Source organism: Capricornis sumatraensis, chromosome 11 (assembly GCF_032405125.1).
Source record: "Capricornis sumatraensis isolate serow.1 chromosome 11, serow.2, whole genome shotgun sequence".
NCBI lineage: Eukaryota > Metazoa > Chordata > Mammalia > Artiodactyla > Bovidae > Capricornis > Capricornis sumatraensis.
Window position 1 is genome coordinate 56660793 of NC_091079.1, and position 134260 is coordinate 56795052.

A 134260-nucleotide genomic window follows, 5' to 3' on the forward strand; every position below is an offset into this window, starting at 1 on the left:
AAATTATAGTTTATGTACAGTATTATGTAAGTTACCAGGAGTACAATATGGTGATTCACAATTTTTAAAGGTGATACTCCATTTATAGTTATTATAAAATATTGGTTATATTCTCCATGTTGTACGATATGTCCTTGCAGTTTATTTTGTACCTAACGGTTTGTGCCCCTTAATCCCTTACTCCTACATTGCCCCCCCCCCCATTGCCTCTCTCATATTTTTCTTTTTTTAAAGAAAAAAAAATTTATTTGGCTGCATCTGGTCTTACTTGCAGCATGGGCTTCTCTCTAGTTGTGGCGTGTAGGCTTAGTTGCCTTGTGGCATATGGGATCTTAGTTCCCCAACCAGGGTTCAAACCCACATCCCCTGCATTGGAAAACGGATTCTTAAACACTGGACCACAAGGAAAATCCCCACCCCACTCCACACCTCTTTTTCAGTTGCAAAAGAAATATGTGCATATTGCCTTAGCCTAGGAAACAAGAGCTTAAAGAAAAGCTTAAGTGCCTCTGGTTCCTTGGGAGGTACAATGCCAAGGTGGCCGGAATGAGGGAATCGGATTGTGAGCCTGGGAGGAATGGGGAGCAGATCTAAGGCAGTCTGTTACTACTGATAGACACAGAAGGTGGCTACTGCTTCACAGATGGGTCTATCCAGTGTCTCAGCCCCAAGTGGTAGCTCTGGATGAGATGTTCAGAAACAGCACAACCTGGAGCAGTCCCTTGGGGGATGAATGAGGAATAAATGTATTTGTTGACTCTTTCCCTTTTCCTGTCCTTCCGCACGGTGAAGTTCACCTTCAGGATACTATTTCTCTTCATTCCCAGGGTTGCTTCCCTCTGAGCCCTTTGCAGTTGCAGAAAAGTGAGACCTCAGGGTGTGGTACTTCATCTGAAGTGGTGAGGGGAGCCAGTGATGCAGCAGATGAGCGGGGCAAGCACCAGAGATCTGGGAGAGAGATGAAGCTGGAGGATTCCAGGCAGGCCCTATGATGTGTCAATACAGACACGGTAAACACCAAAGCGATACTAAAGAGGAGGAGAGAAATAAATTTCCCTTCCATTGCAGACCTTCAAGTCACTGTCTGTAGTTTGCCACAACAACCTGTGCGTACAACCTTCATCTGTGTTGATGAGATTGTATAAGATTTTGCTGCTTACAGCAAACCTTCCAAATACATGGCTTAAGGGAGATAGAGGTTTATTGTTCTTTGTCTTATAAACTTCCGAGGAAGCTGAGAAGGTAGGAGGAAGGCAGATGAGCAGTGGTTTCCTAGTGAGCACTCTGCCCCATGTGTTTAGCATGGGTTCTGTCCTCAGAACTGCTTTACATTTTCAAAATAGTTATTGGAGCTCCAGCTGTTTCCAGGCTACAAGGAAAAAAGAAAGAACAAAAAGATGTGCTTTCCTAGCTGACTGAACCTCATTTAAGCAGTTTTATCAGAGGCCCTGCCTTACGGTGTCCACTTATCTCACTAGCCATCCTTAGCTGCAGTGGAGGCTGAGAAATAAGGCCTTTTGGCGGGAACCCTGCAACCCGGAATAAAATACTGTTTCATTTAGTAAGAATGAAGGAAAGAGTGAGTACTGGGTAGACATCTGGCAGCTTCATTTTACACAAATTCAACACCTTGCATGTAAAAATTTAATGCATCTTGTAAGCTTTCTTCATTGATTTGAATACCTGTATTGCATTCTATTGTGCAGAAATACTAAAATTTATGTAACATGTCCTCTGTGGCTAGATATTTAAGTTACTTCCCATATTTTAGCTATTATAAACAGTGCTACAGTTAACATTTGTACATATACATATGTATTTACTCATTATTTGGATCTATGTCCCCAGGATAGATTTACAAATGAGCAATGGCTGAGTTAAAAGGGTAACTGTATTTTACATTTTACCATATATTGTCACATAGCTTTCCAAAGTGTTGGCATTAATTTACCTTCTACCCAACAGTGTGTGAGGGCTTATTGCCTTCAGATAAGCACTGTGAAAATAATACAGATAACACTGTATCATTAACCTTTATGACTTCCTCCAACTTGATGTAAAAATGGTATCCTATCAATTTAAATATTATTCATTGTGACATTAACTTTTTAAATGATAGTGTAAATGGTCATTTCTACCTATTTCCTTGTCCTAAAGTAGTTTAGATCATAAATACCATGAATGGGTATTTGTATAACTCTTAAGATTCAGAAAGAAAGATTTACATTTTCAAAAAACAAAGATTTACGTTTTCAATTTGCAATCCATTCTAGTGGATTAAAAAATTTTACATGTTAAAAAAATAACAGCTTTACTGATATATAATTCATATACGACAAAATCCACTTCTTTAAAGTGTACAATTCAGTGGATTTTAGTATAGTCACAGAATTGTGCAACCACCTCTGATCTAATATCAGATTTTCTCCATCCCCAAAAGAATCCCTGGACCCTTATGGACACTAGGGGAGAAAGGGGAGGTGGGATAAATTAGGAAGTTGGGATTGGCATATACACACTATTGATACTATGTATAAAATAAATAACTCATGAGAACCTACTGTCTAGCACAAGGAACTCAGTGCTCTGTGGCGACCTAAACGGGAAGGAAATTCGAAAAAGAGGAGATATGTATATACCTATAGCTGATTCACCTCCCTGTTCAGCAGAAACTAACACAACATTGTGAAGCAACTCTAGTCCAGCAAAAATTAAAATGAAAAAAGGAACCCTGGACCCCTTAACAGTCACTCCTCACTCCTTACCACCCACAGTCACTCATCTATTTTGTTTCTGGAGATTGGTCTATTTGTCTATTCTGGACACTTGGTGTAAGTGGAATAATACAGCATGTGGGCTTTTGTGACTTGGTACTTTCACCAGGCATAAATGTTTTCAAAGTTCACCCATGATGGAGTATGCTTCATGCTTTATTTTTTGTAAAATATACATAATACTTATCATTTTAATCATTTGTACATGTACAGTTGTGGTATTAAATACATTCATAGCATATTTAATGCGCTCACTACTATCTATACCGTAAACTTTTCCATCATCCCCAATGTCAGTTCTGTAGCCGTTAAACAGTAACTCCTATTTTTTTTTTACCTCCCCCAGCAGCTGGTAACCTCCGTTCTACTTTCTGTCTCTGTGAATTGCTTATTTTAGGTACCCCATATAAATAGAATCATGCTGTAGTTGATCTTTTCTGTCTATTTCACTAAGCATGATTTTTCAAAGTTCATCCTTCATTTTAAAATTTATTTATTTTTAATTAAAAGTTAATTGCTTTACAATATTGTGTTGGTTTCTGCCATACATCAACATGAATCAGGCATAGGTATACATATGTCCCCTCCTTCTTGAACCTCCCTCCCACCCCACAATGTCAGCCTTTTGCAGCATATATCAAAATTCTTTTCCTTTCTGTGGCTGAATAGTATCCCTTGTGTGTATACAACACAGTTTGTTTGTCCATGAATCTGTTGTTCGACACTGACATTGTTTCACCTCTTGGCTATTGTGAATAGTGCTGTTATGAACATTGGTTTAAAGATGTCTGTTTGAGTTCCTGCTGTCAATCCTTCCAGATATATCCCTAGGAGTGGAGTTATAAGGTAGTTCTATGTTTTACTTTCTTAGACACGACAAACTGTTTTCCACAGTGGCCACACCATTTTATATTCCCGTAAGCAGTTCACAAAGGTTTTAACCTTTCTACATTCTCACCAACGTTTGTTATTTTCCATTAAAAAATTACAGCCATTCTAGTAAGCAGAGGTGTGAATTGAGGTGTGTATTTTCCTAATGACTTAATGATTTGAGTATCTTTTCATGTGCTTATTGGTCACTTGTGTATCTTCTTTGAAGAAGTGTTCAGATCTGTTGCACATTTTAAAATTGGGTTATTTGTTTTTTAACTGTTGAATGGTAACTGTTCTTTACCTTTGTAGATAGAAGTCATTTGCAAGCTGTATGATTTGCAAATATTTTCTCCCATTCTGTTTTTTTCTAACTTTCTCGATTGGTGTCCTTGAAGAATTAAAGTTTTAAATTCTGATGAAGTCCAAGTTATTTTTTCTTTTGTTGCTTGTGCTATCATATTTAAGAAACCATTGACTGCTTCATCTAAGATCATTAAAATTTATTATGTTTTATTCCAAAAATTTATAGTTTTTGGTCTTATATTAAGTCTCTAATTCATTTTGAGTAAATTTTTATATATGATGTGAGGTTGGGGTAAAATATTTTAAAAAAGCATTTTTATAAAACAAGAAGTTTTTCATTACACGTAAATGGTATATTCTTCTTTTAGTTTTAGCTCATCTTTCTTCAACAGAGAGTTCTTCATTCACATTTTTAAGTAATATTTATTGAGCAACTGCTTTGTGTCAGGCCCCAGTATAGAAGAATGCAAAGGGGAATAAGGACTAGTCTCTATTTCCAATGAAGTAAAGTGGAGAAGGAACATAGACGAGGCAACCAACAGTTAGTGGATGCAATGGCAACAGAAGGGGCACTTAATTCATCTTGAGAAGATTCAGGACATGTTTCTTTGAAGAAATAATGATTGACTTGAGCATTGAAGAACGAGGTCAAGTTTGTCAGGTGGACAACTGCCGAGGGAGAGAGATGACATTCCAGGTGGAATCAAAGTGCGTGCAAAGTAAGTCATGGCGCCCATGAGGAACTGAGGTATGTGTGTAGGCACGAACATGAGCTCATTATTACGTGAAGCACTGTATTAGGGGTCTGTGTTACAGTTCTGGCAGCAAAAAAACAAAGGTGAGTAGACCTTGTTCCTGGAGACCTTTGCCATTATATAGTTATGAGCGGCTCAACTAAATCGGAGACAACGGATATGAAGCAAGAGGTAGATTCAAGGAAGATTTCAGAATGTTAAGTTAATGTGAGTTGATGGTGGATGAGGTTTGGCCAATCAATGAAAAGGAAAGAGAGGTCCAGGATTATAGCTTTGGGGAACCTGGGGGACGTGCAGGGTGTAGTTAATTCACTGAAATGATGAATTTAGTTAGGGACCTAAATATGGTTTATAAACATCTACATTTTTGAGCTTCTTGGAGGTGCTAGTGGTAAAGAATCTGCCTGCCAATGCAGGAGACGTATGAGATACAGGTTTGGAAAGATCCCCTGGAGAAGGGAATGGCAACCCACTCCAATATTCTTGCTTGGAGAATCCCGTGGATAGAGGAGCCTACCAGGCTACAGTCCATAGGGCTGCAAAGATTTGGACATGACTACAGCAACTTAACATGCATGTACTACATTTTGAAGTAAACTTGGATCAGGTTCAAAACTTTCAGAACAAAGAAGCTTATGTGTTCTACTCCTCCTACAAAGCCCTATTCAATTTCTTCCATTTGAGCTCTTGAATAAGGAGTTTCCTATACTATGTCTTATGCTAACACGTTGCTGGATCACACTTGTGTGTGTTCCTTTCTTCCCTCCCTCTGTCTTTCCCTAATTCCCTTCAGTTTGTTGTTGTTCAGTCACTAAGTCCTATCTGACTCTTTACAACCCCATGGACTGCAACACACCAGGCTTCCCTGTTCTTCACTATCTTCTGGAGTTTGCTCAAACCCGTGTCCATTGAGTCGATGATGCCATCCAACCATCTCATCCTCTGCTGTCCCCTTCTCCTCCTGCCCTCAGTCTTTTCCAGCATCAGGGTCTTTTCCAGTTTGTCAGCTTTTTGCATTAGGTGGCCGTAAGTGTTGGAGCTTCAGCATCAGTCCTTCCAATGAATATTCAGGGGTAATTTCCTTTAGGATTGACTGGTTTGATCTCCTTGCAGTCCAAGGGACTCCCAATAGTCTTCTCCAGCACCACAGTTCGAAAGCATCAAATGTGTGCTATTGCAATGGGGAAGGAAAGAAAAAAGGCAGAACTTCTCAGCACTGCTTCTTTGCTCCCTGGGTTATGGTTCCTCTGTTTGTTGGCTAGCTCACCAGATCCCAGTGGATACAAAGGAATTTGCTTTCCTGCTGGTTCCCTTGGTTAGAGCGCCGCATGGAACAAGCAGATGCCTCATAAGGAGGAAAAGCTGTTGTTCGAATAGGAAATGCGGATAATTGGCATGCTTCCTTCATCTGCCAACGCTGCCCTGAAAACAAGCCTTCAGAGAGCGCAGCTCTTCCGCAGTGCAGCTGTGGCTCCCAGCACGCAGAGTCTGTTCTTTGGGAACTAGAAACACATTGATCAGAGCTGTAAGAGCTAATGGCTAAAAACAGTCTAATTGCATATGTCATCTGACAATTCCCTCAGTGGGGCTCTCATGGTGATGATGATCAAGGTTTTTGCTGCTGTTTTTGCTTTCTGTGACCCCAGTTTTCAATGGCAAGATTACAGGCCCTTGGGCTTTATCCTCAGGCCCAGGAAACCCAGGGGAGCAGGAGAGTCAGTGCATGTCAGTCTCATGCAAGCTGATGCCAGGGGAAGGGAATTTAATTTTGTATTTTCCACAGCACTTAGCAGCATTCTTTCAGGAGAAGAGGTAGTTCATGCCATTCACCCAAGTGTCTTCTGGGAGAGGAACTGACCCCCTCTTTTCCGGCTCACCCTCAGGTGAGCTTGCGGGGCTTGGAACAGGCCATTGGGCGACCACTTTCCCAGGAACTCTAGAGAGAGTGGACACAGGACTGCCTTCTCCTTGGTGTTTAGGGAGGACTGAGGGACCGGCTGATGAGGGGAGAGCCTGCCTTACCTTTGGGCCTGGGACAAACACATTGTATAGTTGCCCAGGAGCCTGAGGGGCTTCCTAGGAGGCTCAGTGTAAACAATCCGCCTACCAGTGCAGGAGAGGCGGGTTCATCCCTGGGTTGGGACTATCCCCTGGAGGAGGAAATGGCAACCCACTCCAGTATTCTTGCCTGGGAAATCCCATGGATGGAGGAGCCTGGAGGGCTACAGTTTGTGAGGTTGCAAAGAGACACGACTGAGCGACAGAGCACAGCCTCTCGGTATAGGTCTGTTGCCTGAGCAAACAATGCCGGAGAGGCTTGGGTATTATAGAGCCAGGTTGCAGATAATGTCATTGAGGCTGAAAGTAGCTTATCTAAACTGAGCCAGGCAGAATTCCAGTCCGGATTTGGGCCCAGAGCCCATACTGGTCACCTGGAACAGCTCTGCTCCATAGAGAGAAAGGCCAATGCAGCGGGTTTGTATAACCCAGCCTGTGTTGCTGCCTTCAAGGAGTTACCATCTGGCTGCTTTAGCGCGGGAAGTCGGCCTTTGGAGCACAAGCTGCCTCAGGGCTGTGGTGCTAGTGGGCCGTGGAGGAGCCAACCCTGAGAGAGGCTGTGGTGATGGGGGGCTTCTTGGAGGAAGCTGAGCTCACTGTGGACTTGGCTGAAGAGAGGGAATTCCAGGGTGGTGGGTGCTGTGAGGTGATGCCTGGAACCCTTTTTAGGACTGAGGGACTTACTCTCTCAGTTGTTGGGTGTGCTATATGAAGATGGCCCTTAGTTGACGCCTGCTAGCGATTGCCCCAGCTGAAGATGACTGTATCACTCACTGACACACGCGCCCATCTCCTTCCAGGGGAAGTCCAGGCCCAGTGATTGACCGTGGCTGAGGAAAGGCCTGGTCATTTTCCCCAACTTGGGACAACTTGGAAGGGTAGTTCAGCCCTCAAGTTCTCTGTAGGGTCGGCAGAGCTCCTTCTTGGGGCTACAGCAGAGCTCAGTCTTTCCCTCTCCTGCTCCCCTTTCTCCTTGTTCTTCCCCAAGTGATTTGTCTCCATTGGTTTCTTGGAGAACCTCACCTGTGACATCTGGTTTCAGATGATAAATCATAGCTCTGATTGCAGCTGAGTCTACACGATTCAGACCATTCCCTGGATGTTGTATGGTGAGAGGGCAGAGATCAGTGTGGAATGGGGATGGATTAGTTAGTAGCCCCCGGTGGTACTAGTAGTAAAGAACCTGCCTGCTAATGTAAGAAATGTAAGAGACACAGGTTTGATCCCTGGGTTGGAAAGATCCCCTGGAGCAGGGCATGGCAACCCACCCCAGTATTCTTGTCTGGAGAATCCCACAGACAGAGGAGCCTGATGGGTTACAGTCCATATGGTTGCAAAGAGTCGGACATGACTGAAATGACTAAACACATACACACGAGTCCACCAGTGTATGCTCTTACAGGACTTGGGTCTGTCCCCTGCCACCACCTTGTAACTACCCCCTTAAAATTCTTGTCTGGGAGGAACATGTTCTTTAATGCAGGTTGGGTCAGAGCTGAGTGTGTATGTGTACTTGTATGGGGGTGTGGTGGGGCAGTGGCTGGCAGTGGTGCTCAGAGAGGTGGAGGAAGCACCATCTTCTAAATGCCTTTGTGGCTGCCTGGAGAGAAAAGCAGAGCATGGAGAGGCAAGTTGGGAGGCACTAGCTGAGAACGAGGTCCACCACTGAGTGGGAAGGGGAATTAAGTCTGGGAAGGACACTTAAGTAGTCTCAGTGTTTCTAACCTGCACCCACTTTTGATGGATATAGAGACACCTTGTTCAAAAGGATCACTTGTGTGTGTGTGCAGGACACAGAGCCCAATGCCTGCAAATCTCCAAGCAGGGGAGTTCCATTAGGACTGATTTTCTGTAGTTAGGATGATGAAAGCAGCTTTGTGCATACAAAATTCTAATTTGTAAAACTGAGACTCCCCACTGGAAGTGCTGTCTTAGCATTGAGCACAGTAGCCTGAGGCTGTGTCGATGCAATCCTAGAACATCTATTTGGCAGCTCCCAATGTGCACACGTGACAAAATCTCTGGGCTGCCTCATTTGCCTGTGACCGTATACACACACACGTACACACAAGTATAGACACTGGCTTGTCTATAGCCGTACACACACTCATATGCACACACTCAGTCTCCAGTGAATTTTCTGGGGGCTCTCCTAGTTGAATTCTCATGGAATTGTCCAGTTGGAATATTAAGACCCAGAAGGGAACTGGCTCCCACCGTGGGGGCTGTACCCTCCTCTGACAATGCTTCTGACCCGAGAACCTTGAATCTGAAAGGGTCTGATCTGGCCCCATGAACGCATGAGGGCCTATTTCCCTGTTTCTTCTAGTCTTTAAGGCAGCAAAGGAGTTGGTGTACATTCTTAAAGGAGGTCACAGGCTCAGAGCAAAGTCTGAGAAAGCATTGGCTTCGTGTCTCTGGCAAGACCTAGCAGTGGCAATAGACAGGGCAGGTTGTGGGCAGAGAGACCGGTTTGGATACTCTGTGATCCATCTGACCAACCAGTGGTCACGAGGAGCCGAGCTGGTGGCTGTGGGACTGAGAAAGAGGGGATCATCTGAGACACAGGGTGTGTGGGCGGCAGTAGTGGGGCCAGCAGACAGAAGTCCGGGGTCAGCCCCGGGGGAAGGATGGCTGATAAAGCCACGAAAAGGAACTAGGAAATCAGTTCTTACAAACCTATTAGACAGGCTTCAAAAATAGATCTGGTTTCAAATTCTAGCTCCGTTGCTATAATACAAGCCATGTGGGAGCCATTGCATAGACAAGTCACCTCGTGGAAACTGATTTGTTTTTTAGTAAAGGAATGGTTTCTTTAAAAAACATGTATTTACATATTTAATTCGCTAGCTAACTGTGCCAGGTTTTAGCTACAGCATGTGAGATCTTTGATCTTCATTGTAGCATACAGGATCTTTAACTGTGGCATGTGGGATCTAGCTCTCTGACTGGTAATGGAACCTGGGCCCCCTGCATCGGGAGCTTGGAGTCTTAGCCACTGGACCACCAGGGAAGTCCCTGTTGTTTTTCAATAGTAAAATCTAGGATAACAATAATAACTTCATAGAGCTTTTTTTTTTTTTTTTTGCAAAGAATACATTAAGTGAGAAAATATCAGGAAGCATTTACGGTAGGTCAGCACACATCACACTCGGATGGGACTGACTCATCCGAGTGTGATGGGATAGGATCTCATTAGCCCAATTGATGACACTGTAGTGGGGAGACATCTTTCAGAGGACAGTCTTAGTTGAGCTGCTCAGGGAAGGGATGACTCAGGGAGGACTCAAGGGTTTACACCAGAGTTTCTTCAGGCCTTTGATGTTTACGAAGTTCAACTTTCCCAAGCACAGAGATGAACTGATTTAGGAAACAGTTTCTTATTTTGCAGAGTCGATACAAATTACAAGCATCAATACTGTTGATAATCTCTTGCATACGTACATAGTTCAGTTCAGTTGCTCAGTTGTGTCCGACTCTTTGCAACCCCATGAACACACCAGGCCTCCCTGTCCATCACCAACTCCCAGAGTCCACCCAAACCCATGTCCATTGAGTTGATGATGCCATCCAACCATCTCATCCTCTGTCGTCCCCTTCTACTCCTGCCCTCAGTCTTTCCCAGCATCAGGGTCTTTTCAAATGAGTCAGCTCTTCACATCAGGTGGCCAAAGTATTGAAGTTTCCGCTTCAACATCAGTCCTACCAATGAACACCCAGGACTGATTTCCTTTAGGATGGACTGGTTGGATCTCCTTGCAGTCCAAGGGACTCTCAAGAATCTTCTCCAACACCACGGTTCAAAAGCATCAATTCTTCAGCGCTCAGCTTTCTTTATAGTCCAGTTCTCACATCCATACACAACCACTGGAAAAACCATAGCCTTGACTAGACGGACCTTTGTTGACAAAGTAATGTCTCTGCTTTTTAATATGCTATCTAGGTTGGTCATAACTTTCCTTACTTACATAAGTTTGCAATTATTTTATTACCATTATAAGAACAGCTGAGATTTTCATTCAGCTATTTATTGAGGTATCATTGACACATAACATTAGTTTCAGGTGTACAATGTCATGATTTGATATTTATCTGAACTGTGGAATCATCACCACAATGTGTCTAGTTAGCATTCATCACCGTTAATAGTTCCATCCGTTTTTCTTTTGAGAACTTTTAAGATTTACTCCTTACAACTTTCAAATATATGAGACAGTATTCTAAACTGTGTTCACCATGCTGTACATAATAGTCCCTATGACTGACTTACTTTATAACTGGAAATTTGTGCTTTTTGACCCTCTTCACTCATTTTGCCCACTCTTCCCTCTGCCCCCCACATCTGGCAACCACCTATCTGATCTATTTCTATGAGGTTTTTTTTTGTCTTTAAGATTCCACATATAAGTGAGAGCATTTGGTATTTGTCTTTGACTTATTTCACAGAGCATAATGCCCTTAAGGTCTATCCATGTGGTTGCAAATAGTGAGATTTCATTCTTTTCTATGGATGAATAATATTCTACTGTGTGTATATGTATATAGATACCACATTTCTTCATCCATTCATCCATTGGTAGACACTTGATTTCCATGTCTCGGCTATTATAAACAATGCTATGCTTAACTTAAGGATACATATATCTTCTTGAATTAGTGTTTTTGTTTTCTTTGAATAAATACCTAGAAGTGGAATTGTTGGATCATATGGTGGTTAAGATTTACTCCTCACAACTTTCAAATATATGAGACAGTACCCTGCTTATTTAACTTACATGCAGAGTACATCATGAGAAACGCTGGGCTGGAAGAAATACAAGCTGGAATCAAGATTGCTGGAATCAAGATTGCTGGGAGAAATATCAATAACCTCAGATATGCAGATGACACCACCCTATGGCAGAAAGTGAAGAGGAACTAAAAAGCCTCTTGATGAAAATGAAAGTGGAGAGTGAAAAAGGTGGTTTAAAGCTCAACACTCAGAAAATGAAGATCATGGCATCTGGTCCCATCACTTCATGGGAAATAGGTGGGGAAACAGTGGAAACAGTGTCAGACTTTATTTTTTGGGCTCCAAAATCACTGCAGATGGTGATTGCAGCCATGACATTAAAAGACACTTACTCCTTGGAAGGAAAGTTATGACCAACCTAGATAGCATATTCAAAAGCAGAGACATTAGTTTGCCAACAAAGGTCCGTCTAGTCAAGGCTATGGTTTTTCCAGCGGTCATGTATGGATGTGAGAGTTGGACTGTGAAGAAGGCTGAGCGCCGAAGAATTGATGCTTTTGAGCTGTGGTGTTGGAGAAGACTCTTGAGAGTCCCTTGGACTGCAAGGAGATCCAACCAGTCCATTCTGAAGGAGACCAGTCCTGGGTGTTCTTTGGAAGGAATGATGCTAAAGCTGAAGCTCCATTACTTTGGCCGCCTCATGCGAAGAGCTGACTCATTGGAAAAGACTCTGATGCTGGGAGGGATTGGGGGCAGGAGGAGAAGGGGACGACAGAGGATGAGATGGCTGGATGGCATCACTGACTCGATGGATGTGAATCTGAGTGAACTCTGGGAGTTGGTGATGGAGAGGGAGGCCTGACGTGCTGCGATTCATGGGGTCGCAAAGAGTCGGACGTGACTGAGCAACTGGATTGAACTGATTCTTAACTATAGTCACCATGTTGTACATAATAGTCCTCATGACTTATTTACTTTATAACTGGAAATTTGTGCTTTTTGACCCCCTTCCCTCATTTTGCCCACTCTTCACTCCTCTATTCTTTGGAAAAGTTTGAGAAAGATTGATATTAATCTTTCTCTGAAGGTTTGATAGAATTCCCTTGTGAAGCTGTCTGTTCCTGGACTTTTGTTTGTTGAAAAGTTTTTCATTACAAATTCAATCTCATTACTAATAATCAGTATAATCAAATTTTTGAACTGTATGTGATTCTGTCTTGGTAGGTTGTATTTTCTATGAATTTATCCATTTCTTCTAGGGTGTCAAATTTGTTGGCGTGTGATTTTCATAGTTGGCACATAAATTTCATCCTTTGTATTTCTGTGGTATCAGTCAATCTCTTCTTTTATTTCTGAGTTTAAGTCCTCTTTCTTGGTGAGTTTAGCTAAAGCTTTGTCAACTTTATCTTTTCATATATGTCAGGGTGAAATTATTTTTTGTTACCATTTAATAGTAACTGAGTTTTTTTTTAATGGGAGTTGAATGATAATGAAAACTTATTGTTTACTTAACTAGAAAGTTCAACAGTATTATTAAGGATCCAAGAAATTGTTGGGTTTTTGTTCTTAAACTTGATGCTTCATGTTTATAATATGGTTGCCATAGCATAAAGCATCACATCTACATTCAAGACTGAACAAAAGGGCATGTTGCAGCACCACTGAGTTCTGTGCTTTGTATCTTTTATTATTATTATTTTTAATCAGGGAAGCAAGCATTTGCCAGAAAATTCAGAGTTTCATTGGCCAGAATTAGATCACATGGTCACCTCCAGGGATTAAAAAAGACCAAAAAAGCAAAAATTTGGCGAAGAGGAGCAAGATTGCCTGATAAGCACTAGAGGGGAGATTTTTAAGCAGCTGAAATTTTGGAATAAGATTCTTGGCAACTAAAAATTCTGGTTTATCCAGTGAATTATCATTTAACTGTAGATCGGTAGACAGTCTGTCTCATGGTTAAGTAGGTAGTCTCCCTGTTTTCTATGGCATGAGAGAAATCAAAGATTTTTTTGCCTTTTTGGTTTCCTAGGGCCTACAGAAGCTTAAATTCCTTTTCTTTTCATTTTTTTAAAAAAATTTCAATAAATAGTAGATCTCTTTAGGTAATGACTAAAAATGACTGGCGGACTTCAATGGTAGACTTTGTTGTTGCATTTTAAATTTATCTGAGTGCAACAGCGGGCTCAGTTGCACAGGAAGCTGGAACAACAGGAAGGAGGACAAAGAAACCAATTCCACCTTGTGCAGGAAGGGGCTTGTGCAGTAGTGATTAGCAGCTGCCCCTTTACTGCCTTCGGGCCTGATGGCAAAGCCTAGGCTCCTCCTTGTAAAGAAAACCTTTCTTGACCCTTCATGGAAGACAACTTAAACACTCAGAGATAGTTACAGTAGTTTATCAAGTTCCTTGTTATAAAATGAATTTAAAAACTGTGCATTTGATGTGATATTTAGGGACCTCAGACTCAGTGATAAAACAAGTTATTAGAGTAATTTCAAACACCTCTGTATTAAAAAAAAACACCAATTGGTGAAATGAATGACAAAATAGCTATTTTTTTGAAGAAAGGAAAATTTCACATATCTCAAAAAATCTTCTGAAGATGGATAGTGGGGATAGATGTACAGTGTGAATGTACTTAATGCAACTAAACTGTATACTTAAAAATGGCTAAAATGGTAAATTTATATACATATTTTGCTGCAATAAAAAATCTCAATGTAGTTTTGTTGAGGGACCTGCTGTAATGAATAGGTAGAATAATTTGTAAGTGTCTGTGTGTTACTCAGTCGTGTGCAACTCCTTGCGACCCCATGGACTGTAATCCGCCAGGCTCTTCTGTCCATGAAATTCTCCAGGCAAGAATACTGGAGTGGGTAGCCATTCCCTTCTCCAGGGGATCCTCCTGACCCAGGAATCAAACCTGCATCTCTCGCATAGTGGGCAGATTGTTTGCCGTCTGAGCCACCAGGAAAGCTCTGAATAATAATCTGTAAAGAGAAGAGCAAATAGTTGCATATTAGTGGGTGTCTTCTCTTTACACTCAGTGTGTAACTTGATTACAAAGTGTTCTGTTGCACTTTGGACCTGTATACCCAATACCGTCCTCTCCATTGGGCCTATCTTACCAACACCTCAGGTCTCAAACCGAATTCAGTGTCTTCAGTTCACCTGTGCACATCTGTTCCTCCTCCCTCCTTCTCTGTTTTAGTGAGGGCCCCTAACAAGTACCCAGTTGCTCTGTCTTGAAACCTGGGTGTCATTCTTGTTGTTGTTGTTTTTTTTTTGTAGAAATTTGCTAAGGGAATATTTATTAAGGACATAATTCCACTTTTGTCCATTTCTATTCTACTATACCACTATTTTTTCTCAGTTTTATATCATTTTAATGCTTTTTAATCCACATATTTAAGGTACATAATTTGATGAGTTTGGACATTGGTATATACTGGGGTTATTCCTGAGTCCAACTTTTCTCTTACCCTCCACACCCAAACACCACTTCCAGTTAATTCTGTCTCCTCAGTGTTGCTCTGATCTGTCCAGTTCTCTTCACTTCCACAGCTGCCACTCTAAGGTATATAAGGAATCAGAAACTCTTCTCTTCTAAGCCATCACTTATCCTAAATGTCTGAAAAACATTCAATGTGATAAGATACAGATTGTTTTCTTGTGGTAAGACCATTTAAGATCTTCTCTTTGAATAGATTTTAAGTATTGTCATCTCCAGGCAAATGTTGTATAGCAGATTGTGTAGAACATCTTGTTTGTCTGTGTGATAGTATTGTATTTTTTAAAAGAATAATTCATTTTTAATTGAAGGATGATTGCTTTACAATATTGTCTTGGCTTCTGCCGTACATCAGCATGCATCAGCCATAGGTACTCTCCCTCTGGAACCTCCCTCCCACGTCCCACTCTACTCCACCCCTCTAGATTGTCACAGAGTCGTGGTTTGAGTTTGCTGAGTCATCCGGCAAATTCCCACTAGCTATCCATTTTACATACGGTAGTGTGTGTGTTTCCATGCTACTCACTCCGTTTGTCCCACCCTCTGCTTCCTCTCCTCCATCCATTCTGACGCAGTCTATTCTGAATGTCTGCATCTCCACTGCTGCCCTGCCAATAGATTCATTGGTACCTGGAAGGTCTGGTTTTACTGTTGATTAGAAATCATTTTCTTAACCAAGATAGATGATCTGTTGACTTTCTTGGATCCATCATCAAATTGCTTGGCAACTTTTACAAAGGCATTCAGCCCTACTTTTTGCCAAATGAAAATGACTGCTATCTAAGCTTCTAAAACTATTGAAGACTTCTTACTCTTCCTCAAAATATTCACACTCCTAATTTAGCATAGTAATATTAACACTTACAAAAAAGAGTAAGACCAAAGAAATTGTGGGAGGTCATATCCTCATGGCAAGTTGTGGAAGATGGCTACCTTATATTAGTAAGTGATTTGCCCAAGTGGGCAAGGTTATTTCAGTTTTATTAATTCACTCATTAATCTTACTGAACATATGTGTATACCAGGCATCATTGGGATAGAGACATGGAACAAATATCCCACCAATGAGGAGCACACAGCCTTGTAGTGGAGACAGATTTGAAAATCAGATGATTTAGGCAGTGAAGTGCTAAGAATCAAGCAAGGTGGTCTCGAGACATTGAGAAAGGGACATTCTGTGGAGCCTGGGAAGGCTTCCCAGAGCTGGAACGTAAAGAAGATCTGGATTTGAGATCCAGAGCTGCCTGCAAATCAAGCCCTTTTCCCATTTCAGCTAAGAATGTAATCAATGTGGCAGGCACTGGATTTTTAAAAATCTCCTTATTTTAATTTGCATTTCCCTGGTTGTCAGTCAGGTTGAACACCTTTTTACGTTTATTGACAATGTGTATTTTCTATGTATTATCTATTTTTACCATTTGTGAGAAATCTTAATGTTGAAAATAAACTCTGTGACAGAGAGGGGACTTGTCTGATGCTGATTGTAGGATGGATTTTGTAAGTCCTACACTCATCTCCTGACAAAAATTAGGATCAGGATGTTTTCCTAACCACCCGCCTCGCTGCTTCCTGTCAGTATCTGCCTTCTCTCTGATAACTAGGTTTCCTCTTCTAGCCTGGTGGCTGCAGAAGAAGGTCAGCTGGACACGATGGAATCTGTGCAGACACTGTTGTCTTTAACTGCACAGTTTCTGCTTCTATCAAAACGAAGGGAGAAAGTCTACACAGATGGGTAGAGGGAGTTATGTGCAGGCTTGCAAATGTGAGTGCTGTCTGATAAAATGCAAGTTTTTGAGTGTGCAAGTCTTAGAAAATGAGGTCCAATTTTATATCTGGTTTGCGAGAAGTATCTATAGATAAAATACTGTATGGATTTTTAGAATGCTCTCATTCATGTATTAGAAAGTGCACTGCTTTCAACCTCAGAAGTCAGTGTTTCGTCCCAGTTAAGCCTGAGGACTCAGCCATCCTGTGGTCTTCTTGCCTGATGACAGCCAGAAGGACTGTGTCCAGTGCTCTCACCTCTTGATGGCCAGAGGCCAAAGCCGCTGACATGTAGGGGAAGGAGTGTCCAGGACTTGGAGTCAGAGGCACTTGGGTGGGAGTCTTGGCTCTGCTCTTTATCAGCTGTGTTTTGTTAAACAATTCTCTTCAACCATCTGGACCCTGGTTTTCTTATGTGCAAAATGGGGAGAGTGCTTTGTAGCTTGTAGAGGTAGTTTAAGGATCAAATAACATGATTGCTGGGGCTTCCCAGGTGGCTTAGTGGTAAAGAATCCCCCTGCCAGTGTAGGAGATGTGGGTTCAATCCCTGGATCAGGAAGAGCCTCTGGAGAAGGGGATGGCAACCCATGCCAGTATTCTTGCCTGGAGAATCCCATGGACAGGGGAGCCATAGGGTCTCAGAGTCGGAAATGACTGAGTGACTTGAGCATGAGAAGCATGACTGCATTACGCGTTAAGTGTGCAAGCATTCTTCTTCACTCTTCTTTCTTCTCCTGAGGACACCATACCCACAGCCAAGCAAAGGGCTTTGGCAGTGGTTGGTGCTTGATTCTCGTGTACTGCTTGATTCCATACAGCAGTTGTTCTCAAAGTACAGTCCCCTGGCCAGCAACATCCTATCACTTGTTAGACATGCAAAAATCCGGACCTACTCCGTCAGAAACTGCTGTGGGCTCAGCAGTGTGTGACTGCTGCTGCTAAGTTGCTTCAGTCGTGTCCGACTCTGTGCAACCCCATAGATGGCAGCTCACCAGGCTCCCCTGTCCCTGGGATTCTCCAGGCAAGAACACTGGAGTGGGTTGCCATTTCCTTTTCCAAGTGTTTGACTAATGCTCGTTAAAATTTGAGAACCATTGAAAGGCTCCTGCCTGCCATGGTCATTATAGCATAAGATTTGGGAAAAGGGAAAAAATAGTGTGTGTCTTAATAATATAAAAGCTATTTAAAGTCCCAGAAGGTGACTTTCATCTAATGTCAGATTGTCTTTAAAATAGTGAATAAAATGTTACAAACAGGAGCGCTGTTTCCTGTTACCCTGTGGAGGAAAGCACCCAGGCTTAGCTTAATGCAGGATTTGAGATAAGCTCTCTGGACTTGGATGATCACTTCACTGAAACAGATAACTTCTTACCCTCTCTTCTGTTCTTTTTCTTATAAATATTAATGACAGAACTTGTAAACTAATGGTTGCTACACTAACTACTCAGCTCTGGGAGATGCAACATGGTATTTTGCCATGCTATTATTTCTGATTAAATATATTTTAATTTAAAGGCACAGCCATTTGCCTGTGTTCCTAACCACAATGATTAAACACAATAGGCACATTAACATACTTCTGGGTATCAGTGAAAATCTCGACACTCTACATGCACCAGGAAGCTCACTCCTACAACCAAGAGTATAATCATTGTGGCCAGCCTTTTTCAAGCTTGTTTCTCATACATCTTAATTGTACCTTTTTATTATACAATAGCAGACATTAAGGAATAATTGTACCTACTGTATATAATGAGTGTTTCATGTTATTAAATATTTCTAAGCTTCTTATGAGAAATGAGTCAATACTCATCACTGTACCATCTGATGGTCATTAGGAGCTTTGATTTTTGAGTGCCCTTTGCTTTGGGGAAGGAACTCATTTAATTGTGTAAAGTACAACTGATTCTATATGCCAAGTATATTCCTTAGGTCAGGATCTGATACTTAAGGATCAAAGAATTTCAATACAGTTAAACATCAATGATCATTAAGAATAAAACAATCTAAGGGATAGAAACAAACTTCATTTTACACTTGAAGTAGATAGTTTCCTTTCTAGAGAACTGCAAAATGGGACAGAAGGGAGGAATCTTTTGTCAGATAAAGAATAAAGAACAAGGAACAGAAAAGTAGAAAATATCTAATTGGCTGGGGCCACAGCCACCCTTGTTTGGGGTGAGAAGACTCAGGTTGGCTTGATGGTTAGTGGACTGAGTGTGTAAATTTATTTTTAACGTATTACCTTTTGCTGTGCGGGGTCTTCACTGCTGTGCAGGCTTTTCTCTAGTTGTAGGGATTGGAGGCTACTCCCTAGATGCGATGCACAGGTTCTCATTGCAGAGTGGGCTTCAGTCGTTGGGGCACGAGGGCTCAGTAGTGTGGCCCCTGGACTCTAGGGCACAGGCTCAATAGTTGTGGTACCTGGGCTTAGCTGCTCTGCGGCATGTGGAATCTTCCCAAACTATGGCTCAAACCTGTGTCCCCTGCATTGGCAGGCAGATTCTTATCCACTGAGCCACCAAGGAAGTCCTGGGATGAGTATATATTGCATTTCTAGTCAAATGGAGCATTTGCAGGGACCAGAAAGTATCTGGTTTTGGTTTCCTGACTTGCTATTCCTGGCAGGAGGGGCTCCATCTTGGGCCAAGAAGTTTATTGATGGAATAAGTGCAAATGTTGGAGAAGACTCTTGAGAGTCCCTTGGACTGCAAGGAGATCCAACCAGTCCATTCTGAAGGAGATCAGCCCTGGGATTTCTTTGGAAGGAATGATGCTAAAGCTGAAACTCCAGTACTTTGACCATCTCATGAGAAGAGTTGACTCATTGGAAGACTCTGATGGTGGGAAGGATTGGGGGCAGGAGGAGAAGGGGATGACAGAGGATGAGATGGCTGGATGGCATCACCGACTCGATGGATATGAGTTTGAGTGAACTCCGGGAGTTGGTGATGGAGAGGGAGGCCTGGCGTGCTGCGATTCATGGGGTCGCAAAGAGTTGGACACGACTGAGTGACTGAACTAAGTGCAAATTGCTAACAAAGGTGAGACTATTAAGTTAATATTACCTACCATATACTGAGTCTAGTAGGTGCTAGGGAGCTGACTGAAATCACCTACTTTGATTTGTAGAAAAACACTATGAGGCAGATTTTATTGTTCCCATTTTACAGACACCAAAACTATCCTTGAGGGTCCCAAATGGACATATGATGTTTAGTGCTGTCATAGCCAAAGAATATAGGGATGACTGAAAAGGAAGTGTGTGGCTGGTTTCGTAAAACTGCATCTGAGAAAGTGGCGGGCCTGATGGAAAGCCTTCATAAGTTTCTTCTGACTTCAAATCCTCAGTTAAGCTGAGCTGTTTGTCAACCACACTGGTGCACTGTGTGTGTCTAAGCTTGGCCTTCGTATGGGGAGACGGATAGGAAACCCTGCTGCCATGAGGTGAAAAGGAGAGCTGGGGTTTCCCAGGGCACAGGGCACTGGGCAGTATACTGAACGCACAGGCAACAGGAAAACTCCTGAGAGCTTGGAGTAGAAGAGCAAATATTAATAGTTTTGAGTGCTTCCTTTATAATTTACTGAGGTAGTCTTTCGAAGTTAACACAAATATGTATAGATTAATCGTTTGAGGGAAGCAATGAAGACTTAAAAATACTGTCTGCTAGGATCTTTTCTGGTTAGTACTACCCCTTTTGTGAAGGAAAAATTGGACATAATTATTAGGGAAAAAAATGGAAAGATCTTAGAAATATTCAAAGCCATGGTGGCTCAGATGGTAAAGAATCTGCCTGCAATGCAGGAGACCTGCGTTCGATCCCTGGGTCAGGAAGATTCCCTGGAGAAGGGAATGGCTACCTACTCCAGTAGTATTCTTGCCTGGAGAATCCCATGGACAGAAGAGCTTGGTGGAATGTGGTCCATGGGGTCACAGAGCTTTGGACATGACTGAATGATTAACACTTCCACTTTCAATGGAAGAAAGTCAAATTGTAAAAGTAAGGAAATATTAGGAAATGTTCATACTGCATACTGAGAAATAAAAAAAACTTATGAATTCCTCATATTACTTGTATCCTGACAAAACCAATTTGGTGTAGTTCACAACTGGGTCAGGAAGATTCCCCTGGAGAAGGGAATGACAACCTACTCCAGTATTCTTGTCTGGAGGATCCTATGGACAGAGGAACCTGTGAACTATAGTCCACGGTGCCACGAAGAGTTGGACACAACTGAGCAACTATAAAACAAAACACCACCAAACCTTTTATCTGAAGCACAATTCTTTGGTGCTTTCCTGTGTTGAGATTATTTCCCAAATTCTTATTTGGTGTCAGTAGGTCTATGAGTGATGACAGATGGAAGCGATACATGTTTTTCCTTTTGAACAATGTGTGGCTTTGTAGGTGTCTAACCTCTCCTAACTTTTAAAAAAATTATTTGATTTTGGCTGTGTCAGGTCTTAGCTGTGGCACGCGGCATCTTCATTGTGGTAGGCTCCTCTGTAGTTGTGGTGCGTGGGTTCCAGAGCACGTGGGCTCTCTAGTTGTGGGTTAGTTGCCCTGAGGCCTGTAGGATTCCAGTTCCCTGGCCAGGGATCAAACCTGCATTCCTGCAGTGGAAGGTGGATTCTCAACCACTGGACCACCAGGGAAGTCCCAAATTATTTTAAGGCCTCACTGGGCAGTGTGTGGGATCTTAGTTAACCTATCCTAACTTATATTTGGCCCAATTATCTGATGTAAAACTGCTTTTCAAGTGTCACTTCTAGTTCTCAGGTAATGGGGCTGACCATCTGTTAGCTCCACAAGGATGCTATGTTTGAACATCTTCTTGGCTTTTATCACCTCATAAGCAGCTACCTGATCTCGAGTAGCGAGTGTTAAGATGTGCCTAGAACGTGAGACAGAGGATGAGATGGTTGGATGGCATCACCGCATCTGTGGATGAATTTGAGCAAGCTCTGGTAGACGGAGAAAGACAGGGAAGCGTGGGGGTGCTGGAGTCCACGGGGTGGCAAGGAGTCAGACACGGCTGAACAACAGAACATGAGAACACTAGACTTCGGCTTCTTCTCACCTTTGCTTCTACTCTTCCACTTTTCCAGCACTAGGGTCATGATACTTACTTACCAGATTCTTTCCTTTTAAATATGTGTCCTAAGTGGCAGGACTGAACTGAAGCCCTTCTTTGCTTTTCTGTAACCAAATAACATCATGAATTCCATTGAATCTTCAGTATTGTTCCTGGTATTTCATGAATGAATTTGCTTGGGGTAAGAAAAGACTTGTATTGGGTTGGCCAAAAAGTTTACTTGTTTTTTTTCCTGTAAGCTATGTAATGGAAAAACCTGAATGATCTTTTTGGCCAACCCAATACATCACCACTGTAGTCATCTTCCACTGAATTATTCTCTGCCTTCTCTCAAATTCTCCTTAAAGGTGGCTAATACTCTTCACCACAGTAAGTGAACAGCTTTATCAATTACTGGCTGATCAAATCTCAGGCCCTCACTTTTTGTGTTAATTCTACTAATAATTGACCTAAATCAGACTTGGGATTCAAGTGAACAGCAAGGCAATTTTATGGGATACTGAGATCAAGTGTCAAAAGAACGTGATGATTTATATCTAAATCTTTTGGGCTTCTATTTGCAATTTCTGGGTTAATCCTAGAGATCAGGTTCAAACACCCACCCACACCAACTTCATTTATAATGTGCCTCTTACTCCAAAATACCAAGCAACTTTGCATTTAAGAGCTAAACATTTATTATTTAGTATTTTTTAAGATTCAAAAATAAATATGTAAATACCTTACTAAAAGTTATGAAACTTGTATATACATTTAACATTTAGGATTTTAAGTACATTTTCCAGAACTTTAAAAAATAACTGGGAGTATAGTTGCTTTACGATGTTGTATTAGTTTCTGCTATACAGTGAAGTGAATCAGCTCTACAGATACATGAACCCCTCCCTCTTAAGACCTCTCTCCCAACCCCCAACCTCAGCCCTCCGGATCATCACGTAGCACTGAGTTGAGCTCCCTGTGCTAGCTATGTTTTACACATGGTAGTCAATCCCAATCTCCCAATTTGTCCCATCTTCCCTTACCCCATCTGTGTCCACAGCCCATTCTCTCTATCTGCGTCTCTATTCCTGTCCTGGAAATAGGTGCACCATTTTCTAGATTCCACATACATGCATTAATTATGTTTCTCTTGCTGACTTACTTTTGTATGATAGACTCTAGGTCTATCCACATCTCTATAAATGAGCTTATCTCATTCCTTTTTTATGGCTGAGTAATATTCCATCGCTCTCTCACACACACACACCCACATCTTCCTTATCAGTTCATCTGTGGTTGAACATTTAGGTTGTTCCCATTTCCTGGCTGTGTTAAGTAGTGCTACAGATGAACATTGAGGTATGTGCGTCCTTTTGAATTACGGTTTTCTCAGGGTGTATATGGGATTGCTGGGTTATGTCATAGTTCTATTTTTAGTTTTTTTAAGGAACCCCCATACTGTTTTCCAGTGACTATCAATTTACATTCCCACCAACAGTGTATGAGGGTTCCCTTTTCTCCACACCCTCTCCAGCATTTGTTTGTAGATTTTGACGATCGCCATTCTGATTGGTAAGAGGTGACACCTCATAGTTTTGATTTGCATTTTTCTAATAATTAGGGATGTTGAGCATCTTTTCATGTGCCTCTTGGCCATCTGTATGTCTTCTTTGGAGAGAGATCTATTTAGGTCTCCTACCTATTATTTCTTGAGTGGGTTGTTTTTTTGATATTGACCTGCATGAGCTGTTTATATATTTTGGAGATTAATCCTTTTTCCATTGCTTTATTTGCAAATATTTTCTCCTGTTCTGAAGGTTGTCTTTTCATCTTGTTTATGGTTTCCTTTGCTGTGGAAAAGTCTTTTAATTAGATCCCATTAATGTTTTTATTCTCATCACCCTAGGAGGTGAGTTGAAAAAGATCTTGCTGTGGTTTATGTCAGAGTGTTTTTCCTATGTTTTCCTCTAAGAGTTTTATAGTGTCCAGTCTTACATTTAGGTCTTTAATCCATTTTATCTTGTGTGTGGTGTTAGGTAGTGTTCTAATTTCATCCTTTCACATGTAGCTCTCCAGTTTCCCCAGCATCACTTGTTGAAGAGGCTGTCTTTTCTCCATTGTATATTCTTGCCTCCTCTGTCATAGATGTGTGGGTTTATCTCTGGGTTTCCCATCCTGTACCATTGATTTATATTTCTGTTTTTGTTCCAGTTACACTATCTTGATTACTGTAGCTTTGTAGTATAGTTTGAAGTCGGGGTGCCCGATTTCCTCCAGTTCAGTTTTTCTTTCTCAAGATCCTTTTGGTTATTTGGGGTTTTTTGTGTTTCCATACAAATGGTTAAATTTTTTGTTCTAATTCTTATGAAGGATGCCACTGGTAATTTGATAGGAATTGCATTCAATCTGTATATTGCTTTGGGTAGTGGAGTCTTTTCACAATATTGATTCTCCCAATTCAAGAATATGGTATAAATAAATATTTAGTATTTTTAAGCTTCAGTAATAAATATATGTAACTTTTAAATACATTTAACATTTAGGATTTTAAGTACATTATTCAGAACTTCTGATAGGCTTCTGTAGTTACATAAACTGAGTAAGACTCAGGAACTTATGGAAATGGGCTCATGGAACCCACACTGTTACCTTGAATTTCATCATATTGTCTGCCTTTTCATGGCTGATAGTATGACAGTGTGGAATAATGCTAGTCAGTACACTGAAATGAAAAAGCATAGTATGCAATCATACCTGGGACTCTGTTACAAATATTTACAACTTGTTGACTACATAACCTCAGGCAAGTCTACCTGCAGGAAATCTTTCATAGGGACCTTAAAGCAAATGTCACGTTCTCTACAAAAAATCACATTTCAGTGTAGAGAAGGAGGTCTGTAAGTATGGTCTTTGATTTTCAGAGAGAGGGAGACTGAGTGATCACCACTGAAGAACATCCTATGACCTATGGCATGATTAACCTTTATAAAGAGGCCTTTAGTGGGATCTTACTGTATTTTTAAAATTTGAGACACACAAATTAAATTCTTTCCCAGTTCCTCCAATTAGTAAAAGCTAACATGGCCAAAGCAGTTTCTCTGCACCAGATACTATCCTAAGCACTTAATGTAAATAAGTTCACTTCCTCCTCAGATCCACCCTGTGAGGTCAGTGCTATGGTTCTGCCCATTTTACAGGGAGCACGGATTAGTGAAGAATCCACAATCAATCACAGCCAAAATTTCATTCATACTATTGTGTTAATCAGTATTCACTGCATTCTATAATTTTGATATTTTCTCTTACTCCCATATATCACACCCCTATTGAGAGAATGTTAGTCACTACTCCCATATATCAGACTCCTATGACAGGCTCCTAAGTACTTCTCCAGTATGTGGGAAAAGAAGGAAATGTTGGACACAGATAATTCGTAAACCTGGGATAATCGAACATAGCCTGATGAATTGTTACACTCTCCTGGTGGATATGCCACGTCCACAGTGCTTGTGATATTGAAGACATGAGTCTACACGTTTTTCCAAAGTCTGGGGTGGGTGGGTGGGGGCTGTATGTGTAAGCAGAAGCCCAGGGAGCTGCTCACGACTCTTGAAATAGTTATTGCATGAAAAGGGCATACCGAATATTTTCCAGATTTCCCAACCACACAGTCTTCACCCTAGCTTTTGGCTTCAGCCACTGAAATCTGTGGTTTGGACATGAATCTGGAGTCGGTAATTGTTCTAGCACCCTGTGCTTCTCCTGACTGCTTCAAAGTAGTCTGTTCTCTGTTCTGTTCCTAGAGGATTTGCTAGGAGAGGAATCATCTGAGTTGATAAATCTGTTATGTTTGTGAGGGTCTTTGATACCTTAGCTCGCAATAGGAGTGACCAATTTGGGATTTAAAGGTGCTGTGGCAGCTTGGGAAGCTGTTCTAGAGAAGCCCTTTTTATTATTCCTCATAGGCTGCAAGTTCTATTTGCAGCAAGTTTTTTCAAGTATAAGTTTATTCAAGCTGCTTGTACCTAAGCAGCAGGGGCTAGAGTAACATATCAATTTCTCTGGCCCACAACGGTCAAAAAACTAACTGCAAAGTGCCCGTGCAGGAGATTTACTTCAACTTGACGTTTTCCTTGAAAACAGGAATGGACTTAAAACCTGGGATAAGGCACTAATACAGTTAATGACTCTGGCTGGTGGCTCAGTTGATAGAATCCACCTGCCAGTGCAGGAGATGCAGGAGACATGGGTTCGATCCCTGAGTTGGGAAGATCCCCTGGAGAAGGAAATGGCAACCCATTCCAGTATTCCTGCCTGGGAAATCCCAGGGACAGAGGAGCCTGGGGGGCTACAGTCCATAGGGTTGCAAAGAGTTGGACATGACTGAGCACATACACAATGGAGGCAAAGAGCAGAGCCAAGAATTTTATTTTGCAAAATTACTTGAAAGGCCCAAGGTGAAAGAAACATAGAAAAAAATAATGGTGCAGCACTGTGACCTTCTGCTAGGCGGATTCTTTGAGCACTGTGCTGTGCGCCCCCCATTTCTATTATTAATTTTTCAGCAGATTTTTCTTTCAACACCATCAAAAAATTCCACATAACTCAAGACAGTAATTTACTCTTAAAGGAAACAAACACACCTGCAACTTTATTAATAACCAACTTTTTATTAGAGCAGATACAGTTGTGAAAACTGTACGTTATACATTTTGGTTTCAAGGATTATAAATAACGGAACTCACAGGTAGGGAGTTCTTTTTCACAGCAAGAAACTTTAAATAAACAAAGTCATGTTTTATTAAGTACATTGGCAGACTTCATGTGCTGTCCAAAATGTAGAGTACAGTATAACAACCCATTAGAAAGAGCCTTTCATGTAAAATACAGCTGTGCACATTTTAGAAAAATACCAACAATTTGAGCTTTGTTTTAAAAAAGCTTATAAATCATACATATATTTATAAATGGAACCAACATGCTCACTTTATAAACATATCCTTTATTATCTGTTACCCATTACTTCCAAAGCATTACACATTTGAAATAAACACTTAAGATTAAATATTTTATTTCATTTTTTTTTTTTTAAATCAGCTTTCCCAGCATCAAGAGCTATGGGGTTAGGAAGGAGCAGTGAGAGTATGGAGATCGACACAGGAACTGAAACGTTTCTTGGGTAAAAACGTACTTCCTAGATTTAAAAGTCAAAGGAAAATGTAAAAAATAAATATACAAGATGTAATTTTCATTTGCTCTCTTTCTGCTTTCTTCTTTATTCCATATTGGTCACACCCAGGAGTTTCAACATATTGTACTTCTGCAAAAAACACCACTGGGTTACTACCCTGCAGGTGACATTCACTCTGCATCTGTGCTAACATATGACTTCTCTCTTCTGTATCGAAATGGTAGCAAATAAGGTAAGAAGAATCTGATTAAACCATGCAGATCATGAAAATACTTAGGAATAGCTCCCTCTCCTCAATGTTTTACCAAGATTAAATGGACAACTTTCCTCTCCTGATTTTCTTTTTAAATAATTATATAAAGCCCACATAGTTTCTCTAAATAAGCATGCTTCTGAGTAATAAAGAATAAATTATAAAACAGCAAAAAAATCAGTTTATGTCAGAATAACAAAGGACTGCAAAAGACAAATACTTAAAAATTGTCTACGCCTTTAAAGTGTGAAATAAAATTACAAAAGGACTATGAAAAACACGAAAGGCATAAAATTGAGAAGCACTGATTGAACGAAGCTTTATGCTCTACCTGAATGTATTCAACGAAAATTTGTAAGTTGGGGAAAAAAAAAAAAAAGAGCAGTTATTAATAGCATCTTGCTTAACTTTCATGGGAATTAACATAGCCACTGACAAGATTTTATTTGGTTGGTAAAATACGTCAGCAATGAAACTGAATCCTTTAAACACTGATTACTGCAACCCATGCAACATTTTGACTACACTTCTTAGACTTCTGTTGTCTTTCAGCTTTTAAAATTTAGCACCTCCAAAGTGCATAAATAAATTCATCTCAGTAGCTTTAAAAATGTTTAAGTGATTTCTTAGGTATAATGCCTTCAAATTGCTAAATTTTAAATAGCCTTTTACAGGTTTAGGAAGACTAAAAATGACATGAAGAATGATGTATTGCTATCAAAATAAACACATCTTCTCTAGAATTCTGTTGTTTTCTTTTCCTCGAGATGTGACACGTGTGCTTCCTCCGGCCAGGACCGCACGCTGCAGGTGACCACACATCAGATTTAAGTAAACAGCAGAAATGAACAGAACCGTGCACAAGCCGACAAAACCTTCTCTCCCGGGACGTTCCAGGAGATGAGAAAGCAGCAGGTTGTGGCATAAGACTGGTGAGTGATGCTGCTGCCTACTTCCTCTACTGAGACAGGAGTGAATGTTGGAACCATGGCCGCAGCAACACAATCCTCCGACCGCATTCCTAGGGCGGTCGTTTGTTTCCCCAGCTCCCTACTAGCAACGTCAGATGGTAAAATAGTAAGGCAGCTGTTGACTTCCATCAAAAAAAAAAAAAAAAAAAGCAGCTCCATACATCTCCAGTTTAGTCACACTCTGCTAGGACAGATGGAGTAGCCAATGCCAAGAACTTCGCCGGATGGGGCTGCTTCAGCAGATGTTAAGAAAGAATGATTATTAAGTTTTGCTCTCCAACATGGTTGCCTGCTTCAGCTCCCAGAGGACCCCACAGCCACAACGCCTTCCCAGGGGGACTGGACAGGTCCTCCGGTTGATTTTTCCATCTTTCTCTCTCTCTCTCTCTCGTGAGCCCATCCTAATTCCAAGCCTCCTTCCCTGTGTCTGAGTCTGCCTGGAGTGTGCCATTTAAAGGGCTGATGACACCACTGCAGAGGACCGTGGGCTCACACCACTAGTTGTCATGACTTCACCGAAGGGTCAAAACAGTGATATCATTAAGTAACTATGTTGAATCATATTCAGGCGCAGCCAAAATTAAATTGAAGGACAATGCACGGTTGTTAAAAAAAATGTAAATCTGAATAGGGGAAAAGAATGTGATAGATTGTGATTTTATTTAGAAATTAAGGCTATTCTTACCTTTCCTAATTCCAATCAAGTTAGAAAGTGAACAAAAAGAATGGCCAACCCGATATTCAACAGCATGACGAGGATGATCATGATTGAATTAGGGCCCTGGAAATGAAACAGAACGAAACAGAAAACTCTAAGTGTCACCTTTCCATGTTAATAGCAATAGTTAAATTAACTCACAAAACCAATTACCAAAAATACTTAAAAAGACACAACACAGTTGCAAGTCTGTATAGTCAAAGTTACCTGTAGTCATGTACAGGTGTGAGTTGGACCATAAAGAAGGGTGAGTGCCTAAGAATCGATGCTTTCAAACTGTGGTGCTGGAGAAGACTCTTGAGAGTCCCTTGGACAGCAAAGAGATCAAACCAGTCAATCCTAAAGGAAATCATCCCTGAATATTCATTTGGAAGGACTGATGTTGAAATTTCAATACTTTGGCCACCTGATGTGAAGAGTTGACTCATTAGAAAAGGCCCTCATGTTGGGAAAGATTGAGGGCAGGAGGAAAAGAGGCTGGGAGAGGATGAGATGGTTAGATAGCATCACTAACTCAATGGACATGAGTCTAAGCAAACTCCAGCGGACAGTGAAGGACAAGGAAGCCTGGCATGCTGCCATCCAAAGGGGCTGCAAAGAACTGGACGTAACTTAGTGTGTGAATAACAACAACAACACAGTTGCAGTAAATAAAGCATGAATAACGACAACAGTTCTAAAAGGTATAAACTAAAAATAGCTATGCTGTGTTTAGATGGAGTCATCTCTGAGCTTTCATACAAAAATGAACCTAGTATTGAGTAAACCTAAAAAATTTAAAAAATAACTGACTTCACCTTAAAACACTGGGCAACAGTCTGGGTGAGACACAGCTCACCATAATGGGTTTAAAACTGATGGGAATTAGAGATGTATTTTTGTTAGGTAGGGTGTAATTTGGACTCGGAGAAGGCAATGGCAACCCACTCCAGTACTCTTGCCTGGAAAACCCCATGGGGAGAGGAGCCTGGTAGGCTGCAGTCCATGGGGTCACGAAGAGTCAGACACGACTGAGTGACTTCACTTTCACTTTTCACTTTCATGCATTGGAGAAGGAAATGGCAACCCACTCCAGTGTTCTTGCCTGGAGAATCCCAGGGACAGAGGAGCCTGGTGGGCTGCCATCTATGGGGTCGCAGAGTTGGACATGACTGAAGCGACTTAGCAGCAATTTGGACTAGGAAGAAATCATTTCCTCATCAAGGCAGCTGGAAACAGGAGAGTGAAATCTGAAGGATGGTGAGGCTGCTCTGGCAAAGTTCAGGAAAAACTCAGGAGGAGGTTCTTTGACTCTTGTTTTTCCTGGTTTTCTTTTTGGATACCATCCTTTTCTTAATGTAAAAACTGTAAGTGGGAAGTTGAACCTTTCGTAAATTACTGTGCAAGATCTAATTTTTAATTTCTCTGCTCAAACCCACAGCATTTTAGAAATCAAGTTATATTTTAACAAATCACAGAATCCTATTTTGGTAAGTACCACTATAATAAATACCACACAGTCTAAAGTGCCACAAATTTACTTTTTTAAAATACAAAACAAAACTGCTGTATGACCCATCTGTTTAGATCTGGTTATGTTTGGCTATCTTTATCATAAAGAGGCATTCTTGGTATTAACTATTAAAATAGTGTCTAATTCTTAAGTAGCATTAAAAGTGCTCTAAAAGTTGCCTTATAAGGGAGGTGGGGTAGGTAGTTTTATTCTCATTTTATGGACGAGGAAAGAGTTGTACACCATAGTGAAACTGTGTCAGTCTTCAGATGCTATAATGATGTGGTTTGTAGGGGGTGGGGGGTGGTGGGTGGTGAGTGAGTAAGGGAGGCTGGAACTGCCATTGGCTAGTGCTCATCTCATGGGGTCCAGGGCTTGAGTCCTGTGTCCTTCAAGGAGGCCTCCTTTCTGGATGAGGCCACATCCTCCCTGGTAGAGGTCAGAGTGCCTCCTCTTTCTGTGTCCTAACACTTCACACCTTACTGTCCTTTCTTGTTAACTGTCATCTTTTCCCATAGACTGAGTCCCACAGGGGTCCTCCTTGTTCACCACTGTGTACCCACACTTAAGGGCTGTCCAGTTCATCCAGACAACCAGTATTTAATGAGAACCCACCTTCCACTTTTCCAAGTACTATAGATGTGGTGGCTGAACAGATATATTCACTGTATTAAATGAAGAACAGGGTGATTCATAAAATCAGGGTGACAGAGAGGAGGAATAAAAATGGGTGTTATAGAGGGATTCTTAGAAGAAAAAGCCTAGTTCCTAAACTCCAAGTAAGGGAGGAAAATAATTCCTCACAGTGATTATTAGTTCCCTTTTACAAACCTCCAAAAAGATAAGTGTCTTGCCCAAGGTTACTCAGCCAGTTTGAATGAATTAGAACTGAGATTAAACAACTTTGGTCTGTTCACTTCAGAACTACATGTCCTTCATCTCTATTAAAGTCACAGGCCTTAGTTTAAAAATAATTTACCATCAACTTCTTTAACATGGCATTTTCATCGATATCCCATAGTATCAGAAAAACATCAGTTCTTGATAATGATCAATGGGTCTTTTAGAATAGTTGTGTTCTAAATTAATAGGAGAGTACTAACCTGTGTAACTCCTCATTTATGGTTAACTTAGAACACATAAATAATGTGTTAGAACTCAGAAAATAACTGATGATCTTTCAACATTATTAGTTAGGCCGGAGATTACAGAAATGCTATTAATATACATACTGAATAGACTTTGTTCACTGAATGTGTTTAGATTTTCTTAGGAATGTGTTAAGAATTCTGGGATCCTTTCAACTCTTTTGGATTAGTGGATTTCATTTCATAATTTCTCAAGACAGTGAGTGATAATGAAAGAAGACAGGGAAAGTAACATCAAACCAATATGATGCAAAGTCCAGTGACTTACAGGGGACCCTGAGAAAGCAGAATGATAGAGAAAGTACTTTCAGTAAAGGTGTGCCTGGACCTTTCACTCCCACTCTGAGTCCTTAAAAGGTTCCATGAATTTATTTAACTTTTTGAATTGGTTAGTATTTTGGGTTTGTGTATATTTATACAGACATAATTTCTACTGAATAAGTATTTCTCCCATATATATTCTAATATACACATATATTTATCCTACCAGTATAGCTCCACTTACAAAGGTATTTTTAAAGATGACTCAGTTTAGATAAGAGTAAACTGGCAATAAAAGGCTCAAACAGCCAGGTTAAAAAAAAAAAATTCTGGGACACTGTTTAACAGGTGGATATCAAGACATGACCTCTGTGCTCGTCAGACACCTGGGCTGGGTACAGAGTGTAAAGCTTTAAGGTGAAGTCTCATAAATATGACTGCGGTGGCCAGTTGTAGCTTAAAATAGTAAAAAGAAAAAAAGTCAGTCTTGCTTTTGAAGACTGACTGAGACAGGTGTAATACAAGAAGCTGTTGGGGCAGGGCACAGTACAAGTCTTGATTAGAAGACACTTTCAGGCAGTTAGAAACTAAAGTGCAGGAAGTCAAACTATGGAAAGAAATTCTAACTCAAGAAGTTTTTTCTTCAAGAGACTATCATCACTCATTTAAAATTATGAAGAATTTTCTGAAGAGTTAGTACAATTTGCTAAACTTCAAGTTTTTCCAAAAACATGAAAAGGGCAAAAGTTAATTATATGTGTTTACTGTGTGTGTGATTCAGACCTGATCTGACATGGCTGCCTTAGGTTTTATAACAATTCAGAAGAAAGGTTGGGTAAATCTCAAACTTGGAAGCTGATCAGTGTAACTGCTAAGAGAAAAGTGTGGGTTGTTCTCAGGAGTTGAGTCTCCTAACTAGAAGACCACTCACTAGTCTCTTTGATCATAAGGTTCTCAAGTTGCCATATTGCAAAAATCCTACAAAAATCTTGGCATCACACAGAATGTACTTTCCTGGGACATGAGTCCACATGCAGCCACTGCCCATAGGAGTCACAGACTGGAGGAAGGTTGTAAAGTAATTCTTGTTATGGCTCCCCTTCTCCCAGTGTTAGCCTGTGTCCCCGAAGATTCTCTCTATTTCTAGGAATCAATACCCAGGGTGATCCTGAGGATGGATCAAAATCAACCGGAAAATATTTATGAACTGTCTATGCTCCAACTAGTGTTGAGGTGAACTTAATAATAGTCAATGCTTTCTGAATACCTACCCTATGCAAGGAACTACGACCTTTACAAGTTATCAACTCACAACCACTGATATTAATCTTCACAAAGCTTGATATAGGTACAGATGAAGAAACTAAGTCAGAGCAGGTTAAGAAACTTGCCTAAAAGTCAAAGAGCTGGTAAGTAACACAGCTGGGATCTGAACCTATGGTGTCTGGCATAAGTGGCCACACCCTTAGCTAGTAGCCTACACTCTCAGTAAGTTGGCTGACTACAATTCTGCAAATTGTTTGGTGATTCTGATTCAAAGTGGACCTCTCACACTGTCTCACAAACAGGAACTCAGTCTGGTTTCCCCCCTAATGTCTGCTTTAGTGTGAATGTTTCTACGAGTTTCCAAGTTGTTATTTGTAAACTTGCAACTTATACACTGTCTTAATTTCAAAATTGTATGTAGCGCTCTTTTGTTTTAAAGGTCATTCACTGACTACCTTCAGGATGATTCTGTCACTTTCCTAACTCCTTGTGAAGAGGACTTCCCTGATGGCTCAGATGGTAAAGCGTCTGTCTCTACAATGCGGGAAACCCGGGTTTGATCCCTGGGTGGGGAAGATCCGCTGGAGAAGGAAATGGCAATCCACTCCAGTACTATTGCCTGGAAAATCCCATAGAAAGAGGAGCCTGGTAGGCTACAGTCCACGGGGTCGCAAAGAGTTGGACACGACTGAGTGATGTTCCTTGTGAAGAAAACAGTTATCAGGGGTGTGAAAGGCAGCTTTCTGTTATCAAGGAAGGGAAGATTAATTGTTAAACTCTTCACACACAGGCACCAATTCAGCCCTGACTTCCAGCTCCTAACAGAGGTACAGAGCTGCTGGCCGCCTCCTATCCTGGGGTGTCCAAGGGAACCCTAGAGACCAGCCTGCAGAGCTGCACGATGCTTGGCTGACTCCCAGAATCCAAATGTTCTGCACATCCACGAAACAGATGCTGTTTCTAAACAAGAAGGCGCTAATTCACCAAACATACCAATCAGTAACAGTTTATTACAGTTAAGAACTAAGTAACTCACCTAATGTGAGGGACACTGGGGCATATACTTTCTCTTAGGAAGTTCTGAAAATCAACTGAACCCACCAATGGGTACCCAAAAGGTATAAACGATATAGCCTTGTATTGTCTGAATTTTCCTCTTGTAAATCAAGCATACTAATACCAATTTATATGGGAAACTTGACTAACCCTATGGATAAATGCTGAAAGCCAAAAGAGAGGTTATCACACTTAACAAATTCAGTAGTGATAACATTCAGACGTATTTAGTATCAGGATACTGATATATCAATGTTAAAAAAAGGCTTACTAAACAGTGAGTCTCAAAGTTACTGTTTTGAAAACCACGTATCTATATAAGCACTTGACTCTTGGAAAGTTAATCATGTTAATTTGATTAATTTATATTTAGATAATTAAAAAGGTGAGAATTTAAAGAAGGTGGGAACCCATGTTAATAGATATTAGCAAAATAAACCTAAGAAATTTCAAACATAAAAGTTAGTTGAAAAATGAATTTCAGTGTTAAACCTATGAGCAGACTGAACAGACAAAAGTAAACCAATGGTTATATTCTTGTTGGCCAAAATATTAATCTACACCTTTATGCAAATATGTCTCAGAAATTACTAGTCAATACTGGGTCAACTGGCTTCTTCCCTAAATTACAATCTTTTCCAAAGCCATATGACCAGGTGAACAATTTAATAGAATCTTAAATCTTACTGAATAAGGATATCAGAGAGCTTTCTGGTTGAATAATAAAAACAGTAAATGGTGAAGACTCATAATAAAACTAGCATCTATAAGAAAACTGAAATTTTAGGAAGATTTACACTCTGAGGAATTAGAAAACCAAAGTAACTTTCTTAACAACTGAAAATTTTCACTTCTTATACAGGAAAGTAGTAGTTCTGAAAAGCCTGGCTATTAAATAAAATCCAAACTAAACATTTATGAGAATAATTCACAATAACCAGAAAAGATGTTTTGTCGAAAGATGCTGACTGTTGTGGGGTGGAGTCTAAAGGCAAGTTAAGAACTTAGCAAATGGCAGTGGACCTCTCCTTCTGGTTAGAGCACGACAGCCGGCCTCTGGGCCAAGGCCCATGATTCCTTCCCAGCCCCAGCAGTCAGCTGTTGTTACAGGCTGCCCGTTTGTGTCCCCTGGCCCCAAATTCACACAATAAAGCCCTAAGCCATGGAGGATGGACCTTTGGGAGGTGATCAGGTCATGAGGTCGGAGCCCTTTGACGGTATTAGTTTCCTCTTTCTTAGCCCTGTGAGGACTCAGGGAGAAGGTGGCCCGTGGTCCATGGACCAGGCAGTGGGTTTTCACCAGACCTCAGATCTGCTGGTGCCTTGATCTTGGGACCACTGAGCCTCCAGAATTGTGAGAAATAAGCGTTTGCTTTTTAAACCACTCAGTTCAAGGTATAGTTTTTCGTTACCACAGCTGGAGCTGATAAGACAGCTCCCATGAAGCTTACCGCCACGTGCTGGTAAAGGCTTGTGAAAGTGGAGCTGGGACAAGGCGGTCACGTGAGCCCACCTGTAGGAAGCCTGAGGGAGGTCGCAAATGCTGCCCAGAGAGCCCCTGGTGGCTAGGCTACTGGTGCTAGTAAACGCTACCCTTCACAGCCCTGGGCTCCTTGTCGTCATCAAGGCGTTGATCTCCCCTGATGCCACCCAGAAGAACCCAGAGGAGCAGAGGGACAGGGAACCACGTCTTGTACAACTTACTGAATTGGCTTCTTTTTCCAAAGCAGGGCGCACATCGCTGCTTGCTGGGTTCTTTGGTATAGCAAGTTCAGACTTCTTAGCTTTTGGCTCAGCTTTGCTTTCTTTGGCAACTGGTTTTGTCACAGATTTAGGGGGACTCCACTTGTTGGGTGACGGCTTGTGCACCAGTGCCGAGGAAGACTGGCTCAACCCCTCCTCCTCCGTGTCCTCCGGAGGGTGCTGGGGGGCGTTCAGTTTCACGTAGTAGCCGTGGTACTGAGAATGCAGCTCCCCGTTACTGGGGTTGGGGATGTGGTGGCGGCCAGAGTACTTGGAGGAGGGCACGACCGCCCCCACCTCCTTTGGGGGGGCCTTGGAGGTCAAGGGCTTGTTGACGGCAGCCGTCACCTTCTCCTCAGCCGCGCTGCGTTTGTCCTGGTTGAGTCTCGCCCCTGAACTGGGGTTCTGCTTCCTTGCGGGCTTTGGGGAGGGAGAGCGGCCTTGTCTGGGACTTGGCTCAGGAGACTCTGGGGGTGTGGTGCCTTTGCGGTAGAAGTGAGGCGATTCCTTTGGTGTGGGGGGCTTTTCCGGGACCTTGTCTTCGGGATTTTCTTTAGCATCTACACCTTCCTGAAATCTCTGTTTGATGTAATCTGGGCCTGGGGAGAAAGTGGACAACAGAAGGGGAGGTGATAAAATGAAAATAAGGCATAAAGGCTTATTCCTCTCATGGCTACAGATATATAAATATTTGCGAAATCAACTTAGCCTTTCCTCTTTTTCTCTAAAACGTATTTATAAGGCTTTGACTAAGCACAAGGATGTTTCATGCCCTGGGAGAAAGATTAAGGTGATTATGTACTTGCCTGGAGACTCCCATGGACAGAGGAGCCTCGCAGGCTACGGTCCACAGGGTCGCACAGATTTGGACACTACTTAGCATGCACACGCACATATGTACCATTAATTTACACTATTTTGACAGCCATAAAGGTGAGACAGTCCTGATTTCCCAAGTAATTGTACTGTTTCCTCTCACTGGCAGAACAGGGAGGCAGAATTCATATAGATGGAGCACCGCTGACAGCACCATAATTAATCTGCACGTTCAAATTACATGGTATAACTAAAATGCAAAGTATGTGCTCATATACAAAAATAAACTGACTCGTATGCTTAATATTTAATATATTAGAACACTTAAATATATTTAAAGAATGTTTAAAAAATCATCTACATTGGAGGAGGAGAACATGCATATAACCTATTTTTTAATGACCCTTCATTAAAACCGCCCAGTTAGAAACAAACACCAAAGTGCAGGTTACACTTCACAGGATGACTTACTCAGAGGCCCTTCAGAGTCTGGCTTTGCATCGGCCGCATTTATGCAGGCATCAGAGTTAAGATAAGCCAGCTGTCTTTGGCTCTGCTGTCTCAAGACTTTTTTTCTGAGTACTTAAGAATTGTTTAACAATCACAGATTCTTCTTATAAAAAATTCTGTTTTTAAAAAGGGACCCTGGTGCATTGTTATTTTATGGGCAGGTTTAGGGGAGAGTAAGGAGAACTTGTACCACAAGCTTGTCCCACCAGCTGTGAGCACTTCAGGAGGCCAGGATCCGGAGAAAGGAGTCTCTGCAGACCTCAGATGTGCTCCCAGGCACTCTGCCCTTCCCCAGTGGCCTCCCCTGTACAGCCTTTGGCCACCACATCACCCGGCCACCATTTCTCATCAAAGGAAATCAAATCAAGGTCACCCAGTCCAAGTGGCCCTCTTCTCTGCAAATGGGAGGTAGCTGACTGTATCATCTCTGGAGTATCCAAGGGAGAACTCACCCACCAACTTGCTTATAGGAACTGACCAGCTCTTGTCAATTCCAGAGCATTGCCTCTATTAACTTCCTCCCTCCATGCCGAGCCCTCACCCCGAGCCCTCACCCCAGGCGGGGCTGAAAGACAATTACCCCTGATTGTTAAAAATGCATACTACTTCCCTCACAGATGAATGGAGAGAGAGGTTTAGACACACAAAACTGACAGACAGACAGACAAAAGACTGAAGCGACTTAGGAGCAGCAGCAGCAGCAGCATGGCCCCATGGATGGACTTGGAGGGCATGATGCTAAGTGAAATGAGTCAGAGAAAGACAAATGCCATATGGTATCCCTTATATGTGGAATAAATTTGGCATCTAAGGGATAGCATTCGTCTTTCTCTGACTTATTTCACTTAGCATCATGAATATGTGAAACTAGCAGGCTCACAGGTATAGAGAACAATCTTGTGGTTACCAGTGCGGAGGGAGGGACAGGCAGTGTATGGGTCGGGGAGTGGGAGACACAAACTACAGGTGGTAAGACAGGCTCAAGGACGTACTGTACAACACGGAGAACATAGCTAATATCTTGGAATAACTGTAAATGGAAAATAACCTTTAAAATTGTATGAAAATAAAAAAATTACCGATTAGTCACGTTCTTCCTGGGACGATCTGAATAATTATTTACTGTGAGATGGCCATTTATTATACAAGGTGTTTTCCAAAGTGTTAAGCCTCACGAAAATCCTAGCAAGTGGGCATTATCCTGATTTTACTGATATGGAAACAGCTGCAGTAGCTGAAAAACCCAAAGTCACACAGCTCCTGTGGATCCTTAAGATAAAATATCACGCAACATGTACTATATTAACCCTAGAAATGAGAATTCCCAAGGGCCCACATTTATAGATTGCACTAAGGGACAAAAGCATAAGAGTTCTATCTCACAGTCCACCCTGCAGATGATAAAGCCACCACTCGGCATTCAAACTTCCCAAACAGGTCAAGATCGCATGTCAACAATCGAGATTTCCTTTCTAAACTTAAGGTTAAGCGCTCTCTTTACAAAAACTGGCAATTTTCTTTTAAATCCACTAAACATGACAGTATGAATTCTTGGCACAGAGAAAGTTATCTCGCTTGGCTATCCTATCCCCTCTCCAGGCGAATGTTCCCGACCCAGGAATTGAACCAGGGTCTCCTGCACTGCAGACGGATTCTCTACCAGCTGAGCTATCAGGAAAGCCTGAAGAAAAAGAGGCAACTGCAATTATTCAAAAGGTGCTATTTTTCTTTCCAGCTCCTTCCTGGGGGATCTGACTAGACCATTACCACCAGGAGAAAGCAGCATTAGCAGCAACCCTGGAAGGGGAGGTTTCTCATCACCAGGCTCACCCTGACTTTCAAAAACCCACGAGAAGAATTTATCCTGGTTTTTCACAGAGAAGTCCCTCATCTACTGCAGACTTATTTTCACCCAACACCCCCTCTGCAGGATGCTGATGGCATATTTTCTCCCACCCTTCAACGCCACGTTTCATCAGACTTTGGTTTCACTTGTGCTTCACTTTCATCCAATTTTACAGCATGACTGAAATACCCATCTAGGCATGGTAGTAAATGTTCTGTGCAAAGGTAATTAATAGGCAAGATTCTTAAAGCCAATGGATTTCCCCCTTAAAGTCACCTAACTCTGAAACACAAATTACAAAGTACTTTCAATGTCTTCAATCTAAGGGGTAAGTGCAAAAGTTATTTTTGCAGACCTTTCTATCTTAAGATTAAGGCATATGAAAAGCTAATGTCTGACTTAAATACACACACCAAAAAGAACAGGAATAAAATAGACTCTGGCAGGCGTGGCTAGTTATACATTCTTAAAGTTGGAAGAAGAGAGTCACTGAACCACAGGAAATAAAGCTGTCACAAAGCCCGCGTGCTTCAATTTGAAAATGTGAGACTGGAACCACGATGCTTAAGAGTTTAGGGTTTATCTGGGTAACCACTGGTCTTACCTGTGCCTACTGCTGAAAGCAGATGAGAAGCTGAAATGGGAACTGCTTTCACAGGTCCCAGCAACGTGACAGCTGCCAGCAAAGGATGAGACTGCTGAAATGCTAACAGCGGCAAGAGGTTGTTTATTTGGGAGGAAACTCAGTCAAATGAGTGATAGTGGGTCCCAGAAAAAGAATTTTTAAAAAATTAAATTTATATTAAAGTGATATGCTTTAGTTATTTGGAAAAACAACAAAGACCTATAATACCTGAATACAAAGCCTAGTTGCAAATACTTTTTGTAAAGAGTAAATAGATCTCCCCCTACCTCTTAATTTATGCCATTGTGAATAGGCGAAGCTGAGACTGATCTGGCCCCTGGAGGATTCTGTATTAATGGCCTCACAAAACTATATTCTGGGTTCCACTGAACATATTTACTGTTTATTAACTCTTAAATACCAGTCTAGCCAACTCCGTTAGATCTGTAGACCTCTCATGCATTGCTTCTTATCTTAAATGTCTTCCGAAAGGCATTTTCACTTGTGCCCATCTTCTCAGACATGGTTTTCAGGCGTATTCATTCAGTTTTATCTACAGGGCTTCTGATGATACTCAGAATCTGTTGAGCTCAGAGAATTTACTAGCACCACCTTTCAGATTAAAAAAAAAACGAAACAACACAATCTCCCAGCTTTATTACCCATTAAAAATTGGCTGGTTGAGAGAATAAACATACTTCAAAGCAGTGTTCCCCATGAGCTGCCTAGCAGAGGCGTGTGGGGTGTGATTCCCAGAGAATTTAGTAAGTATTAACTGAAGCCTAGAAATCTTGAGGTTTATTAAATGCTCCAGGTAACTCTAATGTACCCAGTGCTTGCATTTAAAAGCATGGCAAGTTTGGGATGGACATGTACACACTGCTATATTTAAAATAGATAACCAACAAGGAACTCCTGTAGAGCACAGGGAACTCTGCTCAATATTCTGTAATAACCTACATGGGAAAAGAACCTGAAAAAGAAGAGACATATGTATATGTCTAACTGAATCACTTAGGTGCGCACTTGAAACTGACACATTGTTAATCAACTATACTCCAATATAAAATAGAAATAAATGGGAAAAAAAGACACCAGAGTGAGAGACCTTGAAATAAAGACTTCTGATTCCACACACAAAAAAATAAATTTGAACAGTATGGCAAGAAGTATGCTGACTAGAGCCAACCTAACTCCAGCCTTCCTCACCTGCATCCAGCTGGAAATGCTGCCAACGTGGCATAGTCAACTGGGGACTGGCCAGCTAAATAGGATGCAGACTTAGATTTTCCAGAGTCAGATTAGGTGCTTTTAAAGCAAAATGTCTAACATAGTGTGGAGGGCAGGCGTTTTTCCTGGACAGGTTTCTTGGAGGGCGCGTGGTGTGCCTGTGCTTGTTCTGTGTGGTAACGTGTGTCCACGCCGCGATGCCAGCACCACAGAGCTGATGAGATGCCGCGGTTCGCTAAAAAGACGGGTCAGAGTATCGCCAGGGAGGAATGATGACAAGTGCTGAGAGCTGTTGCAGTCAGCATTTTGGTCTGTTTTTACAGACAGTATTTCTGAGTCCTTAAGGGATGCTTCTCGGAGAAGGCAATGGCACCCCACCCCAGTACTCTTGCCTGGAAAATCCCATGCATGGAGGAGCCTGGTGGGCTGCAGCCCATGGGGTCGCGAAGAGTCAGACACAACTGAGCGACTTCCCTTTCGCTTTTCACTTGCATGCATTGGAGAAGGAGGTGGCAACCCACTCCAGTGTTCTTGCCTGGAGAATCCCAGGGATGAGGGAGCCTGGTGGGCTGCCATCTATGGGGTCGCACAGAGTCAGACACAACTGAAGCGACTTAGCAGCAGCAAGGGATGTTTCTGGGAAGAAGTCAGAGACAGGTCACCTGCTAACTGATGTACCACACAACACAAAACAACGACACTGAGCACATGTCAGGCCTCCACACGGAGAGGTTATGAGTTGCAGTTGGCATGAAGGCTCTGAGCAGATACAGCAGATGGAAAACAGTGGGGCATTCAGCTAGTTCTTCATAGGTGAGCCTCTGTGAAATGGTGGGGGGCACTATGAAGACCCCCCCAGGGCAGTGCACATGCTTGTAGCAACATCAGAAGTCATTACATGGAAATTAGGTATTTTTGATGGGGACTGTCAATCACTAAAAGAAGACCAGATTGAAAGGTTTTTTGAAAATTATACAACTGATGGCAGATCACTATTCTATATGGAAAGAATGCCACTTTCCCAAAGGACTTTAGAGTCCCATCCATTATTGTACTGCAACTTCTGAGAACACAACCACAGCACTCCTGTCTGCAAGTCATAGGACACTTAGCCAGGGTTGTGCACACGGCAGGCTTTCAGTACACGTGTGTTGAATGGGATACAGTGGGATACACAGGTGGTAATAACCAGAAGTCCCACGAATTACTAATTTCTCATCAACTAGTAGATTATTCCATTTCCCTTTCTCTATGAAAAAAAGTTATTCCAAATTTGGGGTCTGTAATGTGAGTTTAGAAGTTATCTATTCCAGGAAACATTTTTTTTCTTAACAAAAAGTACATATTAATAATGTGTGTTAGTGTGTCTGACTCTTTGTGACCTCATGGATTATAGCCTGCCAGGCTCCTCTGTCCGTGGGATTCCACAGGCAGAAGAATATGGAATGGCTTGCCATTTCCTACTCCAAGGCATAGACAATTCTTAGGACTTCTAATTCATACTAGAAGTGTGAGCTTAGTTGACACTGTCTCAAAGTAACCTATACCAAAAGACTTCACTTGAAGTAATCAACATATTCTGTGCATGTGTATGTAACATACATGCTCTTATACCTTGAACACTTGTGTCTCCTTGCCCTCACAAATTCAGATGTTGAGGCCCTAACCCCCAGTGTGATGTTACTTGGTGGTGGGGCCTTGGGGAGATAGTTTAGCTCATGCGGGGAGACTCTCATGAGTCTCATGGGCTTAATGGTCTTATAAAAACTGGAAGAGACACCAGAGTTCTCGTCCTCCAGGTTCATGGACTGGGGAAATGCTGTCTGCCAGCCAGGAAGAATCACCTGAACCCAATTTTGTCAGCATCCAGATCTTGCAATTACAGCTTCCAGAACTAAGAAAAATATCTGTTGCATAAGCCCCCATGTCCATGGCATTTTGTTGTAGCAGCCCAAGTCAATTAATACACATGCTTAAACCCAGGAAGACGAAGCTTGTGAGGCTGTTGCTTGGGTCACCTCCCAAGAGGGCTCTACATAATATAGTCACCTATACTATGTATACATAATATAGCCACCTATACTATGTATACATAATATAGTCACCTATACTATGTATACATAATATACTCTATATAGTCTACATATTGTAGTCACATTTGCTTTTTCCACCCATGACCAATCACCCCCACAACTGATAAATATCACTTGAAATAAAAAAATAAGGCATCTTGATGGAAAGGAAACTGAAACAGTAGGGGGTAAAAGAGCCATACACAGAGTTTCCCAATTACCCTTCGCCATGTCCAGCTCCCCACCACCTCTTCCGTGACCATCCCAAGTCCTGTCTCAGCTTTCCTGGCTCAGAAAGCCCGTTTCATCAGCTCTTTGAAGCTGCGCCATCCCTCAGGGCCGACTCCCGTTGCCGAAGCTCACAAGACTGACGTGTGACACCAGAAGACCGATTCATCAGTTCACAATGAGCGAGGTGAATGTCACAAAGGCCGGGACCAGCACTGATGCCACCAGGGCACGCTCTCCCCACTGGCAGACCTCCACGAGAAGCTTGACCAAAATTAGAAGGTTACTGGTGGCGGTGGAATCGAGACAGAGGCATGAGATGAATCAAGTATCCAATGGCATCGGGCTGAGCGCGCCTGTTGCATCCATTTCCTCACTCGGTTGATCCTGCCAATAAAGCCATACACGGCTGGCTACCTCTCCCCGCGTCCTTCCCCATAACACAACGTCCCTGCCAGTGCAACTACAATACTCCAAGGTCCTGGCCACAGCATCGCTCTCCTCTGGATAGCGTTCGAATGGACACTGCCTATTTTTGCCTCTGTGACTCTTTTTTTCAATACTACTTTGGGTGACCAAGCCTTGGTAGGTTCTAATACACTAAATCAGGTCACAAGGAAATCTTGCTGAACTACAGACATACTACCTATCACGTATGATCACCGTATATGTTCCTGTGCTGTCTCACGGGCTTATTTTAACACTCAGTTGTTGCTGTTCAGTTGCTAAGTCGTGTCCGACTCTTTGCTACCCCATGGACAGCAGCACGCCAGGCCTCCCTGTCCCTCAACCACCTCCCGGAGTTCGCCCAAGTTCATGTCCATTTAACTCTCAGAGGGCAATCTTATTTCTAAGTTCTGGGGGTATGACTCACTGTGTCACTCTTACTCATGGCAACTGAGGTTTCTGTGTGTGAATGCAATTGTCTACATACATGAATTCAACTACACACACAAATGCAATTACCTACATACACGGTCACATACATCTATTTGAATGCCTTTTATTGTTATAACCACGCCCTTTGAACGATTAAGCTATCCCACATGGCCACAGTTTTTAATGTGCCTTTATTTGCCTGTGCCTGGTCTTAGTTGCGGGATGTGGGATCTAGTTCCTTGACCAGGATCGAACCCAGGCCCCCTGCACTGGGAGCACAGAGTCTTAACCACTGGACCACCAGGGAAGCCCCTTTTCCGTAGTTTCTAATTGAACTGTAGAATAATACAGATTTGAGCTAAAAAGTGTAAGACTGAATTAAGACGGGAAACTTCTGAAAATACTGCCGGCTCCTGAAAAGAGGTAACTCACCATGAAAGTTCAAAATATTAGCTATAACAGACATCCTTTTTTCCAAGGGTTAACGACTTCTATGCACGACACATTCATTCCCAACAAAGGAAACATTTGTATCTGGGATATGTAAATGAATCGCGCAGTCTGACTCAGAAAATGTACTTGAAAGCCCTTTCAGAAATGTCTATCCAATTTGATCACCCTGGGAAGAATGCACAGTGGAAAGCACGTTATGCTCCCTTGAGAAGATCAATAATACTCAGTACAGAAAAGGCTTTCTATACAGTTGCCGAAGGTAGTGCTGGCTGTGGGTCAAAGGGGATCACTGCCACCCCCTCCTTAGCTCCTGTCTCAAATAGACCCCTTGTCATCTTGTGCTACTGTGATGTATTTATTACTGAGGGACAACTGGCTCATGTGACGATGTTTTAGCTACGAAAGGGTGGAATGGCATTTTCCCACAAAATTTTCCCCCCTCCTCCAATGCTTTCACGTGACAAAAGGCTTTAAAAAACCTTTTAGTCTGAAAAATTGAGATGACCTCCGCTATCATTTACCTCCTGTTAACACCGACTGGCAATCTCAGGGACCCCATCCCCAGCGGAGTGAACAACAGAACCGAGCAATTACCATCTGCAGACAATAGCGAGTTTGTTTGCTTCCACAGCAGCTCAAGGCCAGGGCTGCTTCATGAAGCTGCTTTGTCTCCCAACTGCCCAGCTGCTCCCAAGAGCATCACTACTGCAAAGGGACAAGAGGGTCCCTCCAGGGTGGCTGAATCCCCTCTTCAGCTCTCACACCCTACAACAAGTAGTTCCCAAGGTGCTTAGGTCTAGGGATGTGGGAATTTCCAGAGAGGCGTTTATTCCTACCCCCCAAAATGGAAAATTTCCCTTTCCTAATCAAACAAGTATGCATTAGGTGATTTCAGTCGACCCAGAGATGGGACACAAATGAAAATAGAACACAACAGAAAGGATGCACATGGAAGAAAACATCCATTGCCACTGGTTTTCTCCCTTGAACTAGTACAGAACTAGTCACTCTATAGTAACTCAATCACTCTGCAACTGAACCCAGCCCTGTCCCAAAGTGCTCTCATGAGAAGAGTCTTGTTAACATGGGCTTTTACTGTCTTCGCCATTTACAGAAAAAAAAAAACAAAAAAACAAAACTCCTGTCCTTCCTTTCTTATTCTCCCGTGCTATATTACAGTCGATGTTCTAGCTTCTACAGGAAGCCTGCTCTTCTGCACACCGTGACGTACCTTGTTCACGCAGCCACACGGATGCCCTGTGGCTTCCAGTACCTTATCACCCTCACTGGAGCCGAACGGGTAATGGACACACCTGTTGTGCAGGGTGCTAGTTATCCAGCTTGATTAACAGAAACCAATGTGGAAAAACTCTTCACCAAGAAAACAAATTTCGATACTTAGAAATTAAGAACATTTCTTTTAGTCTCTTTGCCTGGAAACCTGTTGATCCCTTGAATCAACAGGAAGTTGTTTCTAAAACTATGGAGAATCAATAAAATGGCAATTGCCACCTTTTCCTATAACACATATTAAACATAATCCTATAACATCCTGTAATAAAGAAAGGGATGGAAACAGTCTAGTAGGAAAGCTCTAAGGAGTGAGTTAAATATTTAACCCTACTGTAACTATCTGCTTACTGCTATGGTATAATGTTTGAGAGGCAGATGATCTGGGTTGATTTTGTATGTGCGTGGCTGTCCCTTTCATTTCTTCCATCATGACATACATTCTCCTCTTAGTCTGTGCAGAGGCAACTGTCTTTAAGTGGTGCATTTCTTTACATCCCAACATTCCTTTGAGGTGTATTAAAAACATTAGTCCAATACTTACTAGTTGTTTTCTTTGCTAATGTGATTGTTACAGGTGCCTGATTTTGAGGTATTTGTTTTAGCACCTGTGACGGACCCCAACACATTAATACAACTGCTTGGATGCTTCTTTTAGATTCTCATCTTGTTTATGCTATCAGTTGGAAGTTTGCTGCTCTGGGTGGGAGAGCAGAAGGCGAGGGAGATGCACTGGGGAAGAACAAGCCAGAACTCCAGCACTAACACTCAAGACTTCAGACATGCGTTACGCTAAGCTCCCAATTTTTCCGTAGTCCTGCTGAAATTCAGGGGGCACAGATCTTCAGATTATAAAGAAAAGCAGGCGAAAGGAAACCAGAGGCCACGTTCCTAGCCCCCTACCCTCTCCTATCTCAGCAGGTCCTACCTGCTCCTACCTGCCCCCCGCCCATTGCAGGTCCTACCTGCTCCCACCCCCCACCCGTCCTGCATCCCCCCGACCAACAGCATCGCAGGTCCCACCTGGCTGGTAGAAGTCAGGCGACAGCTCTCGGGCCACAGCTCTCGCGATGTCACACTCCTGGCGGGCGGCCAGCGCGGCCTGGTCTGCTGCGTCGGCTTTGGCTCTCGCGTGGGCGGTCCTACGGGAGCACAGAGGGTGGGTCAGCAAGAGCGGCGCCCTGGTAATTACACAGGACCTGCAAAATGGTCTACGGGGCAGGCGGGGCACGGAAGAAATGCTCAAAGTGACCCTGGCCCCACACCTGCCACAGGAAGTTCTGCACTCATTTCGCTGTGAGACGTCAATGATAAGGCGGATGAACACCTGTGAGTTGCCTCGAGCCTTCTTGCAAGGTTGACGAATGTACATGGAAGTTATGCACAGCTTAAATCAAAGCTTACTGTTCAAAACGTACAGGATCAAATCCCCTATTGACTTGGGCTGGGGGTGGGGTTCTCCTTTTCTGTCCCCCCAACCATGGAGAACAGGACTGGATCATGCAAATTAGTATACAGCCCATGGATTTCATTTCTCTGGTAGAGTCAATGTAAGGATTTGAGTAAGAAAGGTCTGCCCAGTGGTGTGCTAGTAAAGCAGCTCTCTGGGGAACAAAAAAATAGTAAAACTCTGATCTGTAGCATTGACTGACTGCTTTTTTAAAAAATAACTTTTTTTGTTTTTGTTTTTTGGCCATGCTGCGCACCATGTGGGATCTTAGCTCCTTGACCTGAGATTAAACCCGAGCCCCCTGCACTGGAAGTGAGGAGTCTTAGCCACCGGACCATCAGGGAAGTGCCAGCACTGGCTGATTTCTGTGGTGTATTGAAGACATGCTCCCAGCATGGCCAGGTCATGCTACCAGTGTGATTTGCTGAATGTGTAGTTGGGAGCAGACCTACACCATGGGCTCCCCTCTGGGTCTGCTGGGAGAATGTGCCCAGGATGGTTCCAAGAAGTCCATTTAGTTGCTCTTTAAGCACATTTCTTGTGTGAAACAAAAAAGGAGGAGAGAAGTGGAGCTGCAGAGGAGGAAAGGGGTCTCTTTCAGTCTACCACCTTCTCCCTGGCCCAGTTCCTTACCCACTGAAACCTCTGCTCTTTCTAGAGGACTAGGGCTGGGAGAAAGGAAGCAGGGCTAAGAGTGGGCCTCCCTAAGGCAAGACTCATGGAGACTGACATCTGCCTGCCCAAGAAGAGGGGCTTGGATGCTGAGACTGGGTCATCCACTTCCAAAGGAGAAGATCTTGTCCAACTGGTATTTAGATGACGACCCTGGGCACCTACTTCCTATAATTTTATAAACTTCCTATTTTCTTTCATTAGTGCTAGGCAGGCCTATAATAACTAGTAGTAAAAGCTTAGAAAGAGTCTAAAAGAGGTGATAGCACTCATTTCAGAGAGAGCAGGAGAGGAAATGTTGGGAAATGGCATTGTGTCCTAGCCTGGGAGGACAGAGTCTGACCTGAGGATTTGGGGCTAAATGCCAGAGGCCCCATTCTCCAATTACCTTTGCTAACTCCCTGCTCACATCCTGTGCTCTCAGGCAGGGTCCCATTTCACTCCTACTTAGGACCTAGCTGAGCTTGGAGGCTTGCTGCACTATAATATGAAGTGTCATGGAGATTTTTATTTTAGGGATTTTTTTTTTTCTTAGTTTTGGTCCTCTACTATATTTCCACCCCTTCATGGATCACATCCTCGTCGTGGGGAAGGGGCTTGCATAACTCAATGAAGCTATGAGCCATGCTGTGCAGAGCCACCCAAGATGGATGGGTCATAGTGAAGAGTTCTGACAGCATGTGGTCTACTGGAGGAGGGAATGACAACCTACTCTAATATTCTTGCCTGGAGAACGCCATGGACAGAAGGAAAATGCAAGAAGATAAGACACCAGATGATGAGCCTTCAGGTTGGAAAGTGTCCAATATGTTACAGGGGAAGAGTGGAGGGCAATTACTAATAGCTTCAGTAAGAATGAATCGGCTGGGCCAAAATGGAAATGACACTCAGCTGTGGATGTGTCTGGTGGTGAAAGTAAAGTCCGATGCTGTGAAGAGCAATACTGCATAGGAACCTGGAATGGTAGGTCCATCAATCAAGGTAAATTGGACATGGTCAAGCAAGAGATGGCAAAGACTGAACATTGACATTTTAGGAATCAGTGAACTAAAACGGACAGGAATGGGTGAATTTAATTCAGATGACCGTTGTATCTACTTCTGTGATCAAGAATTCCTTAGAAGAAATGGCTTCAAGCTAGGCTTCAGCAGGGTTTGAACAGAGAACTTCCAAATGTACAACCTGGTTTTCAAAGAGGCAGAGGAACCACAAAATCAAACTGCAAAGGAGTTTCAGAAAAAAATCTATTTCTGCTTCATTGACTACACTAGAGGCTTTGACTCTGTGGATCACAACAAACTGCAGAAAATTCTTCAAGAGATGTGAGTACACGGTCACATGTAAGCAGGTCAAAAAGCAACAGTAAGAACCAGACATGGAACAATGGACTAGTTCAAAATTGGGAAAGGAGTATGACCAGGCTGTATACTGTCATGTCACCCTGCTTATTTAACTTATATGCAGAGTATATCATGCAAAACGCCAAGCTGGATGAATCACAAGCTGGAATCCAGACTGCCAGGAGAAATATCAACAACCTCAGATATGCAGATGATACCACTCTAATGGCAGAAAGTGAAAAGGAAGTAAAGAACCTCTTGATGAGGGTGAAAAAGGAGAGTGAAAAAGCTGGCCTGAAGATCAAGATCCTGACATCAGGTCCCATCACTTCATGGCAAACAGAAGGAGAAAAAGTGGAAGCAGTGACAGATTTTCTTTTATTGGGCTCCAAAACCACTGTGGACTGTGACTACAGCCACAGAATTAAGAGATGGTTGCTCCTTGGAAGGAAAGCTATGACAAACCTAGACAGTGTATTATAAGGCAGAGATATCACTTTGCAGACAGAGGTCTGTATAGTCAAAGCTATGGTTTTTCAGTAGTCGTGTACAGATGTGAGAGTTGGACCATAAAGAAAGTTGAGTGTCAAATTGATGCTTTAAACTGTGATGCTGGAGGAGACTCTTAAGAGTCCTGTGGACTGTAAGGAGATCAAACCAGTCAACCCTGAATATTCACTGGAAAGACTGCTGCTGAAGCTGAAGCGCCAATATTGTGGCCAACTGATGGGAAGAGCCGACTCATTGGAAAAGACCCTGATGCTGGGAAAGATTGAGGGCAAGAGGAGAAGGGGGCAGCAGAGGATGAAGTTGGCTGGATAGCATCACTGACTCAATGGACATGAGTGAACAAACTCCAAGAGACAGTGGAGGACAGAGGAGCCTGTTGTACTATACAGTCCATGGGTTGCAAAGAGTCGGGCACGACTTAAGGACTAAATAACAGCAATACTATATTCCCAAGGCACAGAACACTGCTTGGCACATAGTATTTATTGAGGGATCGTTTCATAAATAAAAGAATGAAGGATGTTTTCTTAGGAACAGGTGGCTAGTCACTTAAAAATGGATTGACAAAACTACAGAGAGAGTAAATAGATCAGCAGTTTCCAAGGGTTCAAGGTGAAAGCAGGTGAGGGATGAAGAAGAGGATCACCGGGAATATTTAGGGGGCTGAAACTATTCTGGATAATCCTCTAATGGGGGGGACACACGACATCATGCTCTTGTCATAACCCACTGAACTGTACAAAGAGTGAACCCTAGCATATAGTACGGACTTCTAGTTAATACTAACATATCCATGTGGATTCCTCAATTGTATCAAATGTACCCACTACTGCAAGATGTTAATAACAAGGGGAATTGGGTGTGGATGTGGGCAGAGGAGGTATGCAGAAACTCTGTATTTCCTGCTCAATTTTTTCTGTATACTTAAAACTGTTCTAAAAAATAAAGTGTATGAATTAAAATTGAAAAAATCAAATTCATCAGAATTATTATTTATGAATTACAGAGGGTATTTTAGATGGTCCCTGTTGATAGGGTATGGAGATAAGATCAAGAGGGTTAGAACATATTCCTAAAAACCCCCATGAGGAAGCCAACACTGATGAGGCTTTAGTTCCATGTGTTGGGCCTGAGACTCTGGATGCCCTCTCTTATGCTCTTTCAGTTTCTCAGAATCTCAATTCTTTTTTGTCCTCAGAATTATTTTCCATTTTATCTGCTATACTTAGCTCGAGCCTAATTATGTCTAGGTACCATAATTAATGAAGCCACAAGAGTACAGTTATCTTGCCCTATAATAAAATCTGCTAGCCTTTCAATGATAAACTTATAAAAATCAAGTACTATTTATTCTGACTCAATCACAACCCACCACCGTGGAGTGAAATAAATGGTGGAAGTATTTCCACCACTTCAGACAGCAAGCTAAACTGGAAAACAGACAAACACAGCTTAACCTTTCTGCAAATGTATTTTGGAAGCACTGCATCAGCGAAGCCTTAACCCTTTACTACCTGTTCTTTCCTGTGAGACCAGACAAAGGCGGTGGGGGGACCTTTTCCACTGAGTGCCCCTCCCTGTGTCAGCGCTTCTGCGTGACTGCCATGATGGTCAAAACCAGAGTCAAGCCTGAAACCAGGTGTGTGCCCAGGAGCTTCTGGTAATCCTGGACCTGATAACAAGAAATAGAAGAGGGACTTCCCTGGTGGTCCAGTGGTTGAGCCACCTGCCAATGCAGGGGACGTGGGTTCAGTCCCTGGTCTGGGAAGATCCTACATGCTATGAGCAACTAAGCCCATGCATCACAACTACCGTGCGCCTGGAGCCTGTGCTCTGCAACAAGAGAAGCCACCGCACATTGCATTGCAATGAAGAACAGCCCCCACCCCCACTGCAACTAGAGAAAGCCCACGCACAGCAACAAAGACCCAGTTTAGCCAAAAATAAATAAATAATTTTTTAAAAGTAGAAGAGAACAGGAAGCCATCTGAGTTTGCTGTCATCAAAAGCGCTGTGGGGTTGGGCCATTGATACATCTTGATTTTGTCCAGGGGAAAAATCTGGGCTTGACCCCGGTTCACGTGATTCATGTGTTCCAATCCCAGGCTCAGTTCTCGAGCAACGCACAATCCCTTAGTCAGTAAGACACACCAAAATGACATTGTTCGAGGGTCGGTGGTGGGGGGTTGGTGGTGGGAGAGAAGACAGGTGGAAACTACTCAAAGTGGATGCCTGGCTGCTTCCAGATGGCTGTTCATGCGAAACACATCCACACAAAGGAGCGCTCACACATGCCCAAGATTTTGTTTACTCCAAAGACTGCTGACACCCATCAATCTTCAGACCCTCAGGGACCTCCTAATTCCATCATCATCATCTATACTTTCTCATATCAAATGCAGCAAAAAGTAAGGAGAAAACACCATCTCTCAGGCATCAGTGGCTGACTTTCTTTTAGGTCCTACTTTTATCAATAAACCAGTTTTAACATGTAGAGTTACTATTTTGGGGTGAAGAGCTACGGAGCGTTCTGGGTCACTGGCTAAGCTGGTACGGCAGGTAAGTGACCCTCACCCAGACATAAGCCCTTGCAAAGGTCACTTGCGAACAGCCCAAACAACAACAGTGGAAGTTCTGAATGTCAGGCATCATTGTACTCAAACCTTAATTATAACTTGTTGCTTTACAATCAGTTAGTAGTGTAGTCACTCAGTCATGTCCGACTCTTAGTGACGCCATGGATTATAGTCAACCAGGCTCATGGGATTCTCCAGGCAATATGGAGTGGGTTGCCATTTCCTTTTCCAGGGTATCTTCAGGGATTGAACCTGAGTCTCCTGTACTTGCAGGTGGATTCTTTGCTGTCTCAGCCACCAAGGAATTTGATGAGAATTTTTTTTTCTTTAGAGACTAAAATATGTGTTGCATGAACTTTCAAGTCACCTTACTCAGAACAAAACAATCTGGCTTTCTCAGTTTTTCTTAAACATTATAATGTTTTTAGAAAAAAAAGGAAAAGCACATAAATAATACATGGAACATGCTCAACACATGCTACTAATGAGGCACACGCAGGCCCCTTAGACAACTGTTCCAGCTTCTTTCCATATTTTATGCACCTATTCACTGACACAGCAGATAAAGATTTTAATCTAGAATGAACCAGAATTTGGCTAAAGGTAAAACTGTATATAATATTTATAATTTTCTATTTCTATTGTTTACATTTTCTTCCCAACAAAAAACTGCTTTGAAAAAAAATGTTGATTTTGATGTGTCTTAAAATTTGTTATGTTCAAAGTGAAGCTGCCTGATCTGACTCTGAAAATTTGATGGCAGAGGCTGTCATTGATTGGTTCAGGAGCTATACATGTAATCTGCTTTGATTTCCATACACTTACAGGAAATTATTAGTGACATTTAAAAACCACAGTAATTGAGGGACTTCTCTGGTGGCCCAGTGGTTAGGAGACACTGCTAGTGCAGGAGACAGGGGTTCAATCCCTGGTCTGGAAGTAAGGTCCACATGCCATGGGGCAACTAAGCCTGTGCGTCGCAACTGTTGAGCCCACACACCCTGGAGTCCAAGCTCCGTGACAAGAGGAGCCGCTGCAATGAGAAGCCCACATGCCGCTACTAGAGAGCTGCCACTGCTCTCCACAACTAGAGAAAACCTGCAACAATGAAGACTCTGCACCTCAACAAAGACCCAGTACAGCCAAAAATTTTTTTAATGTTAAAAAAAAAAAAAAGCAATGGTGCATAAGACTCCAGATCTTAGATAAAGGCAACTCTATTTTTTCCAGCTGCTCAAGCCTGGACCCTGTAAGTCATCCCCGTTGCCTCCTTTTCTCTCACGGGCCACATCCACGGTCAGCAAAGGAGGCTGGCAGGACCTTCAACACACGCCTGACACCACCACATCTCCTTCTTGTCACTGCTCCTGACCGGGTCGCATCTCACTGGTTCCTGCAGAGGCAGAATTGGATCTTCCTGCATCTGTCCATGCAGCCCACCATTCCACTTCCCTTCTGGTTCCCTTGAAACTGCCTGACAATAACCACCAGTCTTTCCTGGGTTATGGCGTCACGTTCAAGAAAATGCCAACAATTGACCTGTTAGCCTTCCTTTTGGGCTGTGACATTATTCACTTATGAGAGCTAGCCTTGCAAAATCCAGTTACCCTGCGTATACAGTGTAGTTCTAACGAAGAAATTAGTGTGTTAAGCAAGGAATAGTCTTAATATGAACAAGAAACGGATGTTTCCACAGCTCTCAGCTAAAAAGCAAAGGTGTGATGTGTAACTGCTTTCTCAGTATCGATGTGCTTCTCCACTCAGACCAACTCGACGGGATGCAGCGTGTACAGCTGCTAAGGCACAGGTCGGGCCCTGAGCTGCCCCTCCTGACGTCTAACTTCCAGTCTCACACACAGACCTATTCACTGGCATAGCTCCTGCTGATTTTAATCTGCAACAGGCAGAGTCAGCAAAAGCGCCTCAGTAAATTTGGTTTGGAAAAACTACTTCTGATGAGTCCCATCTTTACACTCATTAGTTCTTGAATGTTAATGTTTTCTTCCAATGTTGCTTTTTTCTTTTGTAAAAGGCAGGACCAGGAATAGTCACTTCAAAACTGTGTTCTTGGGTCCTGGTTTAGAACAAGTGACAGCATCAGCAAATAGCTGTCTCTTTTGCCAGGGCGGTTCATTGCTTCCTTTTCTAAAGGCATTATCAAGTTATATAGATATAAAATGTAGCTTAAGGGGTGTGCTATCCCCATTGAAATGTGGCTTTGGTATTTTAAGGGCCCCAAGTCTTGCAGAGATATGATGACATGGGCTTTTCAACTGTGGGCAGGCTGAGGCCAATCTAGTCACAGATGGTTCCTGTCTATGAGATCAGAAGTCTTATACCACATTACATTAATGGCCTTGGAGATGCCTCCACAGAAGCATAATTCATATCAAGCCTTGGCCTTTTACCCAGCGGAGATAGGAGGATGAACCGAGATAGTCTCTGAACGAAGATTCATACAAAGAATGTGAAATGCTGTCCATTATGTGGATTACTGTCATGCTCATAAAGATCTAGGAGATATATTTCCTCTTAAATTTGGTGCCAGGAAAAATCTGGTCTGATGACATGCTGGTGTGCTTCCTTGCATCACAGAATGAGAACCACAATATTGTTTCTCTTTTTGTTACAGCTACTGGGAAACCTGGAATAAAATTATTGTCAATCCATGTGTATGGTTATCTCCTCTAATGACATGGCTTAACATTCCCTAGCATCAGGAATGCTCTTATGTATGTGACTTATAATGCCCTGAAAATCCTTTTTGGAGACTGGCCGGATATTGAAGAAAGATTACTGGATCAATAAGCTCTTATTATACTAAGTTTTCTTAGTCCTGAGAGTGTGTGAATGCTTAGGGACATATGTGATTTACTTGGGGACAGAATAGCCAACCACGCAGTTTCCTTTACAGATATTTTTTCTATATCCAGAACACTTTCAAGCTTGGAAAATGAGTCCTCATTCTTAAGTACATTACAGGCTCTATTCCCTAACATTTTATCAAACTTAATAAGCTTAAAGGTTATATTCTCTGGACAGGCCAGGCCAAAAGCACATTTCTAATCCTCAGCTAGAATAAGCTAAATAATTGGCTATCTTCTACTTTACTCTGGGTTTTATAAAATTTATCTAAAATTTACCTTGCTGTGTAATTTACACATTAAGACAAATTTGGTGCAGAAACAATTTTAAGGGATGTTTTATTCTTGAAATAATGTTTAGAGAAAAGTCCTTTTAATGAGTGTTATTCTACAGTTAAAACACATTACACTAAATAAGACTAAAACTCCATTTTATGGGAGAAAATATTTGCTGATCATTTGTCTGATACTTGGATAGTATCCAGAATATATAAAGAACTCTTACCACTTATGTAATAAGAACAATTAAAAAATGGGCAAAGGACCAGAAGAGACGTTTCTGCAAAGATACAGAAATGGCCGGGAAGCACATGAAAAGGTGTTCAACAACACTAATCGTAAGGGAGATATAAATCAAAACCACAATGAGATACTACCTCATACCCACTATGATGGCTACTACTGAAAAAAAACCACTCAAGCTAACAAGTATTGGCAAGGAAGTAGAGAACTTATAAACCTGGCACACTGCTGTCGGAAACAGTATGGTGGGCCCCCCACAATGAAAAATGCAACTGCCGTGTGATCCACCAATCCAACTCCTTGGTATATACACCCCAGACTGAAAGCGGGGTCTCAGAGAGATATCTGTACACCCACATTCACAGGGGCGTTATTCACAACAGCTGAAAGGTAGAAACCACCCAAGGATGCCTCTATGAAAGAAGGGAGGAATGAAACACAGCCCAGTCGCACATGGAACAATTGTAATGTGTGTGGGCTCAGTCATGTCCAGCTCTTTGTGACCCCCTGGACTGCAGCCTGCCAGGATCCTGTGTCTATGGAATTTTCCAGCCAAGATTATTGGAGTGGGTTGCCACTTCCTACTCCAGGGGATCTTCCTGACCCAGGGATCTAACCCGAGTCTCCTGCACTGGTAGGTGGATTCTTTACCACCAAGCCACCTGGAAAGTCCACATGGAATGTTGCTTGTGTGTGTGTGTGTGTGTGTGTGTGTGTGTGTGTATGTGTGTTGCCTATGTGTGTTAGTCACTCAGTTGTGTCTGACTCTTTGCAGCCTCATGGACTGTAGCCTGCCAGGCTCCTCTGTCCATGGGATACTCCTGGCAAGAATACTGGAGTGGGTTGTCAGAATGTCAGCCTTAAAAAGGAAGGAATTTCTGATGTGTGCTATATCATGGATGAATCTTCCATGGAACTTAATGCTAAAGAAATAAGCTAGTCACAAGAGGATAAACTTTGTATGATTCCATTCCCAGGAGAAACCTAGAAGAGTCAGCCTCCTAGAGTCACAAAGTAGAAGCGTGGTTGCCAGAGGCTGGAGGAGGGAGAACAGGGAGTGGTTATTTAATGGGTAGAGTTTAGTTCTGGAAAATGAAGAAGTCTGGAGATTGGCTGCAGAGCAATGTGACTGCACTTACAGCTGAACTGTACATGCAAAAACGGTTAAGATGATAAATTTTATGTTATGTGTATTTTACAGTGAAAAAAAATCTAAAAAAAAAATCACCCATGAATAAATATTTCCAGAATATTCTATGTATCCAGAGGAAGTGAGAAGACCAAAGGTTGGGTCATCAGATGAGACATTGCTTCATTAATCCTGGCTGGGGCAAGCTGGGGAAGCTATGTCAAGCGAGGCGAATGGTGCTAAGGAAGAGCCAAAGGATCTTTAAGGGAAGAAGTGTCAGAACTTTGAAACGTGCAGGCAGCCTCCATATTTGTTTTGCTAGCTCTTACCATAACGCCTGGCACAGCAGTAATCCTCAAATATTGGTGGAATAAATAAATAGGTAAAGGGGCTTCCCTGGTGGTCTAGTAGTTAAGAATCTGCCTTGCAATGCAGGTTGCAGGGGACTCAGGTTTGATCCCTGGGCTTGATCAGATGGTAAAGAATGTGCCTGCAATGAGGGAGACCTAGGTTTGATCTCTGGGTTGGGAAGATCCCCTGGAGAAGAAAATGGCAACCCACTCTAGTATTCTTGCCTGGAGAATCCTATGGACATTCATGTCAATGTATGGCAAAACCACTACAATACTGTAAAGTAATTAGTCTCCAATTAAAAAAAAAAAAGAATCCTATGGACAGAGAAGCCTGGCGGGCTACAGTCCGTAGGGTCATGAGGAGTTGGACACACTTCTGACTAACACTTTCACTTTCACAAGGAACTAAGGTCCAACATGCCACAGAGCAACTAAGCCCACACACCAGAACTAGAGAGTCCGTGGGCTGCAATGACAGATCCCACCTGAGACAGCTAAAGAAATATATAAATACTTTAAAAATAAATAAAATAGGTAAGAGAGAGAGAAACCTAAAAGATAACCCCAAGGTTTCCAACTTGGTATGCAGATGGACAGCTTTACTACACAGAGATGCTGTATAGATGGAAGGATGGACAGTTTGAAAGGGGATACATTCAAGCAGGATTTTCTACAACCTACGCATTTCAAGTTGGAAATGAAGGCTGCAATGCAAAGTTAAGGGTCAAGGTGAGCAACAGCAATGTGGGTCATGTGATCACAGATGGTGGAGGAGTCCATCAGATGAGTATGTCAACAAAGCGAAGGATGGAGACAAAATGTCCCAGGGACCTGATGGAGGAAATGAAGTGAGAGGCAGTGGCGTAAAGGCAGAAGGTGAACTTCCAACGGAAACTTTCAAATTTCCTGTTCTTGGGTAAGACCTGTGCTCCTCTTAGGAAGGAAGTGGGCCACATCTGAATTTGTCTGAGGCAGCTGCACTGGCTGGTGGATTTGGAGGCAGCTGAAATGAGCCAGCATGGTTTAGAGTCTGAGAAAGGGGTCGTCTGTCAACCTTGCTCTGTGCTGGAGAAAGGTGATGGTAGGTTTGTTGAGAACCTCCAAGACAGCAGTTCTAACAGGAAGGTCAGGGGACATCCTGGGTGCCCCAGCAGTTAACACTCTGAGCTTCCACTCCAAGTGGTGTAGGTTTGATCCCTGGTCGGGGAACCAAGATCCCACCATGTGGTCAAAAAAAAAGTTTTAACAAGAAGACCACTGCAGAAACCAGTCCAAAGAGGGTCGGTGAGGAAGGAAGAGAGGAAGCAGAGGAAGCAGGTGTGAGCCACATGCTGGTGACTTCTGACCCAGAAAGGAAGAGGAAATTTGGACAGTGACCAGGGGGATTAGCTGGGCTAAGGAAAAAGGCACTTTACTTGTATCCATGACAGCAGATCCTATTGGAAGGCAGGAAGAAAGATGCTCAGAGAACAGGAGAAAATGAAGAGGCTTTGAGAAGGTGACACTGTTGGAGTCGGGTCTTAGACAAAGAAAAATAAAAGAAACAGGAAAACAAATGCTGGGTTGATTCAGTGTTTTAAAATTATTTAAAGGATCCTAAGCTTGCAATCTGATCCAGTATTTCTGCCTAGAAGACTCCATGGACAGAGGAGCCTGGCAGGGGAGTGTATGGGGTGGCAAAGACTCAGACATGGCTGAGCGCAGGACACAGCACAGCAAGCCTGAAAGAGACAGAGAGTGTGGACTCTGGAAACCAGACAGACCTGGGCTTAAACCCACTGATCACATCCTAGCTGTGCCACTTTTGCCTCACTTTCCTTACCTGTATAATGGCAATGATATTACCTTGTACAGTTGCTAAGGTCAGAACTGAGTTCTATGAAGTACTGAGGACTAATGCAGAGAGGGTATTTAGTTGATAAACGGCCACTATTAGTCTCTGGCTGAAATGTAGGGCTGGTAGGGAAAATCTGGGTGCTTAAAGAGGTGAAGATTTGCAATCAGGATTGTACAAAAGTTCTAAGAAAGGAAAACGAACTGCGACATAGCACTGGGAGGACCTGATTTTAGGCTGACATAACTTTGCATCTCTCTCTGGCAGGGGTCTCTTTTCTAGAAGCAGAGAAGGAAGAAGGGGGCCCTTGATGCAGGGCAGAAACCTGAGCGAGGAGGATGGAGATGAACCCACCTCAGAGCTCTGGGAAGGGGGGACCGGTGCACTGCCAGGGGGAGACTCTGAAATACAGAGGGTTAAGTTAGGAACCACTGACCAATGTGAAGGCTATCAGGAAACTGTAAAGTCATATAAATGCAGACTATTATTACAGTTTTAGGTGCTTTTTAGTTGCTTAAAATAAGGCTTCTTTCCCATGGCCAATTTCATAGAAATGGCCTTATTTTGACTAAATCTCACTCAAGTTATCAAGCCTTTAGTCACAAAAGGTGGGTCAAACTATTTCAAAATGGATGCATATTCGGTAAAATGAAATCAGATATAATCATGACCACATTTCTTTTTAGTGTTGTAATAGAAACATCTGGGTGTGCCCAAAAAGAACTTCAAAACCTTCGGGATCTAAGCAGACCCTGTGGGTAGTGATGAGAACTGTCAGGTCAAGGCTGTTTGTATTTCCACGTCAGTGTTGTTATGCTTTTTGTCCTTTACCAACAGTCACTGTGGTGACAGATTAAAGGTATGACTAAGAATTAGAGCAATGTAAGACTATCTAGTGGTCAAAACACACGTCGGCAGCTAGCAGTGTTCAGCCGAGTGACTAATGGACCCCAGTGAAGGGTCACGGGCAGACCTAATTTCCTCTTCGTGGGGCAGACGCACACTGGGTGTGCACTTGCTGGTGCTAACATGATCCCATTTCATAAATACTTAATCACCAAAAAAAAAAAGCAAACATTATTCATGCCTTTAAAATGACACAAACTAGAACTCTTCCCCCCCCCCTTTTTTTTTTTTAAATTTTACTTTATTTTATAATACTGTATTGGTTTTGCCATACATCAACATGAATCTGCCACGGGTGTACATGAGTTCCCAATCCTGAACCCCCCTCCCACCTCCCTCTCCATACCATCTCTCTGGGTCATCCCAGTGCACCAGCCCCAAACATCCTGTATCCTGCATCTTAGTTGAAACACAGTCTCTTAAGTAGTAAGATATCCGTTTTGTAAATTACCTAAAATGGCTCTCGACCTGTCAAGATAGTGACCAGTAAGGCACTGGCTCCTCTGCTGGGCATGGGACGCTAAATATGAACCTGCTCGGGACTGGCTCCGCAAGCCATTCTGCATCAGAAGTTCTATCGTATTTAAAAGACGGGTTTGGGAGTTGTTGGGTTTGGGACAGCTCTGCTTTTTGAGGAATGACAAAGTAATAGGAGTACAGTTATTCTCTCAGCAAACCATTTAACTCACTTAACCTTTCCTAGTAGCAATGTTTCCCTGTAGGAACGTTTGTAGGAACTGTAATTCAGTGACTGCACTGATTTCACACCTAATCTGTGACAAGAACACATTCCATAGTTTCACTTTTAAAAAGATACAAATGAACTTGTCTACAAAACAGAAACAGAGTTACAGATGCAGACGACAAGCGGAGGCTTACCCTGGTAAGGCGGGGGGAGGGATGAACTGGAAGACCAGGATGGACATACACGACGGTGTACAGCACAGCAACCGGTAGGAACTTGCTGTGTGTAACAAATGTGTTCTCAGTCACCAGCGTGTCCCCAAGTGCTGTCGCTGGCCAGACTCCTCTGCCTGTTGGAGAGGGTTTCCATTTTCTCCTCTAGGGATCTTCCCAACCCAGGGACCAAACCCCTGTTTCCTGCCTTGGCAGGTGGATTCTTTACCACTGAGCCACCTGGGGACTCTATATGATACCCTGTAATGGCCAATATGGGAAAAGAGTCTCAAAAAGAGTGGATACATGCGTAACTGATTCACTGTGCTGCACACAGAAAACCAAGACATTATAGATCAACTATACTTCAATAAACTTTTTTTAAAAAGAAAAATAAAGTCCTTGACTGCTATCAGTTCAAATTTTCAGTCTTTTGTTGCAACAGATATTGGGGACACTAATGTAATGAGCACAAAGGATTTACTTGACTTTCGTTAACCTTCTAGTTTTGAGGAGATGATTCTTGACAGTTCTGCTTTGCCAGACAGATTAAAAACCACAATTAGAACCGGAAGGGCCTCGGAGAGCCCACGAAGTCCTTCCCCTGTGGTCAGATAATGACTCTCCCTTCTGTAGAAATTTAAAACTCAGAGAGACCAAGCAACAAACTCAAAGTCACACAGTAATCCAGTGGGATGAACAGGCAGAGGCCAGGTCTCCAAAGGTTTAGGGCAAAGCTGGTAGCTATGCTGTAAAGAGAGATTTCTGTACTGCTGTCTACAGATCTTGTGGTAGCAAATGTCCATGATCTATTTCGTCTTCAAGTTATAAACCTTCCTTTCTGCTATAAATATTCCTTCATACCCACAGTTCTTATAGTCATGCTTTCTCTTTATTGAGTCTACTGCCCTCCTTATTTATTATCTTTAATATTAATAGATTTTGACTTGTACTGAAAAATGCAGATGAGGTGCTTTCTTCTCCTACATATTTTTAAACCAGTTTTGGCTGACTTTCAAGTGAAATGCAGCTTAGAAAATATCTTACTAAAGACTAGGGGGAAAAATTGGTTTTCATCAAGGTTATTCTTCAGCAGGAACATTTTAGGTGGTGTTAAAAATACTGCAGATTCATCTAACTCATAGTTGCCTTCCCCAAACCACCAAATTAGTAATTAACGCCTCCAAGTTTAAAAGGAAATATCAGAAGATCATCTAGCTCCTCCTGAATTCTTAAAAAGTTTTCTTTTTTTTTTCCACGTGGGAATCTTAAAAAAACAACAACATGATTTTATCTGTTTTTAAGCATTTGGCTGCGTTAAACCAAGAACAGAAAACTTTCATCCCATATTGAATGGATAAGATAATAGCTTACTTACCCCAGAACACTGAGAAAAATGGTGGCTGGAACAAATATGTAAACCAGGATGGTTGCTTTTCTGCTCAGTACCTTTAAATAACACTTGGTATAATTTGGACTGGGTTGGGGTGGGGTGGGGCAAAGGCGGTTTTGAAGATGAACACATGTATGTTGAACAAAAAGAACTGTGTGCTTCTCCTTCATTAGAGATGGGGGTGGAAATGCAAGGCAGAATTCAAACAAATTAAGTAAAAGGGTCATGTTAAATTCTGGCTCAAATAATAGGAGTCTTTTCCTTCATTCTTGATAGACTGTCAGTGAGCTGCCTCAATAAAATATCCTTGTGGGACTTATAATACTTGGATTATTCTTGATCAAGAGCCTGCTGTTGGCTTGCGTTTCTGCTCTAGACACTTTCTGATGAACTTTTAACCTTTACTTTTCTTCATAGGGGAATTAATGGACTGCGGGGCCTGGGAGGCAATGCCATGCAGGTCGGTGGGATGGATGAACCGCTGTCACTGGGGAATGTGGGGTTGCCTTCTGGGATCCATTCCTTAGTGCCAGATGCACTGATCCCAACGGAAGGACCCCTCACCAGCCCGAAATTCAGACTGAGTCTCCAGAATTCCAAGCACAGTGGGCACACTGCACATGCTAAGAATGAGGCAGAACATTTAGGCTCTGAGCCCTGTTTGGGGCTTCTCTGGTGGCTCAGATGGTGAAGAATCTGCCTGCAATGTGGGGGATCCAGGTTTGATCCCTAGGTTTAGGAAGATCTGGAGAAGGGAAGGGCTACCGGCTCCAGTATTCTTGCCTGGAGAATTCCATGGACAGAGGAGCCTGGTGGGCTACAGTTCATGGGGTCATAAAGAGTCAGATGTGACTGAGCAACTTTCACTTCACTTGGCACTTAGGAAGGGGTTTTCTCTGAGGCCCAAGAATTCAAAGTCTACTGTCATTTTGTAAATGAGAAAGCACACTGAACTCGGGAGGGATAAGAAGAATTGCCCACCAAACCCTGAAGTCTGCCCGCCCCCTGGCTGAGAGTGGCCCAGTGTCAGCAGGAAGCTCCTGGGCCTTCCCTACTGCTTCTCAGCTCTGACAGTTGCTGAAAGGCTCCAGGTTTACCTCCAAGAGTGGGCTACACTTTCCAGGTCCGATTTCCTGAATGTACTAGGTGTCAGGCAGTGGGAGGAGGACTGCAGAAAGTTCTTTTTTCCCCTTTCAGTAGTGTCAGGACAATCACAGAATCTACTTAGAATGACGACAGACTTGATGACCGAAGGATGTGCCCTTGTCTTACAGGTGCTGGGGAGTAGAAGCGTGAGAAATCCACTTTTACTTGAGGCTGAGAACCTCGGAGCCTTTAGACACTCTGGAGGACTCTGTGGAAACCTGTAAAGTACGTTTATAATTCTGGACCCCAATGGACTGTAATGGACACAGTTAGGGAGGAGGCTTCCCATTTTTCACTCTGCTCTGACATGAATGAGATGGGGTAGGAAATAGAAAAAGCCCTCTTTATAGCTTCATATGCAATCCCTTTGGGCTGACCAGTAACCCTGAAAATGTACAGGACATCAAGGAAAGGGGAGGCTGGGAGGCTAATGAGTCAGTCATCAAGTCTGGAGGAAGCCCATCCCGAAGAAGGCACCATCCTTAGAAAGATGCGGGGATGCCTCTGCACTCCAGTCTTTCCCAACGAAGAATGGGAATGTTACTGTTCCAGAGTAAGGAGGAGAGGTAAGGATTAGGCTCTTTCCATGCAAGACAAGGAAGCTTGAAGCTGGTGAGTGACTCACTGCTCCACGATTCTGTTCCTGGGAGCTTTTACTGACAACACTCATGTCCTGCTGTCCCATGTCTTTCTACTGACATGTCTCCAGGTTTCAGATCACGTGTGAATCTGTGCTCTCTAAAATAACCGCTCCTGGCCCATCTCCTTTCAAGGCTGTCCACATTCACATTTCATGATCAGCTCCTAATGTCTGCTATGGCAAACAAAACATCAATGTACTCAATCATCTACAAATGTCCAGAAATGCCTTCAAATTATTTGCTATTCCAGGCAACACCCCCAAGTCTACTTAACTCTAAATTCATTTTTCTTCTCCTACTGATTATATTGTCCATGTTCACCATCCTGCTCTGACCCTTCTGTAACTCTGGTGGTGAAATGAAAGCTTTTTTTTTTCCCCCTTCAATTTCTCTCTGGCCGGTGATCACTGTTGGCAACAGTTAATTGTAAATAGGAAACTTCTCTGCAATGTTTTTCTAAGACGTCACAACAGCAGCAGCTCAAACGGGTGAGCCGGTACAGCCTGACAAAATAAAAAAGGTCCTCATGCTCAGAGAACAGACTCTATGATTTCAATACCTTTAGACCATCAAATTTTTGCACCTGGTCTTAGGTCCTGGATATGTTCCAGGGTCTCCTAGTTTATAGTCTAGAGGAACTTGAGTAGAATGTGTACCCTGCTGCTGTGTGAAAACTGTGTAAATCTTAATTATGCTGAATTGCTTCACTGTGCTTTTCAGGTTTCCACTTCTACTTGTCTGTGTGTTCATTCTGTTAGTTTTTGAGAGTTTGATATTGAAACTCCAACTAAAAATCTTAACTTATCTACCTTAAAAAACTGTAATATATATAGTTGAACTATATATAACCTTGTTCTATATTTTCCAAGTCTCAGGTAAAGGTGTTATCATATTTTCATAGTTAAAATAATAATACATTTTTAAAAAGGTTCACATGCTCATCTGAGAGAGAAAGGTCTCTGTTACTCCCTGAACTCTGAGACACTACAGTAAGTCACCACAGTCACACATTTCAATATGATAAATAACTTCTCGCTATTTAATTTTTAAAGTATCTCTTCCATAGTGCTGGCATAATTTCAGAAACCAGCTTATCAACCATGGTTCTCAAGGTCTGAAATTTAGATGCTATCAGATGACGAACTCCTCATATCACTCACTAAAAAGTAGTATTAAACATGTGCTGGATAGGTGTAACGTGACAGTTAATTTTGAGGGAAGAATAAAAAACATATACACAAATATATAATATACAAACATTTTAGTTATGTGTATACTGATTGCATGGGCTATGAAATGTCTATCTGCACCAGCAAACGTTAACCACTGCTGAGCATCTCTTTTGGCTTTTTCTCAAAGCAAGTATCTATCCAACTGTACCTACTCTCCTATAATGAAACGTGTCTTTGGTGTTGTTCAGTCTCAGGGAACATGACAGGTAGAATCAAGAAAGACTAAAAATCAACCAACCAAACAAAAATTTCAGGAATGAATAACTGAACCGAAATATCTGCTAAAACTCTTGTACTGACCACTATCACTGTTCTGATAAACCAGTAAAGACAGGGCTGTTCATCATATTTTCAAGTTCTAATTTCATTATGTGCAGCACCAGGCTCAAATAAGGCTTTATTATACAGTTATTACATAATTCAATTCATGGGCTAAAACCATCTATGCCTGGAAAACCTAGCTGCAATGGTACTGTCCTTGAATTTAGGTAAGATGTCACTATAGGGGAATTCAGGGACCAGATTTTAATTCTGAAATAATAATATAGCACATTTAGAACAGCCTTCTAGGCTGCTGAGTGTTTTCATCAGCCCTTCCTTTTGGACTCTGCATATTTACATTGACCTGAAATTGAAGTTTTGAAGTAGGATCCCAGGGTGTCCTGTCTGGTATTGTTATCTGAGCCTGCACAATCCATCTCAAAAGCCCATTTTCCCGTCCCTTAGCCATCTCCTGGCAGAGAGCCCCGCGCCCTGCCATTTGCCACTTGTTCTGGGCTATTTTAATTCTGGACAAGCTGTGGTAGTAGGCTATATTTAAATTGGCCTGCTCTGTGCAGAAACATGGCAAATTCACGCGGCACCTTTTCCCTTCTCGACATAATCCAATTGTGCTTTGGCTCCAAACTAGCTGCATGAGTCTGTGTGTCCTACACACTGGCTTCACTCCTGCTCCCAGCGTTCCAGGTGTTTACCACCAGAAAGGTGCAGGTGCGGGGGGTGGACTTCTGGAGGAAGGGAGGAGAGTTGGCCAGGACCCAAGAAGCAGTCACCCAAAACTCTTAATTGAGACGCACGAACAACAATGAAAGAAAAAGGAAAGAGGCCTCCAGCTCCTGCCTGCATGCTCCTGGAATATCTGCAGAATGATTTCTCAAAGACCAAGCTGCCAATAGGAATTTTTATAAAACAAAATGGATCTCAAAGAGCCTTCAGAGGAACTGCGTGCCCATAACAAGCCAGCTTTCTCAGGTTTCTGAGCTTTTAGGGAAGCCCAGTGGACATTCTAAGAAACACTCGGTTCTAACCTGTCCCTCCTGACTGGCCCCATTCCCATCCTCTGTCAAAGGTCCATGCACTTCTGTGCTAGACAGAAGGTGTATGTCCTTACTGGAGCCAAGCTCTTGCTTTAGAGAAGAACAAGCCATAAAAGCCCCCTTAAAATCATTAAAAATTAAGTAAAATGTAAAACCTTTCTAGAGAACTGCTCTTGAGGTTCTGTAAACTTTCACAGCTCAAAACTACCCAAAAGCCAGAATCTACTATGAAGACTCTGAAGACAGTTAACTTTTAAGGGACTATTTTACAAGTCTAGGATGTCTGCCTTGAGACCTTAATGTACCAATGCTATACGAACGTACTCACTTTGCTGACAGTGGAATTAAAATCCAGACCAGTTAAAAGAGCCTCTTCATCTAAATGATCTAGGGAGCTCAAGTACAGAAACCAGAATTTCTGCCTATTTACTTTTGAGATGTTTACTTTAACCACTTGGGCCATTAGACTTCACCTGTGGTCAGCTGAGATTCTACTTGATTTTTTGCTGAACAAACTTGACTATCCAAGCAGGTAGTAAATAACAGATCTGGCCTCTCTTTTCTGGAATAAGCAAGAAAAGCGTCTTAGAAATGTCATGTTAAAAAAGCATTCACCCACACAGACTTGTGAATTAATAGGAAACCATTTTTAAACCTCCCTAACAAAGGAGGGGCCCTCTGGTAGACTATTCGGTTACATATAGTCAGGGCTACAAGCTTTCAAATTTATCTACACAGTAGCAAAACAGAGAAGAAGAAAACGGATCAAAACAAGAGATGCTTGTTTTTACTAGAAGGCACACAAGTGTTACTGAATACCATTATGCTCTTAATATCATGGAAACACAACTCAAAATAAATCCCATATTACCCTGAGCGCTCTAAGCTTCTGGAGAACTAGTTCCCAATTACAATAGACAAAATGCCATTTTCTTTCCCAAATGAATTCCCCTGTGATCCCTGGTCTTCTTTCAGGTAATAAAATAACCGAATATCTTCTTACTTTTTCTCTTTTCCTAAAATACTGTTCAAACTCAGTCTTAAAGGCAATACGACAATGAAAAAAAAATGTGAGGGACTCTTCACCACAACTACACACTACTCAGGATAAATCATGCATTTGTGAGTCAGGATCAAGGACCTGCCATGGAAACGCTGCCAAGGGGAGTATAATTTTGGCTACATCACAACAGATAATGGGAGGATAATGTCCCTAAAGGACCCTCAAAGCCTTTAATGTGATGGCTCTTACAGTCACGGACTTTCTTCACATAACCAGCTCTTCCTGCTCTGAGAACAGAGGGAAGCAAAAAAACTCTTGATGAGATACCTTCTTAGGTCAGAATCGAGGCAGGAGAGACCAATCTGGCATTAAAGAAATAGTGTAAATGATTATTAGCACTTCTGAAGACCTCTTTTTAATAACTTTCTAAATATCAATTCGTTATTTTAATAACTTTTATTATATTGTGTGCTTCTCTGAGATTACTACCAACTAAAACACACACACATTTATCTCATATACTCCAAGATTACAACGGTGGTGGTGGTTCAGTTGCTCGGTTGTGTCTGATTCTTTTGGGATCCCATGGACTATAGCCCTCCAGGCTCCTCTGTTCATGCCTCCCTGGTTGGCTCAGCAGTAAAGAATATGCCTGTGATGCAGGAGGCCTGGTTGGATCTCTGCGTTGGGAAGATTACAATATGGACACATTATTTCTAGGAATGAGAGAGTAAAGGGCAAGTTGAGGGAAATTCTACCACATTTCTTAAGGAGCCTGTGAAAGGAATGAATATCAGCAGACAAAACCACAGGTTTGTAGGCTGAAAGAAAGGAGCGGGGGGGCACAGGCCAATGTCTGGGTTTGGAGGAGAAGAAGCGAGTGAATGAATGGGACACGTCCCAGAAGTGTACACCAGCAATGGGCATGCTTCACACCGCCTGGGTGACGGGCTAAAACACTGAGGCTGGGAAGATGTGAACAGGGTGGTGACCTGTGAACTCTGCCCTCTGTGGCCTGGAAGCCAGCCCCTACCTTGGGTCATTACACAATTTGATAGGACAACAGACAAAGTGTAGGCTCCTCTTAGTTGATTCAATGACTCATAAGCTACACAATATGACCACTGGGAAAATATAAACATCTGGGTGATATATACTGTATTAAGTTAGGCCAGCCTAACTTACACGTTTCCCTGGTGGCTCAGATGGCAAGGAATTCATCTGCAGTGCAGGAGGCCTGGGTTCAGTCTCTGGGTTGGGAAGATCCTCTGGAGGAGGGCATGGCAACCCACTCCAGTATTCTTGCCTGGAGAATCCCATGGACAGAGGAGCCTGGTGGGCTACATGGAGTCTCAAAGAGTCGGACAGGACTGAGCGACTTAGCCTAGCAAGTTAAGCCAACAAGTATCGATCTGATGAGGGTGATGATTACTGCTGACATTTACTGAGGGATTTTTTATACTTCAGGTTCAACCTGCATTATCTGTTCCAAGAACTTCCTGGGCAATAGCTCCGGCAACCCCCTAGGGATTACTAGCCAGTTAGTGTTGGGAGGCAATTTGCATCGAAGGCAAGAACGGTACACACCCCCCCCCACCCCATCCCATCTTAATTGAGCTGCAGATTTTTCCTATGATGGTCTTTCTTTTCATTCTCTCTCTGAACACTGGGTTTATTCTCATCATCTGAATTAATAAAAGATGAATGTTCTCTCCCAATTATGATTAAATTAACATACACATTTCTCATTTGCATGAGTGGATTCGTGTATATAATAACCTTTTAGTGATAAACACCTATTGGTTTAAATAAATGTAGAATTGACACTGTTAAGCAACAAGTGATTATTAGCTGCCTTAGCTTTCCCTGTGATTTTGCTCCAAGATAAGAGATTTTGTTTTCTAACAACATCTCCCTGGTAAGATGCTGAGGTGTTGCTGTCTTTCCCTGGGATTTTAGCGGGTAACACACCCCAACCCCTCAAAGTGGTCACCTCACCCCCACGCTGGTGGCATATGAAGCTCTCTGCCTGCTGGGCCACCACGAGGCCACCTTGTCATCCATCCTGGTCTATGCTGTCTCCCTCCCCACCTACCACCCTCGACGCATCCTTAGGTGTCTCAGCATTTGTGACAATCTGTTGGCACTTAAAGCCTGAGACCTCCATCGACAGGGTATTGTTACAACCACAGCATAAACATAATCCTTGGATTAAATAGCATAATGGAAACTGCACGGTCTCCCCGGACTTGCTCTATAAATGTAGATGTATTATTTAGGATTCACAGACTTCAAAAGTGCCAAACTAAAAATATCTCTTACATCACACTGGAACACCCTCAAAGTTGAGTTTCTTGCTGTTTGTCTAAGCCCTTCCTATAGTGGTTACGAGCATGAGCTCTCCAATCAGATTGCCTGGATATGAATCAGCTCTCACTGCTTGCCAGCCTGGAATCCAGGGCAAGTTCCCTACACCCTTGGGACATCTCTGTTTCTTCTTACGTAAACCCTGAGAGTGGTAGAACCAACCTTGCAGAGTTATTATGAGGACTACATATGATACATGTCAAGTGCTAAAAACAGAAGATGCAGGTAAAGCTGGGCAGAAACTATTCAACTCCGTATCAGTAACATCTATGCATTTAGTTAACTGAGTAATTTAAGAGATATTAAGTTTCCAAATAAGCAACATATTCAAATGGATCAATAAAATCTAACAAAACTAGGGAAGTCTCCCTCTTCCGTTATTCCTTACTCACCCTGATATTAATCCAGCAGAGCTAACCAATGTTAGTGTTTTTTCAAAAGATTTTTCTGCAGTTATTTTAAAAGATATACAAGAAAATAGGAATACAAGTTTCTGTTTTCTCCTATTCTATAAAACAGGAAGCAATATATATGACACTTTCACTTTCACGAAATGTAACCAGAAAGCTGTGACCAAAGCATTAGGTATCATATTGTGCCAAATTACTGCACCTGTGACCTTTGCGAGGGTTGATAGCAACTGTAGCTACCCAGGTGAAGCAGGGGGGCTGGGGGTCCCACTTGTGCAATGCTGGGCAGCTTACTTAAAAGTCCTGGAGAAACAGAAGTGGTTGTCAACATGTTTGTTATGGGGCTACAATGAGATACGAAAACTTAAGGACACACACACACAGCATTATTACCAGTTAGAAGCTACCAGAGCCCATAAGGCCACTCTTTCTACTCTGGAAACAGCTGCAGGTGAATGTGCAGAGTAGACACCCCTCTTCCTCATCCAGTGTCTGGCCGGCCCAGTGACTTTCCTTGTCAAGGGTCACAAAGGTCTACTTTTCCTCGAGGAATCAAGAGCTGGCATGGCTGTGCTCTGTGTCATAGGGCTGCCCAGTCCAACTTTCCCAACATGGATTGGGTTTCTAGAGATGCTCTAAACTGTGTCAACAATAGTTTCTACCTGATACGAGGCTTAAGGTCTGGAGATAAGTGAGAGGTACACTGGGGAGGAGAAGATGACACCAGAGACTCTAGCGGTTTTCACGTCCTCAAGAGCAGCCAAACGTGTTCAGTCCTCTGACGCAAAAGTGTTAGTCACTAAGTTGTGTCCAACTCTTTTCGACCCCATGGACCATAGCCCGCCAGGAATTCTCTGTCCGTGGGATTCTCCAGGCAAGAATACTGGAGTGGATTGCCATTTCCTTCTCCAGGGGGTCTTCCCCATCCAGGGACTGAGCCGGAGTCTCCTGTGTCTCCTGCACTGGCAGGCGGATTCTTCACCTTCTGAGCCACCAGTCCTCTCAGAGCAAGGCTACTGGTTTATAAATATGATCATAAAGCCCAAACATCTAATTAAACCTAATTATTAATCATGATATCAATATATTTCACAAAATCTGTCCCTTCTGTGCTACTGACATGATGGGCTGGAGCTTTGTTTTTTCATCTGTAAAACAAAGGAGTTAGAATGAGAATTCTCATTCATTTTTATATAAAAATTTGGCATACTTTTTCCCAACCATATGAAATCAAACAAACCTGCCTGTGTTCTGGCTTGTAAGGACCTATCTCCATCTCCTCAGCTTTTCCCTGCCTCCTACTGACAGCCCTTCCATAAAACCTGAGAACTCCCAGGTCTGAAACTATAAGCTAAAGACCCCTGGGAAAGTAGAGAGTTCTAAAGTTCCCTTCTACCTGAATATTCAGTAACTGTGGAAGCTATATTTTTGTTTCTAGAGAAATTCCCTTATTATATATAAGTAAAATCTAGGCCTCTCTTTATTGGTTTCTAATTTTTCTTAAGAGTGATAACAGTCTTGCTACTAAACCTGCTGCTAAATTTTCTTTGGTAAAGAAATTTAGAGGTATCAGATTTAAGTAAGACAGGTGAGTATACCTTCTAACTAAAACTTCCCTATAACTTGAACATAAATAAAACACCTTACATAATGGCCCATACATAGCAGTCAAATCATCTGTGCACAGTGACAAATGAAGTTCCATGTCTTTTACAATCACAGAGATCAAAAAGCTTAACAACAGAGGTTTATAAACATGATCATAAAGCCCAATCATCCTCTAGGATTGATGGCTGATTATTTTTGTAAGTGAAACTCTAACGCTAGACACAGTCTTCAAACATTCTGTAATCTTCTAATTAATCTGGAATTATTAATCATGAGATCAGCATATGTCACAAAATCTGGAAACTAAGAAAGAGCTCAGAGATCATCCAGTTCTAACCAAATGATCCGTGCCGATCAGAAAGCTTAGGCCTAGAGCAGTTAAGGTGACAAGACACTCACATGCGCACACACACACCCCCCGAGATGTATACATTATACGATCCCAGCCTTCCCAGCACCAGCCCTGCGGAGACAGCACGGCGGGGGGCATGAGAAACAGAGCTACACAGGGTGCAAACTACTAACATTCCTAAGTAGCTGGGGAAAAAATATCACTCCACCGACCATTAGGCGGTGCAATCTGGGGGCCATGCCATTCTCCTGGGACTCAGAATGCACTGTGTGCTGCAGTGGTATTTGAAATTTGATTGCCAAGAACTGGGCTATTCTTCAGTAGAGTATTAGATGTTGCCTAAGTATTCGTTTTTAGTTAATCATACTCCTATTGCATTCATCTTCCTTGCATGCATACATGCTGTTGCTTCACAGTCGTGTCTGGTTCTTTGTGACGCACTGTAGGCCCTCAGGCTCCTCTGTCCATGGGATTCTCCAGGCAAGAATACTGCAGTGGATTGCCATGCCCTCCTCCAGGGGATATTCCCAACCCAGGGATTGAACCCTCATCTCTCATGTCTCCTGCATTGGCAGGCGGGTTCTTTACCACTAACACCACCTGGGAAACTCATTCACTTTCCTTATTAATGATGAAATGGATGGGAGAGAGGGAGGAGTGACAGCAACTGCCCAGAGAAAGGTAGATGGACAGGGAACGCGAGGAGGAAAGGGAAAGAATGGTGCTGGTGCCCTGGGTCCTGTGGGTTCAACACAGCAGAGGCTGACGAAGCAGGAAATGTTTCAGAGCTACGCTTAGCACTGACAAACTATCCCAAGTGCCCAAGAGAAATGTGAAAATAACAATTTTAATATTTATACACTAATGTATGCATTGATGCACACACACACACACACACACAGGTGATAATAAATGTACACTACTACCCTGAAACTACGGAACATCCATATTCTAGGAACTCTGTGAAACACTTTACGAACAAAATTACTAGACTCTCCCTACAACCCTTCAAGGGTATTATTCTATTATGTATAAGGAATCATGCTCTGAAAGGTGGTGGTCTGTCCAAGTAGACAGAACACAGCAGAATCAGAACTGGGTAAGTTTCATGAAAGAGCCTCTACTCTTTCTTCCACATCATGAAGGAAAATGTGTGTGGGGGGAACCTGCCAACTTGTGATAACTATTTATTTATTATACTGGTTTTTGTATTTAAGTCACACATAACCCTGATAGAATGAACTTTCACTAAGTTGACCATTCCGATAAAAAGGTTCTCAGCAATTCTGCGAGCTACAAACAAAAACCAGGGAATTAAACGGCATCTCCAACCCAATTCTGCTGCCACTGTCCTTTCAGGATCAGAACGTGACGAGTGGTCACTTGGGCATGTCAGGCTGGCCTTAATATAGTAGGAACAAAACCCCTTCTGAGCCGCCAGTGAGCCAATCTGGTGAAGAGAGCCGAAAATACTGAGTGGACACATGTGTTTACCCAATTATTTCAGGCGAACAGACCCAATCCAAGGACCCAACACACTGAAATAGCCTCATTCTTCTCTGGAAGCAAGTGTTTGTGGACAAAATTCTCACTTAGGTTTGATAAGAACATTCTGTTTTCTTCAGACGTTATCAAAGCTGTTCAGTGTTCTCTTAATCACCAGAATCCAAGTGCTCAGGCCTGGCTCTCCATGCCAGATCGGCTCCTATCTATCCTGTGTGGCCAGTGGGACCGACCCCAAGGCTGACTTCACTTGGTCCACAATTATCCCCTCACATTCCTCCCTCGATGATCTTATGTTGTGGGATAAATCTCCTTAAATACAGTTGGACTCCCCCTCCTACACCCTGTCCTTTTCTCATAAGCCCTGGTGCTGCCCACTGCCAGCCTCCACCCTCCCAGGGGTGCCCTGCAACTGCCATCCTTGATCTCAGGATGGGCTGAAAGACAGGGAGAGGTGACACAGAAATGACCACGGTGGCTCTCAGAAACCCTCAGAAACACACCTGGGTTGCTGTCTAACCCAGGTGGAGGTGAGGACACTTTCCTGATGTTCTGGAGTTCCCACTTACGGAACGCCCAAGACGCGTCAGGTGTTACACAAATTCCATCTCATGTTAGTTCATTTAATCCTTCTGATGTTCCTCTGGGAGGGCTCCATAATTACTCCTATTTTTACTGATGAAGAAAACAAGGCTGAGAGAGGTTAAATAACTTGCCCAAGGTGGAGTCAAGACTTTGCCTGACTCCAAAGCACGTGTTCTTTCCACCTGGCAGGACCTTCAATTACAGAGTGTGAATAAGTTCAGTCTCTCTGACCCATCTACCACCTTCCTTCAAGTTTTGCCTGCCAAAGTCCCAAACTATGATCAGGGAAAACATGTGAACATCTTATTCTCAAACAGAAGACCCAGTGGCTATCTGCCCAACACAGAATGCATTCCAATCAGAAAGTTTTGATTTCATCTGGGTCTTTATTAGGATAGAGATGTCAAGAACACTCATGCTGTGGCAGTGCTCTAAACTGTAGAGAAACATTTAAACGAATAACTTTAGAAGGGATATGTCTGAATTTAAACAGGTACCACAGGATTTTATGGAAGGCATTTTACTGAACTGCATCTTGGCTTTTTAAAAGCTAGTTCGATGATAACACTGCTTGTGATATGGGGTGTTTGAGGCAAGCTAAATGTCCATCACTAAGTAAGTCAACTGGTGAGTACACTGGGGTGCAGGCAGAGACTGGTATACCTTGAAAGTCAAAGTGTTAGTTGCTCAGTCATGTCTGACTGTGACCCCATGGACTGTAGCTGCCAGGCTCCTCTGTCCCTGGGATTCTCCAGACAAGAATACTGAGTGCGTTGCCATGCCCACATCCAGGGGATCTTCTCAACCCAGGGACTGAGCCTGGGTCTCCTGCATTGCAGGTAAACTCTTTACTCTCTGAGCCACCAGGGAAGCCCCAGAATACCATGCAACCCTGAAAACCAACAGCCCAGGGGTACATATGGCCAGTGGATGAATCTTAACACAGCATTCTCAAGGGGCAAAAATATAAACAAAACTAAAAGAGTTATATAGGAATGTTACCTATCTATTAAGCATAACTACAAATAAAATCCACCACCACCTACTTGGGCTTCCCTGGTGGCTCAGTTGGTAAAGAGTCCGCCTGCAATGCAGGAGACCCAGGTTTGATCCTTGAGTTGGGAAGATACCCTGGAGAAGGAAATGGCAACCCACTCTAGTATTCTTGCCTGGAAAATGCCATGGACAGAGGAGCCTGGTGGACCAAAGTCCATGGGTTACTATTGGACACAACCAAGTGACTAAATCACCACAACAAACTGTGACTTGGTGTCATTCACATAAACTTAAAAAAAAAAAAATTGAAGACGACATTTTTCCCATTATACAGAATCAACAGCATGTGATGAAAACATCTATTACTGAGAATTTCTGGAGGGGAAGGGATGGGCCTGGGTAAACAAAGGGGAAGAGGAGAGAGAAGTGGGGCTCTGCATTCAGAAAGTCAGAACCTGAGAAGCATCATTCCTTCAACCTTCTACACTAAGGGGTTCAGCAAAGAAGAGAGGAGGAGAGAGAGGTATGGGCGGAGGGGAAGGGGCGGGCCAGGAGGGACGACACAGGAGACAGTCAGAGGGCGCTGACCCCAGCTCACAGCTTTGCCTCCACTCCATCACTCAAGTCGTGAAGTTCTATTTCCTGGTGGTATAATACCCCGTCAGTAGTTTGGGGAACCTCCAATGTGCTCACGTGTACACAGTCACCCCTCAACTCTGTACAAGCAAGCCTGGATTAGACCGGGTTTGCAGGCTTGAATACTAACAGGAACTGAAATTCGCATTTGCTGGCATTAAAATTGGACCCTTGGACTGATTCCTATAAAAAATGCTCTGTTTTCTTTTTATAAATACACAGACTGGCAGAGCATAAACACTGCAGAACACAGAGACCAAAGAAATGAAAAGAGAGGTGAGCCCAAGATCAGATGTGATTGAAAAGTCCCTCCTTTCCCCTCCCCCTGCACCCATTGACTCCAAGGGTGGCAGTGATGGTACCTCTCCTTTCCTGGAACCCCAGCCTTGAAGAGCCTGCCAGCCTCTCAACCTCAGGCCAGGTGGGGAGGCACTGGGGTGGTGGGGAAAAAGCTGCAGGGAGCCAGGGGTGGTGAATGAACTCCTAAACAAACTCTCCACTGACACATCACTAAAAATAAGTATGCTTACATGCATAACACATTTTTGGAACAGTACCCTGAACTCTCTTTTGTCCTCTCCAGGGACTTAACATCTCATACTCAAGCTTTACAGAAAATCAAATGCAGGTACAACACTGGGCATGGCAGGTAGGAGCTTTTGGTGTCTGGGATCGACGCTCATCTGCCAAGAAGCTAAGGAATTGCAGAGCATGGCCGGGCACCATGTATCAGCTGCTAGCCCGTATCCCGGTCAGACGCTGATAAGGCTCACTGGGGCATTGCCTTATTTAGTCAGACTTCTGGGCCCAAACACCGGTGCACGGTGACAACTGCGCATGCTATCCCAGTGCTCCTCCTCTTGGTCACTGGTGCTGACACACCAACTACAAAAAGTGTCACCATTATTTAAACAGCCCCTTGCCTTTTCGGGCAGCAACTTTCTACCCAGAACAATGGTAACGATATCACAGAGAAACCTGAACCTCTTCACTGAGCAAAGAATTCCCGTAAGGAACACCGACAATTAAAATTCTAACTCTTAAGGCTTTCCACCACCCTTGATCCCAATGCTGAACCAATTATACATGAACACTCTTATTGGCTAAACCACTTATTTATTGTAGCAAGGCATATTATGATTCTACTTGGCTAAACTGCCTTTTCCCCCCATCAACTAGTATTATTACTATTTCTAACTAGGTGATTTTTTAAAAAGCAACTTAAGCGTAGAGTCTCATACTTAGAAGTCAATAATTTGATCTCGACCTTACTGTGCTTGGGTTTCCCTGATGGCCCAGTTGGTAAAGAATCTGTCTACAGCGCGGGAGACCTGGGTTTGATCCCTGGGTTAGGAAGATCCCCTGGAGAAGGGAACAGCTACCCACTCCAGTATTCTGGCCTGGAGAATTCCATGGACTGTGTAGTCCATGGGGTCGCAAAGAGTCGGACAAGAGTGAGCAACTTTCACTTCACTTACTGTACTGTTAATTGTACCAATAAATATGAGTCTTGTTTCAGTAGCTCAGGTGTGTCCAACTCTTTGCGACCCCATGGACTGCAGCATGCCCGGCTTCCCTGTTCATCACCAACACTTGTTTATCTATACACAAACGTGTATGTGCATAAACCACTGAGTGTATTTAAACTGCTTTCTGCAAGAAATCTAGCACACAAGCAGTTTTAATTGCGTAGATGATGAGGAAGCTTTCTGTACTGATAAGGAGAATTCCAATACATACTGTTAATTAAAAAAAACACAGGGTAGGGAATAGCAGGGATTCCAGTTATAACCCTATGTCAGCTATTCCAAGACCTAAAAACCTCTAAAAATTGTAATTTTGTAAGCTTAGTGTTGAAACATATCTGACAATAACACCTGAATCCAACTGACATGAGGCTATTTATGGTTCTTATTTATCCCACTTTGGTGTGAATATTCAGCTTCCCTGGAGAATTAATTTCTTTTATCGCTTAGTGCTGCACAGATCCCCTGGGGGTGTTATGTCATTTACACTCTATGGACCATATTGCTTTTCTAAAATCCAATGAATTTTGAATTCTACAACCCATCTGCACCCAAAAGGTTTTGGAAAGCAGTTATGGACTTGTGGTATGTAACCATCTGTGTCAAAGGGAATAAAATGTATATCTGTGTGTATAAATTATCAGAAAAAGTTTATGAAGTACTAATAACACTGGTTATCTTCAGGGAGGAGAAGTGGTTAGTGGGAGTCAAGTGTGTGAGGGAGTTTATCACTCAGTCTGTTCCATTTTGTAACTTGAAACATTTGAGCCGTGAACATGTATCACATATTCAAAAAATAAAGAAAATTAAAAAACTTTAAAATCACCCATTATATGCATACTACAAGAACGTGGTCTATTTAAAACACATCCCGTTAACAAGTCTGGTCGGCGATGTTTCACACCCACTGTCAGTGGACCCCTTCCACCAAACTTCCTTAGTCACTGTGAACTCTGGTTTCTTTTTACTCTCGTCCTGCACATACTTCCCACTCTTCCTCAAAATACTGTTTGCAGTCTGTTTCTTAAATGAAGCCTCTGTCTCCCTAATGCAGCTGTGGTTACTTCGCTTATGTCTGTACATCTCTAAAATTCATGTAGTTGGCCAGATATGTTTGCTTATTTGTCCTTTTTTTTTTTTTTCTATTGTACTGGAATCTCATGAAAGTAGGGATAAAATATGTTGCTTTAAAAACTTTACTTGACGGTTTTTCTTAAATAATGGTTAATTATACTGTGTGTATATATAGGGTCTTCCTAATGAACCTTCGAGGCCCTGCCCAAATACTGATAAATATTAGCTAAGCGGATTTAAGCCTAGAAAACAAAAATTACTTCACAAGAAAGCTTTATAATGAAAATAAAATGGAAAACACAATCAAGGCAGGTTTCTGAAGGCTCAAATACCACCTGTAATGACAATTAGAGGTAGAGTTCTGGGATGACAGAGAACTGTTCTGAATTTACAGTTTCCAGCAGCTGATACATGCCCTGATGGTAAGGAAAACCCAGTTACGTCTTGGTGCTCTTGCATGCAGAAGCAGTGATCTAATAATAGATGCTCTGAGTTGGGACTTCCCTGGTGGTCCAGTGGCTAAGACTCTGTGCTCCCAATGCTCGGGGCCTGGGTTCAGGGAACTAGATCCCATATGCCACAGCTAAGAGTTTGAATGCTGCAATGGAGACTTGACACAGCCAGATAAATAAATATATTTTTTTAAAAGCTCTCAGTTAAAGAAACAAGTTATCTACTGATCATGGTAAGTCCTGAGGACCTAAACTAACAGTCAAAATCTTTAAAAACCATAGGCTACTAAATATAGAAATAACCCAAATCCTTATCTTAGAATCCTTGAAATCACTTCAGAATGATTTCTGAAAAGGTCACTAAATTGCATTCGTACACATACTCATTTTAACAATTAGTCCAGTTTCTCTTTTTTTTTTTTAAGATGGAAAGCAGAGACTTTTGAAGAAGAGTAGATTCCATCCAGTGAAGCAAAAATTTCCCCTTATGCATTTCATCCAAGTCCACTGTTTTGGCATTGGTAACAAACTGTTGTATTTGAAACCATTAAAAAAAACCGCATCTTGAATAAAAACTATATATTCTCTCCTTTTTATCCTTGGAAATTAATCCTACTATAGAAATTCACTTTCTCTTTTTACGACAATTTTTAAAAATTTATTTATTTTTAATTGGAGGATAATTGCTTCACAATACTATCTTGGTTTCTGCCATACAGCAACATGAATCAGCCATAGGCATATATATGTGCCCTCCCTTTTTAACACAGTTTTCTCTTTTTGGCTGAGCTGTGCAGCTTGTAGGATCTTAGTTCCCTATCTGGGGACGGAAGCCAGGCCCATGGCAGTGAAAGTGTTAAGTCCTGACCATTGGATTGTCAGGGAACTCCCAAGAAATTTACTTTTAAGCTGTGTTTATGTAGTCACAAAATAAAGACAGAATGGCTAAATAGTTTTCAATACAAATACGTACTTGTTGTAACTGATAACCACTGAATTTTTTTAAGCCAGAAAAACCTTGGTAAGAGTTCTAAGTCACCATTCTCACCTTACAGATGAAAAAAACAAGCCCAGAGAAATCAGAGTTTATTGGATGTGTTCGATCTGCTATGCACATGTGCAATTATTAAGAACTAAGAAAGACACAAGTACACACCTATGGGCTTTTGTGGTAAAGAATCCACCTGCCAAAGGAGGAGACATAAGAGACGCGTGTTTGATTCCTGAATCCCACGGACCGAGGAGCCTGGCAGGCCACAGCCCACGGGGTCACAAAAGAGACACGACTGAGTGACTGGGCATGCACACACATACATACTTGGAGCCTATTAAGTATTGAAACAAGAGGTCTGCACCGAATGTCAAGGGCAGAGAGAGGAAGACTGAGGGAGCTAGAAAAGGCAGCCGGAAAGCGGGGAGGGGGAGAGAGACAAGGGCTTTGGCAGGGACAGGTTTCACTGTTGCCCCCACCCCCTAAGCCTCCTGTCACCCTCCCCGGCAGGATTTCAGCTGCACCCGCACTAGTTCCTGTAACCAGCCGTTTACTTGTCTGTCTCACCCAAAGGGCAAGGGCTGCCTCTGAAAACCCATTTTGAAAGGTTGAAACCCCATGTGTAAGGTTGGCGTGGAGTAGGCTCTTGGTCAGTATCCATCAACTGGACTGGATGGACACACATGACTTTGTGGTAAAAACAGGCCAATCTAGAAGGAAGGTGGATGCTGTCTTTGAGTAGAAAAGTAGGGGAAATGGGAAACAGAAGGCAGATGTGAGCAGAAGGCAAGAAAAAGCAAGAGGCAGAAGGCAAGAGATAATTAAGGAACACACACGTGTTCAAGGAAATGCTTTATGAAGATGAAACAAAAAGAAAGTTAAGTTTGTGGACAATTCTCAACAGAGGCGAATGGGCGTGTTATTCTTAACTCACCCTAAATAAACAGGTCAGGAAACGAGACACTCCTTAGGTTATTCGGATAATCTTTTGTTCCTACATTTCCGGTAACGCCTAGTAAATATTGTAACTGTGTAGAGCTGACTTGGCCTTAAAAAATGACTTTCAAACCAGGCACTTCTTTTGTGCATGGAGTGGGAATGCTCCCTAAGAGTCTGTTGTGTGGCAAACACGGAGTTGTTCAGCAAAGGCAGTGGATGAGATACTGGAAAGGAGGCTGCGGTGTAAACTATGAAAGACACCCACCAGCCAACCCAAAGAAATGCATCTACTCTAAAACCACAGGAACTATTAAACCAAGCGACCTTCAAGAAGGAGGAAATAGATTTTCTATAGAAATCGTATTTGAGAAGATGGTAAGTTTGTTTAGTTAGATCTGATAGTCATTTCTTTCCGGGATTGAAAGGACAAAAACGATCACCAGGGCCTCACATAACCACAGTCACGGCCGTAGGCATCTGTATCCTACCCATCTGTATCCCAGGCATGCCACCACCCACAGCATGGTCCTCTTCAGAGAAAGATACTAACACCCTGCTGCTTGGCAAGAACAGTAAGATGGTGTGGCAGATTTATAATGGTGACCAGAGCTTTGAGTTTTAAAGGGGATACTTCCAAAGGTACATCATTGAAAGGTGTACAAGAGGGACTTTCCTGGTGGTCCAGTGGTTGAGAATCCATGCAGGGGACAAGGGTTCAGGCCCTGGTCGGGGAAGATCCCTAAGGCTGCACGCCCTAGAGCCCATGCTCCACAAGAGAAGCTCGAATGACACAGCCAAGACCCAGTGCAGCGCCGCTGCTCCAAAAACAGTGCAAAACAACCCCTAACCTTCAGCGGCATTTCAGGAAGCAGGTCCATTATAAGATGTTCCCCGTTGCTCTCACACCGGCTTCCGTGCCCTCTCCTCACACGCTTTGCTCTGCTTAGAACACATCCCCCCATTTCTGCTGCCCAAATTGTTCTAGTGGTTCAAGACCCAATTCTAACCCTCTCCCCATAAAGCCTTTCCTGACGCTCCCCAAATAATTCACTTTGCTCTTTTAAACGTTATTCAGAACTGGAAAGATTCAGAAAAACAACTGCTTCTATCCAGGCAGACTCTCCACCTTGGATCACGGTGTCACATTCTACCACGGGAGTGTAAGCAGCTGGAGATGCAGGGTTATCCCGGGCTTCCTTGTGAACTCCTGGCAGTACACACTCACGGAAGCACTGACAGTGTTCACTGTGATAAAAGTGCGGGGGCGGACGGGGGCAAGCTGGATCTTCCATGAATTTTCACAGTACACATGACACATGGGTCTGTACTGATTTCTCCCAATTTTTTTTTCTGATGTTATTTTCCAAATGACAAATGTACCCAACTTTATATGGACAGAAGAGACTGGTTTCAGTTGTCCCTCTAAAGCCTAAGCAGAAACACTCAGAGGAGGCTATAATGAAGAGGTTTTAATAACAGACATTGCACACTTGTTTTTCTTTGATTAAACACAGAAGTAGTATAAAAAGAATTTTTCTATCTAACTTTAATGTTATTTTCTCATACTTTTGGGTCTGGCTGCTTTCTCCTAAAGCACTGTGAGGCCGGAATGCAGAGATGCAAGGCGAGTAGGTGGGCAACTGTGCTGGAAAGAGAAGTTCAATCGGATCCTGCTTAGCAAGGCGAGACTGGGACAAAGACACAGGTGTTCTGCTCAAAGCTGTTTCAACTTCCCCGGCAGACAAAACACAAAGGAGAGTCAGGCTGGTCTCAAAACAGAAAACCTGCGTGACCAAAAAACCTGTCTTTGTGGCTTCACCCCATCCATACACACCCTGGGGTGGCGGCGTTCAGGCACCTCACCCAGAGGCCTGGTCACGTCCACCACAGGCTGGGGGCTTTCTTCACGTCTGTATGTGACGAATTAGGAGAAAATCCTTTGTCCTCTTCCAGAACCGGGTGAACCTCTTTCTCAGACACCTATGACTGCAATACCTTTCCACTAAACCCAATAACCGAACATGTCTTATTAGTTGAACTTCACATTAAAACCTTGGATACTGCCTTGTGCGTACTAAGTTGCTTCAGTTGTGTCCAACTCTTTGCGACCCTCTGGACTGCAGCCTGCCAGGCTCCTCTGTCCATGGGATTCTCCAGGCAAGAATACTGGAGAGGGTTGCCATGCCCTCCTTCAGGGCATCGTCCTGACCCAGGGATGGAACCTGCGTCTCCTGCACTGCAGGCAGACTCTTTACCAATGAGCCACCGGGGAAGCCTGGCTAGTGTCTCAAAAGGCGTCATATCCTCAGATATGCCCGACAAGGCAGCAAGAGAACAACTTCACTGAAAACCTCGCCATGTGCCCCAAAAGAATAAAAGTGCACACCTGCCTAGACTTGCTGGCACCAGGTACCCACCCTTCTAAACACCACATTCCAACACATGGGAGTCCTCTCTCCAGCCCTGTGAGGAGGTACTATTAATCATCACACCCAGTCCACAGATGAGAAAACTGAGGCTAGGAGAGGTAAAGTCGTTTGCCTGAGACCACTTGGCTGAAAAGTGACAGCCAAGACTTATTGTTGCTCCTACTATATAGGGTGCTGTACTACTATGCCATGTTACAGAAAGACTGCAGAAAAACTCCCTGGGTGAAAATCAGGCTGTCATGTTAAAAGATTCATGTGAATTGCTTCCCTCTTTCCTCCCTTTTAAAATTCTCCACAAGGCAACCAGCTCACCTTCACCTCTTGCTTCATCTTCCAGCAACAATACCTGAATTAGAGTTGCCATGTGAATCTTCTCTTCCCAGGCCCAGACTGACCCAAAGCAGGCAATGGCATTTTCTCAGAGCTCCAACTGCAGTTCAGAGCCAGGCACACACCACAGCCCCTGCCTGAGATAATGCTGTCAGAAACAGGACAAAAGGGACCCAACTGTTGGAAGATACCGGTGGGGAACGGGCAGTAGACACTCATTCCCTGTCACCCCACAAGTGACTGGCAGTCCCTGGAGACACAGGGACTCTACAGAAGGCTGGTCCCCACTGCAGGCAGGGGTTGCACTTAACCTCTGTGCTCTCGCATACCTGGTTTCCCAGGAACAATGCGGGCCTGTCTGGTCTATCCCGGGGGAGCCATGGAGGCAGCAACCTACCAATCTTTTTTTTTTTGCCACACCGAGTGGCACGTGGGATCTTAGTTCTCCAACCAGCGATCAAACTCGCACCCCCTACAGTGGGAGGGTGGGCTCTTAACCACTGGGGAAGTCATGAAAGCTGCAAGTTTGAGAAAGCTCCTCTGATCACAGGAGAAGGCTGAGTCACTGCAACTGACATTAACAAAGCAGGTGGAGCCAAGTGGCTGGGAGCGAAATCCAGCAATGGGCTCTGGAGTCTCACTGGAAGCTGACTTGTCACCACCAGAGAGGAAGGCTCCAGCCCTCGCTCTCTCTGTGCCTCTCTCAGGCCAACCACAGACACCTACCTGACTCACCTCTCTAGCTTCAGTTCCACCTGAACTCCCAGGTGGATGGGAGAGGAGCCGAGATAAGTCGACCACAGGGAATGAAACGGGGCCAAGAGCAGGCTGGACGGATGCCCTGATTCCCACGCCACTGAGCCAAAGCGGGCAGCCAACGGAGACTCCTCCCCGATCTCTCCTTCCCAAGAACCCCTCCTTCTTCATGGAGAAACCCTGCTGTCGGTGATGCTCCCACACTCTGCGGCCACCTCCGCAGAGCTCATTTCACTTCCAGCCGCATGCCTAGTTGCCAATGTGTCCACCTCTGTCCCTTGGTGATGAATGTCCGGGAGGATGGGGCCCTGTCATTCTCATTTGGATCTCTCCCAGGACACCAAATCTCCCTTGCTCTATAGAGAGCGTGTATTCGAGAGATAGTCAAAATGAAAACAGAACTGACACTAACATGAAACCGTTATCATCCAGTTTCCATTTAAACTGATGATCCTCGTTCTACCCTGGAGACAATCTTGGGAGATGCCATCACACCCCCACGTGCAGCTGGAGGGGTGTGTGGCCTGGAGAGGTCCAGTGGCTTGTCCGTGACACACCATTGGCAGCGCCAGGACATGAACCTGGACTGCAGTTGCAGTGTCTGTTCTCAACCACTAATAGCTTGAAAGTGAAAGCGTTACACGCTCAGTCATGTCTGACTCTTTGTGACCCCAAAGACTGTAAACTGCCAGGCTCCTCTGTCCATGGGATTCTCCAGGCACGAACACTGGAGTGGGTTGCCATCTCCTCCTCTGGGGAAATATTCCTGACCCATGGGATCAAACCCATGTCTCCTGTGTCTCCTGCACTGCAGGCTGATTCTTTACCAGCTGAGCCCATTGTATATATTAATATGCATCAAATAGTCCTCTAAAGTCTAAAATGTACCTGCTCATGAAGATCATTTTCTTTCCACGTGTGTAGGATAAGTAAACATTTCATTCCAGGTACAACCCTCAGAGTTCTTACTGAAAATGGTTCTAGCTTGCTTTAGATTTGTGCTTAACTATGAGGAAAAGTATGACTTTTACAGCTCATTGGTTCAGTGTTTATTGATTCAGACTTCTAAAGATTATTTAGAATTTAAGTGAGAAGAATTTCACACTAATCAGAGATGCAACAGATGGGAGAAAGGAGGAACAGAAAAATTGGGAGGAAAAAAAACCTGGAAATGTCATGAGAAAATCTAGTTTTGCACAGACTACCTTAAGTTCCTAAAGGTCTTCATACCTATTCAGTGCAGAAACTGTAAACATCTCAGTTTGCCTAAAAATTTCATTTTTTTTCCTACAAAGATATCCCTCCTTTATTCTTATGACTTGAAAAGCTTAAACCTTCACATCTCTGGCTAATTCAGAGTCCTCATAGAGATAAAAATTATAAAGCATGATTCAGTGTAACCCTTAATGTTCAAAGAATAAATTATCTTTGAAGAGTTTATGATATAAACCACTTTATATTTTGATTCACTTAAGAAATGATCATAGTTTATTTAAGAATATTTTTTCTTTTCATATCATCCTGTTTTATGAGCATTAAGAAAAACTGTTGACACACTAGAAGCAGTAACCAGTTTCTTCTCAGTGGAAAAACTAGACTGCTTGACAGTGACCCCTGCACCTCAGTAAGCACCTCCACACCTGCCTGCTTTCTAGCAGGAGCCGTGATTTCTCAGCTGGTGGGTCAGGTTCTGCTGATGAGAAGGCCCTTTCAAGCAGGGACTTGCTAAGGCTATGCAGGAAGCTTGGACTGGACCCCTGGACACGTCAGCTCTTGAAGACCAGGTGGATTTTCTATTACAAGTCAGAGAGGCGACCAAGCAAAACAAATCCACAATGAGTTAAGAATGGGGGCCAGAGAAAGGAAAGACGGAGCTGTCATCACTGTGTGTGTGCACATGCTTAGCTGCTTCCAACTCTTCTGCAGCCCCATGGACTGAACACTGGAGTGGGCTGCCATTTCTTCCTCCAGGGGATCTTCCTGATCCAGGGATTGAACCCATGTCTCTTTTGTTACCTGAACTGGCAGGCAAATTCTTGACCACCAGAGACACCTGGGAAGCCCTAGGTGGTATCATGGAACATTATTAACACAAAACGAACCTCTAGCACTCTCTTGGTTTGGATCCTCAGCTGAACACAAGCGCTCTTCTCGGGATTCCTAACTCACTCTCTGTTCTCTGTCCTCCCTACTGCACACAGGGAACATGCCTACTGATGTCCTTCTACAGGTAAACCCTGGACGATAAGGCTGGGGCCTGAAATTATACACTGCAGAATTTCCACATTTTTAATTATTAAGACATGTATCTTCATGTAGGTCATGTGCTTCTTTTCCTTATTTTGCATACTTACTTTTTGTAATAAAGGTCACATTTTAACATAGTTTTAAAAACACTTCAAAATATAACTATAAATTAAATCAGGAAAATAGCTGAAACATGTATGTTAATTAGTTACTAGTGTGTGTGTGCTCAGTTGTGTCCAACTCTTTGCAATCCCATGGACTATAGCCCACCAGGCTCCTCTCTCTGTCCATGGGATTTCCCAGGCAAGAGTGGCCTGCCATTTCCTTTTCCAGGGGATCTATCTGACAGGAATGAATCCATGTCTTCCGCATTGGCAGGTGGATTCTTCACCACTAAGCCACCTGGGAAGCCTATAATTAGCCATCAATACATTATTTAAAAGAACTTTTTCTTGAATCCTTGGCTTACTTCACTGGATTTATAAAGGTATGAGCAGAAGAGGTGGCAAGAATACGCAGAAGAACTGTACAAAAAAGATCTTCACAACCCCAATAATCATGATGGTGTGATCACTCATCTAGAGCCAGACATCTGGGAATATGAAGTGGGCCTTAAAAAGCATCACTACGAACAAAGCTAGTGGAGGTGATGGAATTCCAGTTGAGCTATTTCAAATCCTGAAAGATGATGCTGTCAAAGTGCTGCACTCAAAATGCCAGCAAATTTGGAAAATTCAGCAGTGTCCACAGGACTGGAAAAGGTCAGTTTTCATTCCAATCCCAAAGAAAGGGAATGCCAAAGAATGTTCAAACTACCACACAATTGCACTCATCTCACATGCTAGTAAAGTAATGCTCAAAATTCTCCAAGCCAGGCTTCCACAATACGTGAACCATTAACTTTCTGATGTTCAAGCTGGTTTTAGAAAAGGCAGAGGAACCAGAGATCAAATTGCCAACATCCACTGGATCATCGAAAAAGCAAGTGAGTTCCAGAAAAACATCATTTTTCTGCTTTATTGACTATGCCAAAGCCTTTGACTGTGTGGATCACAATCAACTGTGGAAAATTCTGAAAGAGATAGGAATACCAGACCACCTGACCTGCCTCTTGAGAAACCTATATGCAGGTCAGGAAGCAACAGTTAGAACTGGACATGGAACAACAGACTGGTTCCAAATAGGGAAAGAAATGTGTCAAGGCTGTATATTGTCACCCTGCTTATTTAACTTCTATGCAGAGTACATCATGAGAAATGCTGGGCTGGAAAAAGCACAAGCTGGAATCAAGATTGCTGGGAGAAATATCAATAACCTCAGATATGCAGATGACACCACCTTTATGGCAGAAAGTGAAGAGGAGCTAAAGAGCCTCTTGATGAAAGTGAAAGAGGAGAGCGAAAAAGTTGGCCTAAAGCTCAACATTCAGAAAACGAAGATCATGGCATCTGGTCCCACCACTTCATGGGAAATAGATGGGGAAACAGCGGAAGCAGTGTCAGACTTTATTTCTTTTGGGCTCCATAATCACTGCAGATGGTGACTGCAGCGATGAAATTGAGAGACACTTACTCCTTGGAAGGAAAGTTATGACCAACCTAGACAGCATATTCAAAAGCAGAGACATTACTTTGCCAACAAAGGTCCGTCTAGTCAAGGTTATGGTTTTTCCAGTGGTCATGTATGGATGTGAGAGTTGGACTGTGAAGAAGGCTGAGCACTGAAGAATTGATGCTTTTGAACTGTGGTGTTGGAGAAGACTCTTGAGAGTCCCTTGGACTGCAAGGAGATCCAACCAGTCCAACCTAAAGGAGATCAGTCCTGGGTGTTCTTTGGAAGGACTGATGCTAAAGCTGAAACTCCAATACTTTGGCCACCTCATGTGAAGAGTTGACTCACTGGAACAGACCCTGATGCTGGGAGGGATTGGGGGCAGGAGGAGAAGGGGACGACAGAGGATGAGATGGCTGGATGGCATCACCGATTCGATGGACATGAGTTTGAGTGAATTCCGGGAGTTAGTGATGGACAGGCAGGCCTGGAGTGGTGCGATTCATGAGGTCGCAAACAGTCAGACACGACTGAGTGACTGAACTGAAGCAGATTTATTTTTCTGTTTGAGTATTTCATAAAACTTAGTTTTCCCAGCTGATAATTATAAGTAAATCTATAGACAAAAGTCATGTTTCAGACAGGGAAAAAATGAAAGATGCCTTTTTCTAAGCATCTGGCAAAGAAAATCACGGATACTAATTTCATTCTCTTCTGTGGACTTAGTTAAAGACACCAGGCGGCATTTAAAGTTAATGAGTTAATGAGATCTATGACTAGGTTACAGCTAATCATCTAGATATTTTGATGACTAGTCTCTTAATAGAATAAACATATGAGTGAAATCAGTCAGACAAAGGAGAAATATCATATGAAATATCATATATGTGGAATCTAAGAAGAAATGATACAACTGAATGTATTTACAGAACAGAGAGACTTACAGACAGAAAAATGAACTTATGGTTGCCAGGGGGAAGGTGGGGTCAGGGACCTTGGGAAGGTCATGTGCACACTGCTATATGTAAGATGGATAACCAACAAAGACCTATTGTCTAGCACATGGAACTCTGCTCAATGCTAGTTGCCATCCTCGGATGGGAGTGGGGTTTGGGGGAGAATGGATACATGTCTATGTATGGCTGCTTCCCTTCACTGTTCTCCTGAAACTACCGCAACATTGTTAACTGATTATACCCCAATACAAAATGTTTTTGGTGTAAAAAAAAAAAAAATTAAAATAAAAAACAAAACAGATTTGCTAATTTGATTTCTGACAGAGGAATTATGCAAATAGAGATGTTAGCTATAACCATAACCAAATCTTGTTCAGTATCTTATCTTAGTATAATTCCCTGCTTCCCAAACGCGGGTCACTATTTCCGACACTTCCTAATAAATTTTTCTACCTCCGGAGACCCCCTATTCATTTTCCTAATGACTTTGTTACAAATGACAACGCAATCTTTGATTTTCACGCTGTCGTTTCCTTGGAAGCTCTTAAATGCACAAGGCTTCAAAGTGCCATTCTTAGAGAAATCTCATCTCTCTGTTTCGTTCCTCCTTGAATGTCCATAAATTGAAAGCTCCTCCCCGAAGTGTCTCCATCATCGTTCATGGTCTTCTTGTGCTCTAACTCTGTTCAGATCCTCAGAGCCTGAACTGCCTTCTACAACCACTTGTATACATGATGAGTCCTCCTCTATAAATTTCAAGGACCCAGTCCTTTATGCCTGTACTGACTTATTCATGTCCTGATGGTCCCGTCCCAACTTCTGAGGCTTGCAATCCACGCTGTGCATGGCAGCTAGAATCACTCTCCTCACATGTTGTCTTGCTCATGTTACTAACTTCCTCAGAACTCTGAAACACTTTCCACTTGTGTGTTGCGTAACACCTGATTAGTGCTTTCAGGCTCCTTTAACAGGCAGCACTCCCCCCTTATCTAATTGCTCTCCTTTCTCTCCCACCATGACTCAGCTGTGCTCTACACCACTGCAAAGCAAAACACTTAGATTAAAGATGTCACAGGGTGGTGAGAGATACAGAAGGGGCTTGAGTGCATTTTTTTGTACAAACATTTGTAAGATTTCTCAAAAGGAGATGAAGCTCTGGAGTCTGAATCTGATAGCAGGGATCTATCCAGTAGTTCCAGCCTCCTACTTTCCTAGTGTTTTTATTTTTTTCTACAAATCGGCAGCATTCATTTTTGAGGAATTTCGGGCAACACCATGACTGCCCTCCCCAAATTTACTAACTTTCTGGATCACTGCTTCTGGCAGTAGGATGAGGGTGAAAGTGATGCATCTGCCCGTGAAAGAGCCTTGTTACAGGTTTTATTGACAATGGAACTCGTTAGGGGACATGAACACAGAACATTAGATGATTAATAAAGCTATGAAAGATTACTCCAGCAAGCCACAGGGCAGAACTGCATGCAGATAATGAACACTGGTGATCCTCACTGCCTTTAAGCAGTTCTTCTTTTTCTTCAGGCTGTGAATCATCAGATATGCTTTTCTTTTTCCAACTGGCAAAAATCTGTTTGCCTCTGTGACAAATCATGCCTTTGTGTCTCTTTATTTATTTATTTTTTGTGTCCCTTTAAAATGTTGCTCAGGGCTTCTCTGTGGTTCAGTGGTGAAGAATCTGCCTGCAGTGCAGAGATGTGGGTTTGATCCCTGGGTCTGGAAGATCCCCGGAGAAAGGAATGGCAACCCATTCCAGTATTCTCGCCTGGAGAATCCCATGGACAGAGGAGCCTGGTGGGCTACAGTCCATGGGGTCGCAGAAGAGTCGGACGTGACTTAGTGACTAAACAGCAACAATGATATGTTGCTCAAGGATCAAATCCCTTATGAAATCACGCCAGACCAGTTCCATCTGGCACCAGACACACCAGTTATACTAAGAATCCCTACCTCTTCATTCAAGCTGCCTAATTTCTCCCCCTTTTCTCCTTACTGGGCCTTCTTTTAGGGCCAGCATTCCTATACATACATATTTACAGACACTCTATGGGGGATGTCTAAGATTTGTTTTCTTTATTTTGTTGGCTGATGCCTATACTTCCCTGGAAATATCTTTAAAGTCTTATTGGGCACTGAATACAGCAGCAGCCCTGTACGATTACAAATACAGCAAAAGGGAAAACCTTTAACCAAACTCTTCTTCCCCTTGTTTTCATTTATAGAGCTAAACATTACTGACTGCTCACTTTAAAACCACATTTTAATAATTTCAACGAGTTGAAGGTTATTCTAATTTAGTGAGGAGTAAGAAGGATGGCTTCCCTGGTAGCTCCGGTAGTAAAGAATCTACCTGCAATGAGAGTGCCCCAGGTTTGACCCTGGGAGCTCCCCTGGAGAAGGGAATGGCTACCCACTCCAGTATTCTTGCCTGGAGAATTCCATGAACAGAGGAGACTGGTGGGCTACTGTCCATAGGGTTGCAAAGAGTTGGACAGGACTGAGTGAATGTTTCAGTTTCAAGAGCAGCATAATTTTGAAAAGTGCTTTCACTGTCAAATTTATACAGTAACATTAAAACAATAACAACAAAATACTACTAGGATATGAGGCCAAGTAAAAAGTCTTTGCGACGGCTTTATGAACAGTCAATTTATTTCCTTTCGATACCTGTAAGACTAACCATTTGGAGATTTTAATCTACTTCAAAACCTGTATGGAATGGAGGCAGAGTGCTAACAGCTGACTGAACGAATTACTCTATGCTCTTATTTAACTGTTTCCTATGAGTACAGGTTACCTCCCATCAACTCTAAGCTTGTGTGTGCGGCAGCGGGAGGGAAGGGTTAGACTCACATTTCCTCTTCCCCTTCAGGGCCAGTGCAGCTAAATGTGTGAGCATCTAACATACCTCAGACATGACTGAGGTTCACTGGTATGCTAAGGGTGCTTCAAAACAGCTTCAATTTTGGTTAGACACTCCTCACTACAATTTTCTTTCTAACAGTTTACACAGTTATGCATTTCCCCTTGCAATCCATCATCTTCTGATTGAGGACAAGTCTGGAGTCGGAGAAGTAGAATGTCACTGACGTTTCACTAGGTTTACTCACGGACAGGGTTCTCTAAGAAGCACTGTTGGCAGAGTGATGGGAAATCAAGGTTCAAAAACAGGCAAAGGGAACTTCCCTGGTGGTCCAGTGGTTAAGAATTCCCCTGAAATGCAGGAGACATGGGTTCAATCCCTGGCCTGGGAAGATCCCACACGCTGAGGGGCCACTAAGCCCACGTGCCACAACTACCAAAGCCCCGGTAGACTAGAACCATGGAGCCGCAACGAGAAGGCACCACAACGAGAAGCCTCTGCCTCCCACAACTAGAGAAAGCCCACACACAGCACCAAAGACCCAGAGCAGCAGCGCCCCGCCCCCCAAAAGAGCTGCCCTTTATTTAAAACAAAACAAAACAAAAACAGGCCAAGCAGGTGAATTCACTCAATGGTGGAGACCCAGACTGGGGTGTTCTGTGACGGTCTCTTCCCACTTTCTCACTCCCATTGTATTGGTAAGAACGAGAGACCTGGAAAGATTACTTGTTCACTGTTTGAAATAAATCACCCATGTTCTGGGAATGAAGGAACCTTTCTGCTAACATGATTCAGGGGCGTTAGAGCATCAGACACACGTCTTAGGCCTGCCTCTGCCTTTCAGCCCCCACTTCCAGTTCACCCACTTCTCATTTTATCCCTTGCTTCGCTACTACCCCCACCCTTGACTGAGTTTCTGTCATCGCCGCAGACCACGCCTCCAGTCTTCACCCTACTTAAATCCATCTCAAAGGCAGAGGGCTCCCTGCTCGAATTCCTTCAAAGACTCCCCAAGGCCAACCGTTGAAAACTCAGCTCCCAAAACTTCACGACCTCGTTCCTGTGACATCTCAATGTAGCACATGTGAGCAGGCTTGAGGATAACCTGGGAAGTCTGTGAAAGGCAGATCTCTGGGCTTCACCCAAAGGTGTGATAATTCAGTACCAGGTGCAAGACTCAGGGTTTTTCAGCAGCCCTTGGGGTCTGCCCTGTGGTGGATGGAGCACACCGGGGGGAGCACTGCCCCTCCATCCCGCTGCCTGGAGGAACTCACCCTGGGCACGTTCCCTACACTCTGTCTTCCCCAAGATGCTCCAGGCAAAAGGAGCTTGCCAGCACCTGCTTCCTGCCTCATCTCCACAGCGCACGCTCAGACCCACTCCCTGAAGGCCCCACGTGTATTTGGTGTTCTTCCTCTTTTTCCATGTTTTTCTCAGAATGTATGATGTTATACTGACATTAGCTGTTTATTCTTGTCTCTGACACAAGATTTGTGGCTGCTGAATGAATAATATCTGTTAAATGAAACAGTGGCAAAATGCAGTACATGTCTCTGTGTTAAGTAGCTAAGTAGTATCTGACTCTGACCCTCTGGTCTGTAGCCCGCCAGGTTCCTCTGTCCATCTCCAGGCAAGAATACTGGAGTGGGTTGCCATTTTGTTCTCCAGAGGTTTTTCTGACCCAGGGATTGAACCTGCATCTCCTGCACTGGCAGGCAAGGTTCTTTACCACTGAGCCATCAGGGAAGACCAAAATGCAGTTCAGTTCAGTCGCTCAGTCGTGTCTGACTCTTTGTGACCCCATGGACTGCAGCACGCCAGGCCTCCCTGTCCATCACCAACTCCCAGAGTTTACTCAAACTCATGTCCATTGAGTCGGTGATGCCATCCAACAATCTCAGCCTCTGTCATCCCCTTCTCCTCCCACCTTCAATCTTTCCCAGCATCAGGGTCTTTCAATGAGTCAGTTCTTCACATCAGTGGCCAAAGTATTGGAGTTTCAGCTTCAGCATCAGTCCTTCCAATGAATATTCAGGACAGATTTCCTTTAGGATGGACTGGTTGGATCTCCTTGCTGTCCAAGGGACTCTCAAGAGTCTTCTCCAACACCACAGTTCAAAAGCATCAATTCTTTGGTGCTCAGCTTTCTTTATAGTCCAACTCTCATATCCACACGTGACTACTGGAAAAACCAAAGCTTTGACTAGATGGATCTTTGTTGGCAAAGTAATGTCTCTTCTTTTCAATATACTTTTCAATATGACTAGGTTGGTCATAGCTTTTCTTCCAAGGAGCAAGAGTCTTTTAATTTCATGGCTGCAGTCACCATCTGCAGTGATTTATATGATGACATAGTTTTGCTTCCAAACAGATCTTCCTTTAAGAGCCTATAGAGAGGATGTGGGGTAAAGAAAAAATCCCACCCCAATTCTCAAAGTCCAGTGGAGGCTAAAGCCCTGGGTTCTGATGGTGACGCTGCCTGGGATCCTCCCTTGCTAGGATGTCTCCTGGCCTTGTGACCTTCCTATGCCTTGGTTTTCCACATGCTCAGTGTTGCCATGTGGATGAGAGGAGACGACTGATGACAAGGTCATGGCACGGGTCCAGGCTCCAAGTAACTACTCAAGACACACCTGTTTGCATTTGGCCAAAAGGTAGCACCCCAACTGCTATCCTCACACCAAAAAGGGAAGGGCGTTTGCAGTGATGCGTGATATATATGGGGGAACCACTAAGGAGTATCTATACTACTTCCATATCTGGAAACACTGCCAAAAAATTCACTAACTGCTCAACAGCTACCTTTGGTGTCTCTGAATCCATATGCTGCTCATGAGATTTCTGCTACTGTCAAATTCATACCATATAGACTCTAGGAAGAACTTTTAATTCAAATTAAAAAGTGATTTAAATTAAAATCCAGGCAAGAATACTAGAGTAGGTTGCCATTTTTTTTCTCCAGGAGATCTTCCCAACCCAGGGATCAAAGTCGCATCTCCTGTGTTGGCAGGTGGGTTCTTTACCACTAGCACCGCCTGGAAAGCCCCACTAAATATTTAAACATTCTGATACTTTTTGAAGAATGCGTGGTCATCTTCCCTTCAGCACAATACAATTCTTACATACTCTCGCATATATACTGCCGGTATTCCTGCTGTCATGTAAGATTACATGTTTGGAGAGACATTTGATCAAATTTTTCTAACTTACTCTAGGCCTGCTACGGATCTTGAGGGCGATCACAAAAGACAAACAGGGGCTAGGCAAAGGAAAGGGGCCTGGGCGGGAAGGCATGCCAGGCAGACAAGAGTCGCCTGTGCAAAGAGCATAGGAAATTGTCTACCATAAGTGGCTCAGGCTGGGCTAAGTGCTTCTGGTGGGGCCCTCCAAGTTGCAGCCCTGCCTTGCTCCCAGCTCTTGTCTTGGTGCAGGGAACCTGCCAGTTTCCCTGATCTTCACGACACATTTTGTTTCTCACTTATCTCTCTATTCCTAGGGCCTAGTGCCATGCCTGGACAGAGCTGGCACCAAGTAAATGTTTGCCAAATGACGTTTCCGTAGCATAATAATTTTTGAGAATGATATTTTGTTCCCATGTGTTGCCAAGACAGAAACAGGCCAACAGATCTTGCTCACTGGGTAGGTCCCTTGAGCACAAATCTTAGAAAGCATAATTTCTCAAACTCAGGAACAGACATTTTGATACCTGCATTGCATTAAGGCAAAAGGCTCCCAAACACTTAATGTGTGAACTGCTTTACCGCTATGTCTTAAAAAAGAATTGTGTCTAGTATCATGTACAAGGAATTCTTTTGTGGTAGGCCTCATCAACGTCTTTGCTCTTCAGGGCTAGTGTCTTGAGTTCTCCACATACAGTACAAACCTTTCTGAGTTCCAGGCCCATGTACCCTTTTGTCTTTGGCACCAGCAACTCAAAACTCAAGAAGTTAAAAACAATTCCAATTCTTCCTCCTCTCTAAATCTGTACTTTCCTCCCTGGTCCCTGTCTCCATAAACTGGACCGGCATCCATCTGGTTGGCCACACCAGAAACTTGAGTCACTGACTCGTCCTTTTCTGTTCTCTGCACCATCAACCAAACATCAGGTGCTCCTGAGTCAGCCTGGGAGGCTTCCGCCCGTACACTCACCTCTTCCCATCTTCACTGCCACGGCTCAGCTCAGCCCGCGGGCGCTTACCAGGATTACTAGTTAGCCGATTACTACTTAATCTGTCTCCAGTCTTATTTCCTGCCCCTTCCATCCTTCAATCTCTACACCACCTCCAAGCAGAGTGATCTTTCTAGAATTTGATCATGTAATTCTTTTGCCTGAAACTATCAATAGCTCTCTCCTGTCTTCAGGATAAGGTCCAAATTTCTCCTTAAAAGTCAGGGAGCCCTTGCTTACTTCTCCACTTCATCTCTCAACACCCTCCACCTAGTACCCTCTTTTCCAGCCTTACCAAACATTTTACAGCACCCCCAATACACTGTGCCACCATCCTTTTGCACTATCTGCCATGTTCTTCTGTAAAATGTCTACACACCCTTTAGTTCCCAGCTGGATACCACCTGCAGAATCTCGCCTCCAGCCCCAACCTATGATTAAGCTCCTCCTCAATGGACATGGGTTTGGGTGGACTCTGGCAGTTGGTGATGGACAATGAGGCCTGGCGTGCTACGGTTCATGGGGTCACAAAGAGTCAGACACGACTGAGCAACTGAACTGAACTGATGTACTACCTGGACTTCCCTGGTGGCTCAGATGGTAAAGAATCTGCCTGCAATGTGGGAGATCTGGGTCCAATCCCTGGGTTGGGAAGATCCCCTGGAGAAGGGAATGGCAACCCATACCAGTATTCTTGCCTGGAGAACCCCGTGGACAGAGGAGCCTGGCAGGCTACAGTCCATGAGGTTGCAGAAGAGTTGAACACAACTGAGTGACTCTCTCCCTCTCTCTCTCTCACACACACACACACACGCTAACTAAACTCATAGCAAGGTGCGAATCATCTGATAGGTAACTGCTTTTTAAAATCTATACCAACCAGATACTATGACTGAATTAGGCCCTAATCATAATTTTATATTTACACAGTAAGAAATCAGTGAATATTACAAAGAGCAATCAGAATTAGTATTTCACTGAGATAAGAACCTTATAAAATGGGTTGGTAACCAAGCATCTGGGCTTCTCAAGTGGCTCAGTGGTAAAGAATCTCCCTGCAATGGAGGAAACACAGGAGACATGGATTCAATCCCTGAGTTGGGAAAATCCACGGGAGGATGAAATGGCAACCCACTCCAGTATTCTTGCTGGGAAAATCACATGGACAGAGGAGTATAGTCCATGGGGTCTCAAAGAATTGGACGCAACTGAGCAACTGAACATGCACGCACACACAAAACCAAGTATCTCTTCTGGGACTCTAGGCCAGACTGTTAACATGTTAACTGACAATAGATTGGGGTTAGAGGTTACTCTTTCAGGGTATTTGCATGTTTTACAAGGTAACTTGTCAGTCCATAGCTCAACTGACTCCGAAATCACTGGGATGAGCTGGAGGAGGTGGGAACAAGTGACCATGGCTGGTGGAGGGTGGATGAAGCTCCACCGTCTGACATTCCACCATCCTCACTCTTGAATCCTAAAACCAAGCTCCTATAGGATTTTTCATCATGTTTTGACTAGGAGGCTCCACCCCCATGAATCGCAAACCTTTCCCCTAACAGATGGAAGTAAATAGATGAAATCTTGAAATACTAATTCCAAAAAGCTTCCTCACCAATATTAAAAAAATGAAGCTGACAGAGATATCCAGACTAAGCGACTAAGATAAAAATTTGATTGACCTGATATTGTAAAGAGGCTTTCCAGTGGCACTAGTGGTAAAGAATCTGTCTGCCAAGGCAGAAGTTGTAAGAGATGTAGGTTTGATCCCTGGGTTGGGAAGATCCCCTAGAGTAGGAAGTGACAACCTGCTTCAGTATTATTACTTGGAAAATTCCATGGGCAGAGAAGCCTGGTGGCCTCATATGGTCCATGGGGTCAAAAAGAGTTGGACACAAATGAACAAAATTAACAAAAATTTTACTTCAAGTTTTTAAAAAACAACAACAAAAAATATAACAAATGATGTGTTATCTCTAGCATAACTGATTGTTTTAAAAATACTAGAAAGTGGATTAATTGTATTTTACTTGGCTTGAATAAGTTTCTTTGGGTGCACAGGGAAATTCTAAGAAGATTTGACTTCAAAAGGCTGTACTACTTTCAAGGCAATCTTGATTCCTCACACCTTAATTAAATTTCTGATAAAGCAGCTTATTCTGAGTTGAGCATATTATATGAATAAATATGAAACACCAACCGAAACAGAAGGGCAAAATTATTAAAAGCTGATTTGGTTGTAGTCTCAAGAGGCCATTGGACTAAAGCTGAGTGACTTACATAAATACCTTTGGCATTTGTTGGATCCTGTTCCTAAACACAATGTTCATATTTCATCTATAATAAGAAAAGCATCTCAAAGATTTGCAAGGCACTGGTCTTGCAAGCGTCCAGTTTGGTGTCTTGAGTAAAGTGAGATTGGCAGAGTCAGCTTAATCCATGATGGAAAGTTGTGAGCAGGGTGCTGGGGCCGCCTGGCAGCTGCGGCTCCCAGGCGTCTGCCCGCTAGGTTAGCATGTGCACAGAACTGCCACTGGCCCCCTAAACAGAGCTTCTCCAGGGCAAAGCGCAGGTTCACACAGAGCCCACGCGCTGGAACTCAAATGCAATCACACTCCAGTCTTACGGTAAACACTATAGCAGGGTGGTTTCCATTACAACCAAGTGGTACTAAAAATTATCTGCTGCCTTCATTTTTCATATTGACTGGATCAGTCAAGTGTCATATTTCACAGTTCACTGAGATGGAAGCTGCTGAAATCTGGACTGTCTGCAGCAAACTCAGATTTCGGCAGTTAAAACCAGGCCAACACGTGTCCCCAAAACCTAGCTTCTCATCACTCTGGATTGTTTTTTTCCCTCCGGTCCTCATAGCCGGTTTTCACCAAATAGGTCTCTGCAGAGTTGGCTGTCACCTCACGGCCCACTCCCTCCACGCGTGGCACCCTTCTCCTCACCCTCCCTGCTCAGTCACAGTGGAGAGCCGTGCCTACACCATTCAGGGTTTCAAAAGGAATGTTTCTAATGGCTCTAGAGTGTGGCTAACTGTGCAGTCATCCCAGGATGACAGACCAAGACCGAGTTTCATTAAATCGGAATTACTTGGACCTACCTGTTAATCATGAAAACTCAGGCTTACCTCAATGCCCCAGGGTTTCTGAATGGGCCTGGCACTGGTAGGGCTGGATGCAGAATTTCTTAAAGAAAGATCTTTAGAAATGAGATGACCTAAGAACACTTTACAAGGTGCGGGTAACAGTGTGTTCCAATGTCGCGTGTAATGACCTGTAAGCCACCAAGTTACGTAAGGTCAGAGCTGAAGGAAAGGAGCAGGCGTGGGCCTGCTCTGGGTCCCTGAGTTTGGCCTCTAGATAAGCATTATAGCCGGGCTCGGCCCTCTGTCCGTGGGCACAACAGGGCTGACACCGAGGTCATCTTTGTGGTTTCAGCTGTCTCTTGGCACACTGCAGAATTCTCAGTGACTGCTTGGGCCCCTTAAGAAGTCCTCGGCCTTGTGATAGGAAGAAGTCGCCTTTCAACAGCCTGGAGAACAACGTGAGGAAATCAGAGCAGGCACCTCACTTGCTCCCACGGGAAATGGGCCATCTTTGGTAAAAAGGAGAAACAAGTATTTAAAACTTTTCAAATGGGCAATCCAGGGACTTCCCTGGTGGCTCGGTGGCTAAGACTTGGAGCTGCCAAGTCAGGGGATGGGGTTCCCTCCCTGGCCAGGGAACCCGCTCCCACACGCCGCAACTAAGAGTTAACACGCCACAGCTAAGGCCTGGTACAGCCAAGTAAAAAAAATTAAAATAAAAATAACCCTTTTATGTGCAATACGAAACCATAACACACACTAAGGGTAATGATGACCTACATGAATATACCCTAACAGTATGAAGTCCTTGCCCTCTCGTCTTCAGGACAGGACCCCGGTCTAGCCTGGCTTCATAGAAACATGTGTCATTTCTCTGTTCAATTTCTCTTCAGTCTCAAAAAATCTGATCTCCTGTTGACAGTATGCTGACTCCAAACCGACTGAGGCTTCTGGGAAAGGGGTGGGTGTGGAGACAGACACACACACATGCAAACGTTTGCACACAGGTGGTCAAGCTCGGTAAACTCGATTCCTTCCCTTTTGCTTAGCCGTATTTCTGCTTCCCAAGCCTTCCTTCCCTTCCTCCTTCTCAGTCTCCTATCAACCTTCCCTTTTGGGAATGGCACCCGAAAGGGCAACACACTTTCTAAAATGTTAACTACACATAGTGATATACAGGTTAAAGTCCCATGACACCCATTCTCTCATTTGACCCTTAAAATGACCCTCCCATACAGAAAAAGTCAAGCATCAATCCCCACTCATAGTAATTTTTCTGCACCTCAGGGCCTGAGTGTTTTAATCAAGCCTCTGAAATTTGTTTGTACGGGGCTGGTGAGAGCAGGTGGACAAAGGGTGACAGACAGCAAAAGCAGATATAGAAGAACACAAGAGACACAACTAAAGAAAATGCCAATTCTCTCCCCTGTTGTAAGTTCCCATATTTTAGGTGACTTTCCCACAAATTACTTTTTTAAACAGACTTTTCATTAAAATGACTTAGAAATTCAGCTTCCAATGGAAAAATCACTTTTCGCTAATGTGAAAATTAACCAGAGCACCCATAGAAGAAACAAAAAAAATTCATGGAAAAGGTAACCTAAAACTGTTTGTAAAGATATGATATGGCCGCTAATATTACTGAAAATACATAAATACAGAAGATAAACTATAATATTATCAATTTTCAAAAAAGAAATAGAATCCTGTTGTTCAACAGAATTTAAGAATCTCAAACTCCTTGCCCTTCAATCACTTGGCAGAAATTGAGCTTTTCCCTATAATTAGTGGCAATAAGTTTAATCTGGATCCATAATGTGCACTGACTCACGGCTGACTTTGGGTTTTAATTACTAATAAGCGAAGCAAGAATCCAGTTGAGTGATCTCGTGAGAGACTGTTCCGCTGATTTCGTATTCACTTATTCAAATGAATACAAAAAATGACCCCAAAATCGCTGGACAAGAAAAACTTTCAAAAGGAAACAGCTGAATATTTAGCAAACTTAGATTTCTAAAAGACAACAATAAGCTCTTACGTTCTGCCTCACCACAAGTTTTGGTGATGTCAACTATGAAGGATAAGCCAACATTATTGCAGTTAGTAAAAGCTGACTTTCTGGAAATTTCTCATCTGTTTAGGTAAGTGCTCACAGGTATTCCTGACCAGCTCATACCGATGAAAAAAGAAGTTAACAGTACAGCTTAACCAGGAGCTCATATTCCCTGGCTATGCTTTAGTTTTGACACTTTAATGATGTTGACCTAATTAGGGGAAAGGGCAGCTGTAACACACACCTTTGCATTTTTTGCACTTCCTTTATTCCCAGATTATACGATGACGAATTGTGAGAAGCAGGTTTCCTGCCTGAGAACTGCGGTTTCAAAACGTCCGGCAAAACGGAATTAGAAGCACTGGCAGCGTTCAAACCCAAAGCAGTGAGGATTTAATTCACTCATTCATCAAATATTTACTAGAGCTCTTATAAAAGTGCCCTGATCTAAACTAGCTGCTGGGAATTACAGATCTGAGCCCAGCTGCCCTCAGGGTCTGGCTCTCCAGTCCAGTTGGGAGAAAAATACATCGCAAATATACTGAAACGCAATGACAATGCAGACTGATTGCGGGGGTTGGGGGAGGTCCTGGTCTGAGGCGGATGCAGTGGGGTGGGAGGGGGCGGGGGTAGGGAGACCCTCTGTGGAGTGGTTTTAGGTCTAAACCAGAGTGGGGAGCAGCCCGAGCGGCTGGCCAGGGGAGCTGAGCAGGGGCACCAGGCATGGGGAGGGATGAGCAAAGACTTTCCTGAAGGAAAACTGTCGCAGCTGAGTCATCCTGGGCAATGAGGAAAGAGTGACATGAAATTGTAAGGTATCTTTCTTCTAAAAGAAAAGTATGGGAAATAGATTTTTCCTATAGGGTTAAAACAAAAATACTATGTCATTTTAATATGTAAGTTCGAAACTGGCAAGTAGAGACTCTAATCTCTGGTTCTGCAAATGGCCACAGCAAGCTCAGCAGACCCCTGGATCCTGAGGTCATCTGTGTGCTGTCTGACTGCTTCCACACACACCCCGCCCCAAAGTGACAAGCACAGCAGGACTGGGCAGGGGACAGTACATGGTCAAGGTGCTGCCATTACCACCAGAAGGGGCACTGATGGTTGGGGAGAGGTTGAGAACAGATGGTCCCACCCCACTAACCGGACTGTCCCATCAGTGACACTTCAGAGCGGTCCTGGGGGCCTCCCAGCCCACTGCCCAACTAGCTGCAGTGAGACTGGCCACAGAGTCCGTGGGTTAGGGACACTCCCACTCAGCTCCATCCTCCCTTAGTTTTCTTTCTTCTGATCTGCCACAATCAGACTACATAAACACCTAAGGTTCTCAACTGCTTTAGGCCTTTTCATCACAGCTCTTCCACCCTTATAGCAGATAACTACTCTAAGGGGCTTCCCTGATGGCTCAGTGGTAAAGAATCCAGCTGCCAATGCAGGAGACGCGGGTTTGATCCCGGGGTCGGTAAATCCCCCAGACAATGAAATGACAGCTCACTCCAGTATTCCTGCCTGGGAAATCCCATGGACAGAGGAGCCTGACAGGCTACAGTCCATGGGGTCACCAAAGAGTCGACAAAACTTAGTGACTAAATGACAACAACTTCCTCTAAGTCCCAGATGCTACAAAGCTGTTTTTTTTTTGGTCTATGATGCTGCTGCTGCTAACTCGCTTCAGTCGTGTCCAACTCTGTGCGACCCCATAGATGGCAGCCCACCAGGCTCCCCCGTCCCTGGGATTCTCCCCCCTTCCTAAATTATCTGTTCGTTTCCACAGAAGTGTGGCTCTCCAAGGGTCACTTATTTGCTCTCTTTCAACCAAATGCCTCACGTTAAAATTCTTCCTTAAAATATTTTTCTTGAGGGACAGTCATTTGAATGTCTCTCTTAAGGAATTACTGAAGTCAAGAGTTAGTGGAGTCAAAAAATGACCAAATGAGAGAAGTAAATGATATGACAGGGAGAACAAGGTGATCCCAAGCAGTGACTCAGGCTCTGCCTCCAGAAACGAGGAGCTTGAGATGCACAGGGCTGCTCGCCTTCCTCCTGAACATTTCTTTAAACTCAGGGTTGAAACACTATCTTAATTCCATGTGATGATTCCTACCCTCAGGACCAAGACAAGTGGGGAGCAAAACATTCTGTTACATCTTATAAACATGGTACTTTTCGAATTAGAACAGAAAAGTTACAGGAGCCCATTATTAGCATCCCTTAAAGTTCTAACTCTAAATGCTAACCTTCAAGGCAACTCAGTATCTACAGACGGTTGCATCATTTCTGTCATCTCCTACCTCTTAGGTAATCCTCATATCCCCTGATCTAGAAGAAATCAACAGGGGTCCATAAGAAGACTTCAGAAATAAGCTTCATGTGTTTCCTAGGACGATGCACCACTGCCTCTTCTAAGAAGTAAAGACCCAGAGATTTACCACGCTTTCCTGAATCTTTGGACTGAAGTTGGTTGGTACCATGTCTCCTGATTTTCCTGAGCCGCCATTACTGGTGAGTACAGTTGTTTTCCCTCAAAGGCTTTGCTTCAAGCTAAAATAAGGTGATGGTACAAAGGTGGACCCATTTCCTTGGGATTTCAGAAACAAGCAACAATCTCTATAGCACAAGAAATAACAGCCATACAACAAGAATTAACACTACCAGTCAGGCAAACTGAAGTGGTCAGTAACTAGTAACACATCATCTCCCTTTGCTGCTAATAGTGAACCAGCGATTTCAACAGTGGCCGCTGCCAGGAGTCTTCCTTTCCAGCTCTTATTCTGCCATCACTGGGGCAGAAAAAGGGGCAGGGAGAGGGGAAGAGTGTCTTTATGGTCTTAAACCTCTGATTATTTTTTAAAGACAAAAACACATTATGTAAATAACAACTGCTAGAGAGGCCAGGAAGGACTGAGCAAGTTGCAAGTCTCTGTATCTGGAGAAGTCATTAAGGCAGAATCTGGAAAGAGACTAAAAACAGTGAAAGTAAAATATAAAAGGTTAACAAGGTAGTAAACTTTTTTTTTTGCCTATTGTGTCATTGAAAGAGTATTTTTTTTTTATTGTAGTCAGAATACTTAACATGAAATCTACCCTATTAAACATTAAGCGCCCAATACTTAAATTGTAAAGACTCTCCCTGCAACGCAGGAGACCTGGATTCAATCCCTGGGTTGGGAAGATCTGCTGGAGAAGGGAATGGTTACCCACTCCAGTATTATTGCCTGGAGAAATTCCATGGACAGAGGAGCCTGGTGGGCTACAGTCCATGGGGTCACAAAAAGTTGGGCACAACTTAGTGACTAACACTTTCACTTATTTTTTACAGTATTATCTCCAGGCACAATGTGGTAGAAAGCTCTAGGACTTATTTTTGCTTAACATGAAACTTTATACCTTGGAACAACACCTTGCAAATGCTCCTTCAGCCCCTGGCAACCACCTTTTCATTGTTTCTACGTGTTGGACCATTACAGATCCTTCCTATAAGTAGAATTATGCAATATATTTGTTCTGTGATGGACTTACGTCACTTAGCAAAATGAACTGAGCATTTTTTAAAAAGCCAAGTGAAATCTTAAGAAGTAGTTAACTAGCTAAGTTAACTAGCTAGTTAGTACAAGGTCTTAAGATGTTCGTTGATTATAAACTATTATAACACAATACTCGCAGACTATGTGACACCCTCCTCCCCCAAAGGCTTTTGACAGAGAGACTGTGGCTAGCTAGGACTTGGATAAGAGTTTTATGAAACTGTTATAATCAGAGATCTTTGCATCACAACCTTTCATTATGTAGGTTCCTCCAATTTTAACTAATCATAAAAGTCAATAATTAAAGCAAGCATAAGAAAGTCATTTGCTAGAATGTCCCGCATAGGTTCATTTTTCACCTGCCAAGATTGAATTACCTCTTGCATATCAGTAGGTGACAATAAAAGGGAAGAAGCCAAGAGTGCATTTCAAATTAGAGAATAAGAACTAACAAAGAGTATCTCACTAGCTCTAAAAGTTAGCTGAGGGCCACGAAGGCTAGCAAGGTTACATGTGCCAAGTAGCCTATTGACAAGCAATGTAAAAAACAAGTCAATGCAATGACTGATCACAGAAAACCATCATCTAAAATAAACGATGCTCAGCAGAGGAGAGAGGAAAGACCCTTCCTCAAAGTCTGTGCCTATTAACAGGCAAAATTAACTTTAAAACACGGTCAGTTTGGGATAGAGATGTGTATCTTGAGTACTTTTATATCTAAAAATATTGCAAAACACAAGATGGCCTCCAGTTTCCAGTGTGTCAGACACTTAAAAGTAAACAGTAGCCATAAAGCAGGAGCATTTTTTAAAAGGAAACTTCAGATGTCTGGAAATATTAAGTTGAACAATATGAAATGGCCATTTTTGTATATTAAGTCTGAACATCAGAAATTTCACGTGATTCCGCCAAAGAAAAGGCAGGGCTTATTAATTTAATGTTAAGAATTAAAGTTTGAAGACATGCTACGAGTCTTTGGTTTCATAAGGTTTACTTCAGTGGGAGAATATTACTAAAGCAAGAAAAGGATTTTCAATATTCTGTGCTAAAAGTATATCTCAAATCACACAGAACTGGGGCCAGTCAGTATTTGCTTAGATAAACCTAAGAATAAAGTTTTCCATGTATAACCAGTCCTTTTTCATTTTTGTCTAACATGTCATCCATCCCTAATAAAATTTTCTATTCCCAATTGATTTCTCCATCCTCCTGGCTGAATGCTTGAATCCAGCTATTAAAGGTAAAACTTTAGGCGCATGGACCTTCTGTGCCCACATACACCCCACTTCTCAATCTATTATTCACTGCTTTCTCCTGCTCACTCCAGCCCTTCTCTACCACTCTTTCTTTCAAACTTGGCACATTCACAGTCCCATCTGTCCGTGTCAGGCTCTCCCCACCCCCTTCCTTTTAATACACCCAGTGATCTAATCTTTCTTGCCTAGAATGGGGGGGATTCTGCTGAGCCCCAATCCCTCTGCCTTTCCCATGCAGGTGAGTTTTGCTGTTCAAAGAATGCTTGACGGATTTTGTCATATACCTCTCCATTTCTGCCTTATTTAGACCTTGATCACTTGCTCAAAACCAATTTCACCTAGAAGGCATCACTAAACAGAATGTGAATGTTATAAATGAGGATGATTTTCTAGGGAGGAGTTGTACACACCTGCAACTTTGATGTTAGAATAAAAAGGTGCACCTATACTGGGTAGGTTTCCATGTGGATGGATATTTTCTTCCCAGCACACGATGTACCATGTTCTCTCTGGAAGTATTTCAGGGGTACTTTTTTGTTTTGTCTTTTTTAAAAAAGATAACTTTCTGGACTCTGGAAAATGTACATAGGCACTGAGTGAACTCCATCATGTTTAGTATTAAGGAAGTAATTTTAAGAGGAAGGGGACCACAATGCGCCTTTAACACTTTTTCAGGATGGAGAGTTTCCTAAGAGTTTCAGGTACATTTCTGCCTCATTCTATCGGGCTGAATCCTTTTCCACTTCTGGTTCTGGAACCTATGCCGCCAAAGGACTGACACACACAGATTATCTGATATTCTACCGTTTCCAGAGACCCGGGCAGTACCACCCCTTCGGCGTTTACATACCTGGAGTTTGCTATTTCCACTTTGGTTCTTGCCATGGCGGCTGCCCGTTGTGCGCCTTCGATCGCTCTGTCCACCTTCTCCCTAGTTTTTGTATTTCTTATTGGTATCAGCTGCTTCCTTATTCCACGGACCAGAATATTATTTTTGTATTTTCCCTCTTCCTTGGAGCCGTCAGGAAAGACAGTGCAGCCGTAGCCGTGCCTCTTGTTATTTGCCCACTCGCCTTCGTACTTCATACCGTTGGAACGCTCGCTGATGCCAAAGCCCGTGCGCTTGTCGTTCTTCCACTCGCCCATGTAGGTCTCCGTGGTGGTGGCGTCCACGTGATCTTCCACGGGGCAGAAGTCACAGTCGACGTCGCCAAAGCTGATGGTGGAGTTGGCGTCGCTGGAGCTGATCCGGCTCATGGCCGCGTCGCTGCGGACCGAGCTGCGCTTGCTGGAGATGGACGACTTGGACTCGGACTTGCGCAGTTTCATGCTTCCCAGGAGGGAGCCTCGGCGGAAGAGGCCGCCCTTCTTCTTGCCAGAGAGCTCGGCGTCGGCGTGAAAGTTGAGCACGAAGCCGCCGCGGGTGCCGGCCGGGCTGTCGGCGGCGGCCGCGGCGTCATGGAGCACGCTGCCATTGCTCTGCTCGCTGCGCAGCGAGGCCAGCGACGTGCGCAGCGGCGAGCGGATCACCGTGGCCATGCCGTAGGGCACGCTCTGGCGCACGCCGTAGCCGTGCCGCATGCCGCCGGCCCACTGGCCTTGGTAGGTACCTTCGAGAGAGCGCAAGAGAGCACAGCGTGAGTCCGGGGGCCGCAGATAGGCCGATGGGGGCGTGGGTGCGCACATGGAGAGCCCTGCGCAGGCCGGGAACTCAAGGCCCAAGCCGGCTACACTGCCTAGTCAACTTTAGGCCATGCTTCGGAAATTCCCTTTGTGAATCCCCACCCTGAAGTGTTGTGTCTAGGCCGTTTCTGTAATTGTATGTCAGCTTTGGGGATATAGATGTATCCCCAAACGAGTGTGCTGCTTACCTTTGGTAAAACTGAGAGGAAGCCAGAGGAAAATTAACACTCTTAACCCTATGGAATTCATCTCAGAGCAAAGGTGTGCCTGACAGTGCCCATTAAAACTTTGTTGACACCATTTTCTCAGTGAATATTATGCCTTCTCAGGAATAGGATAACCTCGAATCTAAATCTACATAGGTTTTTCCAATAGGTGTGGTTTTTTTTGCCTTTCACTGAAAACATTTTACAAAGCACTGACTTCTAATACAAGAGAGTGATCATTAGAAAACTTTTCTCCCCTGAAATTAACACATCAAAACCCCCTCTGAGGAAGGCAGTGCAATAGCAGACGAAGAAATGAGCTCTATTTGCGAGCTGTAGTTTTACTAATTTAACTGAAAAATGAGACTTCAGGTCTGGCAGTTTGACATTCCAACAAGCTCAAAGACCTAAAATTATTAGTGATCTGAATGCTTGGAACATGAGTTGTCAAACAAGTTTTCTTACATTTTCTTTCTACCACATTCATCATGTTCTTTTAGGACAGGGAAAACTATTTAACATTCAGGATTATTATTTAGTTTTGGGTGATCCTTTTTAAGCTGAGAGGGATTTGACAAATAGAATATATATTCTGAATAGAGTGAACCATTATAAAAAAATGGGCAATTTAACATTTTGTACTTCCAAGTGAAAAGGTCAAAATCTGTCCCATATTTGCTAAATTTCTGCTTTCTTCTGGTCATTCTCCTCATGGTTTCCCTAGCTTCTGCCACTGTACTGTGAACCACATCCTAAACTGGAAACATTCTGAGGGCAGGCATTACTTCATAGGAGAACACAAAATTTCCACACTCCTCGCTGTGTGTCCTCTGGTATGTAGATGTTTGATGACTTTATAATAAACAGCTGTGGTGGCTTAAAAGCATGCACTATTTACCTTTGGGAAAACTAAGATAAGGTCAGAGGAAAACTTCCACTCTTAACATTATGGAATTCATCTCAGAAGAAAGGTGTGTTTGACAGCGTATATGAAAACTTTGTCATCACCAGATCATTTTTTCAATGAATAGTATGCCTTCTCAGGAATATGATAATCTCTAGTTTAAAGCATTTGTTTTCAGAAGTTTTTCTATTAAGTAAATTAGCAAAGACATTTAAAAATTAACCTGGAGCAACTTCCTAAATCATCTTAGGAGGAACTGGATGTTAAGATTAGGAACTTAGAATTTTCTCTTCTAAATTGAGTCCATTTCCTTTTAATTAAAGGCAAATTTTATATTAAACTAGCCCTCCAAAGAAGTTATATGAAAATTTTAAGACGTAATTACTTCTGAATTCTTTCTAACTCACAAATAATATAGAAAGTAAATCGTAACTGTTTTGACTTCTTTCAGTTTCTGGTTATATAGAGTTACTTTGCAGTATACTTTTCATTTCAGATTGCCATGAAAAAATTTCCATTGAATGGCATACATTTACTTTTAAAATACTGAGAAGTGCTGCTTACTGATTATTTCATGCACTTAAAAGTTAAAGCCATAGTGGCTCCCAAGTCAAAAGTTTTGACTAATTGCAAGACTACCATCTCCCTCTGTTCATTCTGACATATTTTTGGTATATAAATAGACAGTAGCAGGGTGACAGTGACATATTGGGTTGGTCAAAAAGTTCATTGAGGTTCTTCCCTTATATATCTGACAAAAAGCCCAAACAAACTTTTTGGCCAATCCAATACAAAGGGGGTCTGGTACTGTGAATGTCATACTCTGAATAGGTCTTAACATCTTAACCTGACATCTCAGAACTTCTGAGGAGGTGGGTGGGCCATGACTTTCCCAAAAGGATAAACCCCAAAGGATAAGACACTCAAATACAACATTTCAGATGAAGAAGCTTTGTACTCAGTATTAGCCATCTCCAAACACCACCACTGTAACCCAGAAGGAAACTGAAATTACTAGAAAATTGCAACTGACTTTCCCTTTGCCTAGATAGATAAAAATTCAAGTTCTAAGATAAAAGTTATACAACCTGACTTATATGCACTAAAACAAACCACCTTATTTTAAAATATTTTGTTTAAATAAACAAGGAACACTATAATCATTCTTTTCTAACTCTTCTACAAGTTAATTTTGCTAGAACAACTTCCAAACATACTGTTTGATATCAAGTACTTACACTTTTAAAACACAACCACACTATCTTAGGAAATGTTTAACACTGAGGGGAAATTAACAACTAGTTTCCTTAATCTGCTATCTCCAAAATAAGACTAGTATTTAGAATTTCCAAAGACACATTGCTTGAAAATCTAAGTGGTTTAAGGCAACAGCAATAACTAGAAAGTTTAAGTTGTTGCTTGACTGTAGCAGCAGAGAAGGCAGAACAATGGCATTGCCTATATTCCCATCTTACCCTGTTGAGGAACACTGCATGGAAGAATTCCTCCATAGAATTGCTAGAAACTAATTTACAGTCAAAGTGTTAGTGATTCATCTGAAATTTAAAGTAGGTTTAGTTTAGTCAATGAACTTAAGTGGGGGAAAAGGGCCTCTTTTTCCTTACGAAGCAGGTGCGTTCCACCTGCTCCCTGCTGCTCAAAGTTCTAATTAGTTCCTCTCAGTTTCTTACATATGGATGCATAGTTCATAAGTTTAAAAAATATTTTTACGGGTGTTCTATGACTTTTCATCTGGGAGCTGATTTTCTAGATACAGCCATTTTCACTAAATAAGTTTGTAGTGGAAGACTTCCAATTCAGAGAGAATTCCAGTCAAATTTAGATTTAATGTGCCAAATTTAAATCTACATGCTATGAATGAAAATGTGCATGGACAGGAATGCATATAATTAACACAACAATGTATCTTTCTAGATATATTCTAATAGTTTCATGACAGGTGAAAAAAGGAACCACAGCAGGATCCGAATTTTTACTGAATATTCTGGGCACCTAGACTTGGATTTTGGGAGCACTGTACTAACTATTCTTACTTAATATTCAAGGGGTTCTATTTCAACAACACTTCATACTCAAATCACTAGTAAAATAAACTGAGTGATAGTTGTCAATGGAATTACAACTTCCTTCCTTCTGAGTTTAACGTCACCACAAAATACATGCAATCAGATTTTCTTAAGTCTGACAGAGGCTGCTAGGGATGGACTTGTGGTGGTGCAAGGGCAAGAAGTAAAGCTTGTGGAAGTGATCTGTCTTATTGTGGCCAAAATCTTTGCAGGAAATAAGTTATAGCAATACACTTCCACTTAGAACCCCATTTTATGATTCAGGACTTTCTAATTAACTGATTGACATATGAAAGAAATTAACAGTAAGAATTCAATAATGATTTTTAGGAGTCTCCCTCTGCCCCTTTCCTAATTGGTAGCATATTAGATTGTTTGTTTGTTTTGGTAGAAAAAGAAAACCGCAGTCCTGTGGTAATGCCAAATTTTGAGGTTTTTAAAAAATTCTTTTAAAAGTTAGTTTTAAAACAGGAGGCCAATTATCCATAGTCACCCTAGACACTTATTTGAGCTTCGGCAATACATAAACAGAGGACCTTTACTGTGCTATATATATATATTTTTATTGCTAGGTATAATGAATACTCTAAACCAAGAGATTTTGTTTAATGAGTAGTAACTTTAAAAGAAGACATTTATTTTTAGCCTTCCAAATACTGAAGTAAAAGAACTATCCACCACCTTCTTGAAAGGTTGTAAAATAATGCACACGTCTGAAAGATAAGATTTGCATTCCACTTTTGAGCATGGAATTTAGTTATATTGTAGACCGGGGCCTCTGATAAAATCCAGTCACAAGCTAACACATTTATATGGGTGTAAACTAAGGTGCTCTGTGCCCACTGAGAACATTTAAGGGCCCTAATTAACTATTGTGGAACTTGAAACTCACACAGCCCATACACAATTATTAGAGACAGCACCCCCCTCCACTTTTAATCCATGAGAACTATATCCGTTATTTATACTGTAGGACGAAAAGATATCCTTTTTAGCCAATCCTACCATGCTGCCGGTTTGTATTTGAAACACGGCCCAAGTGTTCTGAGTAAGTGAAGTGTACAAATTGTATAAGCTTTTATATAAGCAGTTGCCTGACTGGGCTGGACAAACTTTCAATTGGGCCCCTTTAATATCCTCCAACTCTGGGCTGCAGAATTCCGAAATGTGACAACCCTTTTCAATTATGATTATTATCAGAAACTGTGTTTTGCCAAAGCATAAGCCATTCGTCCTTCTCGGTTTATTACACAAGCAAATTCATCAGGTTTTGACACCTGTATCAATAATATATACTTTTCCTGGTTGGGGGAAAAAAGGGGGAGGGCTATGCTCTATTATATACAAATTTCTTTTGCAAAAATTAGTAAATATTAAAATTAGGTGAATTTTGCTTACAGCCAGCATACGGTTTTACATCGCACACCTTAGGGCAAACTGGCGATTCCCTACTGCTATTCTCAGGAGTGAAGTAGCTGTTAATTTAGCTGTTATAGGAATACACCTTTCAATTGTATTTTTTAAAACATAGACTTCCCTGTTCGTTTGTAAAATGTTTTCCTGGTAATTTTCCCAGATATCTCCAGATCAACAATGACTACCTTCTTTTGATAGAAAACCGATACTTTAAGAAAGCGAAGGAAAACCAGAAAGAAAACCCCGCATTCTTTGAACCCCACCTGCATCAGGTGGACTCTCCACTCCCAAAACTACGATTACTTTCCAAATGCACTTCCGATAAGGAACAATTCCCCAACATCCCAGTTCTGGGGTTCTGACTTCTATCTTTAGGCCACTAGAGGACCAGAGGCGAAATACGACTCCACGTGAAACCAATCCCGGGAGCTGTGCGCCGCGACCGCCAGCCTCCAAGCCCAGGGCGCTCGCTCTCACTCCACGGGAGTGGCGATTTCAAACCCGGCCGGGAGAGGGAGGGATCAGGAACGTAATGTGACGGGTTCAAGTGACAGCGTCCTCTTCCCAGTCCAGCCCTCCCGGGCACGCTCCCTCCCGGTGGCAGCGCGGCGCTGGCGCCGGCCAGGTGTCTTCACGCCTTGTTCCCCCGGGTGTGGACACACCGCCCGCCCCCAGAACCGAGTCAGATCCAACCCCCGCGCACCCGCCACGTCCTACCGCCCCCTCCCGGGGAGAGTGGCCGCGGGAGGAGGGTGGGAGGCTCCCCCAGGTGTTTTGGCGGGTTTCGGGACACGTGCGCCTTGCGTCCTCCCGGCGGCCCCGCAGTCAGGGGCAAAGCCCTCCCCCAGAGCCCAGCTCGCGGGGCAGCCGAGCCGCCAGCGACGCAGCTCACCTCCGTCCCCGTAGGTCTCCACGCCGTACCCGTCCTGCAGCCCGTTACTCCAGGTCCCCTCGTAGCGGGCGGGGGTGCACAGGCTCTGCCGGACCCCGTAGCGCCCCTTGAAGCCATGTGACCACTCCCCCCGGTACATCCACTTGCCCTTCGTCTCCACCCCCAGCCCGTGCCGCTTGCCCTGCGCCCAGTAGCCCTGGTAGGTGTTGCCGCTGGGCCAGGTGTAGCCTCCGACCACCTCGAAGCCGTGCGACCAGGAGCCCGAGTACTCGCCCTGGCCCTTGGGCCCCGTGCAGATGCCATGCCCGTGCGCCTTGCCCTCCTCCCAGCCGCCGCAGTAGGTGCCGCCATCGTCGAAGTCGAACCTTCCGCCCGTCATTCGGGGGGCAGCCCCGGCGCGCTCCCCGCGGGGGCACGGACGCGGGCAGAGCTGGGCACGGCAGGGTGTAGCTCGGGGGTGGGGGCCCTGCGGGCGAGCTCACGACAGCGCCCCGGGCAGCTCGTGCCGCCGCTCGGCTCCAGTCCGACGCCGCCCCCGTCCTCCCCTCTTCTTTCGTCGCCGCCACCGCCGCCTTTCTCCTCCAACTCCTCCTCCTTCGCCGCCGCCGCCGCCGCCCGGGGCCAGCGCCGCGCGCGAGAGGACAGCCCGGGCTACGGAGCGGACCTTCAGCTGCTCCTGCCCGCCCACGTGAGCCGGGCGCCGCCCCGTGCCCGCCCCTCTTCCCCTCCCCAGGCGCCGAGGCCCGGCCCTGCGGCGCTCCGCTCCCTTGCCAGCTCCCCCCGCCCCCGACCCTGCCCCCAGCCCGGGAGCCACCGCTTCCCCGGCGGGCGGGCAGGGGGACGTGGGGACCGCCCGGCGCTGCCGTGCGCAGTAGGGGGATACGGGTGGGGGGCGAGTGTGCCCAGGGGCGCGCGCGAGTGCCCGCCTGCCTGGAGACCGAGGCGCGGGCGTGGAGGGCGGCGGAGGCTCCGGTGTGTGTGTGTGTGTGTGTGTGTGTGTGTGTGTGTGTGTGTGTGTGTGTGTGTGTGTGTGTGTTTGGGATTTATCACCGTGCTGGAGCGCCTAGAAGTGCGGCCACGTGTGTGTGGAGGGAGAAAACTCCGAGGCGCGTTTGTCTGCATGGGCTTTTCGTAGTTGCCTGTTTTCCGGCATTCCAACTTGTGTACCGTGGCGTTTGTCATGCTCAGCTGTCACCGTGAATTAACATCCCCCGGATAGATGGTTGCATGTGAAAGAAGTCTGCGACAGCCTAGATATAATTGTGCAGAATGTTCTTTTACACCTACCCGTCTTGAAGCACATGTGTTTGCATTTCTTTAATGAAGATACGGGGGGAGGGCAGTGCAGTTTGAAAAAGCACAAAATACATGGGTTTGGTTTTTTGGTTTGTAATAATAAAGAGGATGTTTTTCATCTGTCTTCGTAGGGATTTAGGTATTCGCGTCCACCTCAGTCTGCTCCTTCTGAAGTCGCCTGTGTTCTTCTAACAACCCTAGAAATTCTTCAGCCCGGAGCTGTGTACTCAACAGGCAGACGGCTCAGTCTGTGTATGTTGTCTGAGTGTCTGGAATGTACACCTGGTTCCTCTCCACTGGCACCCACAATTTAAGAAAGTAAATAGACGCTTTCAAGGAGAAACATGGTAAGTAAAACACTGCTCTAAACTTACAAAGTCTGTGACCTACAAAACCGGGGACAGGTGTCAGCTGGTCTACTTTCCAGCTACAACACTGCTCGGTTGAATTCACTGTACACAACTCTTTTAAACCTCTATTTCATCATCATCCAAATGGGAATGTCAAGATTTACCTTTCACTTTCTCTCTGTTAAGTAATAACTGAATTTATTGTGGGGACAGTGTCAAGCCAAACATGAGAGATTTGTTAATAGGCGAGTTGAAACGTCAGTATTGCCTCTGGGTAAAAGCAGGCACTAGTTTCAACCTCACCCTTAAAATCCCCATGAGAGACACCTCTCTGTGGTGCATAGCCAGGGTCTTAGGTTGGCCTTTCAAGGACTCTGCTCTGCACAGTATTTATGGTATCCCTTAGACTTAGAAGCTTTTGCATGACAGAGTAAGCACCAGAGGCTGCCAAGGGTTCTCTCACTAGGTTCTGATAATCAGATAAAAATACAAGGACAGGTGTCAGGGAAGGCAGCAAGGAAAAAAGGAATCTAAACCGCACAGAAAAGGAACTGAAACTGACCTTGATCGGCTCTAGCTCAGGACTGGAGCTGGCCTTTCCTGCTTATCTGGCTGAAATAGTGAAAGAAAAATCTCAGTTTACACAGAACCAAATCACCAAAGAGGATTAGAAACCCTCATCCATGGTGCTGCCTACAGAGTTGCCAGGAATAGTCCTTACCCTAGTGGCCTGAAATAATTACGCACCTTGCTCAGCATCTTGTCCCCGGACTGGGGATTGATTTAGGCCACTGGGAAAATGAGGGCCCAGGATTTCGCAGCTGAACCATAATTGCATTTTTCTGTTACAGGGCACACCAGGATCAGGAGCTACTGTAGACATTTCCGTCTATTTTGGGGTTCTGTTTGATATGAGAAACTGTGATTGCTCAGGTCAATATACTTTTTTTTTTCTCTCATTTTTGAACTGGCTCTCTTTGTAGAGCAACCTTTGTTTCTTTCCCTTTTTGGTTTTTTACCCACTCGTGTGTTAGGATCTACATACATGAATATTTGAGGTTTACACTTTTGTTTGCAAGCATGGTAGAACCATTTAATGCTGTGTGTGTGTTTGCATGTGTGCACTCAGTTGTGTCCGACTTTTTGCGAGCCCATGGACTGTAGCCCACCAGGCTCCTCTGTCCATGGGATTTCCCAGGCAAGAATACTGGAGTGGGTTGCCATTTCCTTCTCCAGGGGATCTTCTCCACCCAGGGATCAAACCCGCATCTCTTGCGTGTCTGGCATTGGCAGGCAGATTCTTTACCACTGTACCACCTACTCTTCCTAATTAGCTCTCAGGCAGATGATGGACTTTCTGAAATATACAGCAGAGTGAGTTTCTGGCTTCTATAATAGATGTGAGTGAAGTCCATCTATGGTAGATGGACAAAGGGTGGTGGTATGGACACATCCCGGGAGAATATGGAGATTTGAGGATGACAAAAGATATGACCATTTATCCCTTAATCTCTTCCTCTTGCTATCCCTAATAGATGTCTTCCTTGGAAAGACCCTTCATTAAAAGAAAGACTCTACCACCATACGTCTGCTATTAAATTTCAACTAATCAGTCCTAACTCGACTCTGCCACTGACTCTCTTCATGGGTGAAAATTAGTATCTAATTTTTGGTAGCTCACTGAGCAATTTTTGGCAAAGTAACCACTCAAGCCATGCTTCCGTTTGCCTGCTGTTGTCCTGGTGGAATGTTTCTCCAGTCTCACTGATGTGTTCGTTAATGTCAGTGTTCACGTTCAATGGTGGTGATTGGAGAAGACAGGGAACAAGAACCAGGAAGAGGAAGAGGCCCTGATGGTGATGGTTCCGCTCACAGGAGCAGTAGAATATTGCTGCAGTTTACTAGCTGGGGTCAGTAATGTCCTCACTTTCCCTTTCACTCTGAATCTTTGCCCTGGCTAAGGGGGAGTTGAATTTAGCTTTAAGAAGGGATTAGTAAGAAGAGAATGTGAATGTTGGTTTGACAGGTGGGGTGGGGGAGGCCACTAAAGCCCAGGGGCCAACAGCCATGCTAGCACTTGGTTTTTTTTCCTCCATGTTCAAAGCCCAGCACTAGTAGGTTTCCATTCTAAAAAAATTTGTAACCAAAAGTAAGCCATTTGAGTGTGAATGTTACTAACAACATGGTGGTGAGGATATGTGGCTTAGAATTTTATCTTTTTTTTAAAGCTGAGGCAGTATTTAAAATTTCATTGGTGATTTCCTTTTATTTACAGATTAGAATTATTGAGAATTTTTAATAAAACTACAAACGACAGAAAGCTAACCTGGAGGTGTATGTTGTCTGCTGCTGCTGCTAAGTCGCTTCAGTCGTGTCCGACTCTGTGCGACTAAAGTGTGTTTATTGATTCAAAGTGTAAGAAAGCAAATAGAATTAAAATTACTTGATTTATTAGTCAAAGTTAGTATTACTACTGTAATATATAGGATGGATAAACAAGTTCCTACTGTATAGCACAGGTACCTATACTCAAGATCCTGTGATAAACCATAATGGAAAAGAATATGAAAATATATATATGTATAATGGAATCTCTTTGCTGTACAGCAGAAATTAACACAACATTGTTATTTGTAAATGAATAAATAAAATACAGGACTGCATGCATGCTCAGTTGCCTGAAGTCGTGTCTGACTCTTGAGACTCAATGGACTGCAGCCCACCAGGCTCCTCTGTCTATGGGATTCTCCATGCAAGAATACTGGAGTGGGTTGCCATGCCCTCCTCAAAACAGAGGATTACTAGCATATGCCTGGAGAATCCCAGGGATGAGGGAGCCTGGTGGGCTGCCATCTATAGGGTCGCACAGAGTTGGACATGACTGAAGCAACTTACCAGCAGCAGCGTATTTATAATAAAGCATTCATGAAAATTTAAGAAAATTTCCCACAGTAAATGCAAAAATTAAGAAATGTAGCCAGAAACTTTGTAGACAACATGAAGTCAGAAGAGGAAGCAAATTACAAAATTAATGATTTTCAAAACTTTGAAGGAAATTATATTATGCTAGATTAGGTACTAAATTCTTTACATGTATTAATTCATTTAAATCTCCTAATAACCCATTGGTTAGTACTAGTATTATTACCATCTTACAGAAGAAAATCCGGAGAAGGGAATGGCTTCCCACTCCAGTATTCTTGCCTGCAGAATCCCATGAAGAGAGGAGCGTGGCAGGCTACAATCCATGGGATCGCAAAGAGTCGGACACGACTGAGCAACTACAGAAGAAAATAAAGTTTAAGGACAGTTTTGTGCCCAGGATGATTTGAGGTAGAAATGGTTGAGCTGGAATTTAAATTAAATCTGTCTGACTCTATTACCAGTCTTTACTGGCGTGTGCGTGAGAGCTTCCAAATGGGGGAAGAGGCAGGTTAGGTGGAGATGGTAAGGGGTGGTAAAGATGACCTTTTTATTTTATGGAACAGCTACCTGGATAATAGTGATGCTGCTGTCTAGAATTAAAGAAATGGTGGAAGAAGAGTAAATTATAGAGGTTGGAAAGATAGGTTCATATCGGAACAGATGATCCAGAAATATACCTTAGAGATGTTCAGTAGTTGTTAATACAGGTCAAGAACTAAAAGTAAATTAATAAGTAAATATAGTTGTCCTCAGTATCTGTGGAATATTGGTTTCAGAACCACCCCTCTCAATACCAAAATCCACAGTGTTTAAGTCCCATATATAAAATGGTACCGTATTTGTATATAACCTATGCCTCTCCTCCCATATTCTTTAAATCCTATCTAGATTTACTTATAATCACCAATATAATGCAAATGCTATATAAATAGCGGCCAGCATGCAACACATTGAAGCTTTACTTCATGAAACTTTCTGGAATTTTTTTTTTCCCCAAATATTTTTGATCTGTGATTGGTGGAATCTGTGGATGTTGAGTTTGATACAGCATAAGGAGGGCCAACTATAATCTGTGAGCTCCTCTTCTGAAAGCTGTTTTTCAGTAGCCCCTCCCTTTTGAGACTTGTACTATTCATGTTAGCCCACTTTTTAGGAAGCCAGAAACTTGCTCTGTGCTGTATATTTCAGAAAATCTATCTTGTCTAGATCAGTCTCCTTGTTCATCCAGGACCAGTGGCTTACCTGCTATGCCCCCACCTCCTGTCACTTCCATTGTCCCAGGCTACCTCAACCTGGCCTCACCATCCATTGCCTTTTTCAGCATCATGGCCTTTATCTTAAAGCCCTCACACACAGCCTGGGGCTTTCTCTGATTCACACATAGGTCAGTGCTGAAGACTAGAACTTGACAATCTCACTCGTTGACAACGCTCGCTGGTCTTTCCCATTCACTGAACAAGCATGGACTCTTGGCAGAGTCTTCACTCCTTTGATGCCCTTCATGTCTTCCTGGCCCTTCCCTGTCCTGCCTGAAGAACCCTACTGCATCTTTTCCACTGCACTTTCCTTTCCATAGTGACCTGGTTCATCCCCCTGCCCAGCCCTCAAGCCTAAATCAGTTTCTCCTCCCCTGCTGATAGGAAACCCCTTCTGGGAATAATCAATAACATTTACCAGTTGCCATTGCAAATTATGGGTGGCAAACCTCAGACCAGTCCCTCCACACCACATGGCAGATCTCTTCCCAGGAAACTTCTAGAAGCCCATTACTGTCCTCAAGCCCTTCTCAGCCCCAGTTCTTTCCTACTTGTCTTCTTCCTCCTGGAGAAAAAGTGGTAACCCATGGGAACACCTTCCCTCTCTTAAACCTTCCACTGGTTCTCATTTTCTATCGTTCACCACCACCTTATCCCAGAGGCAAAGATGTCCTTTTTCCTCTCCAAGTTTTGGGTCAACTCCTTCTCTTTTGAATATACTGTGTGCTTCCCTGGTGGCTCAGAGGTTAAAGCATCTGCCTCCAATGTGGGAGACCTGGGTTCGATCCCTGGGTAGGGAAGATCCCCTGGAGAAGGAAAATGGCAACCCACTCCAGCATTCTTGCCTGGAGAATCCCATGGACGGAGGAGCCTGGTAGGCTACAGTCCACGGGCTCGCAAAGAGTCGAACACGACTGAGCGACTTCACCTTCACCTTTGAATATACTTTAATTTCTTTCCTTCCATCCAACAGAGGTACTCGTATGTCTACCATGTTAAGACAGACCTTAATTCCTGGTCCTGCTTTCACCTCAAGACTCCTGTCCTCAAAACTGCACACCTCCTTGAATGAATAGGTTACATTCAAGTCTTTCCTTCCCACCTCTCCTCACACCACTTGATGTGGGTTCTACCCCACCAGTCTAGGGCAGCTTGTTCAGCCATTAGTGAGTCACTCAGTCATGTATGACTCTGTGACCCCATGGACCATAACCCACCAGGCTTCTCTGTCTATAGAATTCTCCAGGCAAGAATACTGGAGTAGGTTGCCATTCTTTTCTACAGGGGATCTTCCCAACCCAGGGATTGAACTCATTGCAGGTGAATTCTTTTTTGTCTGAGCCATTTAGGGACCTCCCAGTTGACAGTTACGATGGCACCTCTTCAATTCTTTTGCTAGGATTGGCAGCTGTGAATTTGATACTGGTGAACACTTACCTCCCTCAGCTTCTGTAAAACCCACGTCTCTTAGCTTATCTCTCCTCTCCCACCCCCTCTCCTCCCACTTCAGCTGTCTCATTCCCTGTGTGTTTTTCTTCTGATCCCTTTCTAGTCTCCTTAGGCTATCTTTTGTGTCCAAAACATTAGCTTCATGGTGTCCAAATTTTGTGTAATTACTGGATACTTGTTAGCTTATTTTATACAACTAGGCAATCCTGCCCTAGGGGCCAAGAGTCTAATTTAGAAATAGTCTAATTCTGATATAAAAACATCAGGTGAGCCTTATTTAAGTCTCAAGGGCAGTTCTTTGGTTCTTCCTATAATTTGTCCCTTGTGGTCTCTGCCTCTTTTTCCTAGTGGGCAGAGGTCCACTGGACTTAGACAGCATATGTGTCGAATGACAAGGCTCACAGGGAGTTCAGGGAAGGTCTAACAATGAAAAAGGTAATGACAGATTAAAGAGAGACTTAAAATGGTTAGTGGGCTTCCCTGGTGGCTTAGATGGTAAAGAATCTGCCTGCAATGCAGGAGACCTGGGTTTGATCCCTGGGTCTGAAAGATCCCCTGGAGAAGGAAATTGAAGGTGATTTAAAGCAATGGAAAGTTTTCCCATACTCTTGGACTGGAAGAATTAATATTGTTAAAATGGCCACACTACCCAAAGCAGTGTACAGATTTAATGTGATCCATATTAAATTACCCATGATATTTTTCACAGAACCAGAATAAATAATCATAAATTTTATATGGATTCACGAAAGACCCAGAATTGCCAAAGCAATCCTGGTGGGGGGAAAAAAAAAGCTGGAGGCATAACCCTCCCAGATTTCAGACAATACCTTAAAGCTACAGTAATCAAAGCAGCATGGAATTGGCACAGAAACAGACATCTGGGTCAGTGGAACAGAATAGATAGCCCAGAAATAAACCCAGACACCTAAGGTCAATCTTTGACAAAGGAGGCAAGAGTATATAGTGGAGAAAAGACAGTCTCTTTAGCAAGTGGTGTTGGAAAAGCTAGACAGTCACATGTAAATCAGTGAAGTTGGAACACTTCCTCATACCGTATACAAAAATAAACTCAAAATGGCTTAAAGACTTAAATGTAAAAGAAGGACACCATAAAACTCTTAGAAGAGAACATAGGGAAAACATTCTCTGATGTTAAGTTGTAGCAATGTTTTCTTAGGTCAGTCTCCTATAGCAATAGAAATAAAAGCAAAAACAGATGGAACTGAATCAAACTTAAAAGCATTTTCACACAAAGGAAACCATAAACAAAATGAGAAGATAACCTATGGACTGGGAGAAACTATTTGCAGATGATGCAGTCGACAAGGGCTTACTTTCCAAAATATACAAATAGTTCATACAACTCAGTAACAGAAACCCAGACAGCCCAATCAAAATGGTCAGAAGATCTAAATAGACATTTCTTCAAGGAAGACATACAGATGACTATTAGGCACATGAAAAGATGCCCACATCACTAATTATTAGAGAAATGCAAATCAAATCCACAATGAGGTATTACCTTACCATGGTCAGAATGGCCATCATTAAAAAGTCCACAAACAATAAAATGCTGGAGAGGGTGTGGAGAGAAGCCGTCATACACTGCTGGTGGGAATGTAAATTAGTGCAGTCACTATGGAAAAAGTAATGGAGTTTCTTTAGAAAACTAAAAACAGAGTTACTCTATGATCCACCAGTCTCACTCCTAGGTATATATCTGGACAAAACCCTAGTTTGAAAAGATACATGTACCTCAGTGTTCATATCAGCACTTTTTACAATAGCCAAGACATGGAAGCAACCTAAATGTCCATTGACAGATGAGTGGGTAAAGAGGTGTTACATATATACAATGGACTAATATTCAGCCATAAAAAAGAATGAAATAATGCCATTTGCAGCAGGATGGATGGAGCTAGGGATTATCATACTAAATGAAGTAAATCAGACGTAAAAAGGCAAATGTATCATTTGTATGTGGAATCTAAAATATACTAACGAACTTATTTACAAAACAGAAACCAGGCTTACAGACATAGAAAACAAACCTCCCAAAGGGGGAGGGGTAAATTAGGAGTCTGGGATTGGCAGGTACAAACTGCTATACATAAAATAGATAAACAACAAGGTCCTACCATAAAGCACAGGGAACTATATTCAATATCTGAAAATAACCTATAGCGAAGAAGAATATGAGAAAGAATGTATACACGTATAATGGAATAACTCTGCTGTATGCCAGAATCTAACACAGCATTATACATCAACTACACCACAATTTTAAAAATTTTTAAAAAAGGGAGGTGAACAATGTTGCTGAAAGCGCAACTAAGGAGTAAGTAGTTGCCAAGTGACTGATCGTTGAAGGAGAGAAAAACACAAAATCTGTTATTAGACAGGAAAGAGATGTATAATATAATTGGGGAATGAATGGTTCCAAGAGATCTGAGATGGGATTTGAAACAATGGCCGATAATAGAAGAGGCAGCCCTCTGACTGAGTGCCACTGGGGAATGCCACATCCTTGCCAAGTGCTGCCGTCCCAGCCTACATACCACCTTGGCACGCACACCTCAGAGACCTGGTGGATTCTTCAGATACTGACTGCATTCCAGATAAAGCTTCAATTCCTCTTCCTTGCCTTAAACGTATTCTAGAATGTATGTCATTGCTTGCATCTCACTTATTACTTTCACATGACAAGCACTTTTTAAAGCTTACTCAGGAGGAGGAACACTCCAGGGGGTGGCCTTGGGGGTGCACAGCTCAGATCTCCCTCCCAGAGAACCTGCAGCTCAGAGGGAACTTGGCAGACAGCCTCCAGCTGCTGCGAGTTCAGATCTGCTGTGGTGTTCACACCAAGTCAATGCTCTGCCCGGGACATCCCCTTCAATGTAAAGGCAGGGCTTCCCTGGTGGCTCAGTGGTGAAGAATCCATGTGCTAGGGTGGGAGACACCCGTTCCATCCCTGATCTGGGAAGATCCCACGTGCTGCAGAGCAATTAAGCCCATGTGCTACAACTACTGAGCCTGTGCTCTAGAGCCGGGGAACTGCAACTACTGAGCTCATGTGCTGCCTACTCAGCCGGTGCACTTAGAACCTGAGCTCTACAACAAGAGAAGCCGCCACGATGAAAAGCTGTCTCCTGCAGCTGGGCAGTAGTTCCCATTCTCTGCAACAAGGAAAGCTTGCACAGCAACAATGACCCAGCACAGCCAAAAATAAATAAATGAATATTAAAAAAGTAAAAGGCAAATGGCTGGATCTCATAAACTCTGTTATATAACTCCCCCTGACCCGAGCCCACCCCCAAAAAAAAGACAAAGAGGAAAAAAGTAAAGCAGAGCACCTGGTAGGCCTCTTGAATTCTGGGAACAATACCACACTTAGAAACATCTCCAGTCTACATGCTGAATGACATGGAACAAAGGCTGCCAGCTTCGAGAGGGCTCAGAGCAGGAAAGCATTTTGTAGGAGGCCAGGGCTCTGGTACTAGCAGCCCTGCCTCTTGGGCCATATCATCAGGCAGATCCTTTGGTGTTAGCGTTTGGTGTAGGTGGTGAGAAAAGATGCAATGTGAAGATTGTGGCAAGGCCCAGTGGAGGGATCACAATGCAGGTCTCTGGAGCTCTGACACAAGGCCATAGAATCTGCAGAAGAGAATTCTAGAATTTTTGAGAAACAGTTACTTGACTTTAGCAAAAAAAAAAAAAAAAAAAAAGGAATGCTTGATCGTGGGATACCAAGTGACTATTACTTTAGAATTTCCCACTGTGAGCTGGGTCCTGTTGAACCTGCCAAGACAAAGTTGGATGAAACCAACCATACCCTTTATGAAACATAAAGGGTAATGGTGACCTATACAAAAATACCCGAACAATATGAAGATGGACAAACCCAGTTGCCATCTGTTGTAAGACGAACATGATATATCCAGGATCAAGATGAGCAGAACCAAAGGACACAAGAAAGCTACAAGAACAGGCTGCCCAGAGCCCCATGTGCCCTAGGATTTCACTAACATCTCTTACCCACCATCACCTATGGGAAGACTGGGGTTCCCTTTGACCAGTTGAAGGAGGAAGAGAAGCTTGGTTTATCAATGGACAGGCTATTATGTGGATGAAGCTGAAAATGAATGAAGGCTTCATTATAGCTCCACTCAGGAGGGGTCTTGAAAGTATTCAGAGAGGGAAAATCTTTGCAAGGGACAGAGCCGTGAGTGCTGAACCTGGTCATGTATTTTATGGGAAAGGAAAAGTGGCCTGAGGTGGGGAACATATGTAGATTTCAAGCAATGGCCAACAACCTGGCCATCTGGTCAGAGGTCTGGAAGGTGGTAGAGCAGACATGTGGATGAACATGTGGGAATGGGCCCTGAGTGTGAGTTTTGTGCTACATGTCAATGGCCTTCATGAAAGCGACACTGAAAAGCCAGGACTCTACTTAGACTGTCTCCAGCCAATAGCTGAGCACAGTGGGACTGCTTGAACTGGACTATTCCTTCTCAACACAGGCCTCCTCTGCCAGGCTGATATTTTCTGTGCTCCCCACTGACCTGGCTGAAATGTTCCCCACTGACATTGACCTGGCCAAGCTACACAGCAGTCTGAGTTCCCCCTACTGAATCCCGCTTTCTTCCCTCTTTCCTTTCATAGGTTTCAGACCTGTGTTGTGACCCAAAGACTCTGCCCACCTACTCCTGATTCCTTTGGTCTTATCCCTCACATGTGTTCACTTCAGTATGTCTTTTGTATGTCTAATTCCATCCTGACATCTGCTTGTTGGGGGATCTAAACTGATACACCCAGTGATCTTTTAAAAATAAGCACATACATAAACATGTTTACGTTTACAGGTGGGCCATGGTCAAAGAGAGACGAAAGTCTGCTGTATTACTTGAAAAGGTACATGCACCCCTATGTTCATAGCAGTGCTATTCACAAGAGCCAAAATATTAAAAAACCTGAATGTCCATCGACAGATGCATTCATAAAGAAGATGTGGTGCATATACACAATGGAATATTACTTAGTCATAAAAAGAATGAAATAATGTCATTTGCACCAATGTAGATACAACTAGAGATTATCATACTAAGTCAGAGAAGGCCTGATACCATATGATATCATGTATATGTGGAATCTAAAATATGTCTACCAAACAGAAACAGACTCATAGAGAACAGACTTATGGCTGTCAAGGGAAAGATGATGTAGGGGAGAGGATGGGCTGGGAATTTGGGATTGGTAGGAGCAAACTCTTAACAATAAGGTCCTAATGTATAGCATAGGGAAATATATTCAATATTCTGAGATAGACCATAATGGAAAAGAATATGAAAAAATAATGTATAGGTTTGTATAACTGACTCATTTTGTAGTTTAGAAGAGATTGGCACAACATTGTAAATCAACTATACCTCAATACAAAAAATAAGAAAGTCTGCTATAGAACTTAACAAAATTGAATTAAAAATCAGATTTTTATGGTTCTTAAAAAAGAATGAAGAAGCTCTCTGTGTATTGATATGGAAAAATCCCCAAGATCTATTAAGTGGATAAAAGCAATATACAGAATAATGTATGTAACCTGTTGAATTTTTCTGCACTTATATCTATGTAAAAACCTGTAGGGGAGGATGGGCTGGGGGAGAACCCTCTAAAGATACAAATTAAACTAAAGGGGATGGGAATGGCCATGCTTATTACATAATATTTTCATTTGTTTTTATCTTGCACCTTGAAATTGTGCTACCTATTAATAACTACACTGAAATGTCAATCTTTGACATTTTTGCATGTTACTATTTTAAAAATCTGTTATTGACCATAACTTCCCATTGGCATATGAAATAGTAACCTATTTACAGCAGTGAGTGGACCTGATAAACTTACAAAGAAGAAAGAAAAATAGTGCTAAGTTGTGTCTCACTCTTGGGATCCCATGACCTGAAGCCTGCCAGGCTCCTCTACTCATGGGATTCTCCAGGCAAGAATACTGGAGTGGGTTGCCATTTCCTTCTCCAGGGGAATTTCCTGACTCAGGAATTGAACCCAGGTCTCCCGCATTGCAGGCAGATGCTTTACCAACTGAGCTACATAGGGACCTGATAAATTTAAGGACTGTCTAAAACTTAGTCTCCCAGATGGTAAAAGACTGCATGATCCAGATGGCTGGAGCAATTTCTGACTCACCAACTGATGGAATAATTCATAGCTTCTCTGTGTGAGTGTGACAGAGTGGACATTTAGAGACTTCCAACTGTATACTGTATTTCAACTGTATACTGAACACTAAGATCATGGCATCCAGTCCTATCGCTTCATGGCAAATAGATGGGGAAACAATGGAAACTGTGAGAGATTTTATTTTGGGGGTCTTCAAAATCACTGCAGATGGTGACTGCAGCCATGAAATTAAAAGACGCTTGCTCCTTGGAAGAAAAGCTATGACCACCCTAGAAAGCATATTAAAAAGCAGAGACATTACTTTACCAACAAACATCCATCTAGTCAAAGCTATGGTTTTTCCAGTAGTCATGTATGGATGTGAGAGTTGGACTATAAAGAAAGCTGAGCACCAAAGAATTGATGCTTTTGAACTGTGGTGTTGGAGAAGACTCTTGAGAGTCCCTTGGACTGCAAAGAGATCCAACCAGTCCATCCTAAAGGAAATCAGTCCTGAGTATTCACTGGGAGGACTGATTTGTGAAGCTGAAGCTCTGATACTTTGGCTACCTGATGTGAAGGACTGATTCATTTGAAAAGACCCTGATGCTGGGAAAGATTGAAGGCAGGAGGAGAAGGGGATGACAGAGGATGAGAAGGCTGGATGGCATCACCGACTCGATGGACATGAGTTTGAATAAGCTCCGGGAGTTGGTAATGGACAGGGAAACCTGGCGTGCTGCAGTCCATGGGGTCACAAAGAGTTGGACACGACTGAGCAACTGAACTGAACTGTATGCTATTGTATTAGTCCTGGCATGGTTGCTGAGCTGAACGAGTTGCTACTTCTGTAAAGAAGTATGCACCACCATTTCCTTCCTGAATGTTACAGCCCACGCTAAATTATGCCTCATTTCCACCTCTGATCCATACTAAATATTCCTTTAGTACAGATACTTCATTAAAGTGCAGGTAAGAGTCCCTTGGCAAGCATTTTCATTGCTTGTTCAGACTCCACTTTTCCCTGGCAAAATCTCTTGAAGAGGCTTAGTCACATACATTCTGAGAGCTTCCCCTGTATCCTAATGTATTTCTGATGAATCATGTCTGTAGGACAGTTTTCCAAACTCCCCTGATGTCAGTCATCAGGGGGCACTTGTTAAATAAACTCATGCCCAGGTCTCTCCCTTGGTGAATTCTGCTTCAGTGGGTTTGAGCTGGAATCTGTGATTTTAGTAAATACTCTGAGTCTTCAGGGAAACATTGCTGTAGGGTCAGGTAGCCTCATGTAGGCTGCCTTAGATTCCATAAACTGATAAAGTGAATTCAAAGTTTCCTGATACTAGTGATCCTAATATTAGTTTCTCATATGAATTCTTCCTCAAAGTGCTTTGATAATTGTAAACAATATCCTCCACATCATTTAAAAGGCAAAATTTAAAAGTCCTATGTAAGTGAATGGTTGCTAAGAGTAAGTGTACAATAGACAGTGAATAATTATCAGTAAAAGAAGTCATTAATGAGGTGACCTTGAAACCCAGAACTTAACAAAATTCTGATAATTCTAAACGAAATCAGTTGGTGGACTTGTGAAGTCTCCATTCCTTTCCCAGCGACTTTAGAATATAATCCCTTATTGGTCATATCATTTGTAATTATTTTCTTTTGTTCAGTAGGTTGTCTTTTTGTTTTAGCAATGATTTTCTTTACTGTGCAGAAGCTTTTTAGTTTTATTAGGCTCCGTTTGTGTATTTTTGCTTTTATTTACTTTAGCAAACAGGTCCAAAGAATTACTGCTGTGATTTATATCAAAGAATGTCCTGCCTGTGTTTTCCTTAAGGAATTTTATAGTGTCTACTCTTACATTTGAGTCTTTAATCCTTTTTGAGTTTATTTTTGTATGTGGTATTAATGTTCTCATTTCATTCTTTTACATGTATCTGTTCCAGTTTTCCCAACATCATTTGCTGAAGAGATTTTCTTTTCTTCATTGTATATTGCTTCCTCTTTTGCCATAGAATAAGGGACCATAGGTGTGTGGTTTATTTCTGGGCTGTCTGTTCTGTTGCACTGATCTACACGTCTGGTTTTGTGCCAGTTCCATGCTGTTTTGATTACTGAATCTTTGTAGTGTGGTCTGAAGTCAGGGAACATGATGCCTCCAGCTCTGTTCTTTTTTCTCAAGATTACTTTGGCAATTTGACATCTTTTGTGGTTCCATGTACACTTTAGGATTATTTACAGTAAAGTGATATGTTAGCTAAGCTCTTAAGGATGAGGAGGAGATGGCCTGGAAAGTAAGCAGGGGATCAGCTGGAGAAGAGGAAACAACTCTGAGGTAGAAAGAGCTTGGCACACTGAAGTAACTGAAGACAGGACAGTATGTTTGGACTCACTGAGCAAGGGAGAAAAGATCTTGGTAAGAGACGTTGGTGGAGAGGGAGGCAGCCACCAGGGCCTTGTGATCAAAGAGCTTTTAAGAAAGGATAACTGTCTAGCCGTTTACCCCATAGCTCGGGGTAGGGCAGAGAAAGGAAACGAGGAAGAAGGGTAGTACTGGAAAGAAAATATGAAAAAGGTGTTAAAACCAGCCCCTCCTTACTGATTCCGTGAAGCAAGATGTGACATACCCCCCCACCCCTCCCCGCTACAGAACAGTGTTTTTCAAACTTAAGAAATGCATCAACAGTTTTCAAAGAAAGCAAATATTTATCCAGACCTCTTGCCCATGGTGATTTCAATAATTTTATATGTATTTATATATTCATTATATACATGTACTTAAATGTATAAACCATCAGATAAGGTATACCTCTATCTGCTTAGAATTTATTTACAACATAAAACCAGCATAAATTAAGAACAAGTAATTTTGAAATTAGCAAACTGAATTTAATGTGACAAATGATGTTTTGATGAAATAAGATTACTGCTTGCATTAAAAAAATTTTTTTATAGCATTGCCCAAGGAGTCACAGTTTCTCCTGATTCAGTAAAGGCATCCTACCGGATGCTGTTGAGGACTCGTCTACAGGATTTCTTAGAAGTCTTTCTTTGTACAGAGTACTGGCCCACCATTTGGCTATTACTTGATGGATATACATCATTTGCATATTAGGTCTGCCTCTCTACTCACTAGTCAGAAACAATTAAAGTAGAAAGACTCAATGGCAGTGTCTGCCTGAGCATAAACACAAGCTTAACCACCCAAACCAAGTGATAGTCCAGTTCAGTTCAGTTCAATCACTCAGTCGTGTCCGACTCTTTGCAACCCCATGAATCGCAGCACGGCAGGCCTCCCTGTCCATCACCAACTCCCGGAGTTCACTCAGACTCACGTCCATTGAGTTGGTGATGCCATCCAGCCATCTCATCCTCGGTCGTCCCCTTCTCCTCCTGCCCCCAATCCCTCCCAGCATCAGAGTCTTTTCCAATGAGTCAACTCTTCTCATGAGGTGGGCCTAAGTACTGGAGTTTCAGCTTTAGCATCATTCCTTCCAAAGAAATCCCAGGGTTGATCTCCTTCAGAATGGACTGGTTGGATCTCCTTGCAGTCCAAGGGATAGTCTAAAGAGATGAAAAATCTAGAGAAAATTACCAGACCCCTTAGAATACATGGGTGAACTCCCATAGGTGTGTGGACTTTTGTTTGGAAAACAGTTTCAAATATGAGAGCCAATTATCCCCAGAGATTTCCTGGGGGTATGGGGGAGAAGGACACTATTCGTCCTCACATAGAGCCATGCAGACAGAATAAATTGTTCCTTCCAACATTCTAAAAAGGGATCAGTGGAATCCAAGGTTTGGTAGGGTCAAGAGGGATCATTAAGATTTGAGTGTAAGGAGAGACCAACCTGGGTGTGGTCACAAGTCCCTGTGGTTCCTGCTATGGTACTCAGGACAGACAAGATTAGAAAGAGGCATCTGAGATGTCTCTGCCTCCTGGCCAGTTGGCTGAAAAAGGCTTACAGCATTAGCCTCCCAAGTCAGGTGCACAGACCTATCCAACGAGGTGTGGGAAGAAATTATTAAGAGCCCTGGGAGACCTAAGCCCCAATCTCTGAGCCCCTCTTTACCAAAACCTGTGTAAAATAAATCAGGGTTTTCTGTTGGAACTAGAGAAAGCAATCCAGGCTCTGGAAAATGAAAATATCCCAATGTTTAGGAAGGCAGGCTTGGCTGAGATGCATCATTCTGGTTCTCACGGTCCGTCACTGGGTTTCTGGATCTAGTGTGCAAACATTAATTACACCCAGTGGAAGAAAGGTTTCCTTGCCAAGCTGGTTCTTAGAACTTGAAACAACAGCTTCCACTTTGGCAATGCTGTTGTAGCACTAGAGCCCTTTGTGTGGAAGACAGTGAGGGGCGCAGCATGTCAAAGAAAACACTGATGTGTTACTACCATGTTGGAATCTGGGGATAGTTAAGACTGTTTTTCTTTGTTTATTTTTATAGACGTGTGTAAAAATATTCAAAGTTGAAAAATTGCATTTGAAGTTATGATCATTTCATGTATTCATATTACCAAAATGACTATACTGAAAGTGGTTTGTTTCTGTGTTATAGTTTTAATTTTACATAAGTCAGTTACTCAAAGTAATTTTTCACCCTTCAAAAAAAGGTGGGGTGGTCAGTTGCTTTAGTTGTGCCCAAGTCTTTGCAACCATATAGACTGTAGCCTGCCAGGCTCCTCTGTCCATGGGATTCTCCAGGTAAGAATGCTGGAGTGGTTGCGATGCCCTCCTCCAGGGGATCTTCCCAACCCAGGGATCCAACCCATGTCTCCTGCATTGCAGGCAGATTTTTTACCCACTAAGCCACCTGGGAAGCCCCCCCAAAGGTGGAAATATATGCAATTATTAACAATGCTGTGGAAGTATTTCCTTTCTCTTAAGGAAAAGTAAATTTCTTATCAGAATGTGTGGTTGGCCCTGTAATCAGATAAAATTTTGGAGAAACAGACCAAAAAAAAAAAACGAGTAGCTCCCAAAGAAATTTGGGTAGGGGCTTTGTAAAGCTGAAAGCTCTCAACAACTTGTGTAATTTACCAAATGCAAAGAGTAGCCAGTAAAAGAAATGTGTATTTTCTGATAAGGTAGAAAATCATGTAGTGTATCACTGTAAGTTGATTAGGTTAATATATATGAAACGTCAACCAAAGTTTTACTGTTTCAGGGTGTTAAAGTCTTTCACCTATCAATAATATCCATTACTTCAGAGAGAGGGGTGGGCACCATACAAAGAACTAAACTTGAAACTCAGCTTGAAATCAAATTTTAACTTTAAGAAAAATATGCCAAGTCTAATATGTGTACTATTCAGGCTTTGCTGAGAAAAAGAAGTCATTTGTGGGATTCCCCAAAGTTATCCATTGGAGACTTGAACACAAGGTGTTTACTGTTTTTTTTTAATCTAAAATGAGATTTATTGCATTTCATGCAGTTTGAAGTCCATGCAGCAAACGAGACTAGCACAATTTTTAATGCATTTAAAAATAAAGTTGAAAATGGTGGGTAGGGGGGTTATGCACAAAGTTCTAGTCTCCTTGGGTCCCTGGAAGAGAACGGTTTGGGAATGAAACCATCCACTCTCCATGGCAAATGAGTCTTATAAATGCAGGGAATGTTCCCACGGCCTCTGGAGGAAAATCCACAGAGCTCTGGGGCAGGAGCAGGACCCAGGGAGAACAGCACTAGTGGAAAGGAAGCTACACACGTCACCTAATTTCACCCGAGGGCAGAAGAAGGTGGCGAATCCTGGGGCGGCGGCTGTTCTGAGAGTCAGGAGACTACACACATCCCTGGGGAGATCTGCTCCTAAAAGAAGTGGTGGTAAGAACCCAAAAAAGTAAAACAAAATAAATATTTCTTAACCACACTCTGAGAAAATGCTATAAATATGTTATTTAACATTTTCATTTCATAGCATTGGACATATAGCTCAACATATTGAAATATTGATTCCTTGGAGAAAAATAAATGAGAAAAAAGGAAATAAAAAATATTGCATCTTTCTGTTGGAGAGAGGATGTAGGCTGTATCACCCTTCCTGGTGGCTCAGATGGTAAGGAAGCTGCCTGCAGTTTAGGAGACCCAGGTTCGATCCCTGGGTTGGGAAGATCTCCTGCTGAAGGAAATGGCAGCCCACTCCAGTATTCTTGCCTGGAGAATTCCATGGATAGAGGAGCTTGGCAGGCTACAGTTCATGGGGTTGCAAAGAGTTGGACATGACTAACACTTTCACTTTCAGGCTATGATATCAGAGCAGTGTGGAGAAGTCTGGGAGAGGATGAATGGGAATGAAAATTCCAAGACATATTCCCAGGCATACAGAGACTCTGAGGTGGAAGGGTTGCATATTCTACTTCTTTCCTGGATGTCTGGGGAGAAGGGTGACAGCACCTCATCAGAGTTGGAAGAAACGCTGGACAGGCAGGTTAGAACAGAGGCATGTTAGACATCACTGGACACTGATGTGGATCAGGTACTTGTTGCCCAGCTGCTGTGAATCCTGGCAGCTGAAGCCTCACATCTGAGTCCTTCTTCAAGCATTGTTGTTTAGTTGCTGAACTGTGTCTGCTCTTTCGTGAGTCCGTGAACTATAGCCCACCAGGCTCCTCTATCCCTGGGATTTCCAAGGCAAGAATACTGAAGTGGGTTGCCATTTCCTTCTCCAGGAGATCTTCCCGACCCAGGGTTCAAACCCACATCTCCTGCACTGGCAGGCATATTTACTACCACTGAGCCACCAGGGAAGCCCTCTCCATGCACTGCCCTTAGCCAAAGAAGGCCCCTTAGCCCAAGGTCAGGTGAACTCACTGAGCAGCACACATCCAATGACTAGTCCACTGTGGGGGATGTAAAGTTCCAGACCCCATGTCTCAATTGGAACAACTATTAGATTCCCTCTCAGCTCAGAAATGCCAGCAAAATCAGTTTCTTTGCAAGTCCCTGGAAATCCTCACTTCTCTCTCTGCTCAACCCAGCTTCCCACACTCTCTTACAAGTGTTTTTCTGGAGAACATTTGCCAATAAACCTTCTCTAGGCGAATCTCAAAGTCTGTTTCCTGGAGAACCTTAACTACAACAGGTCTCCTAGGTCTCTCTAGCTCTGCTGGCTGGGGGTTGAAATATGGAGGAAGCCACAGATGAGTTCCCCTGACTCAATGCTGGTGAGAATTATGAGCAAGTGGACTGTTTGTGGGTTTCCTTGGTATGGTGAGAGGTAAGGTTTTAGGTGGATGTCACAAAGGC

General features: G+C 43.1%; 1 protein-coding gene across 1 annotated transcript; it reads right to left on the reverse strand.

Moving 5' to 3' along the window:
* Positions 1–28959: 28959 nt before the first annotated feature.
* Positions 28960–113933, reverse strand: JPH1 (junctophilin 1). The gene is made up of 5 exons (XM_068983957.1): positions 113555–113933; positions 107217–107976; positions 46916–47034; positions 35905–36542; positions 28960–29040 (listed from the first exon to the last, which is right to left on the reverse strand). Exons 1-5 carry the CDS (start codon positions 113931–113933, stop codon positions 28960–28962), a joined length of 1977 nt encoding a protein of 658 aa, XP_068840058.1.
* Between the last annotated feature and the right edge of the window lie 20327 nt (positions 113934–134260).

What these genes read in the sequence shown, in the direction of transcription:
- JPH1 (XM_068983957.1), bottom strand. Translation starts at nt 113,933, where the DNA reads ATGACGGGCGGAAGGTTCGACTTCGACGATGGCGGCACCTACTGCGGC. An exon ending in GGAGACCTACGGGGACGGAG is followed by an intron (nt 107,977 to 113,554) that starts GTGAGCTGCGTC and finishes GCTCTCTCGAAG; the next exon opens with GTACCTACCAAGGCCAGTGG. An exon ending in GCCTGACTTCTACCAGCCAG is followed by an intron (nt 36,543 to 46,915) that starts GTGGGACCTGCG and finishes CTTTCTCCCCAG; the next exon opens with GCCCAGATTACATCAAACAG.